A 140,827-nucleotide genomic window follows, 5' to 3' on the forward strand; every position below is an offset into this window, starting at 1 on the left:
TCAGTGGGCTGAGGTGGTCAGGGAGGGCTTCTCTGAAGAGGTAAAGATCTCAAATTCTCATCACACCAGTTGGGGTTCAAAGGAGTTGCTTTCCTTGCCTGGCATAGTCTCTCTCTCTCTCTGTCACACACACACACACACACACACACACACACACACACACACACACACAGTGGGTCTTACTGAATTGAAAAGACACAAGAGTTCGATCTGGAAGATGAATAAGATGGAGGTTGATTGGATGAGAAAATATATTTTCATAGGATGGTCCTGGGGTGAGGATTGTCAACGTGAGAAAACAGCTTCAGATGTACAGGATTTAACGGTTTGCAAAGCACTCCTCACGTCAATGAAGTCTTATTTCCTCACAGCCCCATGAGGTCAGCACCCAGGGAAAGTGAGTCTCAGGGGCTCCGTGACTTGGCCACAGAGGTAAGTAGGTGGTAAAACCCAGACTCCCGCATTTACTGCTGCAAGTTCACAGCGCTTTCCAAGATTAAAACATGTTTTCCTCTCTCCACGGAACAGAGGAATGAAACGTATGTTGAGAAGCGGCCTAAAACGATGCGGGCCGGAGGAAGTACGTGAGAGTTGTAAGCTGCCGCCCTGGCCCGGCCTCATGAACCTCCCAGGCCATCCCACATGCCCTGATGTTCCTGCATCTGGACAGCATCGGTAAATGTAAGGACACCAGGGAGCAAGTTTGCTGGCAGCAAGGTTATTGCTAGGATGTGTCCTCTGTCTTCATGTCTGAGTGTGTCTCTGATGCTGTCCTGTGCTAGAAGCCCCAGTGGAGACTGAGAGATCATTGGGGCGGGAGGGGGGGTAAGGAGTGGACTAAATGCGTTTATGGCTCATTTCTACCCGGACTAAAGAGCAGGGCCACCTGGGCTTGGTTGGACCCATCTCTAAATAAATGTACCAGAGCTGGAAAATTCCAAAGACGCTAGAACTCAACATCCAGTTCCTGGAGGTAGGTGTGGGTACTGGACAGGTCATCCTCTGGGTGGGAAGATTCCTTAGGTGGCCTGGTCCACTCAAGAGTGACACTGCCCATGGGGATTTTTATTTCTTCTCTCCTTCCCTCCGTCTCTCCTTCCCTCTGTCCTTTCCTCCTGCCTTGCCTCCCCTCCATCCTTCTAGAGTTCAGTGGTCCAGGAAATCTGCTCACTGAAGGCAGCTCTCTTCCAGGAGAAAGAGGGGCAGGCTGGCCTCTGGATGCCATGTTTTCTACTCTGAATTTACCCGTCAGGAGTGCTTAGGAAAAACCCCTCCTCATCCCACATGGAGCGGGGCAGATGTGTTTTACTCGGTAGAATTAAACTGTCAGATGGCACAGATCATCAAATTCCAGAAAACCAGAGGGATGAGATCTCAGAGATAAGCTATTCTGACCAGCCCCCTCATTTTACAGATGGGGAAACTGAGGCACAGTGAGATGGTCAGGCTCACTTAATCCTCACCTGAGTGGTCTGTAACTTTAACCTGTAATTTATGTGACACTACTATTATTAATACTATTAAAAACAAGACATCCGGACCAAAATGGAGTCACTTATGCTAAGCCTCAAGTCACCAAACTGGGATTTAACTTAAATATAGTTTTGGCTGTCCCAGAGATGGAATTTTAAACCAGTCAAGCAGGAATCACCTGATCAGCTCGAGTTAGGTAATCTGCTTGCTTGACCCCTGCCATCCTCTATAGGCAAAGTAACCTTGCAATAACCAGTCTGCTCTTGGCCTAGCATAACTTCCTTGCTTCCACTCCCTTCTGCCTATAAAAGTCTGTCATTTTGTACAGCTCCTCAGAGCTCCTTTATATGCGCTAGATTGGATGCTGCCTAACTCACGAATCATTGAATAAAGCCAGTAAAATCTTTAACATTTATTCAGTTGAGTTTTGTCTTTAAACAATATTATGACACAACTCTCTAGGGCAAGAAAAAGACAACTTTTGTCTCTCACCGCTTCATGATCGTGCCGAAATTCCCAGGCCTATCCTGGAATGCTCTCTCACCTAGAACCCTGGGCCCAGGATGGCAGCAGTGGTCTCTTCCCAGGATGTCTTGGCAGAGAGCTGTAATTGTGGAAACCCTGTCCTTGGCTAACTGTATTCTAGCCACAAGATTAAAAGAGGGGTAAGAGGAATGTCAGGAGGAGATGTGCATTTAATAATTTTTAAAGAGCCTTGTCCACTTCTGAATCCTCACTTTGTTTTCCTGCCTTAATTCTTGGTCACTGTAAATTACTTCAAAAAATGATTTTAGAATAGAAAAAGAGCTAGGAGTCAGAGAAGACGTCTTTAACATTTCATATTCCTTTGACACTTTTTAGGATTTTAATTTTGAAGCATGGCAAAGAGGCAGAAATGGCTTTGGGCCATAGACGAGCAGAATCACTTTAAAATGAAGATAGTTTTTTTTTGGCTTGAGATCTTCCCCTAAAACTACCTGAAGAATGAACACCTCTCCCAGTGCTGATTGGAACAGAAAGTATTTCTAATTCCCTATGAATGAAAATAGGAACAAAAGTATTCCAAAGCAAGGACATAACTTGAATTCAGAGCTGAATCCATTACATCAAGCTCCGGGGAAGGGGTCGGTGGGGAAGCCCTGAAGCTGACCTGATGATTGGGAAATACCAGTTAAATGCTTTTGTAATTTCATCACTGTCAACAGGAAGACACTGCTATCCAAGCCTCCCATTTGCCTGAGAGTCAGGAGCTTCTAAACCAAGAAAGGAAGAAACCAAGCGGATTATTTACGAGCTCCTTCCCTCTTGCTGCTTGAAGCCGCTGTGCAATTAGCCTGTTTGTTACCGCGCCGGGGCAAGGCTGGGCGAGTTTACACCGCTCGGCGGGGGTCGGCAAGGCCGGCCTCCCGCGCCTCCTAGCGGATCTGTGGGGTGGTGCAGCCCGTGCCACCCGCTGCAGGAAAGCGGGCCACCGGCCGGCAGCGCCGCGCCCTGACTCCGTCTGCGCGCACAGCCTCGGCAGCGCTCTTCGCTCGCCTCCAGTCCCTATCCAGCGACCAGTCAGGCTGCGGGCGAGGGGATTCCAGCCCAGGATCCAGAGTCCGAGCCCTCAGCATCCTATCACACTGGGTACCGGCAGCAGCCACCTCAACCTGGGCCGGGAGCGCAAGCGGCTTTGGAGCTGTCAGCGGCGGTGCAACTTCCCCAGGGAGCCAACTTTAGGTTCGCCTAACGACTCGGTGCAGGTAGCTGGGTCCTGCGCACGGGTGGACGGAATGGCTGGGGCTGGTGGGGCCCCTGGGACGCGGGTGGAGGTGGTGGGGTGCTTTGCGATTCTGGTTCCTGGAGGCGCCGCCTCGCCCGGCTGTCGGGAGGCAAGACACGTGTCGAGTTCCCGAACTTTCCAGGATGCTGGGCTGGGGAGGAAAACCGCGAGAGGTGTCTAGGCCAGAGCGGTACTGGGAACAGCGTTTGGGCGTCCTGGGTAGTATTGAGCCAGGAGTGCCTCCAGAATGGACCACTGGACTGGGTTCCAAAGAAGCAACTGTTGTGGAAGTTCAGGGGTGGCTGGCTAGGCATTTTAGAAATGGGGGGTTGAAGGGGGCTGGTCCTGAGCTGGGTTTCCCAGGCAGGTGGCTATTTGGGGGGGTCTCCGGAGGGAGCAACTGGAGTAGGGTTTACTAGGAGATGTGGCTGTGCTGTGGGTTCTGGGGTGTGGGTAGCTAGTTGGGGGGATCCCTAGGGGAGGTGGCTGGCTTAGAAGTCCCAGTCCCGGAGGAAACTGATTTTAACCCTCCGTCTCCGTCTCCTTCATTGGAAGCGACTTTCTCAAGGAACTGCGGTTCCGGCATTCCCGCTCATTTCGTGTCTCAGAGGGAGGTACCTGAAACGGGGATTTCTAGGGCAGCGGCTGAGCAACCCCAGGGCCGGCGGTTGTGACCCTAGTCCTAGATGATTTGGGGTTCCTGGGAAGGGGACAGCTGAGCCGCACAGGCGTCGGCAAAGAAGCGTGCGTTTTCTCACGGCGCTCGGGGTTTGTTTCAGAGGCCGATCCGTCAGATCGCTCCGCGGAGTCTCAGGGAGTGGAACCCAGGAGCCCCCAGGCACGCCCGGGCTGCGCGTCGGCCCCCGCCCCGCGCGCCACGCCTTAAAGGGCTCGAAGGCCTGGGGCGCACGGCGGCGGCCACCGTCATGGAGGGTGCGCTTGCCGCCAACTGGAGCGCCGAGGCGGTCAACGGGAGCGCGGCGCCCCCGGGGGCCGAGGGCAACCTCACCGCTGGGCCGCCACAGCGCAACGAGGCCCTGGCGCGGGTGGAGGTGGCCGTGCTGTGCCTCATTCTCTTCCTGGCGCTGAGCGGCAACGCGTGCGTGCTGCTGGCGCTGCGCACCACGCGCCGCAAGCACTCGCGCCTCTTCTTCTTCATGAAGCACCTGAGTATAGCCGACCTGGTGGTGGCGGTGTTCCAGGTGCTGCCGCAGCTGCTGTGGGACATCACCTTCCGCTTCTACGGACCCGACCTGCTATGCCGCCTCGTCAAGTACCTGCAGGTGGTGGGCATGTTCGCCTCCACCTACCTCCTGCTGCTCATGTCGCTCGACCGCTGCCTGGCCATCTGCCAGCCGCTGCGCGTGCTGCGCCGCCGCACCGACCGTCTGGCCGTGCTCGCCACATGGCTGGGCTGCCTGGTGGCCAGCGCGCCGCAGGTGCACATCTTCTCGCTGCGCGAGGTGGCCGATGGCGTCTTCGACTGCTGGGCCGTCTTCATCCAGCCCTGGGGGCCCAAGGCCTACATCACGTGGATCACGCTTGCCGTCTACATCGTGCCCGTCATCGTGCTTGCCGCCTGCTACGGCCTCATCACCTTCAAGATCTGGCAGAATTTGCGGCTCAAGACGGCGGCGGCGGCGGCCGAGGCGGCCGCGGGACCCGAGGGCGCGGCGGAGGACTGCGCGGGGCGCGGGGCTTTGGCCCGCGTCAGCAGCGTCAAGCTCATCTCCAAGGCCAAGATCCGCACGGTCAAAATGACCTTCATCATCGTGCTGGCCTTCATCGTGTGCTGGACGCCATTCTTTTTCGTGCAGATGTGGAGCGTCTGGGACGCCGAGGCGCCCAAGGAAGGTAGCGCTGGCGGGAAAGCGGGAGGAGGGCGCGCGGCGGGGCGGGGCCGTGGTCCTGCTGCATCTGAACGTCCAGGGGCCGTTCTGTTCTGGGGGCCTCATGGGGGGATTTGAGTCATGGCCCCGTCGTCCGCTGGCCTAGTGATTTGGGGCGTAACTTCCCTGAGCCTTGACTTCCCTTTCTGTAAAATAGCAAAAATGAAAAAAGTACTAGCTCTCCCCAGCAGCAGGGGAATGAAATGAGGAAATGCACGGAAAATCCCTAGCACAGTCTTTGGGCTACATATTTGGTTCACTGTTATGGACCAGGAAACTGAGGTTCCAGTGACTGGCCTTTTCCACCTGCTTAGCGAAGCGGGGGAGCCGAGTTTCCAACCCAGGCCCAAGCTCAAGCTCCTGCCACGTAAAGTTCACTTTACGTTGAGCTTCCACTTTAAGTTCAAGTCAACCTGAGCCCGAGGTCTGGTTTGGATCAGAGCAGCGGGAGGTGGGCGATTGGATTCCTCCCCAGCAAGTGCTGAGAAGCTGCGGGGCGGGGCGCTGCCAGGGTGCGGAGACTAGTCCTGAGCCCGTCGCCCAGTGGAGACGGCGAGCTGTGCCGCGCGGAGGTGAGTACCGCGGGGACGGCGGGCAGGCGCGGGGCTGGCGGTGCTCAGGAACAGAGATGGCGCTTCTCCTGGGGTGGGGGGCGGGGGCGGGGACGGGCAGGGAAGGGAAAGGGGACGCAGACTTTCCCATTTGACTGGGGAGGCTGGGGGATTTCGGGAGGCGGTGAACGCCCTCTCCAGATTGAAGGACTGGGAGGTCAGGGCTGAGGGTGGCCGGGAGACCGGGAGGAGAAGGTAGAATGGAAGGCTTTGTGGGGAGGGATCTTGGGGGAGCAGAGCGCCTCGGGTCCGACTTGTAGCCGTCGCTTGGCGGCTGGGACCCCCAGGCAGCTCCCGCCTTCAGCCTTCACCACGGACAATTCAGGTAGCTCATTAGCAAAGAATAGGAGGGATGATCAGTGGTGGTGAATGACTTAACCTTTTGGTTTGAGGGTAAGCACGTAACACTGCGCTGGGATGCCCGCGGCTCAAATGCTTGTAAGGAAAGACCCGAGGGGTTTGCTTTCACCCCTTCTGCCCTTGAGATAGCGCAAATGTCCCGTTTCTGGATAGAATCACTATTGCTAGCAGTAGTCTCCAACACAGCCATTCCGTGGAAGCTGAAATCTTCCTTCATGCAGTTGGATAACTTTGCTTTGCTCTCTTCCTCAAACCACAGACTCCTTGCTTGCCCCAGCCGTCCCAGTTAGCCCAGTGTTGGCCGTAGTGGCCAGAGCAGTTATCACTCAGCATTTATTGAGCGCCTGGGGTGTGCCCGGCTGGGTGGTTTGCAGGTGAGGATTGCTGTGAAGAGTCAGCACAGCCAGCCTGGCTTCGTGGTGCTGCCCCTGGGAGCACCTTGCAGAAGGGGTTCGGCGGTCCAAAGAGGGGAAGGCACTGGCTCCAGATCACACAGCAAACGGGAGGGGACTAGAACTGGGGTTCCCTGCCCCCACCTCATCCCTGCAGCACCAGGCTTCTTCTGAAGGGCACGTGACTGGGGAGTTGGGTTGGGCAGAAGCCAGTAGTGGGTGTTTCCAGACAAGGCATCAGGCCACGCCTGTTTCTTGGGTGGGATCTGAAGAGCTGCTTGACCCAGGTCTTGAGGAGCTCAGACAGCAGCCCTTAAGGAAGTGAGACCCTTAGAGCAGCTGTTGGGGAGACTTGGCATCTAGGCCTCCCTCCAACCTTGACTCACTGAAGGGTCTTCTTCTCTCTCCTTGCGTTCATCCATTCTGCAGATAGTCTGCTTCTCTCTCTTTGCCATCCCCTCGCCTCTCCTGTTCATTTTCTCCCTGGTGACTTTTCTCCTCCCTCCCCGCTCCCTTCCGCCATGACTACACCTGTGCTTCTCCTCACTTTCCTCCCTAGAGAATGAGTACATGGTCAACGCAGGTCATGGTCACTCAGGAAAGTTTAGATCTTTTCTACACTTGAAAAGCTTATCGAACAATTCACTTTCCTGTCTTAAAAACGAGGTACAGGAAGAGAGCGAGAGGGAGTTCCCAGCTAAAGTGGGGCCAGAGGCATTTTGGGTACATGTGGCCACCTGAGGATTTCAGGGGGGGTGGTTGGGGTGGGAGGGGAGACGTGCAGCGGAGACGGGCTTCTCCTCGGGCTCCAGGAGCCTCAGGTCCTGTTTCTCTTCGTTCCTTTCCTGGTTCAGGGGAAAGGGTGGTGGCACGTGAAACACCCAGGTCTTCCGGGTCCCCCTTGGCATTCTGCCTTGGCTGCTCTGAGGAGAGCACAAACGCAGACAACAGGAGAGTCCTGATGCCGCTGCTGCCAGCACTCCCTCCCTGAGTGCTGTCAGGAGCGGGCTCCCGGCTCACCGACCACAGAGGACTTGGGCACCTGCCGCTGGCCTGGTCAAGTCGCGCCTCGGCCTCAGGGCTGCAGGGTCCGGGGATGTGGGCTGAGCCAGAAGCACGCCTTGTGCCCACTTGGCCTTAACCTGGATAATTACGAGTAGCAGGCTGGGATCAGAACAATTGCGTTTACAGTCACTTCGGAGACGTGACTCAGTCTCGAGGCTCTGGGCAAGTAGTAAGGAAGGAACAAGACAGGGACATTCGAGCTACTTGAGCTTTTGATCAGCAAAGTGGAATTGATGCACAGCCCTCACTTCCCTGTCCAGGAGGAAGGGAATTTACCAGAACACAAACTCTCTAGATCAGGGCCCCTGGCTCTGCTCATCTCCTGGCGAGTGGAAATCCAGGGAGCCCTTGTGAACAGCGAGACATTCTTCCCAGCAGCCCGGGGGCAGGCAGCCTCAGGGACGCAGGAGTGGGGCCTCGTTCCTGCTGTCAGCTTCATCACGAAAGCCTCTGGGCCAGCGAGCAGCTCCTTAACCCCTGACCATGGGTCGGGGCCAACAGGGCGGCTGGAGAAGTCACACGTGTCTTGGCAGCTGGCCTCGTGGCCATCACAGGACTCCAGGTCCCTCCTTCCTTAGGGTTCCCTCCCCTGCAATTCCCTCGAAATCCAGCGCGCTTTTCCCATCTCTCCCCTTGAGCACCTTCAGTCACGCCAAGTTCTGACTTTGTGGGTTTAGAGCTCACCTTGTTCCAAAAATAATTTGAGGGGGGCCTAAAGATTCGGGTGCCACAGCAAGATAAAATGGACGTGAGGAAGCTGGGAAGAACGGGGGAAAAGGTTAGAGAAATGGTAATACAATAATAGCAATTATGAAGTCTCCGTCCGGGGCAGGGGGTGAGCTGCACGTGGGGCTTCCTTTCGTAAGAGCCAACGCAAAGAGGAGAACTCTCAATTTCAGTATTTGCATTGTTCAGAGAGAAAAGCAGGGAGAGGAGAAAAAAGCAAGGGGAGGGTTGTGGTAATGTAATGAGCCCCCCTCGCCACACCCCGTTTCAGAGAAGCCACATGCTGGTAGGGCCCTGCTTTGGTGTGACTGGTAACGCTGCAGAAGGAGGGCTGGGACCAGACACCCCTGGCAGGTTTGGACAAGCCCCAGGTGGAACTTTCAGGATCGAATTGCACAGCCAAAGATTTGGCACTGGCCTTTTCCCTTGAACTCGGTGGAACTTGCTTTGCTGCTGGTCCCAAGGAGTCTGACCCCGGAGTGGTTCTCAGGGAGGAGATGAAGATGGATGATGGATCCATTTGGTGGAGACCGCGGGTGGGCGCTGTAGGTTCCCAGGTCCCCGTGCAGGGAAAGAGCAGGTGTTGGAGCCACGTGACTGGCCTGTGTTTGGAGCCCGCCCTCCCACTTTCTCCTGTGTGTCCTCGAGCAGGTGGTCTTCCTTCTCTGAGCTTCAGCTTCTTCCTCCTCTCTTACAATGAGGATAGCAAGTCTATTCGTGGGGCTGATACGAGGGTGACATGGTGTGACCCGTGGCACCTGGGGGGGCCACGTGGTCAATGTCACTCTTCTCTCCTCCTCCCATTCTAGTTGTTAAATGTTTTGTTTGCCTTCGTGGGATTGACTTTGAGAATCTCGGCAGGGATTTGAGCTGGAGGAACTAGACGTTTTTCTCTTGAGAGCCTGGGTGGAGGGGCCTGGGGTGGTAGCAGAGTCTGCTGGACGGTAGGCGGTGTGTCCGGGGAGGTTTAGTATGTGGAGAAGCTCGTGAAAGCCAGAGAGCTGGACTGTGAGCCTTGTCACAGCGGGGGCACCACCTGTCCTGTTCACTGGTGTGTGCCCAGTGCCCAGCACAAGGCGGGCCACCTGTCCGAGCTCAAGCGGTGCTTGTTGAACAGATGTGTAGGGTATGGGAAGAGGAAGGTGCGCGTTACGGGGCTGGGGTGGGTGTACAGAGCTGGACTCAAGAGAAAAGAAAGCTCTCTAGGCAGCGCTCTGGCCGTAGGGTTGGCTACTTGGTGAAGAAGTGAGCGCCCCAGCACTGGGAGCAATCAAGCTTCTGCCCGGGAAGGTACCAGGAGGAAGGTTGAAATGCACAGGAGGCCTAGTTTTAAGTGTTTCCCCCGTCTGTGAAACGAGCTTGCCAGCACCTCCCGGTTTTTGTGGAACTGTGGCCCCTCCGGTGTGGCTGCCCGCCCACCCTGCCTTTCCAAGGACACTGTGCCCGAGGTGTGGGTGGACCACATACCTTGGAGCGGCCTGCTGGTCAGGCGACCCGACGATAGGGCGGAGAGCAGAGCCCAAGTCCACTGTGTGGGCTGCTTTGTGCATAACTCCAGGGGGTTCCATTTAAGGAACCTGAGAATGAGAGTAGTCTGTGAGAATGGTATTCCTAGGAGCTGTGCAGTGCGCAACCTGAACAACTGGGCAAGGCAGCTTCGTCCAGTTCTGACTCTCGTGAAACTTTCCCTGTTGCCCCCACCTGAGGGTCTCCTTCCTCCTCCAGTGCGTACATTCTATAAGCAGTGATTCAGCGCCTCCCAAGGGTCCTGTCCACACAACCTCTGCCTCAATTTGTCCTCCTATGAGGAGGGTTGGCAAGGACCCCTCCCCAGTCCCTCCCCTGCCCTCCTGTGGCCAGCAGCTGGCACACGCATAGACGTGGGACAGTGAGGCCAAGGTTGGTCTCTGGGAGGGACGCCCCCAGCTTCTGCCGGGATGGTTCTGTCCCCGGGTGTGGCCAGGTGGAGCAGCAGCCGTCCCCCTGGGTGGCTGACTGGAACTGTCTGGGGCTGTTTGCTGGGGTTAAGAATAGGGTTTAGGTTGTGGGCCGGGTGGAGTGTGCTGGTGGCACAGGGCCTGGCATGTAGTAAGTGCTCAATCAATGCTTTAAAAACAGAGAGATTTCAAGATGTTTCAGCGTCCTGGGGTCAGTGCGTGCAGCTGAGGGGATGCAGGTTGTCGTGAGCTCAGGAGCACAGTTTCACTGAGGGGCTGCAGTCTTTGTTGAGTGATGGCAAGCCCGGGGATGCTGGGAACAAGGGCATTGTTAAGAGGTCAAGAGAAGTTAAGGCCTTGCCTGGAGGAGACAGTAGGAGGCAAGGTGGGGAGGTTCTAGCTCTGGGTTTGGAAACCCAAGGGGACCCTCGCATGAGGGACGGGCGGGAAGGAGGTGTGACCAGGCGGTCTTTCGTGTCCCAGCCCGATTCCTGGTTCCGGTGATCCTGATTCCTGGCCACTGAGGGGCACCCTCTGCCAGCACCTTCCTCCTTACTCTACTGGGAGCTGGCACCTCCCACCCTTTGCCAGATGCTGCAGTACCACGGGCCTCTGCCCTCCACGGCCCATGCCTCACACTCTAATGGTCACTCCTACTCATTTCTCTTTCTTTCTCTTTCTCTCTGCCTGACCTTGGTATCTGACTGTGAACTTAATTTCCCAGAGGGAATTGCATTTGAGTCCAGTCATCTTGTTAGGGGCCCATCTCCCATTGTCAGGCAGGGAAATTGTCTTTTTGCTTTTCCAACACACTAGTGTCGGTGGCTGATTTATCAGGACTTCCTGTCTGCTAATTTCATGCTCACTCACTTCAACTTAGTTCCTTATTGAACATTTCCCATTTTCCAGTTTCTGCTAGCAGCCAAGGACAGAGCCACAAATGAGACACAGTCCCCAACCACAGATTATTAACATGAATAATGACAGTATGAAGGGATGATGCTGTGAGAGAGGTATTCGTTTATCAAGTACTGTGAGAGCCCCCAGGAGGCATTTATTGATTCAGTCTCCCTAGGAAAAAATCAGGAAGATTTCAGAGAGGAAGCAACATTTGCAAAAGGTTTTGAAGGGTGAGTAGGAGCTGGCTGTGCAGAGAAGCAGATGCACATTCCCTGATGAGATCATTGAACAGTTACTTTATTTTCTTTCCCTGTATTGGAGGAATACTTGTCATGCTTCAGTGTGCACACAGATCACGTGGGGGAGCTTGTTAAAGCGCAGATTCTGATTCAGTAGGTCTGGGTGAGGCCCATGAGTCTGTATTTTTAACAATTTCCCAGGTGATGCCTGTGCAGGGCCCCTGCAGCTGGCCTGTTGACTGCACATTGAGTAATGAGGCTTTAATGTATCATCTCTGTGACCAAAACATGTGGCTTGCCTTTACACGTGTGGCCCAAGGTGGCGGCAGGGCCCTGTCATTCTCTGAAGGGTAGAGAAGGGCTGGTTGTTCACAGGAAGCCCCAGCTCTTCTGCTTCTAGGATGTGGTTATTCCTCAGGTCTTGCCCGGTGGGCCCCACATCTCCCCAGAGCAGTGACATCACAGAAGACCATTTAAAGCTCTGTAGCCCACGAATTTAGCTCTGCTTCCTGACCTTACACATGGTGAGATCACACATCTGTGACTTTTACAATTCCAGTGTGGTAGAATGGTGGTCTCTTCAAAGAAGGTGCCATGGAATACATGTTAGTATTCAATCCTTATGTAAGTGCACATTTAAAAAACATTTTTAAAAAAGCCCTCTGTACACCACAACTCCCAAATTCTCATGTAGCTCCTAAAGGAATAAGGGATTTAGATTCCTTGTGAGGGAGACCTGCTTCAGGATCTGGGCGGCGGGGAGGAGACCTTGAACCAAGTGATTGGTTTGTGGCGTGAGAGCCTCTTAGGAAGGTGGATGAGCTTGACCGGATTCAGATGAGAGGTGTCAGCTGAGCCACCGGTCTTTGAATTGTATGTGACACGTGTTCGTTGCCTCAGGAACGGCGCAGCCGGAGAGGCCGTGTGGCCAGGTGCCCCATCAGCTGTTCTGGGCTAATTCGAGCCCAGGGTGACGCGATGGTGACGGGCGGGGGCAGTGCCGGGAAATCCGAACAGGGGACTTCTTAGGGCTTGAGTAAAGCCGGGCTGGTGGGTGGGTGACTGCTGGGGGGCACCCTGTCCTCGCATGGCCCTCGGCTGTCCACCTCCCCCGTGAGTGAGGGCGCCAGGTGGAAGTTCAGTATGGTGTCTTTGTCCCAGGGGTAAAATGCCCAGCAGGGGACGTTTGCCGTTGGCGTGTGGCCATTCCCGCTCAGTCCTCTGCTTGGCACGTAGGAGCCCCCACTTGAAGATCACCCCTAGTCCCCAGCCGTGGGCCCCCCGCCCCTCCCCGAGTTCTGCAGCTCCCTGTTGACTGGAGGGCCTGTCTGTGCTTCTCTCTTTCCCACCTGAGTTTGTAAATCCCCTGAGGTCATGTCCCCAGGGCCAACTCGGTGGCTGGCACTGAGTGGAACGCCGATCTCCTCATTTCCACCCCCCCCACCCCCTGCCCCATGCCCTAAGCTCAGGCCAGGCAGGTGTGAGGGCCGATCCCTGGCCCGGCGCCTCCCACTCGACCTTCCTTCTCTGCCAGGACCAGAGAGAGCTTTTAGCAGGCCCTCAGGGCTCAGTCCTGGGGGACAAGTGTTCCTTTTACCGAATGGAGTGGAAGAGACGGGTGAGAACCAGCTCTCCCGGTGGAGACCCTGAAATCCCGCTCTTGCACATGGTTGCAGCCCCCGTCCCTTTTGGGTTTTTCCAAAACGGACTATCTAGAGTTCCTTTGGGGTCATGTAATCCAATCTCAGGGCTCCGGGTTTTCATTTTGTTTTGTTTCATTTTTTTTAATTTTGAAGTCGGGGAGAAGAGGGTAAAGGACAGTTTCTTGAATCAACGTTAGATTAGGAGTCCCCAACCTTGGGCGATAAAAAGTTATACACAGTTGATCATATTTCGTATCTGTAAGTAATAATACGATAACTTGAACAAACACTTTGCCGTTTACAAAGCCCTTTCACACTTTTTTTTTTTTCAATTTTCTCCACATCCTTGAGGGCGTCACCTCCATTTCACAGATGAGGATATTAAAACTCAGACAGTAGAGGTGGCTCAGAGAAATGAGTGGGTGGGAGGGGGGTTCACACCCCACGGGTTTGCATCTGGATCCTCTGTGAGGGGCTCCCCAGTGGCCAGACCCCCCCAGGAGGTGCTGGCTGCTGACCACACCTCTCTTGGATGAGTCTGTCGATTCTGGTTTCCAGGGCCGCCTTTTATCCACACTGACGTCACCGTCGCTCTGCTTTATGGAAAATGTGGCTGGGGCCATTGTCGCCAGGAGCTTGGTAGCTCTTCAGAGCAGCTGGCACACAGGCACGGGGCGGACCTTGGTGCCCTGGTGTGCAGCAGGCACTGGACGTGGGCTGCCCGGGACAGGGTGTTACCTTCTGGCCCCAGGTGCAAGGTGGCCGAGCCAGGGTTTGTGGGAGGTCTGGGTACTTAAAAGTAAAGGCATCACCCACTTCTGCTTCTGGTGGTGTGAGGAGAAGTGAGCTCAGCTTACCCTGTGCGTCTGCCCCTCCCCTTTTTGAACCCTTTCCTTCTGCTTTTTAACATCTTCTCCTACAGGCATTTAGATCAAGGATTGGCTAACTTTTTCTGTAAAAGGCCAAACAGTAAATATTTGAGGCTAGCAGGATATAAGGTTTCTGTAACAACTACTCAGCTTTGCCCTTGTAGTGCGAAAGCTGGCACTGACAATACATGAATGAATGGATGTGGCTGTGTTTCAGTAAAGCTTCATTTACAAAAACAAGCAGCAGGTGGGGTTTGGCCCGTGGGCTGTTTGCTGGCCCCTCGTCCAGACCAGGAGACATTTCTGCCAGGAAGGGTGGTGATCTGATAGGAGGCAATGGGTTTCCCCTCCCGGATTTTAAAAGACCATTACGGGACTTCCCTGGTGGCACAGCGGTTAAGAATCCGCCTGCCAATGCAGGGGACACAGGCTCAATCCCTGGTCTGGGAAGATCCCACATGCCACGAAACAACTAAGCCCATGCGCCACAAGTACTGAGCCTACGCTCGAGAGCCCGCAACCCACAGCTACTGAAGCCCGCGCGCCTACAGCCCGTACTCCGCAATGAGAAGCCACCGCAATGAGAAGCCCCATGCACTGCAACGAAGAGTAGCCCCCGCTCGCCATGACTAGAGAAAGCCCGCACGCAGCAACAAAGGCCCAACGCAGCCAAAAATAAATGAATAAAATAAAGTTATTTAAAAAAATAATAATAATATAAAAGACCATTACTGGGGAGTGGGCAGTGCTTAGCCTCCGAGGGCGCCTACATCTGTTTTAGGAAAAGAAAGTTGCTCTCTGACTCTGTCCTTGAAATCATATGATGAGGGCAATTGCCCAGTCAGCCCATGTCTCTGCTTTGGGAGTGAGGGGATTTGCTCACTGGAACCAAGCTGACTAGTATGAATGCTGACCTAGCTTTAAAAGACATCCAACTTCATTACTTTCAGGTGGGAACACAGGGTGACTTGTGTGTCCCTGGGGAAGGCAGTCTCCTTCTCCGAGCTTCACTTTCCTCATGTATAAAATGGAGCTGAGACCACTTTGAAAACTGTTCCGTTCTGTGCAAGCTTGAGCCGTGATTCCCATGGTTGACATTGCTGCATTGTCATATGCCCCCTTGGAAGCAGCATCATGAAATGCCAAGGACGACGCTTTCCATCCTTTGTTCTGTTCCTCTCCTTCTTCAATTCCAGGAAGCCTTTCTAGCCACTGCAAAGGGCGATGTTATAGCCTAAAGAAGATAAAGTAAGTGCAGAAAGTAGATGAGGTGCAGTTAGTCCTTGTGCTCAGAAACCGTCAATGGCTCCCCAGTGCCTGTAGATTTAAGTTCATGCTCAGCCTGGATTCAAGGTCCTCCTCCTCAGCCTTGCTCTTTCCAGTTTCCTCTCCTGTGAACCCACCCCCGCTCCCAACTCTGGCAGCCCCTGAATGCTGTTGGGCAGTCTCACCTTTGTACCTTTATTTCTGCAGCATCCTTCCTTTGAAATGTCCACCATAGCCTGTGTTTTATTCCCAAATAGCTTGAAATTCCACTGCTGGGAACCCACGTCTTTGGTTGGTTAGGATATTGCCACATTTTAAAAAAGTCCAAATGTGCCCTTAGCATTTGGCAACTTGATACGAGCAGGTTCAGCTTAGAGGGTCATCCTTCCCCGAGAGCCAGGCCAGGCCGGTCATTCGTGTCTGTGGCCACCAGGTGGGGATAGAGGTGCTGGCCGTGGTCCTAACTCCTCCCATCCAGGCTGGCCGCTTGGAGGTGGAAAAACTCGGGTGGGGCTGCTCAGGAATTCATTAACTGTTTACATTTTTGTGGTTACTATTTCTGTAGGTTGTTTATAAAAAATAGGATAAATAAGTTAAAAGATCCAAATGTCAAGAGTGAGACGAGTAACTTTCATGAATAGCTAAGATAATGCCTTGTAACTCTGTTCAGCGAGGTAAGACATGCTGCCTTTCTGTTCAAGTGAGAACTGCATCCCCGACACGTCCTTCTACCCATTTCACAGCTCTGTACGCCTGTGTTCTTCCCTTGTGTCTGGCACTTTACTTCTCAATGCCTTTAAAAAAAATTTTTTTTTAATCTTTTTACCGCGCCGTGAGGCATGTGGGATCTTATCCCCCGACCGGGGCTCGAATCCGCGCCCCCTGCGCTGGAAGCACGGAGTCTTAACCACTGGACCACAAGGGAAGTCCCTCGATGCCTTTTTAAAATTTGACTTTTATGTGTTTATTTTGTCTCTTTCATTTTATATGTTTAATTATAATTTTGAGATATTTTTAGACTTTGTGATATTTCACCAGGTTTCTAAACTTAAATTTATCCTTTTTTACACATGGAAATCAAATATTTTTTTCCATTCTCTTTCATAGAATTCAACAGTACTGGCTTCCCCCCACCCCACCCTTCACTTATCTTTACTATTTTAGTCTAAGGATTAGATTTACTTTCTAACCCTTTGCTTTCTAAACATTTTCGTTTGCAGGACTTGTGGACTTTGCATGTTGTAGCTTTCTTTTGTTCCAGCAGGTGCACCAGGTAATTAGAGCAGATGATGTTCTCAAACTTGGGTGTGTGTCAGAATCCCCTGGAGGACTGTTTATAGCAGATCATTGAGCCTCACCCCCAGGAGTCTGATCCACTAGATCTAGGGTGGGGCCTGAGAATTTACACTTCTGTCAAGTTCCCAGGTGAGCTGGGGACCCCACTTTGAGAACCACTGAATTCCTCTTAAACAATCACCCTCCCCCTTTGGTGCTTGGAGACGTGGCTGACAGACATCTCTGTGCTCTGTCTGCATCCACAGTGGCGTCTAGATCTTGCAACTCCAGCTGGCCTGTGAGAAATTCTTTCCTGGATTGAGCTCTTGAATTCTGGAGTTCTTCCTTGGAAACTTGTTGCAGAAAATATCGGACTAGTGGATTTCCAAGCCTTCTTGCAGTTACCGTTACTCGTAAGGGTGTGGCCGTGAACAGCATTCTTGGGAACACCATTTTCCGTGTGGGTTTCTGGGGGGGGTGCCTGTGTCCTCCTCTGCCGCTGGGAGTGTGTACATTTGTCAGATTAAGACCGTTGAAGGAAACCCAGGCTCCCCACCCCACCCCCTACTTGGAGGTACTTAGGATTAGGAATTTTTCTTCCTCCCTGAAGCTTAAATTTGTGACAAGCAATGTCTTGAAGTTGATTTCTGATCATTAATTTTACCTGAAATTCAGTAAATCCTCAGTGCAATAGCTTCTGCACAGTGCCTCCCATAACTTTAGTGTCCCCTTCTCCTGCACAAGTCTTATTTGTCGGCTGAAGCAGTGCTCTTAGGCGTATCTTCACAGAAACGCTTTCAGTGTTCTCAGCTGTGAGGGCAGCACACGCCTTCTTGTCACTGCGCCTTTGCCCGTGCCGTTCCTTCTGCCCGAAGTGCCCTTCCTCCCTTCTCTGCTTGGGAACCTCCTAAGCATCCTTCAGGTAGCAGGTGCTCTTTCACCCTCGCAGTGTTCCCGGGAGATCTGGGGACTCTTGTTATCCCCATTTAAAGGTTAGGCAACAGCAGTTTCTTGGGGAGTTAAAGTATTTGTTGCTGGCGGGGCTAGAATACAAACTAGGTCCAGCAGCCTCTGCCTCTGAGCTCTTGGATACTCTGAGTGGGAGGCAGTCGATACTCGCGGGGTGAGTGATGAATGGACGGGCAGGCGGCCGTGCCGATGGAAGCCCGTGGTGGGTAACCTTTGCTTGGGAGAAAGGACAGGGAATGTTCCAGGGCTGGGCTAAGCTGGGGGAGGCGTGGGGGGTAGGCTGAGTGCACGCCCAGAGCGTGGATGTGGAAGGCAGGCAGACTTGGTCTCTTTAGTTCTCCGTCTTGTGACTGGCCTGTGGCCTCTGTTCTCAGGAGGTGATGCTTCCTGCCCCAGCAGTGATGCCCTGTTCTCCTTTCTCCCCACCCTCCCCACCCTGCAGCCTCGGCTTTCATCGTTGCCATGCTGCTGGCCAGCCTCAACAGCTGCTGCAACCCCTGGATCTACATGCTCTTCACGGGCCACCTCTTCCACGAACTCGTGCAGCGCTTCCTCTGCTGCTCGTCCAGCTGCCTGAAGGGCCGCCGGCCCAGGGCGACAAGCGTCAGCAAAAAGAGCAACTCGTCAACCTTTGTCCTGAGCCCGGACAGCTCCAGCCAGAGGGGCTGCTCGCAGCCATCCACGGTGTGACCGGCAGGGCCAGGACCACCCCTCTTGGCTTGCGTTGTACAACAGGGACAGTCTGGCCATTGGTGGTCGTGTACGTGTGGGTATAAGGTACCTTTCAGTTTGTGCCCCTCCGCACCTTGTGGGGGCTCGAGCGGGGTGGGGAAGTGGTCTCCATGGGGGAAGGTGATAGGGTGACTCAGCCATCAGCCGAGCCCCGGATCTACCCTGGGCTCCCACGGGTACTCCTGCTGCCCTGACCCCACTGTTGCATCTGGCTGCTGGATGAGTTGTGGTTTTGTTTTGTTTTGTTTCCCCTGGACCTGTAATTTCACTCCAGTATCTTTTTACTCCTTTATCCTGGGGTCTTGTGAAAGGTAGTAAGTATAGGATTGTTGACCAGATGTGTGCGGAAGCCTAGTGTTCTGAGCTTGGGATGAGAAATGGGACCTCGATGGTAATGGTGCTGATACCCTCCTGGCCTCAGAGTGCTTCTGCCTTTGAGTGGACTGGTGCTAGCGTCCTTGAGCACCAGCTTGTCAGATGGTGGCCCTAGAGCAGGAGATTCTCCTAGGAGACTGTCTGGCACAGGCAGCCAATTAAAACTTGGGTTAAAAATGTTTAAGAAGCTAATACTTTAGAAGCAGTTGGGAAAGAAAAGGAAATAAAAGACATCCAGATTGGAAAAGAAGTAAAACTCCTTACAGATGATGTGATTTTGTATATAGAAAATTCTAAGGAATTCATGCAGACACATGCACACACAAACGCATTGGAACTAATACATGAATTCAAGGTTGTGGAATACAAGGTCAATACAAAAATCAAGTGTATTTCTTTACACTGGCGATGAACAGTATGAAAATGAAATTAAGAAATAATTTCATTTATAATAGTATCAGAAAGAAAAGGAATAAATTTAATGAGAGAAGTGCAGGACTTACGTCCTGAAAACTACAAAATATTGTTGAAAGAAACAGAAGACTTAAATAAGTGGAAAGACATCCTGTGTTCATGGCTCAGAGACTTAAATATTGTTAAGATAACAGTACTCTCCAAGTTGATCTTACAGATTCAGTGTAATCCCTATCAAAATCCTCGCTGGCTTCTTTGCACAAATTGCTAAGATGATCCTAAAATTCACATGGAAATTGCACAAATAATAGAATAGCCAAATAAACCTTGAAAAACAGGGACAGAGTTGATGGATTCACCCTTCCTGGTTCAAAACTTATTACAAAGCTACAGTAATCAAAAGAATGTGATATAGACAAAAAGACAGATATATAGACCAATGTAATGGAATAGAGAGTTCAGATATAAACCCTTATGTTTATGGCCAATAGATTTTTGACAAGTGTGACAAGAGAATTAAATTGGGGAGATTGTCTTTTCGATAAATGGCGCCTGGACAGCTGGATATCCACATGTAAAAGAATGCGGTTGAACCTCTACCTCATACTATATACAAAAATTAACTCAAAATGCATCAACCTAAATGTAAGAGCTAAAACTATAAAAGTCTTAGAAGACAACATAGGGCTAAATATTTGTGACCTTGGGTTAGGCCATGGTTTCTTAGATAATGACACCCAAAACAGAAGTCAGAGGAAGAATAGATAAATTGGACCTCATCAAAATGGGGCACAAAACTTTTGTGTTTCATAGGGCGCTATCGAGAAAGTGATGACAGCTCATAGAATGGAAGAAAATATTTGGAAGCCATATACTTGTATCTAGAATACATCAAGAACTCTTACGATTTAAGAACGAAAAGCCAAATAACCCAGTTTAAAAAATGGGCAACATATTTGAATAAACAAGTGAATAGACACATTTTCGTATCTCTCCAAAGAAGAGATATAAGTGGCCCATAAGCACGTGAGAAGGTGCTCAGTATTATTACTCACGAGGGAAATGCAAATCAAAATCACAGTGAAATGGCACTGCACACCCACTAAGATGGCTCTAATCATGGGCAATGACAGGTGCTGGCGAGGATGGAGAGAAACTGGAGCTCTCCTCCATCGCTCGTGGGAAGGTACAATGGTGCGGCCAATTTGGAAAATAGTTTGGCAGTTCCTGAAAAAGTTAAACATAGAATTACCGTAGGAGCCAGAAATACTACTCCTAGGTATTTACTCAAGAGAAACGGAAGCATATATGCACACAAAAACTTGTCCACAAATGTTTATAGCAGTATAATTCATAATAGCCAAAAATGGAAATAACCCAAATACCTACCAGCCGATGAATGGATAAATAGACGTAGTATATCTATGCAATGGCACATTATTGAACTATGGAAAGAAAGGAAGTACTGACACAGGCTCCAACATGGATGAACCTTGAAAACATCATGCTAAGTGAAAGAAGCCTTGCGAAAAGCCACACACTCCATGATGCTGTTTATATGAAATGCCCGGAATAGGCAAAATTACCAAGACAAATTATACAACCGTGGTTGCCAGGGGCTGGAGGCTGGGGTGGGTGGGGCGTGACTGCGGAGCGCCATATGGGCTTTCTTTGTGGTGATGAAAATTTTCTTTGGTTAGTGATGTGCACGATTTTGAGAATATGCTAAAAGCCCCTGAATTAAATACTTCAAACAATGTTGACGAGCTGAATTCAGAGGCAACCAGCTTGAAGGATGCATTTCTTGGAATCTCTTACCTCCCAGAACTTTTGTTTCTCACTGACTCACCGTTTCAGAAGAATCCATGGTTTTCTTACTCAGTTTTCCTGCGAGACATGGTGTTTCTGGTTTCAGCAAAAGTACCAGCAGTGATAATACCCGGTAAACGTGTCGTCAGATGTCCTCTCAGCCTTGAGGTAACAACACGACCGTGTCCAAGAAACACCTTTAGTCGTTAAATACAGGCCGTTATAGATCAGAGGTTTTCCGACTGGGACTGGCCAGCTCAGTGGCACTCTGGGGCACTTTTTTTATTTGCACATATATATTTTTGGACTCACTGTGACACAGCAAGAGCACTTCCCAAAGCCCCAGATCTCCACACACACTTTCCTCTTCTCCCTACACACTGCATTGTATACACATGTGCACATACGCGCACAGTAGAACGAGCTAGCAGGGTCTGGATGTTCAGGGAGAAGAGAGGCGTGCCCTGAAATGCCAGTGTTCGAAACCCCAGCATTTAGGACAAGATCTTCAGTATAACTGGAGACTGAGGACGATGTCATCTTTGAACCCGGAGGCAGTGCAGTGTTGCTGTGACGGGCGCTTAGTGTCAACACCAGCCAGTCCTGGCTCTTTGGGAAGCTAACAGGGTGCTGGTTTGGGGTTCCGTGCCCACCTCCAGGACACTGGGCACCCTGGGTGCAAGTGCAGCAGTGGTGGGGTCTGTTGGCATTTGAGCCTCTCTACTCACCAGCCAGAGACGCCCCATTCTCTGCTGTTCCCAGGGAAGTTGCCATCCTAGCAGCCGCCAGAGGCCACTGGGGATCAAGGAGACAGCCACTCAATAGATTTTTCTGACCACGGGCACGACCTTGCTGAGAACCCAGGAGTTGCAAGGTTCTTGGGCACCAGAACCAACTGGGACACCTTCCTCATTCTTCTCCCGTGAAAGCTCTGGTTGGGACCTTGGCTCTCATTATGGCAAAGGAGTCTTTTGTAGCCAGTCAGTGACATTTGATTCTAGCAGTGCCGCTGGCTACACGCCCATCCACTCCCTGTCTCGTGCTGGAGAGTATTTTCACAATCGCTTGCTCCTTCCCCAACCGAAGTCTGGAAGAAGGAGAGTAGGGGTCCAGGACGCTGCTTGGGGCTTGGTCGTTTCTGTCCTCCTCTGGACCCCACTCCTAAGGTCCTCCAGCCACCTTTGCCCACCGTTTCAGGCCTGTTTACAAACCTAACACATGCCTGGAGGTGCCAATAAATTGGAGCGTGCAGATTTTCTTCCGGAATGTTTCATTGTTCTGATGTTGAAAAGTGAAATGCGAACAGTTGAGGACTCATAGCCTTATTTCTTTAGGCCCTGAAAAAAAGTCTGTCACACCATTTGGTCTCCCTTGGGGGATGGGTCTATGGGTTATGACTGCAGGAAGCTGCCTTTTAAGAAGATCCTGGTTTCAAAGTGCTCGACCTTTTGTGTTTAATTGCGACGAAATGCCCCTAAATGCAAAATGTGAATTCCTCGATTTTGTTCTAGTTGGTGACTTTCTGTGGCACCTGCTGTCTGTGCTCATTGGTGATTGATGTGCCCGATTATGAGATGCCTGCTTCATTAGCTCCTTTATAGAAGGTGCACTTAATAAACATATTTTTTTCCATAGATTGCTTTTGCCTTCTTTCTTTAACCTGAGAACAGTGACCACATCTGGTGGCTTACAGACTTGAATTTCTTTGCCGGCTTCCCTTGAATCACCATAAATCTGTCTGATATGACACAGGTACATCTGAGCTGTGGCAGGTAGGGGGTGGGGGCAGGAGGGGACCTGGTCCCAATCTCTTGGGTCACAGGTACTCTGATTTATCAGAGTTCTGTCGGAAGATGCGCTAAGAGCCAGGAACAAACCTCTTGTACGGTGTAGCCACACCCACCGTGTGCCACTGTCTAACTCCGGACGTAATGGGCTAGATTGTCACCTTGAAGGGACCCTAAGGCATATTTCTTCCAGTGGGATATGGGGGCCACCTGCAGAATCACAAGTGGTTTTGTGTTTGTTCCTGGGCTCCACTACTGAATCACAACCTGCGTCTTAAACAAGAGTCCCTGATGAGCCGGACGTCGCGTATGAGAGAGCAGAATGCCACCCCCTCATCTGGCCCTTTTTCATCACGCCCCCAGCATGCTGTCCTGCCAGCTACTTCTCGGGGCCGGAGGTCCCCAGAAGGAACAACGCCTCAGACATACATGCATCTGGATGTGTGTCCTTTCTCCAGCCCCATGAGCCTCACGGGGGATGAAGCACCTGCCGTAGCCTGGCCCTCAGAGAAGGAGAGCCAGCTTGAAAAATAGGCGTCAGGGTCAAGTCAGGTCACAGCAAATGCGGCGATGGTCAAAAGTCCGCGTAGGGCTTCCCTGGTGGTGCAGTGGTTGAGAGTCCGCCTGCCGATGTGGGGGACACCGTGCCCCGGTCCGGGAGGATCCCACCTGCCGCGGAGCGGCTGCGCCCGTGAGCCATGGCCGCTGAGCCTGCACGTCCGGAGCCTGTGCTCCGCAACAGGAGAGGCCACAGCAGTGAGAGGCCCGCGTACCGCAAACAAAACAAAACAAAACAAAAGTCTAAGTAACCCAAGATTCCAAGTCTGAAACGGATGGCCTAACAATGTGAGAGACGTTTGATGGGGAGGCCCTTTGCAAGGGAGTAAGCGATGTTGGCTTTAAACCTGTTAGCGGGAGGAGCCTGGGCTCTGAGTCCACTTGAGAACATGAAGAGCCCCAGGTAGAGCAGAGAGCAGTGGGCTGGAACCACAGCACGAATGTGGCTAGCTGTGTACCTTTTGGCAAGTCTGCTGACCTCTCTGGGCGGTGACTTCCTTGTTTGCAAAAAGTGAGGGATGATGATGAAGTGTTCAGGAGGAAAATATACCAATTTCTGCAGCTTATTTAAAAATGCCTAAAGAAAGGTGAGATTGGTGGTTGATAGATGGATGGTGATGCAACAAAGGAGGAGCAGGGAACTGAATCGTAGAGCCTAGATGGCAGGTAGATAGGTGTTCACGGCAAACCTTTTCAACATTCCTCGGTGTTTGAAAATGTCATACGAAGATACTCGAAAAAACGAAAATGGGTAAAAAGAGCTAAAATGGACATTAGAGATCATCTCATGCATGATTAAACTAAGGCCAGAGAAGGCAACTAGGAGGAGAGGCAGAACCAAGGCTGCCTGTGCCCTGTCTCTGGTTCATGTACCGTTCCCTCTACCTCATTGCCCCAGGACCCTTGGGCGCATGGCCGGCTTCCAGTGAGGTGATGCCTCTGAAAACAGGCCAAGTGTTTTGGAACCTGAATTTTATGAGACTTAAATGGGTGTTGCATGAAAAAAAAAGGGTCATATAGGGTTGGGGGCTATTGGCCTAAACAGCTTTCTTTTCTGCGGGACTTGTCAGAGCCTTTAATGTACTAATGTCTATTGGAAAATCTCTAAGAGAAATATGGAGCATTTTCCAAACAAATTTAAGCGCAAAAGCCACCCCCCTCCTTTTCTGAGGACTTAGTTCTGGAAACACCCTTGGGAAGAGCGTCCCTAAAGAATGTAAGATTTCTGGGGGTTTTGTTGTTGTTTTGTTGCTGCTGAGTGTAGGTGGGCAGGAGGTGGGACATAACCTTTCCATTGCCGTTTATTTCCATGGTGAGTCCACATGTGCTCGAATGGGGCCTTATGCCATCACCACATCTGCGGGGCTGAGGGTGTACATGCCAAGAGGCAGTGCCAGGGGCTCAGTGTCTGAGCCAAAGGGGAGCTTTGAACCCAGGCCCTGCCCTCAGTGGTGTCCAGGGAGTATCACCTTCCCCTTCTAACCCCGCGGCCATTTTCTTCTGTGGGTGACCACTGGCTGGCCCAGGGGCAACAGAAATCAACGGGAAATAATCTCCCAAGGAATAGATACCCAGCAAACAAGAATTCCCAGAGAAGCCAAAATCTGGTTCTTGCGTTTGGCCGAGAGAAGGGCCGACCAGCTTGCCCCTCCTGCTTCTCAGGGCAGAGAAATATATTTTTGGAGCTGGTCAGGACGCGCACCCACCTTATGGACACATGCAAAACACAGCATTTCCCAGATGCAGCCGGAAACCCTTTATTGGAGCCACCCTGCTAACGCCAGCAGTCACTGGTGGTTTCCTGGGGGCGGAGGGGATGTGTCCAGGTGGGAGCTGAAGGCTGGATTATGCCGTTACAGTACAAGTGAATGCAAAGATTTGCGGTAGCTGCCTCTTAGCCAATGATCTTCCTGGCACCCGGTCATGGGGGGTGTTGTGGTGGGGCAGGGGGCGGAGGGAAGGCCACTGCGCTTCCGTGGCGGGCTGTCTTTTCTCTCCGGCTTCCCTACTCTGTGTGCTCCCGTCTTGGGGGGAAGCAGCGGTCCCCAAGGAGAAAGAGCTTGCCAGCAGCCCCGCAGAGCCTGATGGTGGGGCCAGCCCAGCGGGGCTCCCCTGCCCCGCCACCCCTGCTGCCCACCCAGCCTCATACTTCTTTCCGCAGCATCACCTTGATATTGCTGCAGACCTGGCCCAGGGCAGCGAAGAGCGGGTTGCAGAAGGTACGGATGCAGAGCGAGTAGATGTGGCTGATGCACTGGATCTCGATCAGGTAGCTCTTGATGCAGGGCACCACCGCCCAGATGTGGCAGAAGGAGATGCAGGCGAACAGGAAGCCCCAGAGCAGGGCCAGCGGGACCCCCAGCAGTGTGGACAGCAGGCGGTAGCACCAGTACTTGGAGACGGTGAAGGTGGTGTAGCTCACCTTCCACACGCCATCAAAACTGTAGGTGCCCACGGGCTCCGCGATCACGTCTTCGAAATCCACCTGCAGGGGTGGGAGGGGGAACCCTCAAGTCACAGCAGCCACCCACTTCTCAAGCGGCAGAACCCCCTGGGGGGCTTGTTAAACCAGGTGGCTGGGCCCCACCCCCTGGGATTCTGACCCCGGTGAGTCCAGGGTGGGGCCTGATATTCTGCATTTCTGACAAGTCCCAGGTGATGCCGGTTGCTGTCCCAGAGCAGAGAGGAACAAGAGCCGGTCCACTTCTCTCTCTCATGGATGGATCAGAGGCCCCTAGGAGTTGAGTAACTTACTAAGAGAAACTAAGTTAGAGGCAGGCCACGAGCCGTGGCTCTGAAATTCTATTATTTTGTGACCCTAGGGAATTGGACAGCCATCCTGAAAAAATGTACCGGGTGCCTGCCGATAGGATGACGAACAGGCGAAGGTTCCTGCCCTCCTGGAGCTTACGGCAGGCAGTTACACCACAGTGACCAGTGCTCCGGTAAGGGAAGGACAGGCCGTGTGCACCCACAGGGGGACATTTAACTTAGCCTGGGTGTCAGGCTTCCTGGAGGAGGTGACATCTAGCTAAGCTGATACCTAGAGGTAGCCAGGGGGAGGGAGGAGTTGTGGGCTGGAAAAGAGCGTTTGGGGCACCAGCTGCTGCGACCCAGTGGGATAGACAGTGTGTGCTCTTGGGGAGATGTAGGTGCTTCTGGAAGGCCAAGCACAGGCCCAGGCCGGAGGGAGGCTGGAGAGGCCAGGCGGGGCAAGCATGGGGGCTTGAGGGCTTTTGCACAGGGTGTGGCTCGGCTGGATCTGAGCCTTTTTTCAGTTGAGGTATAATTGACATCTAACATTATGTTCATTTCAGGTGTTCAACATAATTTGATTTTGTGTATGTTGGGAAATGATCACTGCACTGACTGTAGTTAACGTGTGTCGCCACACATAGTTACGTATTTGTGTGTGTGATGAGACCTTTTATGACTACTCTCTTGGCACCTTTTAAATAGACGCTACATACAGTACTGTTAACTGTAGTCACCATGCTCTACTTTACATCCCCAGGACTGACTTATCTTATAACTGGAAGTTTGCACCCGTCGAGCCCCTTCACCCATTTCGCCACCCCTCTCCCCGCCTCTGGAAAGCACCAGCCTGTCCTCTGCATCTCTGATCTGAGTTTTGAGTGGCTCATTCTGGCTGCCGCAGCTGTGAGGATGCCCGTGGGGGGCGAGTTGGGAGCCGTCGCCGAATCCCGCCCGGTTTGGGGTCATGGAGGTGTTTAGAGGGAGGTGCAGCGGCCTGAGAGCTGTGTTAGGATCCGGCACGTGGTGAGGTGAGGGCCGCGGCGTCCTGGCTGGTGGAGGCATCTGGTGTCTGAGCGCAGCACCCGTGGAGGACACAGGCTTTGCTCTCCCCACGCTGGTCCTGCAGCGACCTCAGACCTTCCTCTGCCGCTGCCCACCCCATCCCTCCTTTGCAGCTGCGAGGAACGTGGGCATTCAGGGAATCCTGCTCACGCATCCCACTGAAACGGTGACTGAGGCCCCATTTGGGAAGACGGAAGAAATACAAAAGATTGCTTTCAGCCAAGTCCCTTAACTTTTCGCTAATCCCTGCTGTGCGTTAAGCACCGTCATAGCTACTTTCTCATATGTGATTTCATTTAGCGGCACTGAGCCTTAGCTGTCTTGTCTGTAACATGGGGGCAGTGTGTTCCTGGGCTGTTTGCATAGTAGTTGGTTGAATGAATGCATGAATGGATCAGACTAATTGGCGGGGGGAGTGGGGACTAGTGATGCCAGATCTCAAACTTCAACTCCCAAGTGAACCGTTTTCCTACTTTTTGAGGGGAAGGGGATCCCCTCTATGCCTAAAGTTATTATTAAAATTACTTTTTCTTATAACATAGCCACATTGAAGAAAATTAAGGGAATAGCAAAAACAAAACCCAAGCATCTCCCATTTGTATTTCTCTAGTACTAAAATTATTATTGCTTTGGTGTTTTTCTTTCCAGTGTAACTCTTTTGGTGGGGGGGAGTGGACATGACCATGTTGTATGTCCAGTGTTGAGGCCTGTTTTTCTCGTGTGGCTGGATTCTGAGCTCCTGTGCCAGGCCTCAGATCCCTGGATCCCCCCGGAGACAGATGAGGATGCAGCCCCACCCTGGGGATGGTACGTTGTTGTGGAGCAGAGTTCACGGGGTGAGATTTCAGGCTGCAGGCGACGTTCAAAAGCTGACTTGGGTGGGCAGAGGTCCTTCCGGGACCTGCTTGTACATCTCAACCTCCAGCTTTCTCTCTGCAGGGGTTTAGCAGAGGTCACATAACCTCTCATATGGCCCCCTGGATGGAAGGGAAGGGCTGGAAGGAAGAATGTGAATATGGTCCTCATCTCCTTGGAAAGGGTGGCACTTCTTCCTGGAGGGCTTCTTGGAGGTGGAGGTGGTGTCTGGCTGGGAATTTGGGGGGCTGGGGGTTTGGAGGCAGAGATGCAGAAGTAGTGTGCTGGATGTTTGTAAAAGAAGGCCCAAGTTGCTTGGGGAACGTCCCATGGCTTTGGAGAGTGGATGGAAAGGGCTGGCATCTTTCTACATCTGGTCTATAGGGGCAGAAATCCAGAGTTGCTGTTGCTTGCAGATCCAAGAAGCTGGGGACTATAGGCCCTGGGGGAACCATTCCAACGTTGGCCTGGTACATGCACCATGATTGTGGAGATTCAGTCAAACCCCCAGGGCCTGGATCCTGCCTACTGAGGTGTTCTGACCTTTGAAGCCTGCCCCTCCCCTATCATGGCTGTGCCCGGCCTGTGCCTGATGCCTCCTAGCCCCCCGGGCTGGGCTCTGGATCCTGGTGTGGCCCCAGGAACTTGGGTAGCTGAGGGAGGCCTTTGGGTGGAGGCGTGCTCCCTGCCTTTATCCAGCAGGCTCTCCCTCCTTCCTCCTCTCTCCCATTCAGCGCCTGGGGCCTCTACTGCCCCTCCTGTGACTGTTCCTTAGGACCGTGTCTCCCCACTCACAGATGACCCAGCCCTGCCTCCTCACGTCCAGCTGGGCAGACAGGTGCATCTGGGCGTCCTGATTCTAATCTAAGCTCTTCACACGGCCCCAGCCAGGGTCAGACCCCGAGGCAGATGCTGGCTCTCAGGGAGGGTGACTGTCCCCTCTGAGGTCTGGTCCTTGTTGGCCAGAGAGACCTGCCCCAGGGCAGGGCCCCCAGCCCCTTCTTCACAGCCGGCCACTCTGCTCCAAGCAGGCAGCAATTCCCCTGCCCCTCGGCAGCCCAGCCTGCTTTGTTCACGTATTCCTCCATTCAACACGTTTGATGATTTGTGTCTGGCCTCTAAGAGGCGACAAAGTGGAAAAGAGCCCTTGACTGAAGTCGCAGTGCTGAGGTTTGAGTCCAGCTCTGCCTCTTATTGGCTCTGTGACCTTCAGCAAGTGTCTTAGCTTTCATATGCCTCGTTTTCCTAGATTGATTTCATTAGGTTTATCGGAGGATTGAATAAGATACGACATGTAATACTCAGAACATGGCCTGGCACAGAATCCCTGATCACTAATTGTTAGCTGCTGGTGGCTGTTACAGAGCGCTTTCTTCAACAGGAAGCTAGGGTCCCAAAGGTGGCTTTGCACACCAGCGCAGTTGCTGATCTGATGAGTGACCTTGGCAGATAACCTCTTTGAGCTTCATTTCCTCAACTGTAAAATGTGTTTGCTACTTCTTACAACTCTGTTATGAAGAACAGAAGTAATTTCTTTTCCATCCATCCATTTCCCACCATCTGTTCATTTACCCATCCATCTATTTATCCATTCTCCCATCCATCCACCCACCTATCCATCCATCCATACATCCATCCATATCCATCCACCAATTCATATCCATCCATCCATTCATCCAAACAAATATTTATTAAGCACCCACTTTGTGCTAGGCACACCTCCTCTTGGGCAATGCTTAGTACAATACATGGTAGCTGCCCAGTGACGGTAATCGTTTGTTCAATTGCTCTGAAGTTCCTATGAAAATATATCTCAGAAAAGCTGTTGACACCCAGATCGTAAATACGACAGTTCTCCAACCTACCTGGTCATAAATGTGTGTGTGCATGCATACTCAGCCTGCGCAGGTAAGATGGATGGGGTCCTCTTTTCCCTCCTTTTCTGCTATGGTAATAATCCTGCCCCCAAGGATCTCTCTGCCCGTTAATGATTTTTTTTTTTTTGCACAAAGTAGAAGCTGTTGTTGCTGGCATTTGAATTAGTTCAAGTAATTGCCTTAGGCACTGTGCACAGGGCAACAGCTCCGTTGTCTGTGAATGCGAAAATATGCTCTCAGAGGGACAGGTAGTCCTGGGAGGAGGAGGCCGTTCCTAATCAGGACTGAGCACTGAGACCAATCTCTGGTCACCGCACTAGTTTGGGGAGATATTTATAAGGCCGGCTCAGGCAGCCCTAGGCAGACGCGCCAGTGTATCAGAGGCCCACGGTGACTTCATTTCTTAATTCGTTTCTGGAAGTGGAGGGGAGATGGCTGCTGGCAGGGGGCTCGGGCCGTGGGCGGAGCCTCAGGGCTCCGTGGGCAGCTGGAGGCGGGGCTGGCTGTGGGAAGGGGAGAAAGGGGCTGCTCGTAAGGTTGGTGTCCCCTTCTCTGGCATATTTATTTTTGGAACAGCAAGAGAGCCAGTTGATTCATCGGAACCGGCCAGCGCCGCTCCCGCCGTCCCCAAGAGGGAGGGGAAGGTGCAGGACAGCAGAGCTGGGCGCTGCCGGTGGCGGTTGAGGGGGAGGCCAGACGCCACACCCACTTCAAAAATTCCTCCCCCGCATTCCTGCGTGACTCAGTCCTTGGGCATCCAGGGCCCTGCGCAGTTCAGACAGGCGCTCTGTGGGTGGGGGGAACGGCTCTCGGCAGGGGGACAGATATCTGGGTCCAGTTTCCACCTGTTCAGCGAATCACTGTGTGATTTGAGACCTGGTACTTGCCCTCTCTGGGCCTGTGTTTTTTGTTTGTTTTCAGTTTTTTGTTTGTTTGTTTGAACTCTACCGAGAGGATTGGACCAACATCCCTAGTGACACGGAGTTAGTTTCGGAGTCAAGACCCAAAGGAGTGGCTTAGCTTTGTTGGGTCTTGGTTTTCTCACCTATTACCTTGCTATTTAAAGTGTGGTCCACAGTCACTGCCCCCTTCCCAACAAGGCAAGTACAGAAGTTGAGAGTAGGCATTTGGAAATAGTCACAGTGATGTGAGCCAATAATTTTATGTCTGTTGATTCTACTAATAATAAAAATTGGAGCTTACATTGTCAATGCCTATTTTTCCCTTCATCTCTCTAGTAGTTAATTTTTATTGACTTTTACAAACTATTGGTGTACAACAGATTGGAATAATAATAATAAAACTGACCTTTCACCCAGATAGCCTGAGAAGCACTGGCCTGTAAAGTTAAAGCTTTAGCTGCAGAATAGCTGAGAAACGGCACAGCTCTGCTTCATGTGTTATAATTGGCAATAACGTGAAAAGATGCTCAACATCACTAATTATCAGAGAAATGCAAATCAAAAGCACAATGAAGTATCACCTCACACCAGTCAAAATGGCCATCATCAAAAAGTCTACCAACAATAAATGCTGGCGGGGGTGTGGAGAAAAGGGAACCCTCCTCCCCTGCTGGTGGGAATGTGAATTGGTAACAGCCACTATGGAGAACAGTATGCTAGTCCCTTAAAAACTAAAAATAGTGCTACCATATGATCCAGCAGTCCCACTCCTGGGCATATATCTGGAGAAGACCATAATTTGAAAAGATACATGTACCCCAGTGTTCACTGAAGCACTGTTTACAATAGCCAGGACATGGAAGCAACGTAAATGCAGATCAACAGAGGAATGGATAAAGAAGATACGGTACCTGTATATTGATACAATGGTATATTACTCAGCCATAGAAAAGAACATAACGATGCCATCTGCAGCAACATGGATGGACCTAGAGATTGTCACACTGAGGGAAGTCAGTCAGACCCAGAAAGACAAATACCATATGATATCGCTTATATGTGGAATGTAAAAAAATGGCACAAATGAACCTATTTACAAAACAGAACTAGAGTCACAGATGTAGAAAACAATCTTATGGTTACCAAGGGGGAAAGGGGGCAAGGGATAAATTGGGAGGTTGGGATTGACATATACGTACTACTGTATATAAAATAGATGACTAATAAGGACCTACTGTATAGCACAGGGAACTCTACTCAATACTCTGTAATGACCTATATGGGAAAAGAATCTAAAAAAGAGTGGATGTGTGTATATGTATAACTGATTCACTTTGCTGTACACCGGAAACGAACACAACATTGTAAATCAACTGTACTCCAAAAAAATTAATTAAAAAATAGAATTCTATACAATCTGGGATAACCATAGTAACGCCCACAATTTGGCCTTTGTAGGTGTCTGTTTCTGGCCATGTGTCTTACATCCAGCATTTCGCCCAGCCTGTAAGGGACAAGCAGGGGTGGAGCCCACGCTGGCCTGACATCAAAGCCTGAGCCTGAATTTCCCCTGCTGTCTCCCTGATCAGGGTCATCGCAGGACCGGGTACCTCAGCAGGAGGTGAGGCAAGAATGCAACACAGGCTGGTTCTGAGAGCAGGAAGAGGGGGGCCAGGGATTAGTGGGATCTTGGGGTCCAGGGCATCCTACAGGGGGTGCCTGGGGCACCTGGCCTGGAGGTAAGGACACTTGGGTTCATTTAAAGGAACTGTGAAGAGACCAAGATAACAGAGGGTGACCGGGGTGGGGTGTGTGTGAAGAGAAGGGATCCACCAGAGGAGCCCCCATCAGATCTCAGAGCCCTGTCCTTGCCTGTCTCTTCCCTTCCCTCCCTGCCCCCTTAGTCTCTGCCTTCGGGGAGGCTGGTGCAGTGGACCAGTGGAGAGTAGTAGGAATGGCCCTGGGTTGAGCTGTAGGTTAGCTGTGCACCAACTTCTGGGGGGAAGTTAGCTAGTCTCCAGAGATGACCCCAGATTGGTCATGCCTCTCAGACCATAGCGAGTCTGGGCTTGCCCTGTGACTCGCTTTAACCACCAGAATGCTGTAGAGGAGATGCTGCTGCAGCTGCATGAGAGGCCGCCAGTGAGACCAGCAGAGCTGCCCAACTGAGGCTGCTCAGCCCACAGAACTGAGAGAGCCTCAAAGGCTTGGTGCTTTAAGCATGGAGTTTGAGGGTGGTTTGTCACACAGCAGTGGATAACTGATACTCTGTGTCTTTAGGGGAAACTGGTGACAACTCTGGACTACAGGTTTATCTTCTATAGGACAAGGGGAACTTGTTTGTACTTTAAAGTACAAAGCATTCACTGGCCCTGCCTCATAAAATTTCTGGTGGCAGGGCCCAGAATTCTGCATTTTCACAAGCTCCCCAAGAAAGTGGATGTTTTTAAAAACTCTAGTTGATACACAGGAGTCCCTACAACACTGTGTTGTAAATACCTCAGTGTGAGTTAATCCAGGGTATAGCCCTTCTTAGAGGTACTTGCCAGGGGTACTTTCCAAAATGAAGGAATTGCCAATGTGGAATGCCTGGCAGATCATGACCTTTCCTAATTCAGCCTCAACCTGCCCTTTCTCCCACAAATTCCCTTTCAGATGCTCCTAGTCCCATTTTTCGCCTGCAGACAGCATAGCAAAGAGGTTTCGCCTGTGGGCCAACTCAGCCTAGCTGATGGTCCATGGCTTCCTGGAAATGTGCTGTGATCCATTAGTAATGTCTGCCACGGACATAGGCAGGGGAGTGGCAATACCCGTTCCTCACGTTTTCTGACTCTGCCCATCATTCTCCTCTACGTTGTGGCCTTTGCTTATTTTGTTCTCTCTTCTTGGAAAGCCTGATGCCCCCTTTCCACATTATACATTTTTCTTATTACTTATGCACCTTGGATACCACCTCTCCATGAAGCTGGTGCCTGATTTTCCCAGATGAAAGTGATGTCTTCCTCCTTCCCGTGACCCTTCATCTGGCACTGATTTAAGGCATTTATCACCTCCACCTGTGCATTCTCATTGTTTTTAGTCTCATCTTCTCTGTCTGTTGGAATTCTTGGATTCTTGGAATCTGTTGGATTCTTCTCAAGAGGAAGCACCAGGTCAGTTTCATCTTTGTGAAACAGGGTGTCCAGATGGGCCCACAGTGGGAGCAGAGTTTGGAGACCTTGGGGGAAGGAGGGTTACTGGGTCCTCTGGGTGTTTGTTAGCCTAAGCTGAGAGGCAGAAGGTGCTGTCTGTGTGCTTTTCTGAAGGGGGAGGGTCTTGTGGCAGATGTGGGTTGGAGGTAGGTGGGAACTAGTGTGTTGGGCTTGGGTCAGGTCTCTCCCTTGGCCCTGGTTGAAGGGCCGGCCCTGAGTGCCTGAGGGGAGTGGTTGAAACCAGAAGCTGAAGGACCTGCCTGCCGAGGGGTTCATATGTCCCTGCTCTAGGGCCTGGCTGCCTAAGTGTGAGTTGGGGAGGGGGAGGGGTGTCGATGAGAAAGCCCTGAGACCTCTCACAAATAACTGGTGGACTTTGGGGTGGGACTGGGAGCCTGCAGGAATGCACGAGGAAGGGGCTGGAGGCTTTGCAATCTGGGTCTGAAGGGAATGGTGTCCTCACTGACCAGCTGGAGTGCCAGGGACCACTGGCCTCCTTTCCCGCCCCCCGAGAGCCTAGCATGGGCCCTACACGCAGTGGGTCTCATTGCTCATTGCCACGTCCTCTGCGACAGCACAGTGCCTGGAACGGAGCAGGCGCTCAGGAATGACTCGTGGAATCGATGTTCCATGAATGGTGGTGATGGTGGGGGTGAAGGGAATGAGGCGAGCCTCCCCTCTGCCCAGGCCCAGCCCGGAGCTGGGAGATTACAGTCAAGACTGCTGGGCTGTGTGGAGCTCTCCCTCAGCTGTTGGCACTCACTTTCCAGCCTGGGTTCAAGGGTAGCACCAGGCCTTGCTCAGGGAAGTTTGGGAAAGTTTTGACTCTAGAAATCCAGAGGGAGCACCTCCTTCTGCTGAGGGTCAAATCCAAGGGCCCCATGGGTGCGTCTCCTGCTCTTCACCCTTGTCTTTTCTGTGTGAAACCTCAGCAGCTGGCGGTGGAGGGGACGGGTCTCCCTTTTCTCGACCCGGCCTCTGTCTACACTAGGGACTCAGGCCCAGAGAGGGAAAGGGATTTGCCCAGGGTCACACAGCAAGCTAGAGTCAGGGCTGGGACTAGACTTGGGTCTCTGTAGCCTGTCTTATTTTACCGTCTTACGGCGTCATCCTCACACACGTGGAGCCTGTTACCACATGTGACACCACCCCAACGGGAGCCTTTCCAGCCTTCCTCTTGGCCTGACCTTGTTTCTCTTTCTCTCCATCTCTGTCCCCCTCACCCCCTCGGTCCCTTGTCCTCCCCCCCCCACCCCCCAGTCCTTTCCCTGGTCGATGAAAGACATCCAGGTGACCCGAAGGCCAGACCTCTCTCTTTCAGCCACGCTCTCTCCCATTTCTTCCTTTTCTTCATTCTTTCCCATCCCATTACACCAACCTGAAGTCTTCTTGAACCTGTCTGTGGTATTTATCTGGTTCAGTTTTAGAATCCCTGTTCTAAATCTCAAAACGTTTTCATCTCTCACTCATTAAAAATGAAAGAAAGGGTCAAATAAGTTCCCAAACCAGGGAATGTCCAGTAAATACACCAAATAATCATCTCCTCTCGACAAGAACGTTTGTGGGCCTCCTGCTTCACCTTTGAGGCATGGTTTTCTGGGGCTCAGGGCCTCCGGGAGAGGGTAGCTCCCAGCCCCCTGGGAGCCTGCATAAGCAGCCACATCCGTGTGGCCGCCCCCATCCCTGCCTTGGATTATAATCTGGGCCTCGAGCCTGGAGCCAGCTCCCTCCTGGCTTACTGGGACCCGAGAGCCCCTCTCCACTTGTCACCTGCTGCGGGATCCTTCAGAAAACACATGCTCCCTAAGGGTCCTCTTTTGCATTCCCGCAGCCGCCAGGGCCCACCACAGGGGAGCCTGAGTGTCAACGCTGGCCCTGGCTTAGCTCTCTTGTCCTGCAGGCTCCTCCAGGCTCCTAATCAGATCACATTTGCACACCCTTGCTGTGTGCCAGGGACTCTCGTAGGCACTTAAAACCTCTTATCTCATGCAATCCTCTCGGTCTATTTCTATCGCACAGCGCTGCTCTGAGATCCATTTCCCCTGGGGGAGTAAATTATGCTCATTTTACAGGGGGTCCAGTGTCATTGTTTTTAAGTAGAGGAGTCTGGATTTGAAACTACGTCTGTTAGTGTCAAGTCTGGGACCGTTCCGTCTAGATCACACTGCGCAAACCACGACAAATACTGTTTGACGTGTGTATGGTGTTTTTCAGTTCGGAACGTTCATTCCCTAATTTGGCCGCACTTCCCAAACTGTGCTGTGATGACCCTCTCTGCACCACAGATGATATGTATAAATACAATAATAGCATAATATGAGCTGTTACAGGGAAATGCCCTGAGTGAGGTGAGGGCACAGAGGAAGGAGCTCCTGGTTGCTTGGAGGAGTTGGGGAAGGCTTCCTGAGCAGGTGACATTTGAATCAGGTCTCGAAGGCTGAATGGGCGTCCACCACGTGGAGGAGAGGAGGCTGGCTGCTGGCAAAGACACAGGAGGCATGGGAGCTGGAGGTGGAAGGGGAAGGTAGGGGCCAGATGTGCTGGGGTTCGAATGCCATGGGGGGAAGTTAGACTCATGCAGCATGGGAGGTGTCCCACTGAAGGTGACCACGCAGGGCTGTCCTTTAGAACAAGCCCTTAACCCCGCTGTCTAATCCAGTGGCCTTGAGCTATGTACGAGCACTTGACCTGTGGCTAGTGCAACTGAAGGATTCTAAATCGTGTTTAATTTTAATTAAAATGTAAAAACTGATAGTTAATTCTGTGATTGGGAAACTTGTAAGAATGTTTGGCACAGTTTGGGTTTGTGAATCAGTTTTCAACTGTTCATTATATGAAATCTAAAGATAGAAGGGTTTCTCATAAAAACTTTGGAGTCTGAACTGAGATGCATCCCACGTCTCAGATACACACTAGATTTTGAAGATGAAGAAAGATTATACAATTGTTCACCAATAATTGTTTTGTAGTGATTACACGTTGAAATGATACTATTTTGGACATATTGGCTTAAATGAGAAATATCTTGAAAATTAATTTTACCTGTTTGTTTTTCCTTTTTAAAGTCATGGCTGCTGGAAAACTTAAAATGACATAGGGTGATTGTATAATGGGTCGCATTATATTTCTACTGGACACCACTGGTCTGTGGTTCTGATGTATGCAGAGCACCCGGGAGGCCCCCGCACCTGCCCTTTTAAAGGCCCTTCCAGTGACTTTGATGCTGGTTGGTGGGTACCCTTCTCCCAGGAATTCTGCTGTAGTAAGATCCCTGTGGCTACCGGGTAGAGGCTGGACTGAGGGGTGGCCCTGGAGGCAGCCGGGCTGCTGATGGCATCGGGTGAGGAAAGAGGCCTGACTCAGGCCTGGCCGTGAAGGAGACTCCCTGAAGGCAGGGTAACCCTCATACAAGATTCCCTTTCAGGGGTCCCGGTGCCCTCTGAGCGGCCTCTGGCCTGGCCTGGATGCTGCACGTGCCAGGAGCAGGCATGAGTGCTGGGTACAGCCCCCCAGCCTGGGGCAGCGGGGGCCCCTGCAAGGGGCCAGCAGCCCTGCTGGAAACCGCCCTCTGGGGATTAACCCCGCACCCACTGTGGAGACCGCAAAATGCCCCTGGCATGGAAAGGTCCCAACTTGGCCGCCTCGTCTGTCGCCAGCCGAGGGCCAAGAGCACACGGGAAGAGCTACAGGGTTGTAAAGAGTTTCCTTTGCAACTCGCCTGTCCCGCCCCGGTCGATGGTCCTGTATCTGCAGCTGATTCTTTGCTCTTGTTGACACCAAAGGCTCTTTGGGGGTACAAGCTGGTTTGCGGGACGGGGGGGTGGGTGGGATTTGGAGAAGACAGAGGGACAGGTCTCTTTTCAGGGAAGCCGATCGCGCGGGAGCAGAGCCTGCCCCTTCCAGCACCCAAACTGACACCCTCCAGGCGGGGGGCGCCGGGGCAGGCCCTCGAGCCTACCTTCACTATGTCCTCGTTAATGTTCTTGGGGTCCCGGTTCACCAGGTCGATCTCCTTGAAGTGAATGTCCTTGACGATCTGGGCCTCCAGGTCTGTGTGCTCCTCGGCCATCATCGTGGAGCTGGGTGACCTGCGAGAGGAGATCGGAGCCGTGTGGCCAGCAGGGCTGAAAAGACCTGGGGCAGGGACAACAGTGTCCCCAGACTTGTGCCGCTGGTGGCTAAATAGGCCCCACCCAGCGTGCCGGCTGACAGCTGTCCCGCATAACTTCAGCCTGCTGCTGGCTGAAGGCTCCGGTGGCAGGCCTCCAAGCTAAAATTAAGACTGGAGCCCTGCAGGAAGGCCCAGCGCTCCTTAAAGGGGGCTGCACGGGCGCTGGGCCTCATGCATGAGCCGAGGGCCTGGTGTCTCCTGGTGCCCCCGTGGTTGGCTGCTGCTGTGGGACCCTGGTATTTGCGTTTGGGCTCCTGTGGGAAGGAGGTGGGCTCAGCCCCCAGCTCAACCTCTTGCTGGGTGTGTGAGCTTGGGCACACTTCGCCTCTCCGGACCATCATGTCCCCACCTGTAAAATGGGGCCATAATAATAATGATCGGGGCTCTGCCTACCCTCGTGGAAGGGAGGAGGTGAGCTCGTGGGAGAAAATGCTTCAGAACAGAGATGCTCTCTGGTGGGGATTCTCGTTGGAGCAGTTGGTACCTGCCCTGCTGTTTGATGGCCTGAAGCAGGGCTGAGATTTTCCCACTTCTAGGGTTTTCCCCGGAGGGGTTGATGGACTGTGGTGTGGGGTAGGTCTGGGGCTGAGACTGGACGCAGACCACCCTCCTCTGCCTCTTGATACCACGTGGAGGGGACCTGGAGTCCCCGTTACTGCCACCCTTCACCCTGTCCCCAGGGACAGCTTAGTGACAGCTTCCCAGATATCCATGGGCCCCAGACACAGCACGGGCATCGGTGGGGTTGCCCTCTCTAGGGTATCTGCTTAGTTTCCCTGCGTCCTCTTCCAGGTCAACCATCACCCAAGGCCCCCGTCGCGTGAAGGGTGACGACTCTGAGTCTCCAGGGTCTGTGCATCCATTCATCACTGACTCATCTCTTTAGGATTTGCCAACAGCTAGGGATAAACAGACCCATCAGGTTAGGTCCCTCCCTGCCTTGGGGAGCCCACAGCCTAGGGGGACAGAATGATCAGAAAATAAGTAACTGTAATACTGTGTGGCAAGTGCTGCATCCGAGTTATGTTACAAAGAACTTGCCTGAGAAGTCCGTAGGCGGCAATGACTTACTCTGAGGACATCAGGGAAGGCTTCCTGGAGGAGGTAGCTTTAGAGTAAGGTGTTGAAAGACAAGCAGGAGTTCACCACATGGAACATTTCAGGTGTCAGAAGACTGGTAGGAGCCAGAATGCTAAGAATTGTGTAGTGGCTCAAGCACATGTTGTCTGGGGGTGAGGCAGGGGATAAGTCTTGACTCTGGCCTGGGTGTGAAGGATCTCAAATGTCATACTAAAGAGTATGGATTTTATCTAGAAGTGCTGGGAAGCCATTGAAGACTTCAAAACAGCAGAGGGTCTTCAGTAGGTTTGCATGTGAGGAAGCTGCTTGGAGCTGATTTGATTGGAGCTGTGTGAGGTTTGAGGCAGGAAGACTAATCAAAAAGTTGGAGGTGATAAAGCCTCTTTCAGTAACTGCACTTGGCTACTCATAATAAAGATGTGAAATAGTAGTGGCTTGTCCAAGGTAGGGGCTTTTTTTTTTTTTTTCTCTCTCACATAACACAAATAGGTAGTTCAGAACTGTGGTGGCTGCATGACGTCATCAGGCACCAGCCCTTCATCTTTCTGTTCTGCTATTCTCCTACCAGAGATCTGGGGGATTTTTTAGAATCATTTCCAGAAAGGGCAGTGTGATTTCAGGATGCATTAATAGAGATATATCATCTAGAATAATGGAGGTGACCAAGCTACCAAACTCTGCACTGGTCAGACTACACTTGGAGCCTTGTTTGGGGCCTTGGGAAACTAGATGGTATCTAGAGAGGGTGAGTAAGATGGTACAAGAGCTTGAAACATGTCTTAATGAGAAACAGAACAATTTTGGATTGGAGAAGAGAAGGCTCAGCAGGGAGAAACAGATGAACTTTACTTAAGTCCTTGAAGACTTAAGGAATGAGATTTGTTCTGGGTGGTCCCAAGGACGGGTACATAAGTGGCACACTGTCGCACTCTGGCTTCATTCAACCCAGTGCCTGGCTCATGGTAGGCTCTCTTGTTAGTGATAGCTGGGAGGGTTACTCTTAAGGAAGAACTGACTCTCAGCTGATAGGCTGCTCCAGAAAGGGCTGAGCTTCGCGAGGTCAGACTTGTTAAGTCAGAGAGTGAAAGGGAATCAAGGATTGGAAAAGTAGAGAGCTGGGCAGACTTTGGGGCCGGATAGTAAACACTTAGGCAGGACTGGCTACAGGATTTACAGGATCCGGTGAAAAACAAAAATGCGGCGCCCTTTGTTAAAAAGAGATTCCAAATTTCAAGGTGGACGCAGTGGAACATTAAACCGAGCTCGTGGCATCTTCGAAGTGTGTCCAGGAAGTTGACCCGGGTTTCAGGCTCTGTGGGTCATACAGTCTCTGTCACACTGATTCAACTCTGCAATGCGAAGCCTGAAAGCAGCCACAGACAGTACGTAAATCAAGGAGCATGTTTGTGTGAAACTTTATTTATAAAAATAAGCCGCCCTGTTCCTTTGCAAGTGTAATTACCAAAATAGGGGAGACTGGCCCCTGCCGTTGCTCAGGTGATGCCCACCTGGCTTCCAGGTGAGAGAAAAGAGATGAACCTTTGCCGGCCTCAAGGACCAGCAGTGACAGCGCTGTTCAGAAACCACTCTGGAGCGGCTCTGGGGGAGGGTTTGCGTGCACGTAGTGGGAACAGCAGTCACCGTTTTCTTTCGGACCCAGGGCAGGCCCTGATACCCTAGAGCAGCCGGAGCTTCGGCCTTGGGCCTTGTGGCTTCATTAATAGAGAGGCCTGATGTCCAGAGGGGATTCTGCAGGCAGGGATTTCTGCATCTGCCTTGGAGCTGTGTGGTGGCTGGTCCAGAGCCCCTCTGATGTTCCAGAGACTGGATGCCCTGAAGATGTTTCCATCTGGAACATCACGAGGGGCTAAGATGAGAGAGAGAGACGCCTCTGCTCGCCCCATCTCTGCTTTGTCTCCTGTAGGATCGGGTCTCTGCTTCGGAAAGAATCCACTCCACTGTAATTTCCACCTGAGCCTGGGAAGCGAGCTGCATGGCAAGCCCTGGTGATTCAGAGAATGCCCCCACCTCACGGATGGCGTTTAGAACCGGGCCAGCTCAGCTCCTCTGTATCTAGGGAAGTCTTCCTGGGGCCATTTCTTCGTTCAACACGGAGCGACTTGGTGCTGGTGTGTTCGCTGTGCCCAGTGGATGGTGACCGCAGATGAGTGACCCGCTATCTCAGCAAACGCTTACTGGGTCTGTTGGCTCATGGCCGGTGCTGAGGACGCAGCAGAGAAGAGCCCGGCAGCCGGAGCCGACTGCACAGTTCCCGTGAGAGGTAGACACGAAAAGCCAGTGACCAATGCAGGGTCCGGCCTAAAGCGGCACGTGGCAGGCAGGCGGCAGGTCCTGGAGGCTGTGGGGGGTGGGGATCCACGTGGTCCCCGCCTGGAGGAGTTTGCTGCCTTGTAGGGGATGCGGGAGGCCCCGCAGTACTGCAGGCCCCGTGCAGTGTGATGAACTTGCAGGGAGCTGTGGGTGGACACTCTTCCTGGGCCACTGCAGTGTGCCCGGCAGGGCAGCTGGAGGAGGTGAGGACGGCTTGTTTTCGCCGGGAAGGAATCATTGCCCTCCTGCCCCGGGTTTTTTTTAAAGCAGGGCAGCTTTTAGGAGTAATATTGTGTATGGGTTGAGCTGTGCCCCCCCTGAAAGATGTGGAAGGCGTCACCCCCAGTACCTGTGAATGTGACCTTATTTAGAAATAGTCTTTGCAGAGGATCAGGTTAAGATAAGCCCATTAGGGTGGACCCCCATCCTGAAGGACTGTGTCCTCATACAAAGGAAATATGGGCACAAGAACAGATGTGCACACAGGGAGGATGTGATGTGAAGCTACGAGTTGTGTTGCTACAAGCCAAGGACCTACCAGAAGCTGGGAGAGTGGCCTGGAACAGATCCTCCCCTGTGCCCTCAGCGGGAATGTGGCCTTGCAGGCACATTGATCTCAGACTTGTAGAGTCCAGAACTGTGAGACAATAAACTTCCGTTGTGTAAGCCATTCTGTTTGTGGTATTTTGTGGTACTTTGCTACGGCAGCCCTAGGCAACTAGTGGGGTAGAAGGACCCGAACCTTTAACTGTATCACTTTCTTTTTGCTGCTGTAACAAATGACCACAACTTATTTTAAAATAACACAGAAATTTCTCTCTTACTGTTCTGGGGGTCAGAATTCCTAAAATCAAGGGGTCAGCTGGCCAATGTCCCTTTTGGAGGCCATAGGGGAGAATGTCCTTTTTTTTGTCTTTTCTAGCTTCTAGAAGCCCCACGTGTTCCTTGATTTTGAGCCCCTGCATCCCTTCAACCTTGGCTCCAAATCAGAGCCTGTGTGCCAGGCCCTCTCCTCCCCTCTGTGCTGCCTCCACCCAGTGCCCCCCTCCAACCCCACACTTCTGGTCTCCTGGAACGCTTTGCTTCTCGCCTGTTAGCGTATGAGCACCTGGATTCCTTTGGAGCCCTCAGCATCTGGCTCTGTGGGCATTCTGGGCCCCCCAGCCCAGGGCAGTCTTTCCAGACAGCAGAGGCTCGGCTGGTCCCGAGCTGAGCAGAACCTACCCGTCAGCCAAAATGCATCTAGCTCCCAGACTCTGCTTCCCTGCCTCTTTTTTATATGAGACTCTCCTGCCGTCCCTCTTTTTTTATATGCATGTTAATATTTGCAGATGAAAAGCAGATTTGGGACTCTACATAAGGAGGGACTTTCCAACAGCCAGAGCTCTCTGGGGATAGAGTAGGGTGGTGTACCGAGACAGCTCATCCAGAGATGGCAGAATCCTGTAGATCTTAAGATCTTGGGCTTCTGAGTCAAGTTGATCTGAGAGGATCTACCAGTTGTCTGAGTCTGAGCCTTAGTTTTCTCCCCTACAACATAGGAATGGTAATAATAGGATGAAATGAGGACAACACCAGGGTCCCAGACTTAAATGCCCTCAAGAGAAGTGAGCAAAGCAGGCCAGGTGGAAAAAACGCAGGGCTTTGGTGGACATCTCTCTTTTGATAAGACCTGGGGACAAGAAACACACCCTTTTCTTTTTTAGCTGTAGGGAAACTAATGGGGCAAACATTAATGATTACCCAAGGGAAGCTCAGCTTCAGTGTGGGCTTTGATAGGGGGTGGTGGGGACTGTGAAAACTGGAGCTCACGGGCCCCACTGCCTCACAGAGGAGGCGGGTGTTCAAGCTTGAGGATGGAGCTGAATGGCTCAGTGTAAGTGAGGAGGAGCTGAGTGGACGCGGTCTGGGGCTATAGTCCTCCTGGGCTGTGAAGAATCAATGCCCAGACAACACCCAGACCAGTTATGTCAGTATCTCTAGGTTAGAACCTGGCACCAGTCATTTTTTAGAGCTCTTCTCTCAGTGATTCCCAGTTTTATTTTATTTTTTAACGTACGTTTAATCTTTATTTTTATTTTATTATTTTAAATTTTTATACAATTTTTAAAGGTTACTTTCCATTTACAGTTATTACAAAATATTGGCTCTATTCCCCATGTACAATATATCCTCAAGCCTCCCTTATACCGAGTAGTTTGTACCTCTCAGTCTCCCACTTCATATTGCCCCTCCCCCCTCCCCACTCATAACCACTAGTTTGTTCTCTATATCTGTGAGTCTGCTTCTTTTTTGTTATATTCACTAGTTTGTTGTATGTTTTAGGTTCCACAAACAAGTGATATCATACAGTATTTGTCTTTCTCTGTCTGACTTATTTCACTTAGCATAGTGCCCTCCAAGTCTATCCATGTTGCCGCAAATGGTAAAATTTTGTTCTTTTTTATGGCTGAGTAGTATTCCATTGTATGTGTGTGTGTGTGTGTGTGTGTGTGTGTGTATATATATGTATCACATCTTCTTCATCCATTCATCTGTTGATGGACACTTAGGTGGCTTCCATACCTTGGCTGTTGTAAATAGTGCTGCTATGAACACTGAGGTCAGTGGTTCCCAGTTTCAGAACCAGCAGTCTGGCAGTGGGGAGGGAGACGACACGGCCATGGGGCCCCCTGGTGACTGGGGCCAGGGAGAGAGACTGGGGGAGAGAAGGGGTCTGTGGTGGGGATTTGGGGGTGAGTGCTGTAGGCTGTGTGATTTCCCCTGTGACCCCTCACTGTCTTCATAAAGCTTCACATGTCCCAACGTGCCTGTTTTCATGGGCTTTGGAGGAAGTGGCCGAGTTCAGTATTAAAATGATGTGGGCTAAAACGGCTCTTGCAGATAAGAAGGGCAGCTGCCTGAGGACGAAAGGCCAGTATTCTTGTGAAATTGCTTAGCTGTGGCTGGTCTTTTACGGGAAACAGTATAAACTTTTTCAAAACTCAGACAGAGGAGTGACACAGTGTATGTTTACAGTGAGAAAGGATCTTGATAGATTGGAAATTAGGAAGACAGGCTTCCGGAGTTACGGAGCAAGTGGCCGGTGTCAGCATTAGGAGCGCAGGGTTAGTTGCTGAGGATCCAATGTGAAATAAAATGTCCCATCCGCTAGGAGCTTGGTAAACTCTGGCTTAAAATTTAACCTTGACTGGCTCAAAGGAGACAGAGATAATAGGCTGTTTGGGAAATGACTGTCAGAAGTTTAATGGAGTGTTAAAAAAAAATGTCCTTGATCACCCCTTGGAAAAAACATTTGGGGACATTTAATAGGATCATGAAACTGAGGCAGCCGAGGAGACGGATTCATTAGATTGCATTTATCTGATGAACTTGGCACTTCTGCCAGGTAAATAAAAGCCATCTTACTGGAGTAGATCTTTTGAGGTTAGAGACTGGCCTTACTGTGTTCAGGTAGACAAGGGCTTTGTTTCGCTCAGTCATGTGAGGATGGCCCTATAATATTTCATTTTCATGTGCTATGGCGCTGGCATGGGCTTGTAAGGAGAACTTTTAGGCAACATGCATATTTCCATTCACAGTTTGTGTACCGTAGCATAGGCAGAGCTAGTCTAATTTGGGAAAATGGGACATCCTTTCGATAGACTTCAGTGTTATCCCATTTAGTGGACCAGGCAAAGAGTGGTTCATTTGGTTGGTTCCCTGGAGCCAACGAAGCTGGGGGAGAAGGCGGTGGCTGGGATGTGGGAAAGGGGCACACAGCACAGTGGGACGCTGTGATTTATAATAACAAATACGTACGTGGCCTTTGTCCCCCTTCTTGGCATAATCCCACAGCCCGGCCTCCCTGGAGGGGAGGGAGCCAGACATTGAGCAGTGGTCAGTGGCCAGTGATGATCAGTCATGCCTATGTAATGACGCCTCCATAAAAACCCGAAGAGTGGAGCTGGGAGAGCTTCCGGGTTGTTGAACACGTGGAGGTCCCAGGAGAGAGGTGCCCCCAGAGAAGGCATGGAAGCACCCAAGTGCCCCCTTTCCCCCGTGCCTTGCCCTATGCGTCTCTTCCATCTGGCTGTTCCGGAGTTCTCTCTCTTTATAACAAACCAAAAACCTGGTAATCTAGTAAGTAAAATGTTTCTTTGAGTTCTGTGAGCCGCTCTAGCCAATTAACCAAACGCGAGGATGGGGTCGTGGGGACCTCCGGTCTATAGCCAGTTGATCAGAAGCCCAGTTGAATTGTTGGACACCCAGCTGGGGTTGCAGAACTGCTTGGTGTTGGGGGCAAAACACACACTGGAGGGAGGGACTGGGCATCTTGCCCTGGAGCGGTGCTGAGGAGAAAGCGTCTCTGGAGGTGGGGCAGGAGACCCAGGGAGATGGGGGGAGAGAGCTTGCAAACTCAGAGAGAAGGATGGAGCCAGAGAGGGAGAGAAGTGTGGAGGGGAAGCAGTGGCCTGGTACGCATGCACTTCCGCTGCCCGGGACGGGTGTGTTGGGGATGGTCGGGGGGGTTGGGGGGTGGATTTATCTAAAGGGGTTGGAACAGGACAATCTTCCTTTTAATCAAGTCAGGTTACCTGGAGTTGTGGAGCCTACAGGACTTTCAAGGTTTCTGAACGTAGATTCTAAGGAATTAACTGAGAAATTGATTCATGGGAAATGAATAGGAACTGGGAATAAGTTGTTGTTTTGAATTTAACTGTTTGGAGCATAGCGCCTGGCACCCAGCAGGAGCTGTACAGATATTTGTTGAGCAAATAAATGGAAGTAGTACCACGCAGATTCATGTCTGGGAAGAGAAGAAGAGCAGAAATGCTCAGCCAGAAAATTCTGCGAATGAATTTTCACAGATGATAGAAGAAAAATACTTTGTTAAAAATGTTCATGTGGCGTACACAGGTCTAGGACCCTGGCATCCCTGGGCTGGCTTTCCATGGACAGAAGGGGAGGATTGTGAATGAGGGTCCAGCTCCAGTCAAGCTGAGTGTCTGCTCCACCAGGAGGGAAGCCGCTGACAGCAAATCAAGGCTTTACATAGTTCTGGAAGCTGTTAGGAGTGGCTATTGTTATGTGCACAGAATGACTCATGTCACAGCTGAGTCCAGAAATCGGAGCAGCTTTCAGCTGGGTTCCGAGCAGTTTTGAATTGACATTTAATATCAAGCACAGGAAATCTTGAGATGTGTGTTTTTGAGAAGAGGAGATATAAATCGGGCTGTATAAATTCAGGTTCATCCTGGCTCTGCTACATACCCAGAGTGACTTCTGGCAAGTTACTTAATCTCACCGTGTCTCAGTTGGCTCCTCTGTAAAATGGGGTAATTGTGTTTTCTAGCTCCTAGGAGTAAGCGAGTGAACATATGAGTTAAGGCATGGAAAAGCACCGTAGTGCCTGGTACATGGAGAGAGCTTGATATATTAGTTATTGTTAACTGCTAATCAATAGTAGTAATGCTTTTCCAAACGGAGGGAGGGGTAACATTTGTTAGTTCTCATTGGATCTCCATCATAACTCAGAAGGTGGGAGCTACTGAGGTTCAGAGAGGTGCAGTAATGTGCCCGAGGTCACACAGCTGCTGAGTGGTGGTGCTGATTTGAACTTGGTGATGTCAAAGCTTTCCCTCTAGTTACAGGGTGCTTTGAAAGAGAATAGGATAACCTATGGTTTGCAATTGAAGATGGGCTTTTGGTGGAGAGGGGGGAGCCGCCTCTGCAGAGATGCTACACATGGACTCTGGGACTATTGCTGCAAGTGGGTTGGAGGGTCCTGGCTTGGAGTGTGACATAGGAGATCCTGGGTCTGATTGTGTGAGCTCCTTCTAGACCTTCACCTTAATGAGTCAATCCCTCTTGTGGGTGGGGAGATCATGGGGCTTGCCTTGGGGCTGCAGCCAGGAGGGGAGGTGCTGGGGAGAGGTCCTGGTGGGTGGAGCTGACACCAACATGGTCAGCAGCACGGGAGGCTGCACACTGTGTCTGAGCTGTTTGTGTATCAAACTCTGGGGAGGGAGACTCTGGTGGGTGAGCCTGGGGCTGGGGAGAGACTTGGGATAGAGCAGCAGCAGTGGCCAGTGGGTGTCTGGAGTTAAACTTTAAAGAACCATAACAACAACCAGCCCTGCAGAGCCCGGGTGTTGGTTGATGGTAACATTTTTGGGGACATAGGTCAGATTTCCTCAGGTGAGTCCCAGAAATTTGGGGATGGAGGTAGGTGGGCTGGCATCCAGCAATACCAGGCAGTATCAGAGACACCTGGGAGATGTTAGTGGCTCCTTTCACTGAGGAAGTGCCCAGGTGATGCCCATGCCCCTTCTAGTGCTGTATATAGCTGTCCCTCTGGGTGGACAAATGGCAGATCCCTAACCTACGCTTTCTCTGCAGAATGCTTGGTAGGGGCCTCTGCCCTGGTCTCACCAGCTGCACTCCTTGCCTGGTCTTTGGTCCTGCCCCGGTGCACACCCCTGGGGGTGTGCACTTTGCACTTTGGAGGCAGCCCTCCAGAGTCCCCTGGGTACCTGGGGACATGCAGGCATCCTGGGTGCCTTCGCTTGGGCTGCCGTAACACAATGTCATAGACTGGTGGTTTAACAACAGACATTTATTTCTCATAGTTATGGAGACTGGAAGTCCAAGATCAAGGTGCTGGCTGTTTTGGTTTCAGGTGAGGGTTCTCTTCCTGGCTTGCAGACAGCCGCCTTCTTCCTGTGTCCTTACATGGAGAAGTGAGAGAGTGAGCTCTCTGGTGTCTCCTTGTAAAAGGACACTGGTCCTCTTAGAGCAGGGCCCCACCCTTAAGACCTCATTTAACCTTTATTGCATCCTTACTTGAAATAGTCACATTGGGGGTTAGGATTTCAACATATGAATTTGAGGGTGGGGGACACAACTCAGTCCAGAGCCTTGGGCCCACCATGCATGCAGGCTGTTCTTGCTTTGCTATTGTAGGGTGTTTCTGCCAGCTGACACCTTAGGCTTCTCTGAGGGGCCAGCACCATGCCTGTCCTTGCATACCCGCCAAAGTCCTGGGACCTCCCCTCAGGTGCCACGAAGAACTCCATTAATGCTCAGGGTGGCCTTTGATATTCTGCAGCTCAGCAGAGATCAGCCAGGGAGGGGTTGCCTATGCTTATCCTGCTAGCCTTCCTGAGCATACCCAAATGGTTCTCCCAGGCTCCCCCCACTGGGCTTGGAAAGGATCCCATGGTACCTGCACCTGCAGCAAATTCCCTTCAAAAATCGCCACCCTTCCCTTCCATAGGTAGTGGCAGGTTATGGGTTTGACAATTAAATATCCTATTTGACCACTTTTGAAACAAGCACTTACATAGCCCTCAGTAAACACCAGAAGTTGTTCTAGGTGCTTTACACATATTATCTTGTTTAATTCTTACAAGGAATCTTGTTAGAAATGATAATTAGCCGCATTTTACAGAGGAGGCAGTGGAGGCACAGAGAAGTTAGGTAACCTGCAAGAAGTCACACAGCTTGTACGTGTCAGAGCTAGTGTTTGAATCCCAGCAGCCGGGCTCTAGAGTCACGGCCTCTAACCACTGTTCTCCGTGGCCTCTCAGAGGCTAGGATGTAGGTGTTAGCGCTTCTCTCATGAGTGAGGAAAATGAGGCTCAAAAGGGGAAATGACTTAGCTGAGTTTTCACAACCCATAGGTGGCAGAGCCCAGATTCTAACCTGAGGCTCATGACTCCAAGCCTAGAGCTCTTCCCTCGGGGTTATAGGTTGGCTTCTGAATTTCTTTAAGCACAGTAAGACATACAGGACTACTCTCAAACTGACTGCAAACGCGCTTTCTTTCACAGTGCAGGCCTCTGGGACGTCTTGGGTGGGCTTCCAGAAGAACCCACCCCAATCTGCCACCACCCCCTTGGAGTTCATCCTACATGCACTTCTCTGGAGCACTTGTCAGAGTGAGCATTTTGTTTTTTAATTTTTATTTTATATTGGAGTATAGTTGATTAACGATGTTGTGTTCGTTTCAGGTGTAGAGAAAAGTGATTGAGTTATATACATCTACATGTATCCATTAGTTTTCAGATTCTTTTCCCATATAGGTTATCAGAGTATTGAGTAGAGTTCCCTGTGCTATACAGTAGGTCCTGGTTGGTTATCTGTTTTAAATATAGTAGTGTGTATATGTTAATCCCAAACTCCCAATTTGTCTCTCACCCACCCTTTCCCCTTTGGTAACCATAAATTTGCATTTTCTTGTCAGAGTGGGGTCGGGAGCAGTGGGGCCACCTGAATCTCCATGTTTCCTGTGCCTCCTGCTGCCTGCCCTCCCCCAGCCCCACCGTATTCACACCACTGATACACTCCTCCATCCTCCGGCTTGACACTTGGCATGAGTCAGGAGCCCATGGACTGCCCTGGAGCACGCTGGCTGCTCTGATAGGTGCCCCGGTCATAATAACAGTGTCGGCCTGCTGACACCTGGAAGGTAAAGCCCAAGTCACCAGGTTGCTTCTCACCGCCCCCCCCGCCCCAGTCTGCTGACCATTTTACCTGAAAACGAGGTGGGCTGGTTGCCAATTTACACCCACTAAAGCATTAGCTCATGACTGTCTAAAGGTTTTATATCGCCCGGCATCTGCCTGAAACTCTGTAAATATTGGTTGAGCTAACGGGTGAGTCAACTTTCCAAGGACATTTTAGCAGAGTATTCTGGAAGATGCCAGAGCCTTCCGTGAAGACATTAATCTCTGGTGGTAGGATCTTGGGTTTCACGCCAGCCGCTGTGATTCAGGGTGATGGCCCGGTTTCTGCATCCTCACGTCCCCGTGCCCAGGCTCCTCCCCCACCTTGGAGGGGTGCAGCCACTGAATGAGACCATTGCATTCATATCACATTCATAAATGCTGACAGGAATCTCATGCCGGCGCATGACAGAGGCCACAATAGGCCAGCCCCATCCTGAGTGCAGCAGATTTATGTGTCAGCTGGCTCTGTCCACAGGAGCTTTGTCCTCTGATACCACAGCCTCGGATGTTGAAAGCCCTTCCCCTAATTTCCAGGTGGCTGGAATCCAGACAGCCAGCCTGTCCATCTGGCTGTCTTTGGCCGTGTGTCTCACCCCTATTCCCACACAACACTCAGTCATTCATCCCCTCAATTTCCATACCCTCCAACGCACTAAACCACTAACACTGAGCACGCGTGCTTCCGGTGGCTTTATCGGAAGTTGGTGGTGGAGTTGCAAGCGAGGTTACGTCTCAGACCCGCAGCCTCCCTCCCATCTTCTTTTCTCATTTCACTTCCCTCGTGGGAGCAGGAGGATGTGTTTTTCTCCTTGGTTTTTATGGAGACCGTTTCTCCCCTGCTGTCCCAAGTACACCTCTAATCTCAAGCCCTTATTGAGACTTCCAGACCGATGGTTCTCCAAGTGTGGTCTGTGGACCAGCAGCATCAGCATCCCTTGGAAGCTTGTCAGACATGCGAATTCTTGGGCTTCACCCCAGACCAGCGTGGGCCCAGTGATCCGTATTCAGATGCCTTCCACGTGATCCTGACACAAGCTCAAGTTCAGGAACCTCTGGACAACCAGTGTTCTTTCTCTTGGGAGGTTTCTGGTGAATCAAAATTTCTTCTTGTAATGAAGGTTTCAAGGGCAGCTGAGCTTCTGCCAGTAACCTCCCTGTTTAGCCAACAGAACGTGGGCTTTGGAGTCATCAGGCCTGGGTTCTGCCATCTGTGCCACTGACAAGCTGTGAAACCCTGGAAAGGGTGGTTCACCTCTCTGAGCCTCAGATTCTAACTCAAATGATATCCTCCGATTGTACCTCCTCCCAGGGGATTCTTGTGAGTCTTGGGGGAGATCAGAACTTCAGAGCTGCTTTATAAACTGGGAACTCAGGGAATGTGGGTCACCTCGTGACTTCCAGGCTTCCTCCCTGCTGGGGGCTCTGGTGGTTTCTCTTTCTTTTGAACAGACCTCTGGGTGCTGAAAGCCTGAGTCCCTTATTGACCAGAACAGTGTGGGGAGAGGGAAGCAGGGCGTGTTGGGAAACTGGGCTTGAAGACAGAAGCACGTGGGGTGTGAGCGGTGCTGGCCAGAGGCCTCCCTCCTTATTTGGGGGAGGGGGAGGGGGAGGGGGAGGGGGGAGGGGAAGGCAGAGAGAGGCTGCTGAAATTCCTAGATGAGGAAACTGGCACTGAAAATCAGCCACTCCCCACGACCCTACTGAGTTAACAGCACTTTTCATTATTCTGAACCTATTTTATTTTTGTATCCCTAGAAATAGAAATTTTCCATAATTGTAACCCTACCTCTATACAGTTGACCCTTGAATAACACGGGGGTCAGGGGAGCCAACCCTCTGCACAGTTGAAAATCTGAGTATAATTTATAATTGACCCTCAGTCTATGCAATTCCTCTGTATAGGATTCAACCAACCTCAGATCATATTTGCTATTGAAAAAAAATCTGTGTAAAAGTGGACCCACACCATTCAAACCATGTTGCTTAAGGGTCAAATGTATATCTTTCTTTTTGCACACTAGGTATATTAAAAGTATTTTCTAAGTTGTTACACAATCCTCGCAATTGTCATCTTAAATGTCTCCAAAATATTCCCTTAGGTGAACGCGTTATTATTTGTTGTCCTGTTTCCATACTGTGGACGTTTCGATTGCTTTTAAACTTTTCGTTGTTGTACTAGCATCTTTGGACCTTACACTTTTGGATTCTGTTAGCAAAAACTCCATGGAGTGTGATCATTCGGTCACAAGGTGTCAATAATTTTCTGTCTCAAGATATGTTTCCAAATCACTTTCCAAAACACACTGCCACTAGCAATATTTGAACTTAGCAGCTTTCCTGCAACCTTGCCATCCTTGGGCATTACTGTTATTCTTTATGTTTGCTAATTTAATAGATGTCATGTGACACATCATAGTTTGTACTTACATTTCTTTGGGAACTGGTGATGCAGTTACCAAACTACTTTTTCTATGGTATTTTATTATTTCTGTTCTTCCCTTGGGAAAGTTCCTCCTCATGCCCTTTTCCCATTCATCTTCACATTTTAATGATTTGTGTCGGCTGTTTATGTAGATGTTAACTCTCTGATAGGTCTGTCTGTTTACTGATGGTTCACACTTACCCCCCGGCCCGCCCTATAATCACGTACCTCTGTGGACCTCTAACTGAGGATGCTCGGTACTAAATTCATGGTGTTGCCAGAGACTTGGAACATGGCAAGTTTAATTTGCAGTGAAATGAATTGGCTTAAGGTTCAGTCTAGGCAAGAATGGGTTTCTGGGTGCCTGATGTCTCAGGGTGGGTGCCACCTGTGCAGCTGGGCTTTCTGTCTCCCTTGCCCTGTTTTCCCCTTTGCCTCTCAGCTCTTCTAACTCTTTAGCTGAAGAGGAGCCAAACAAGCACAGCCTCAAGTTGACAGTGAGCTTCGCTGCCGCCATCGGTCACTGCCAAAGAAATGACCCTGGGGACCCGATCCCCTTCACCACCTGTTGGGACACTTCCACACCTCCCCAAGGCGTCCTTCCTGGTTCCCAGGGCCCCAGGCAAGGCCGGCTCTGTTTACTCACCATTATCTGTTTGGTCAAGGAACGTGGGGAGTCAGGCAAACAACAACCCTTAGCGGGTAGCTTTCAGAATGATCACTCTCTGGCTTGTGCCTCTTGGCAATTTGTCAATTCCTTCTTCCACGGCAGGCTCCGGATGCGCAGGCTCAGCGGCCATGGCTCACGGGCCCAGCCACTCTGCGGCGTGTGGGATCTTCCCGGACCGGGGCACGAACCCACGTCCCCTGCATCGGCAGGCGGACTCTGAACCACTGCGCCACCAGGGAAGCCCCCTCCTTCCTTCTTTGAGCTTGTGCTGGAGAAGAAGGAACACTGCACTTGAAGTCTGTAGCCTGGCTGCGACTCCTACCCGTGTTTACTAGCTGTGCATCCTGAGAGGGCCGCTGATGACTTCTCTGGTCCCCTGCCCCTCATCTCAGGAGTGTGGATGATAGCAAAGTCCTGAGGTGCTCCCGCTGAAAGGATGTCCCATGTTCTATCCCACTGAAGTCACACAATCGCCCTAGGAAGCTGCTTTCTATGTCTGATCCCCAGTTTACAGTGGAGGTGACTCGGCCTCAGAGAGGTTAAGAAAAGCAATCTGAACGGGAGTGTAGTGCAAACTGGCTGAATGTCGGCTCCGCCTTACATCTTGCATAATGACCTTTACATCAGTATTTTCAGAGCGATTCATAGAGCATAGACATTCTAGTTGTTGATTGAATTGAAAAGGAGTCATGTTGACTGGTGAGGCTGGTGTGGGTCCGCGATGCTTAGGGAGACCATTTCACTTGATGGTTTACGTGTTTGCTTCCTCTACGGCATGTTGAAATCATCCAGGGAGTTGACGAGCACATCCTTTGTAGAACGCCTTGTGCCCCGGTGTGGGGACCCCGTCTCTTGTCGTGGAGGTGATATTAACTTGGAGCCCCACCTCCATCATTCCCTGTGGAAGCCTAAACTCCTCAGTCTTCGTGAGTTCCCAGGAGGGATTCCTTCTTACGGTGACTTTCAGTTCTGAGCTCCTACTTTAATGTATAGGTCATCCTGCTTTCTCTGTTTTGCACTTCATGTGCCTGGAAGTAAGACTTCTTACATTTCTCTCCCAATCAAAATCCCATGCATGCGTGGCAGTTTGGGAATGAGGTAGGCGTTCCCCTGTGAGGATGCGGAAGGAGTGAGGAGAGGGGAGGGCTTGGATCCCTGTATCCTGGCTTTGAAGTGGGTGGTGGGCATCTCTGCGCGAGCCCCTGGGCGGCCCCTGCGGCACTGTACAGAGCGTGTCCTCCATTTCTAGAGCCCCACTTTCAGCCATCTCATCTCCATTTCTCTTTGCCCTTCTTCCTCGTCTGCACGTTCGTGGGTAATTCCAAGGAATGGCGTTTGGTTCTCCCTTTCTTCTACTCTCGTGGCCTCATGTGACTCCTCTTCTCCCCAAGTGTCTCATCGGGGTATTTTCCCAAATAAAGTTAGGTCTTCATTAAGAAGGTACAATTTTCACCTCCCTTTAGCTGGACAGTGTCAGTTAAACTGCCCAAGTCTTCAGGCCCCTGGCCTCCATCATGCTTACAAAGTCTTTGAAGTAAAGAGAGTTTGGGTCTGAATCTCATCTTTGTCACCCAGTCACCTGGTGGGCAAGTCCCTTCACCTCTTTGGACCTCAGTTTTCATATCCAGTCCTCAGTTGACCCGTCGTAACAGAGAGGGGATGGTATTCATGGGCAGCCCTCATTAGTGTTAAAGCAAAAGTAACTCCACTGGGGTCCATTGGGTTGCACATAAACTAAGTTAAAATCACTTTGCAACGTTGATAAAGATTACAACTCTCAGAAGAGATGCGTAAGTGCAAAAGTAATATATTTTATCATAAAAGTGCCTGGCAAAAATGATAACTCCAGGCTTCCTATTTGATCGAGGAAATGGCTAGTGTGTATTTTGTAGTTTTTCTTTTGGTCTGTTCTAGAACAAAGCTTCTTTCATACCCGTTTGTCACTGTGCTAACTTTCCGGCTAATCCACAGGCTGGCTGGGTGACTAAGTGCCGTGTGGAACGTGATCTCGCTTTCCGGAGCCAGCAGGTTCCAGTCCTCTCCCCACCGTTGTGCGGTGGACACACGGCAGTAACAGCTTCTAACGGTCTCTCACATCTTAACAAATTCAACCATTGAGATGGCCCACGAGACAGGTAGGACAGGGATGAAAATCTTCACTTGACAGCTGAATGGGGGTTAGAGGGTTAAGAAATTCCTCCAAATCAGGCTGTGGGTGAAGCCCATGTCTGGGGGCAGAGCCAGGGTTTGTGGCTGGCTCAGCGTGGCCGAGACATGTTCAGACTCTGCGGAAGTTCTGACCCCCAGACCACAGGGTCATCTGGTTGGGGTGTTACCTCTCTCTTCCACATGCTTCTCCCTCTCGGGCTGCCCCAGGCCATTTGTGTCTCCCACAGGACCCTGAGTGTGGGCAGAGGGTCAGGGTGCCGTAGCCAGTGGTTGGGGACCTAGGGGTCGGCCCCTGGTCTTCTGTCTGTCCTGCTGATGGTGTCTCCTCAGGCCGTGGGCAGTGAGATCCTGCTCAGACTTGTGCTAAGTGAACTTGTGCTCTGCACTGAGCTTGCCGGTGGCCCTCACCCTTTTCCACGTTCCTTTCTGCCCTGTCTCCCTCCAGATGATGCTTCTAATATCCCTGGACCGCAGATTGCTGTGGTGCTTGAAGCTCTTGGCTGCTTTTAATAGCTTTTCCATTTCTTTCCTCACTTTCAACTGCCACTTCTTGTTACTGTCGGCTGCCTCTAGTTTCTGCCCCCTCTGAAGTCATTGTTTCTAATCCTCTGGATCTGGGCTGTCAGATGACTAACCTTGTTAAAATTCTGTCTCTAGTATGAGTCGTGGCAGTGAGTGCGGCTTTGGTGCACATGCTTGGTTATGGCAATGGCGTTGACTTTGCCAAGGCCCTTTTGGCTCTTTTCTATATTCTGAGTCATATTCTGAAAGGTAAAATTCCCAGATTAAGTGACACTTCACCATAGGGGGTAAGTGTAAAAGTGTGGCTCCAAGGGGGGGAAGGAACGGCAGCTGAGATGGGCCCTTGCAGGGCTGCCCGTGTTCCTGGCGGCCTGGTGCGCGGGGACTGGGTGGCCCTGGAGGCCCACGCTGGCTCCCTGCCTTCCCCACAGCACTGGGCCCGGGTGATTCCCTCTTTCACACCCACCGGCAAGTAAATACTTTCACTCCATGGAGAACCTCTTCAGGCCATGAACTGAGTCCTGACACTTGGTGGTGGGTTATTCAGAAGCAGTAACCGCTGTCTCCAAGGTCATAGGTCATGGATGGCGTTGAAAGGGGACCAAAATGATGAATCCCAGAATTGGAGACTTGAAACGGGAGATAGTCCAATCATCCGATGCTCACACACATTTAAAAATAAATCCAAATTTATATCTTCTGAAAAATCATCACCTTTATAAGGGCAAAAAGTCAGACATAAATTAAGGGACACATATATTTATAATGGAAAACTGTACAACGTGGTAATATTTAGAGAATTTCTAATGCTGTGGGAAACTGCTGATGGTCAACTGAAAAAGCAAGTGAAAAATTGTTAATATAGGGTGATCTCAAATGTAAAATATTATTTGCATAGATGAAGGACAGGAAAGGTGTGCTCAGTAGTTATAACTTTGATGACTACAGGAGCCTGTGGTTAATAGAAACTAGTGGCTTGGGACTTCCCTGGTGGTCCAGGGGTTAAGACTCCACGCTGCCACTGCAGGGGCCATGGGTTTGCTCCCTGGTGGGGGAACTAAGATCCTGCATGCTGTGTGGCACAGCCAAAAAAAACCCCGAAACTAGTGGCTCAGAGCAGGTGTAAAACAATAGGGAGTGGTGGGGACCGAGGCAAATTGTGTAGAACATGTCCTCTGGAAAAGAGGCTCCTAGCCGACGATTGCTAGCTCTTCAGATTTTTAAAAAGAAGCTGGAAATGGTGGTATTTATGTGAAATCCTTTAATTTTTCAATATTAGCAACTAATTTACGCTTTTTAAAGTACTGTTTTGGCCAAATGAAAATGTTGGTCGTTTGGCTTTGGCCTTTGATCCACCAGCCTACCACTTTTTTTTTTCTTTTTTTTTTTTTTAAATTAATTCATTTATTTATTTATTTTTTTTGGCTGTGTAGGGTCTTCGTTTCTGTGCGAGGGCTTTCTCTAGTTGCGGCGAGCGGGGGCCACTCTTCATCGCCGTGCACGGGCCTCTCACTGTCGTGGCCTCTCTTGTTGCGGAGCACAGGCTCCAGACACACAGGCTCAGTAGTTGTGGCTCACGGGCCCAGTCGCTCCGTGGCATGTGGGATCTTCCCAGACCAGGGCTCGAACCCGTGTCCCCTGCATTGGCAGGCAGATTCTCAACCACTGCGCCACCAGGGAAGCCCAGCCTACCACTTTTGAAGTCACCAAAATGCCAACACCTGCTCTCTCTGAGGAGCACGTTTATTGGAAATATAATTTTTCTTTATCAGAGTTTTGGTGATTTTCCAATTTTGTAAGTCAATACATAGTATTTCTAAAATTAAAGAAAAAAATCACTGACCCTTGGTTCAGGGGGTTGGGATGTGTGTGTGTGGGCGCACGTGAGTACCTAAGAATTCTGGGCACCTCCCAGAACCTTCCCAAGCTGCAGTTTCCTCACATGTATAATGAGGAGAGCAGTTTCTGCTCTGCTAACCTTCCAAGATTGAGACTCAAAGGAGGTGTCAAATTGAGAAAGCCCTGCAAATAATCAGGCGTGTAGGCGATGCGATGCAGTAGGTGCTCAGAAAAGATTTGTCACGTGAATGTAGGGGCAAGGGAAGGAGGGGCTCTGGTAAACTCTGCGAAGTCTTGGGAAGCACGTGGCCTGAGGAGTCAAACGTGTGTGTTCGACATAGCTTGGCTCTGCCACAAACTAGCGGTGACACCTTGTTAAATAGTCGTCATTATATCTATTAACTACGTGCTAACACTCTTTGTTGGGCAATTTCTATGCATTGTACCTTTCTGAGCCTCATTTCTCATTTAAAAAGGGGGATAATTATAGTCCTTACTTCAACGTGTCCTTGTGAGGATTAATTCAGATAATCCAAGTAGCAGGTGGAAGACAGAACTCAATACACAGCAATTCCCTTCTAGTCCTGGGCTGGGTTTCACCATTGGTAGGATCTATGTAATTTCACCTGTTCCCACTAATTCAAGGAGACTGAATGGATGAGTACGAGTGCGATAGATTACTTATTCAAAATACATAATTTCCCCTAATATTTATTCAAAATATGTATTTTTTTCCTGTCTCGGTTTCTTAAAGAAAATAAGCTCATTCCTCTCACTGGGGTGGTTTAGAAATGGGAAGTGACATCCAGTCCATATTCTGTCTTTGGAGAATTGCTCCAGGTTTCCCCTGAGAAAAGCCCAGCGCCACCCGCCCCTTTCTACAGCCGCTGCTTAGCCCCTGCGGAAGCTTTGCGGTGCGGTAGTATCTGCTTGTTTTTCTAGCAGAACTGGGTGGGTGAGCACTTTCACATATATGACCTTGTCAGATCACCAAAATATCTCTGAATGCCAAATCCATACGTATCCATCTACCTATTTCTGTCTGTCTATCTATCCATTTAATTTCAGTAAATAGTTTGTGTAATTTATCCTTTTAAGATGGAGGCTTTTTAAAATGCCACTCTCTAGTGTAGGTACTTTACCTACATTAGCTCTTTAACCCTCATAGCAACCACGTTAGGTGGATAATATTATTAGCCCCCTTTTTACATATGAGGACAATAGGCTCAGCAAGTAAGTGGGAAGATTGAGATTCAGTGCCAGGACTGATTGGTGCTAGATAAAGTTAATTTTGTGTGTGTGTGTGTGTGTGTGTGTGTGTGTGGTTGCTACAATAGAGTATCAAAAACAGTTATTTTGATGACATCCTCTCAGGAGTTAGAATCCCCCCTACTTCTGCCTCAAAAGAAATCAGAATAAGAGCGCACAGATCTGCCTTTAGGTTCCATTAAACAGCGGGACGGGATCACAGGCTGTGGCTCTCTGTGTACAGGGAGACTGAGAGGAATTGGTCCCAAGGATAGCTGGATTCCTGGGACCGCTCTGCCCCCCACAGGTCATCACCGACACCACTCTTCACCCCCAAAGTGCAGCCAGCCCTCTCCTCATTGTTACCTCCCTCCCTTCTTCTCTTGGGGATGCTGCCTGCGGACTATGGCAGGAAATGCCCCTTTCCCCTAAATTTCTAAGGCTTGTATCAATTACGGATCCATGTTTATTGCAAAGAATGGGATATAATTTCTTCGGGTTGGATTATGTCTAAGAATACTGAGCAATGTCACCGTATAGCCCTCTTGACTTGAAAAACATTTGAGTCAAATATAGTGTGGCAGGACCAAGATGTTGATAAAGTCGCAGCTTCCCCGCCGCCTCGAAGGATCCTTTGCTGCTTGCTTTGGACTCTGGTGATGGAGCTCATGCCACGGAGTGGACTGGGGCATTTGCAGGAGCCAGGATTTGGCTCCTTTGGGAAGAGAGGGGAATAGCCATGGAAGACTGGCATAAATTAAGTGGTTTATTGGGCTGGGGAGGGGGAAATGGTGGTGAGATGAGTAAACAGGGAAGGAAATTACCACAGGTTAGAAACTTGGAGGAGAGCATACGGTGGAGAGATAGAGGGAAGGTTTTTGAACAGGGACTGGAAGAGCTCCAGAAATAAATCAGGGTGAAGAGGGGTTCCCTTGTGCTTTGATGGACATCCTACAACAGAAAGTCCATTTGGAGCTTTTTAAAGAGATTTCTGTAAAGGTTAAATTAGTAAGTATTAACCTTTTCATAACAACCCCCCCCCTTTTTTTTTTTGGCTGCACCATGCTTGCAGGATCATAGTTCCCTGACCAGGGATTGAACCCAAGGCCGCTGGCAGTGAAAGCACCAGGTCCTAAATACTGCACCGCCAGGGAGTTCCCCAGCAACCCACTTTTTAAAACAAATAAAAAGCAAAGAGAAAACCTCAATAAATATATATATGGATATACATTATATATATGTGTGTGTGTGTGTGTGTGTGTGTGTGTGTGTGTGTATGTGTATATTTTTATGAGCAAAAGTAACCATAAAATTAATAGCAAACTGGTTACTTCAAGGGGTGGGCTAGGTGGGGAGTGGAGGGCGAAGTTTTCCTTTCTACCTCTTACTTGGTTCGACTTGCTACAATACCATGTTCTACTTTTTTCTTCTTTTTAAAATTTTTAATGGTGAAATAATTGTAGACTTACGGGAGAGTTGCAACGAGAGTTCTGGTACACACACCACCCAGTCTCCCCCGATGTTAACATGGCACATTTATGAAAACTAAGAATACTAGTGCAAGGCTCCTGAGGAGAATACAGACGTGACTCAGATTCCCCCCGTTTTCCCACTAACGTCCTTGTTCTGACCCAGAACCCCATCCAGGTTTCCACACCACATCTGCTTCTCACCTCTCCTTGGTCTCCAGTGGGTGACCGTTCCTCAGTCTTTACTGGTCTTTTACGACCTTAACAGTGTTGAAGGGTACTGGTCAGGTATTTTGTAGAATATCCCTCAATTTGGGTTTGATGTTTTCTCATGATTAGATAGATGGCGGTGATGGATTTGGGGGGAGAATGCCACATTGCTGAGCTGCCTTTCTCAGCGCCTAGTATTGGGGTATGTGATATGGGTGTGTTTATTCCTGCTGAAAGTCACCTTGTTACATGGTGTCTGCCACTCCTCCACTGCAAAGTAGCTATGTCTCCCTTAATAAACAATAAATAGTTGGGGGGGATTCTTTGAGGTGATCAAATATCCTGTTCCTTCTTCACCTTTCACCCTCTAATCTCAGTATTCATTGGTGTACCTTGCAGCCCTTACAGCTGTAGTTCTCTGATGGTGGTCTTGAATTTCCCCCATTCCTTCTCCATTTGTTGATTGGAATTCTCCTGTGAGGAAGAGTCATAACTCCTCTCCCATTTATTTATTTTATTCAGTCTTTTTTAATGAGTTTGGTCTCGTGGACATTTTTAATTAATTAATTAATTGGGTTATAATAAAACATTACTTCATTTATTGCTCCAGTTGTTCCAGCTTTGGCTAGTGGGAGCTCTTTCAGGTTGGCTCTTCCGTCCTCTTGACGTGATGTATTATTTTTATAATTTAGACACTACTACAAAGTACAAATAATTAAAATTGCTTTTCATCCACTTTCTGTTAGGCTGAACTGCTGTTTCATTCGAATGGGAGAGCATGCCGACACCAGCCATGAGGCAGCTCAGCTTTATCTGAGTTACCCAGACAAGCCTTTAACGGGTGAAGGATGTCTTTCTTTCTTTTTTTTTATACGGCACAATGCTCTTCAGGGTATGGGGCTGCAGTGTACTAGAATATAGACTCAGGAGTCTCCCTAGCTTATGAACGTCTGAAATAGGTGTTTTTTTAAAAAATGTAAACAGAGAATGACAAGAACTTAAGGTTGTTGAAGAGGATCATGAAAACCATGAATCCTGAGTGTTGCCAAGACTTCATCTGGAGAGAAAATTATGAATAAATTCCAGAGTATTGTTGTGTCTGACTTTACAGTCAGAGGCTGAAAAGAGGACTTTGCTGAGAAAATCAGATTTCAGGTTCATTCATCATCAATGAAGGGAAACTGTGCGCGTTGCTCGCTTACACATGCAGTTCTGTGGTCCTTAGCCCTGGAGACAACCCCTTAAACTGGTGATCTCTCTGAAGCATTGTCAGAATTCTTTGAGGGAATGAGCTTAGCTAAAAAGAAAGAAAGAAAACTGGGCGTCTGCTGATGCCCTTTCAGCAGTGCTAGGTTCAAGATCAGCATTTGGGACAAAAATCCAAGGGAAGAGTCGTATTTTAGGATGTCTAAACCCAGCCAAGCATGGGAGTGGAAAACTCTGGGAGGGCAGCTCCTTCTGGCTGTCCAGGTAGCCAGCTGGTAAAAGAGAATGTGTTAGAACATCAGGTCATCACTTACCTTTTTGTGTGAAGATTTGAGTTCTGATCCCAGAACACTGAGGTTCGTTTATTGCCAAAGGGAAATTAACCTGGTTGGAATGAATGGTCACAGTCGCTCTGTTTTTGGAATACCCAGGGAAACGTCTTCAAACTTCCCAAAGTGTTCACTTGCCACATAGCTTGGTAGAGCGGACACTCTCAGTGCTTTGCCTGGGGCCCCGGGTCTCTTTTAGGGGTTCGCAACATTCACGTGTTCACAGCTTCTGCATGCTTCCTTCTTTCGCTCATACCTGCTGTTTTCCTCCAGAACCACCCTCGGGCTGCTGGGGCCCTCTGCCCGCAGGCACAGAGCAGAAGGGATTTATAGCCCCTGGGGTGGCCGTAGAGGCTGGGTGACTGCAGGGCTGGGTATAAAAGTCCAGCTCTCTCATTGTGGGAGGTGGCTGGGGGGACAAATTCTGAAGTGTAATATCTTCTAGAGGTCCCTAAGGGACCAGGCCAAGGTCAGGTCCTGCTTGAATAGCCCCTTTTCCTGTCCTGATTTCCTCACCCCATTACAGCTTCTCCTTAATAAACCCCTTGGCCCTGCCTCCCCACTGAGGGTCTGCTTCTTGGGAGCCCCACCTTAGACACTTGGCGTACTTGAAGCTCTGAATACTTTGATCTGTGAAACTTTAAGAAATAAACATCCACCTCATTTCTTAGTATTTCATATGTCAAGAAATTATAGCCAAAATTTGTCTGCAGGTATATTATATTGGTGGTAAAATTTTCTTCTTAGTGTTTAGATTTGGTGATGTTCTTGCTTTTAAGGAAAAAAAACCCCATTTCATTGAATGTGTCTGCAGAGTGAATTCAGTTTATACAGTTGTCCCTCCATATCTACAAGGCATTTGTTCCAGGATCCCTGGCCGGTACCAAAATCTACCGATGCTCAAGTCCCTTATATAAAATGGCATAGTATTTGCATATAACCTATGCACATCCTCCCATAAATCATCTTTTAAATCGTCTCTAGATTAGTTATAATACCGAATGGAACTTAAATGCTACAATTTAGTTGCCAGTGTGTGACATATTCAAGTTTTGCTTTTTGGAACTTTCTGGAAATAAAAAAAATTTTTTTTGATCCGTGGTTGTTTTGCAGATGTGAAGGACCAACTGTGCACTTTTTTTCTGATACTGTGGCTGAAGAGCACATTCGAAACTCTATAGGGAGCCCCATTCTCAAAAGCATTCAGTCTTTACCAGGTCTCCCAGAGGTGTTATTGGAACTCAGGCCTGATACTTAGTGGCCAAGACAACGTACATCAAATTGACTTTAAAGATTTTGTGTGGTGGGGGAAATTTTCTCTCTCATTTTCTGGAAACAAGTCAGCAATTGGTGTATGTTGTTTCCCTTTTTTGTCAACATAAAAAATGGCATGCAACAGCCTGGATGTTGAAAAGGATCTTGGTGAAGTTTTAGTTGCCACTTTTGACCCAAGAGAGAAAAGCTGGAGCAGGCAAGCAGATTGATAGCATGTGAATAAAATAAAGATTCTACTTCCCTTGCAGGGAAAAATCGTTTTGATCTAAAATTGCCATAGCCTTGTTTTGTTTTTAGTAATGATATTTAATCTGTTTAGAGATTTCAAGTGCCATTAAAGGAACCAGGTGGTTTTTGGTTTGTTTTTTGGGGTGTGTGTAATGGAAAGGGCATATTGGAAGCTGAGAGGGCTCCCGCAGGGATCTCTGTGATCTTGCCCTCCTCTGACATGCTTTGATAGTAACACTCTTTTACTGTTTTCTTAGCTAAGATTTGTCTCTAAGTCAGAGTGGCTTTTCCCTTAACTGGGGAATGTTGTGAAAGTCGCATTGAACTTTGATTTCAGGCCAAGGCTTGAAGGATGGAAACTGCAGGGTGAAAACCCTCCTGTTTGAACAGGCAGTGCTGATGGACACAGCGTCTCTGGCTGTTCTGGATCCTTAGGATGGGAAATTGGTAGACGACCATGGTCCTTGTTAGCAGGACACCCTCCCCCCCGCTTCCTCCCCCTCCCTTGCTTCTCCTTTCTTCTCCCCCCCTTCACCACCTTTCCTTCATCTTCATCATCTTCCCTCCCCTCCAATACCTTTTTCTTGTTCATCTTTCTTTCTTTCTTCTTTTTTTCCTCTTCCTGTTGTGGCAACTGAAATGCATCCAAACTGAAGTGCTTGCAGTCAGCATCTCAGCTTTTTGACAATAAATGGTCCAGAGCGTTGACACAGAAGAATTCCCGCAGTTGAACATGGAGCAGAAAATCCGAGGAGTGGGGAGAGGACTGGTGGAGGTGTCTTTCTTGAGAAATGTTTCGGAGTTGGATGGATGTTGATCTTGATAACCTGTCTAGGTTGTCTTCTGGATGACTTAATTTGCTCTTCTGTGAAATGGGAGCGATGATCTTGGCTCCTTCCTGCAGGTTAGAGACATTGTGAGAGTCAGTGGCCAACTGGGGGGCAACCTGGGATGGAGGCCACAGCATGGGGAGGAGCTGGGACAAATGGGCTATAGTCCAGCTCTGCTGTTTTCTAGGTGTGTCATCCTTAGTGTGCAAATTGCTTCTGAAGATCTCAGTTTCCTCATCCATGAAATGGGAATGTTTGGTTTCTCAAAATGGGATGCATTAACTCCATTCAGAACTGTTTCCCCCCTTCCCCATGCTCCTGCCCCGGCACTTGGCGCTTTTGGCTCTATGTTGTTTTAAAAGCAGGGCTGACCATAGCATTTGGCAAAAAGTAGGTGTTCAGAAATATTGTTTAATGAATGAGTGGTTGGATGAATGAATACTTATAATCAGGGCCCCCAAGTATGGCTGTGCTATCCACAATTGCAGGGGAAGGGGGACCCTTAGTTCATGAAGACCGTGATGAGAATCGTGCCCCTGGAATTGTGCAACATGGCGGCCTGCTCCCGATGGACAAGCATTCCATGACCCAAAATTGCCGAGAAAAATGTGAGGCTCTTAGAAGATATAACATGCCTCATGCCCCTCTGCCTAGTTTCATTTTTCAGGAGCTGCAAAACAACCCACATGGGCTCTCCATCTCTCTCACCTTATAGAAACGCAGACCTGTGAATGCTTTCTGGGGTAGCAGTTTTTTTTGTTTGTTTGTTTGTTTGTTTTGCGGTACGCGGACCTCTCACTGTTGTGGCGTCTCCCGTGGCGGAGCACAGGCTCTGGACACGCAGGCTCAGCGGCCATGGCTCACAGGCCCAGCCGCTCCGCGGTATGTGGGATCTTCCCGGACCGGGGCATGAACCCGTGTCCGCTGCATCGGCAGGCGGACTCTCAACCACTGCGCCACCAGGGAAGCCCCGCTCGCTTTCTAATCAACGAAAATATTGATACGCAGGCATAAAGCAAATCCCTCCTTTGCCAAGTGCGTTTAGAAGAAAACGAAATGTTCTTAGAAGATGCATAATTATTAAGAATTTTTACGAGTTCATCTGTGTGCCTTTTACAGTTACGTCGTGTTATCTCCAGCGGTACTCCTTGGGAAACCCTTGTTAAGGCGAGGGCATCCCTGTGACTTTGGATTGAGCCTCTAATCAGTTCAGAGTCATAGCGCCCCCTGGTGGACATCACTGCTCTAATTGACCGCGGAATTCTTGGACTTGGCCGAATTGGAAATGGCCCTTGCGGCCACACTGCTGTGGTTTTCCTGCTCCATCCCCACCTTCGTAATTTTCTCTGCATTTTATGTTGTTTTGTGTTTGTTTCTCATAAATTACCGATGAAGCTATCAGAGAGCAAAGAATGGGAGCGGGGGGACAGAAGTTTGGACCCAGAGTTAGGCGTTTTGGTTGCAGGCACTTTCTCCGACTCAGCACGTGGCATTGCTATTCTGCAGACCGCCGCTCCTCTGTACGTCAGCAGTGCGGGGAGCGGTGCTTCCCATGGCTCCTTGTAGCAGTGTAACAGTGTGGCCCTGCCGGGAGGCCTGGGTTTACATCTGAGCTTAGAACTTGAGTTCAAGTTATTTCACCTCCATGAGCTTTAGCTTTCTCATCTGTCAAATGATGATCATGGCTGTCCCTGGGGTCCTTGGGAAATGTCAGATAGGAGATGCACTGCAAAGCCCCGGCTCAGGGCCTGGCATGTTCGTTAGCATACTGTGTTTGTGGTAGTGGCTGTTTTCTTTCACGCCATTATGATCTTCCAATAATTTGGTCCATAGCTTGACTGCTGAAGAGAGCAAATCAATTTCTAAATGAGAATAGGAATGGCAGCACAGTACTTATTTTGTGTTTGAAGATTCCAACATGATTTATTCATTTCTGTTTTCTAGTGGGTAGTAATTTGTCCCAAGCAATGGAGCCTGGAGCCATCCGTCTTCATGGACGCCACATGGATGTTGTCACATCACGTCCCACCTGCGAGTGAAGATGCGGATGGAGACCAGATTCAGTGATGTTGGAAATTGCATCCACCTGAGTGCCGGTCAGAGCCTGGGGAAGCGGGTCGGTGGGTAATCACGTTCTTTACCTTTCACAGCTGTGATTCTGCTTCCCGTTCCAGAGCAGAGCCAGGCAGTCTGGTCCCTGTGCCCAGCCTTCTCCTCCTTCTGCTTTTCTGGGCTTCTTTCCTTCTTTCTGTTTTGCTGAGATATATAGTACTTACTATGTGCTGGCCTAAGTACTTCACAGGAATGAAGTCATTTCATCCTTCTAACCACCCAGTGAACTAGTTCCTATTATTGTACCCCTCTTACAGATGGGAAAGATGAGGCCCAGAAGGGAATTCTGGGACTTGCATAGGCACCAGCTGGTAAGAGGCAGGACTGGACCCAGCCTGCTCTCGTGCTCCTCCTTGATCCTGCCTCTCTTCCCCACCCCCATGCATGCCTGAGGGTCCCATGGGTTTGGGGGAACCAGTAAGCTTCCTTATTACCCACCAACTCCTTCCCAGTTTCTCTTGGTAATATCATTGCGAGTCCTGGCATCCACTGGAAGGGATCCCTAGAAAGGACCAGGTCAGGGCTCTGATGAATACTCAGTCCTGATATTTGCTCTCAGGAAGGCAGAGTGAGACCAAGGGCAGGCCTGTCACAGTCAGTGGGTACGTCTCAGGTTCTGTCGGGGGATGATTCTCCAATGGACTCTGGTGTTTCCCCATGTCTGGTGCTTCCCTGTCTGTTCTTTATTCTGGACTACCTTTACCAGGATGTTTGTATAGCAGACATCTTTGCGAGAAGAGAGAGAGTCTTCCTCTGGAACAGAGAACTTACTGCCCACTATGAAATATTTGGGTTCCCTTAGCTCAGCGTTGTTGTCCTGTAATGTAACCCACCCGGTGTACAGGAGTTACATGGTTCTCTTTATGTGGTCCTGTGGGAATTTGGGCTCAGGAAACTGGGGCAAAAAGGCTTATTGTCCAGCTCCCGCTACTGCTGTGAGCGATACAGTTCTTTGTCTCTGGTCCCGGAGTCTCCTGTCTTTTGCCAGCATCCGTGAAGCTGGCAGGTGAACTTGTGAGCTGGCAAGTAGGGCAAATCTCAGGTCTTTCACAGTTCTTGAGAGATTCTAGGCTCATGACTTAAAGGAGGCAAAGATTCAGGGTTTTAAAGACAAATCAGTTGCAGCCCCTGCCCTTACAGGGGGTGGAGGGAAAAAGACCCCTGAGAGAATAATACAAGCACCGAAAGATGGATGCTTTCTGAGTAGGAAAGGAAAAGACTTTCAGAGGATACAGCCTGTGAGTGTGGCTTGAAGAAGGCAGAGGATTTGATGGGCTTGGAAGCTGGGCAAGGGCGTTCCAGGCAGAGGGGACAGAGTGAGCAAAGGGCTGGAGGTGTGAAGGCCAAGGTGGGTTCAGGGGACAGCCATCAGGGATGCTCGGCCGGCTGGGCTGGACAGCTTCCTCTGCCCTTCTGGAGTCAGCCTCTGCCCTTCTCCACCCTGCTGTGTGCCTTGGGAGACAGGCCAGTTCCCTTGCTCTAGCCGGGTTGGCCGATGTGAGCTTCCAGTGGGAGATCAGGAGGTGAAAGGAGAGTGAGGCTGGTATGGATCTTCTTGGCATAAGTCACTGTTCTTCTCCTGGGTCCTCTATCCACTTGTCTGCTCCTGGATTTCTCTAGACTCTCCTCGTCTTCACCCTTTCAGGCCTAGCAGGTGGTAACTGCTCCATGACAACTAGCCAGGTGACCACACCAACCACGTGGTTCCCCCATCTGCCCCTGTGTGGTCAACTGTCCCCATGAGAACACACACTTCTCCTATGATCTTACTCGAGTGAGCCTGTCTTCCCTGCTGGGACGTGACTGATACAGTGGCTGACAGGGGAGGACTTCTGGTCATACCCTGGAGGGACTGTCGTGAGGCCTGCCCGAGAATGGTCTCCTAGTCTCACCTAGTCAATCTCCATTCTTCCTGTAAAGTCCACTCAGGTAACCCATCCCTGGAAAGTCTCCCAGGACCCCTGTGCTTCCCCTTCCGTGGCCTTGATAGGCTGCATTTCCCTTACCTCCTCACCCCCACTCTCCCCTCTGACTGTAGGTGTCTAGTTGATTTCCGTTTCTCTCACACTGCACACAATAGATATTTGTTGAGTGAATGGATAAATGTATGGCTGGGTGATGCATGGACAGAGGGGTGAATATAAAGCCCTATGCCATTGAAGTTTTGGGGACAGGGGAGTGATGGGAACAGAAGCACAGATGCAACCTCTGCCTTCCAACAGCTCCCAGTCCACCTGGGAATACAGGACTTGGACATGTGACATCTCTAACCCCCAAAGACCACCTCTGTAGAGGTGCCCAGTACACACACAGCAGCTATGATAGGCGGTCAGACAGGAAGAGGCTCACCCTGCTCTGAGCTGGGAGAAATCAGAGAAGGCTGCCTGGAGGAGGTGGGGCTGGAGCTGGGCAGCGAAGGATGGCGTCTTAGCTCAGCCTGCTATGACAGAATACCACAGACTGGGTGGCTTATACAACTAACATTTATTTCTCACAGTTCTGGAAGCTGGGAAGTCCAAGATCAAGGCACCGGCCGATCTGGTGTCTGGTGAGGCCCTCTTCCTAGCTGTGTCCTGACTAGGAATAGGATACTGTCTGGTGTCTCCTAATGGGATGCTGATCCCATCACAGGGGCTCCACCTTCGTGACCTAATCATTTTCCGAAGCCTCCACCTCCTATCGCTATCACATTGGGGCTTCAGATTTCAACATATGAATTGGTGGGGAACACAAATGCTGCTAAGTAGGAGGGGCCAGACTTCATGGGGCCTTGAAGGCCACACTAAGGAGTTTGGAATTTATCTCGAAGGCACCAGAAAGCCTTTGAAAATGTCTCAGTGGAGTTTCTTACTTAAAACAAAGAAAACCAATGAAAGTCAGGCTGAAGGAAGGAGCATAGATTTCCGAGTCAGGCAGACCTGAATCCAGCCTCGCTGATTATTCACTGTGTGACCTTCCACAAGTTGCTTCACCTCTCTGAGCCTCCTTTTCCTTTTCTAGAAAATGGGGCTTGTAATAGGTACCCCCTAGAGCTGCCGTGAAAGGATGATGGAATGAAAGCAACATTCCTATTGTAGTGCTTTGTGTGTAGAAATTGCTGGAAGATGATGATTCCTGCTGCTACCTTTTTGTGTTTCATTTTGTTTGGAGAACATGGCTTTGAAGGTCATGTGCATTTTCTGTAGTGGTTTTGGCTGCTGTGATTGTGGGTAACAGAAGGAGGAATCATGCAGCCATAGAGCTTTCTTTTCCTTTTTTTTTTTCTGGCCTGAAAGAACGAGCTAGTGGGCTGTTATTACCGTTCTCTGGGGGCTTGTTTATACAGCCTGAAATAGTCTGGCATTTGCCTTTCCAGCGGGCAGGCTGCCAGGCCGTCAGGCCAAAGAGTGTGTAACCACCCAGTCTAACAAAGCAAAACTATTTTTACCTTGGGGGGCCCAAGAATGCATCACACAGTCCTCGAGCCAGCCCCACCCGGCCTGGCAGCCCGAGCCAGTCGCCAGCGCAGGCTGGCTGGTCTCCTGTAGGCGTCAGTGGGAAGCAAACAGCTGGGCCCCTTGGGGACCAGTTTCCCTGGCAGGGAGGCCAGGTGTCCCAGAAGGTCCCAGAGTGGCCCACCCCAACCTTCTCTCAGCCGGAAGTAGGAGACCAGGATTCTCACTCAGAGGGTTTCTGAAGGCATCAGGCAAGAAGCAATAGGATTTAGTTTCATCCCCTAATCTAATATGAATAAAAGCAATACTACTGCAAATAGCAACGTCTTCCACTTAGATTCTTCTGGGTCTCAGGCACTGTGCCGACTGCTTTACACGCGGCATGTCTGTCATACTTCTGTCATACTTCTATGAGGAATAGCCCCATTTTTCAGATGTGGAAACCAAGGCTCAGAGAGATTAAGTCACTTGCCCAGGGTTAATCAGCTAGGAAGCTGTTTGGCCCCAGGCAGCCGGCTGCATGCCGGGTGCCCCTCTTGCCTCCCTCACTGCGGGGCCACACTTCAGGGGACGAGGATGGGAAGGAGCCGGGGAGCTGGCCTTTGTCCTGGTCTTCCCTTGACCCAGACCTCGCGTTAGTGGCTCCTTCGTGCCTGGGAGTTTTTACAGAGAAACTAATGCTTGTGCTCCTGGCCACGGAGGGCCGTGAAAGCAGAGTGGATGGACAGAGACTTAGCTAGTGCCGGCAGCATGTTGATGTCGGCCCAGAACCCCTGCACACGCGAGGGTGAGCAAGTCACCATGCCTGAATCTCCAGTGAGCTCGGGTTGCGGGAGGGGTGGCCTGGGGTCAGAAACCTGCAGAGAGCTGAATCCTCTGGGTTACCCTAGAGAAGTCTTGCCTTTCTTTCTCCCTCCCTCTTCTCTTTTTCCCTTCCTCATAACCTTTTCTCTCTCCCTCTCTCTCTTTCCCTCTCTTTTTCTTTTCTTCCCTCCCTCTTTCCCTTCCCCTCGCTTCCTCCCTTCTTGACCCACCTCCTGGTAGGATGTAGCTGGATGGTCTGCCAGCATACAGACATCTATAGCAGCCTGGTCTTTGGAGTCTTCCCTTGTTCCCTCGTCCTCCCCATCCATCTAGTTCTTCTCATCCTTCAGTGCCCAGCTTCAGCCCCTCCTCCTCCAGGCAGCCTCCTCTGATTTCATCCCTACCCAGAGCAGTATGGGGTCCCTCCCATCTGATCTCCTGTCACATCCACTGTCTGTAAGTGTAGAGCACCTCAGTGAAAGTGGCCTCTCAGTGTTAAGAGACATTTCAAGTGTCCATGCCATGTCTTCCCAACTCGATTAAAGGCTGCTTGAGGGTAGAAGCTGAATCTTGTGTTTCTTTATGTCACATGTCACTTTACATCACTCCCCTGCCCTCAAACTTTCAATGATTTCTTACTGCACCAGAGTCAAGTATTCATCTTGACTCATCCATCCACCCACCCATCCATCCATCATCGATCCACCCATCCAATCATCATCCATCCACCCACCCACCCATCCACCCACTCACCCATCCATGCATTTATCCATCCACCCATCCACCCATCATCCACCCATCTACCCACCCATCCATGCATCTACCCGCCTATCCATCCATCCAACCATCCATCCATCCATCCATCCATCCATCCATCCATCCATCCATCCATCCACCTAGCTGTCCACCCATCTATCTATCCATCCATCCATCTACCCACCCATCCACCCATCCATCCATCTGTCCACCCATGTACCCCATGCACCCACCCACTCATCCACCCATCTATCCATGCACCCATTCAATAAATACTTATTGAGTGCAGTGTTAGAGATGTGGGGATACATTAGCCTGTACCAAAGAATCTTGGTAATGAGGGAAGCAATTGTAAAACAGGATGGTGGCACTTCCCTGGTGGTGCAGTGGTTAAGAATCTGCCTGCCAATGCAGGGGACATGGGTTTGAGCCCTGGTCCGGAAAGATCCCACATGCCGCGGAGCAGCTAAGCCCGTGAGCCACAACTACTGAGCCTGCGTGCCTAGAGCCCGTGCTCTGCAACAAGAGAAGGCACTGCAACGAGAAGCCTGCGCACCACAATGAAGAGTAGCCCCCGCTCCCCACAACTAGAGAAAGCCTGTGCAGCAATGAAGACCCAACGCAGCCAAAAATAATAAATAAATTTATAGAAAGATAAAACAGGATGGTAAATCCTATGAATGAGAAGGTTGTGAGAGTCAGAGAAACCCATATTCGAGTCATACTCTGCCACTTCCCACCTGCAGGACTTGATCAAGTCAGTTCTCTCCCTGTGCCTCAGTTTCCTTATCTCTAAAATGGGGATAATGGTAGTTCCCACCTCACTAGGGTGTAGTGAGGACTCAGTGAGCTGATGCATGTGAGGCACCTGGCCCCCACTCCTTTCTATCACATTAGTTCCTCACAGGCAGGGACTTGGGGGGGGCGTGATCACTGTTTGTGGAGAAGCTGTTTCTCCATCCCTGAGTCCTGGGCAGTGGCTGCCTGTGGCTGGTCCAGGGGAGCTGAGAGCCTGGGAGTTGAAATGATCCATCCACAAACAGGCTTTTTGCCAGAATGGTCCCAAAGACCCTCTGCATCAAACTTCAGCTTGATCAGTCTTTTTTATTTCTCTCCTACCTCTGGTGTGTATAATACATTTTTAGGGAGAGAGGGGGCAGTTTCTGGAGGTCCCCTTTGCCTGGACTAGCTAAGCCTTACCTCACAAGCAGAGACACCGAAGCCCAGAGCAGGAGGACAGAACCTGCTGGGGTCACGTTTAAAGTTCAGATCCAAGCTTTGGCTCATCTGCTTGCTTTTGCTCTTGCGAGGAGGCGGAGGATGGCAAGGTCACCATGGGGCCGGCTCTTTGCATCCCCCGATCCCCCGTGTTTTCCACAGGAGACTCCTTACCGCCTTGGTCTGCATGCACCATTCCACAGCTCCCGGCACCAGTTCGTTTTCCTTGGAAGCTTTGGAATGGTGTCTTCCCAGTGAATGGAGGGAAGGTGCCTTCTCTCTTGAGCAGCAGAGCCCTGCTGCCTGCACAGGGACTCAGGACAGAGATGGTGGCAGTGAGTTCCAAGAGGTTTCCCAGGTGTTGTTGGAATAAATACTAACATCGGTCCTGGGCCGGACCTTTTGTTTCCTTTCCCATTAGACTTGTTGATGGGAAATGAGCTGTAGAAGATGAGAAGGGGTGAGGGTGTGTGTTGCCAGAGATGTGAGCTTCTCAGTTCTGAGTCTGAATACGAAGCCTTTTGAGTTGTGTGCTTGGTTTGAGATTTGCACTAATCCAGTCTTTCTCTTCCTCTCTCTTAAAGTTTTATTGCCTTGACCATTGCTGAAATGGGACATAAATTATTATTAAAATAAGAAACAAAACCCAACAGCCCTGTGTTTATAGTGGCACAGGCTTATGTTTAGTTAGAAAAATATCCCTTGGAAATTCGATTCTCTTACTCCACAGTGGTGCGAGACGAAGGAAAAGAAAGTGGAGAAATCTGAAAAATCCCCCAATGTCCTGACCTTGAAAAGGAACACCGTGAACTTTCAGAATCTCCATCTATGTCTGTTCGTCTCCTCAACCCCTACCATTAACCAGAGGTCCAAGTCTTTTGCTTTAGATCCTGTCAGGCGTGAAGTGGGACAAACGCAAAATGGTTAAGAGGTTGTACGGTTTGGCTGCCTGATTTGCTTTTAATAAAGGAACAGCAGTGTTTTCTCTCTGCGCTGTCAGCTCTAGTGTCAGTCAGGAAACTGGCCTGAGGCATGTTTGGGATTCCAAGAAGTTGTGTGAATAAATAATTCCAAGTGAATATTTTCAATGAAATGAAGTCCATGGAGACTGTGTGGACTCCACGGGGCAGGCATGGGAGGTTAGGGAAGTGTGCTGCGAGCCCTGCCTCTGCCGTTCCCTCACTGTGACCTTGGGGACACCACTCACTGTGACCTTGGACAGACTACTCAGTGTGACCTTGGAGAGGTCACCCACAGTGAACCTGGGGGGGTCACCCACGGAAACATTGAGGTGTTCACGTTTTCCCCCTGAGTCCCGGCATCTGTGTGTGAAGTGAGGTAGTTACAACAGTTCTACTTCTAATCATTTAACATGTGGAAACAGCCAATGCAGGCATATGTATAAGGATTTTTTAAAAATCACAATGCTTTTCGTAATTGCAAAAAATAGGAAACAGGGCTTCCCTGGTGGTGCAGTGGTTGAGAGTCCGCCTGCCGATGCAGGGGACACGGGTTCGTGCCCCGGTCCGGGAAGCCGCAGAGCGGCTGGGCCCGTGAGCCATGGCCGCTGAGCCTGTGTGTCTGGAACCTGTGCTCCGCAATGGGAGAGGCCACAACAGTGAGAGGCCCGCGTACCGCAAAAAAAAAAAAAAAAAAGTAGGAAACAGTTTGGGAGTCCATCAAGAGGAGAATGGTTGAATACATCACAGTACATCCCTACAGCGGGATGCAATGAAATGTTAGAAATGAATGGGGCTGAGATACCAGGGATAATTCTTACAAGTGTAATGTTGTGTAAAAGAGGCCAGACACGGACTTCCCTGGTGGTCCAGTGGTTGAGAATCCGCTTTCCAATGCAGGGGACACGGGTTCTATCCCTGGTCGGGGAACTAAGATCCCACATGCCGCGGGATAACTAAGCTCGGGTGTTCTAGTGCAACACAGCTAGAGAGAAGCCCCTGCACTGCAACGAATACCGAGCGCCACAACTAAGACCGGATGCAGCCAAATAAATAAATATATAAATAATTTTTAAAAAGCCAGACGCAAAAGAGGCCCAGATCCGTTCATGGAAGCACCAGCCATGCTCATGTGATGGTATTTGGAGGTGGGGCCTTGAGGAGGTGATTAGTATTCAATGAGGTCATGAGGTTAGAGCTCCCATGATGGGATTAGTGCCCTTGAAAGATGAGACCAGAGAGCTTGCCCCCCTTCTCTCTCCACCATGTGAATATACAACGGAGATGTCTGCACACCAGGGAGAGAGTCCTCACCAGAGCCCACCATGCCGACACCCGCATCTCGGACTGCCAGCCTCCAGAACTGTGGGAGATAAATGTCTGTTGTGTAAGCCACCAGGCTAGTGTGACGGCAGCCTGAGATGACTAATGCTAAGTCCCTGTCGTATAAATTCAAGTGTGTAAAGTTCAATAACAGGCCAACTGAGCTTTGGTGTTACAAGTCAGGGGAGTGGTTACCAAAAAGAGGCGCAAGAGGGCTTTGGGATCCGGTCGCATTCTGTCCTTGAATGGACGGTTGGTCACGTGGGTGCCTTTACTTTGTGAAAATTCACTGAGCTGTGTGTTTTAAATTTGTGCATTATTATGGCGCATGTTCTATTTCAATAAAACAGCAAGAAAAAAACCTGCCCAACTAAAAATGATTAACAATAAAAGCAAAAGACTCATGAACAATATTTCAGTCATTTCTCTGTTATTGGTATCAAGCCCGGTGCCTGGACTTAACCCTGGTAAGTGTACATAAATGTAAAATTTGCTACAACAGTAAAAAAATGAACAGGGTAAAACTATGTGTGCTGACCCAGAAGGAGATCCATGATGTATTTTGTTTTTAATAAAAGGTGCTGAGCAATATTTATAGTATCTCATTTAGTAAAAATATAATAAAAGCTCTAAGGTCACGTACATTTATATGCAGATCTATATATAAATTATATATGGACATTGGAGGTGGGGACCATTAATTTTTTCTTTGTTTTTCTTCCAGGTTTGTTGAGATATAATTGACATACAGCACTGTTTAAGGTGTACAGAATAATGATTTGACTTACCTACACCGTGAAATGATTATTATAATAAGCATAGTGAACATACATCATCTCATACAAATACAGAATTAAAGAAAAAAAACTTTTTTGATGAGAACTCATGGGATTCTTAACACTCTCTTAACAGCTTTCATATTTAACATACAGCAGTGGTAGTTGTATTTATCATGTTGTACATTACATCCCTAGTACTTATCACTGGGAGTTCGTATCTTTTGATCACCTTCATCCAGTTCCCCCTCCGCCCTTCCCCTGCCTGTGGTCACCACAAATCTGATCTCTTTCTCTATGAGTTTGCTTGTTTGTTTTTCAGGTATAGTTGACTTACAACACTATGTTAGTTCCTGTTACACAACATAGTGATTTTTTTCTTATACATTTCAAAATGATCGCCACCATAAGTCTAGTTAGGATATTACAAAGACATTACTTAGTAATTGACTATGTTCCCCTCACTGTACATTTCATACCGTGACTCGTGTGACTCATTTATTTTGCAGCCGGAAGTTTGTACCTCTTAATCTTCCTCACCTATTTCAACTACCTCTCCTCTGGCAACCACCTGTTTGTTCTCTGTATCTATAACTGTTTCTGTTTTGTTATGTTTGCTCATTTCTTTTGTTTTTTAGATTCTACATATAAGTGAAAGAATACGGTATTTGTCTTTCTCTGTCTGACTTATTTCACTTAGTGTAATACCCTCTAGGTCCATCCATGTTGCTGCAAATGGCAAGATTTTATTCTCTTTTATGGCTGAGTAATATTCCATTGTATATGTTTACCACGTCTTCTTTATCCATTCATCTATCAGTGGACACTTAGGTTGCTTCCATATCTTAGCTATTGTATATAATGCTGACATGAACGTAGAGTGCATATATCTTTTCTAATTAATATTTTCATTTTCTTTGGATAAATGCCCAGGAATGGAATTGCTGGATCATATGGTGGTTCTATTTTTAATATTTTGAGCAATCTCCATACCATTTTCCACAGTGGCTGCACCTATTTCCATTCCTACCAGCAGTGCACAAGGGTTTCTTTTTCCCCACATCCTCGCCAATGCTTGTTATTTATTGTCTTTTTAATAATGGCCATTCTGACAGGTGTGAAGTGATATCTCTTTGTGGTTTTGGTTTGCTTTTCCTTGATGATTAGTGGAGTTGAGCATTTTTTCATGGGTGGGGCGGGTCTATTAATTTTTAACTTTTAATCTTTTGTAGGTTTGATTTTTTTCCACAGCATCAAGGTATTTCCTTTATAGATAGATAGATAGATAGATAGATAGATAGATAGGGAAGGTAAATAAAAGGGGCAAATAAGTGAGAAGTTTGGAGCACATGATATCTGAAGTCCCCCCTTCCTGCTCTGGGGTCTGTGATTAAGGCTGAACCCCTCCAGGGGTCCAGGTTTTGAATTGTATGGCCCTAAATCTCCATTTGTGGTTCTCAGTTTAGACCCACAAATGTGTTCAGCCTTGTCCATTCCTGCGGCTGTTGTCCTGAATTTTCTTTGTGGATTCTTTCTCTAAGTCAGGTTTGATGTTTGGAAGCAAGGTGCCATGGACGAGCCTCAGGATGGCCATTCTGGAAGTGATACCCAGTTTGGCACCCCCCACACACACCTCAGGGAGATGTCATGTCCCAGGGTGTCAGGGAGGCAGTCACATGCTCATATCCATAAATAATGGCCCTGTGGAGACACAGAGGATAGAACAGTTGGTTCTGCCCATGGAAATCAGGGTGACTTCCTGGAGGAGGGGGCATCTGAGATGGTCCTTGGAGGCTGAGCAGGCATTTGACAGGCAGAGAGTGGAGGAGGAAAACGTTAGGAATGGAAGGGTCTGCATGCACAAAGTCTTGGCGTTGTGACTGAGCTTGGCTGTTGGGGGCATGTAGGAGTGTAGCGCGCCCGAGAACTCAGGGCGTGAGTGGGTCAGGGCAAGGTGTGAGGGATAACGCTGGGAAAGCTCTTGGGAGCCAGACTGAAAATTTGGACTCTATTCTGTGGGTGATATGGAGCCATAGAAGATTTGAAGCAGGAAACTTATTCAGACTGAAGTGTGGCAGAAAGGAACTTCCAATCCTTCCCCCTCTTTCCCCCCTTTCTCCCATCCTTCCTTTCGGGGAGAGGGACTCCCATCAGTAGGAGAAAAAGACAGAGTCTTGGTAGATGCTACAAGCGTGGAGCTTATGCTATGGAACGCGGCCGCTACTAGTGATACAAAGGTTTGCTGGCCTTGTGGTGGTTTTATTTGGAGGAATCTAGAGCCGGTGAAGCCATTTACATTCCACATCCAAAAGGTTGCTGAGCCCTTCCCAGAGCACCTGAGACCGCCGGGTGTCAGGGAGGTAGTGGTGCAGGGCTGGGGAGGAGACCAGGGAGAAGAGGCTGAGGTGGGCTGGATGGGTGACTCAGCAGGAAAAGGGAAGAGTCTTGTGTCGCATTCTCCAGACCCTAAACTACTCAGGGTCGTCTGATCACTCGGTTTCCCTTCCAGGATCTGGCGGTGGACCGGTTATCTCCACCCTTGGGGTCACTGCGGAGCGCACGTGCATGGTTTAGACGGGCTCCCGGGCTGGCGCTGCAGAGCAGGTGAGTGGGGGCCCAGGCCCCAGGGAGGAGGGGTGGTGGCGGCCAGGATTTGGAAGGCGTGGCCGAGATGGGGCAGGAGAGATGGGCAGGAGGCGTCGGGGGCGAAGAGAGGCAGGAGATGAGGAAAGCTAGAGGTTTCCAGTGTGTGTGGCCGGGGGGGTGGGCATGGGGTGGGGGGGATGGTGGAGCCATGGGGCCAGAAGAGGCCGAGGAGGGAGGGGCTGGCCTGGGGAGGAAGGCAATTAGATTAGAGCCGTGGCCGCACGTCTGTCCTTCCTCAGGACTGTGTCTCCAGCTGACATAAGATGGGAGCCCAACATCAGGGGGTGGAGGAGAAATCATTTCTGCCACTTTCGGCTTTGCGGGAGGCAGCTGGATGTGTCTGCTGTTACTTAATGGCTCCAGCACCTGCCAAGGTCTCTGCAGGGGTCGGAGCTTGTTACTGATGATGAGTGAAAGGTACCTACCTGATTCCAGCGCCTCACCCTGCTCCTAGCTCCCCGCGTGGCCCGCAGAAGCCACTTCATGTCTGGGGGACCGCAGGGCGAAGCGCGAGGCATATCTGTCATGGAAGAAATCCTGGTCGCTGGCTTGCTCCCTGCCACGTGACCCTGGGCAAGTCCCTTCCCTTCTTTTGGTCTCAGTTTTCCCACGTGTAGAATGGGGAGGTAGGACCAGAGGATTTCTGAGATGCCAGCACGTGTTCACCCCCAACAATGACGACCACCACCCCCTAGCTGTTACCCAGCCCTGGCTGGGGCCGTGCAGGGAGGTGCAGGCGGGACCTGGAGCCTTGACGGTGGAAGCCCCTTCTGTGGTCACACGGGCTGGGGGAGGAGCTGTCCTGAGGCCTGGAAAGCTGGTGGCGCCTCACAGGGCAAATTGAATTTGTGTTTGAAAATGTAAGTGACCAAATAGATTGGCCTTTAAAAATTCCAAATTGGTCGTGGAGACAGGTGGATTGGATAGGTGGGAAGGAAGGAGGAAGGGAGGGAACTGCTGGCAGCAGCAGCCTTGTGCTATGAGGTTAGATTCTGGGACTTCTGCTGGGAACACACCACTCTGTCCTCCTTGCCTGCCAGGAGGCAGGGGTGAAAACCTCCCCCAGGTTCTAGCCCAGAGAGCATATGGCAACCAGGCTGCAGAAGCTGGTTCTGGCTGGTAGAATATGAAGCACCCAGGTGGCGTATCTGCTTGGACCTGCTAAAGAGCTCCGTGAGAAATGTCCTTTGGAGCTGTAGCCATGGGATGGATCTCGAGCTGTCACCCGTCTGTGTTCCGACCCCGTGGGGACAGAGCTTTCCTCCTTCCCAGCTTCTGGGGAAACATCCTTAGTTGAGCAGTGAAGCCTCAGGGTCACAGTGAATTTCCTCCTGCTGTCCTTGTAACGAGGCGCTGTGAGACCAGGGTCCTCTGTTTTTCAAAGCGTCATAGTCCAGAAAGTCAAACAAACTGATCTTTAAAAATCACTAGTCGTCTCTCCTTTCCTTGTCTTGCTATCGCTCCATAGATGAAACGGACTCATCTGAGAAATCTTCTCAGAGCCCAGAACGATGGGATGATGAAGTTACTGCATGATAATATTGACTGTGCGTCCATTCATTCATTCATTCATTCGTGGAGCACCTGGTGTTCGCCAGGCTCTGTTCAGGGTGCTAAGCATGCAGCAGGGAGCAAAACAGACAAAAACCTGTCCTCATGGATCCTATATCCTGATTATAGGGTGGTGAGACAGATGTTCAAACAGTAAGATAGTTAAAGTGTGGGACAGTAGTAGGTGCTGTGAAGAGAGAGAAAAGCAGGAAGTAGGACTGGGGAGCTGCAGAGTTGGTGAGGGTGGCGTCAGGGTGTCCAGTTGTTTTTTTTTATAAATTTATTTATTTATGGCTGCGATGGGCCTTCATTGCTGCGCGTGGGCTTTCTCAAGTGGGGGTGAGCGGGGGCTACGCTTCATTGCAGTGCGTGAGCTTCTCGTTGCGGTGGCTTCTCTTGTTGTGGAGCACGGGCTCTAGGCTTGCAGGCTTCAGTAGTTGTGGCTCGCAGGCTCAGTAGTTGTGGCGCTCGGGCTTAGTTGCTCCGCGGCATGTGGGATCTCCCCAGACCAGGGCTCGAACCCATGTCCCCTGCCTTGGCAGGCGGATTCTTAACTGCTGTGCCGCCAGGGAAGCCCCAAGGGGTGTCCAATTTTAAGTAGCAGGCCAGGGATGGCCTCATTGGGAAAGTGGCATTTGAGCCAAGGCCTAAAAGGGGTGAGGGAGCGAGTTGTGGGATCTGGAATTCCAGCCAGAGGGCACAGCCAGTGCAAAGGCCCTGAGGTGGGACTGTGCTTGGTGTGGCTTTGGAGCAAGGAGGAGACTGAATAGTGGGGACCAGGGCAGGGACGATGCAGGGGTGCAGGGTGCCCCTCTCAGGCTACGGCAAGGGCCCAGCTTTCAGGACCTGTGAGATGGCGGCCAGGGGCGTGTTGAACAGAGGAGGGCCGTCACGTGACTTGCAGGTATAGAAGGATGCGTCTGAGGGCTGTGTCTAGCAGAGGCTTGGAGAGGTGCAGGGAGGCAAGCAGCGGCAGCAGGACCCCGGGAGGAGGGGGAGGGGCGCAGTGTACACAGTGGGAGCAAGCAGCCACACTGTGACGTGACCCAGACAGTAGATGTGACCTTCTGCGTGGGGAGCGGAGGGGAGTTGCAGGCGGGGAGTTGGAGGGACAGAGGCCAGGGGTTCAGCTGGAGAGTCTGTTACATTGAGTGGACGTGTCCCAGCTGGAGAGGGGCCTGGAGCTCAGAGGAGGGTGCAAAGTTGGAAGTCGTCGGTGGCCAGGGAGCGACATGAGGTCACCCAGGAGTGAGGGCTGACGGACACAAGGTGAGTCCAGGCCCCCAGAGTTAGAGACGGGTTGGGGAGGGGGTCAGGGGGTGGTGGTGTGCGGATGGAGGGCGGCCCTCTGGGGATCCCGTTTGTCCTAGGAGGGAGCAGAGGCGGCAGGCCCGTGGTGGGGGGGGGGGGATTGGAGCTGCAGGGCAGTCACAGCAAAGGCCTCAGCTGATTCCCTCAGGGGCCGCAGTCGGGGGCCTCTTCAGAGTTGCCCCGAATTCAGGCAAGCCGGCCTTGCATGGACCGGTCCTTGGACCTGGGCCCCTCCGGAGGGTGGGGCATGCCCTGGGGCCGGGCAGCTCCCTTCTGCCCAGGGCCATTCCAGAAGGGTCCCCTCTGGCCCTTGAGCGGCAATGCCCCCAGGCTGGGGAGTAAGTCCTGAGGGACCTGGGGTTGCGGCGCAGCGACCCCCACCCCCCATCCACTGGCGGACGTGGCCAGGGCCTTGTAAGACAGTGGCACGCCAGGGTCTGTTACAAGAGTTGGCAAGTTTGGGGTTCCCTGGAGAGTCAAGGTTGATGGAACCCAGCAGCTGTGATGCGTCCGACTTCCAGGTTAAGTTTTCCTTTGTGTTCCATAGTTTCTGCAGCTGAATTTTGTAAAGTGAGACAGCCCGGTTCTAGAGACTTGAAGGAGGGGCCTCAGTTAAGTCAAGATGGTAAGGGATGGTGAGCAGAGACCCGGAGGAGGTGGAAGGGAGAACCCAGGGGCATCCGGCTCAGGGAGACAGAGGTTCAGATTATCATCACTCCGTGAGAAAAGGGAAAGTGGAAGAGTGACCTTCTGAAGGCCAGGGAATTGACAGCCTCAGAGTTTCACTTTCTTCCGTGAAAACTTTCCTCTGTGGTTTACTTGTTTGGTTGATTGGGTAGCCAGGCTTACAAGGGTGGAGCAATTTTCTAGCCAGGTCAGTGAAAACCTCATCATTCTCTCTTCCCCCAGATTCTAACAATGACAGGTAGTAATGTGTGGAATTGTTGGTAGTCTACATTAGGGCCTTGGTGCCAACAGATCTTGTTCAAATCCTGCCTCTGCCATACATGAGCTGTGTGACCTTGGGTAAGTCACTCACCCTCTCTGAGCCCTTGCTTCTTCACCTATAAAGAGAATAACTACCTTACATGTTTCTGTAAGGGTTTAGGTGGGAAGACACCTATGAAAGCATCTCCCTTCATCCTTGGCATTTGGGAGGCTTCAAAAGATCTCAATCCCTTTTCTGTCACTGCAGTTAGGAGCTCATGATTTGACCCTGAAGGGCTGTGCCAATTTCCCTGGCTCCCAGGGAGAGGAGGGTGCTTGGGTGCAGTGTTCCAGGAACCTCCCACGTGGGCAAGTTTCTTATTTGTGTCAAGACCATTCTCTTCCCCTCCATCCTCGATTCCTGCCATGGGCACCACTGGTCTCCATCCACCCCGCCTGCCGATAAGCCAGGAACAATGTTATCGCAGCTGCCAGGCCCTGTGGGGTAGAATTCCTTTGTTGGGCAGTCTTGGCTCCCTTGGGGTTTCTGGGTGGATTCAGGTTTATTTACATGGGCTGTTGAGAGGGTCTGGGGCAGGGCCTGGCTCCTAGTAGGTGCTCAGGGAGTATTCACTGGATGGACAAGTGAGTGAGTGGTGAGAGCTCTGTAGATGGTGGAGCAAGACCCACATCTGGAAAGAGTGAGACTGGATTTGGAGCCAGTGCTCACATGGTGCTGTGTGGCAGGGGGACAATGTAGCACCAGGAGTTAGGAGGCTCCAGCCTGGCTCCTTACTGTGTGATCCTGGGCAGGTCACGTCACATCTCTGAGCCTTTTAAAAATATCTGTCAAGTGGAGGTAATAATAATTTGTAAACTGTAAAGTACTGTATAAGCAGAAAGCAAGTGTTGGTGAGGATGTGGAGAAATTGGAACCCTTGTGCGCTGTTGGTGGGAATGTTACAGTTGCTGTGGAAAATCACATGGCAGTTCTTTAAAGCATTAAGCATAGTATTACGGTACAATCCAGCAATTCCACTGCTTGGTATATACCCAAAAGAATTGAAAGTGGGGTCTTGAAGAGAGATTTGTCCACCCATGGTCCTAACAGCATGATTTGCTGTAGCCAAAAGGTGGAAGCAGCCCAATTGTCCATGGAAGGGTGATATAAACATACAAAGGAATACTGTTCAGCCTTAAAAGGAAGGAAATTCTAATACATGCTACAATATAGGTGAACCTTAAGGACTCTATATGAGGGGCTTCCCTGGTGGTGCAGTGGTTAAGAATCCATCTGCCAGTACAGGGGACATGGGTTTGAGCCCTGGTCCGGGAAGATCCCCCGTGCCGTGGAGCAACTAAGCCCATGCGCCACAACTAATGAGCCCGCATGCTGCAACTACTGAAGCCCCCGCGCCTGAGCCCGTGCTCCGCAACGAGAGAAGCCACCACAGTGAGAAGCCCGCGTGCCACCATGGAGAGTAGCCCCCGCTCGCCGCAACTAGAGAAAGCCCGTGCACAGCAACGAAGACCCAACGCAGCCAAATATAAATAAATTAATTAATGTTAATAAAAAAGACCCTACGTGATAAGTGAAATAAGCCAGCCCCAAAACGACAAATACAGTACGATTCCACTTATATGAGATACCTATAGTAGTCAGATTCATAGAGATGGAAAGCTGAATGGTGATTACCAGGCCCTGTGGGGAACAGGGATTGGGGAGTTACTGCTTAATGGGTACAAAGTTCCAGCTGGGTATGAAGAAAAAATTCTGTGGCTGGATGGTGGTGACGGTTGTACAGTGTGAATGTACTTCATACCACTGAACTGTACACTTAAAAATGGTTCAGATGGGGCTTCCCTGGCGGCGCAGTGGTTGGGAGTCCGCCTGCCGATGCAAGGGACACGGGTTCGTGCCCCGGTCCGGGAGGATCCCATGTGCCGCGGGGCGGCTGGTCCCGTGAGCCATGGCTGCTGAGCCTGCGCGTCCGGAGGCTGTGCTCCGCAGCGGGAGAGGCCACAGCGGTGAGAGGCCCGCGTACTGCATAAAAAAAAAAAAAAAAGGTTCAGATGGTAAATTTTATGTTACGTGCACAATAAAAAAATGTAAAGTGCTGTATAACCACCACCACCTTCATGAAAACAATTTGCTTTGACTGGAATTGAGCCTTTCTATTTATCTACGTGTAGAATGGCTGAATACTGAATAATTTGAATTTCTGGGTGAATTCTTGATGCCACCAACTCACCATGTGGTTGTGGCGGCTCTCTGGGCTCAGAAGAGGAGAGGAGACATGAAATAGATAGGGCTTCTGTATTTGAATGTCCTAGGATGGCTCAGGTTGAGGCTGCCACCAAATGAGAGAACATCTGAAAACGCTCGGTGATTCTAAAAAGCTTCACCTGTTCTCACTGTGGTGCTTGCTGTTACCCCTGTAAGATCTGTGCCCTTTTTAAAAAAAGTAATTCATTAATTTTTTTGGCTGTGTTGGGTCTTTGTTGCAGTGTGCGGGCTTCTCATTGCCGTGGCTTCTTTTGTTGTGGAGCACGGGCTCTAGGAGCGCGGGCTTCAGTAGTTGCGGCGCATGGGTTTAGTTGCTCCGCGGCATGTGGGATCCTCCCGGACCAGGGCTCAAATCCGTGTCCCCTGCATTAGCAGGCGGATTCTTAACCACAGCGCCACCAGGGAAGTCCCAAGATTTGTGCCCTTGAGGGAGGAAAATGAAAACCTGTGGGTTGAAAGGAGAATGATCTCACTAAAGAGCTTAACCCAATATTATGTCTTCATCTTGAGGCCAAGAAACTGCCTCCCATAAAAAGGAAAAATATCTTAGACAGGTAGATGGCGGGTAGCCTCATTAATCTGCTACTGATTGTATCTTGAAATGACACTTGTAAGAAAGAAGTTAAGATGCTGAATTCTGCTCTTGCTTACGTCAGTGGTTTTTAAAGTGTAGACCACCTGAGTTGGAATCATCAAGAGATCTTATAAAAGGAGACACAGTCCAGGCTTCCACCTCAGACCTACTTAATCAGGATTTCTGGGGACAGAGCCTGGGAATGTGTAATATTGACAAGCCCCTTGGTGATTCCTGTTGATTGACTGAGAAACAAGAGCCTGGGACCAGCCCCAGCAGATTAATTGGGAAGCCAGGGACAAACACCATGTTGGGTGGCTGCCCTTTGGGGTAGCTGCCCTTTTGATGGGAGGAAAACCAGCCACGGCCTCCGGGGGTCTGAGGTGTAGTCACAGGGGGAGGCAAGCAGGGGCCAGTGCTTGTCAGAAGCGGCCTCCTCTGATACAAAGTGATCGACAGCCCAGACTGGCTGAGGGGCAGGGGTCCCCCACACGGAGGTCTGATGTTTAAGTAACCAGGAAGTTCACCCAGTACTCACCCGACAGTTGAGGTGTTACGAGTGCCTAGTGGGCGGTGCATTTTCTGCCACTGCCATGCCAATGTGTGTATCCAACGTAATACCTGATCCTCGATGTTCCAGAACATCTTGTCTGCTCCTCTGCTGCCGCCTTTGGGCCTCTGAATTTTAAGTACCTGGTTATGAATTTGTCTCCCACTTAATACCAGGAGTTCCTCAAGGGCAGGAATTACCTGGTTTACCTCTCAGGGCTGGGCACACAATAAGCACTTCCTGAACTGTTGAAGGAGCATCTGGTGAACTTCCTGGTGGCTTATACATGAGACCTACTTGCCAGAAACCTCTGTCTCTCATCCAGACTGGTCTGATGATTTCTTTCATCTTAGGGGATGCAGCCTCTGCTCTTTTTGCTAGAGTCTTGGAGATGAGAGAAGTATGGTGTGTAGGGAAGGCACATTTATATTCGGAGTGTCCGTTTCAGAAGAACAGAGCACTACCTCTTCCATGATGGAAGCTGTTCAGTGTAATCAACCTGCCACCAGCTAACTGGTTGGTCACCATATTGGGACTCCGTGTTGGTCTCTGCTCCTGGCTGACTGGGCACTCAGCAGTAGCCAGCCCAGCCTTGGTGATTGAAAGCCCATGTTGCTGAGCCCATGCATGACCTGCATCCCTTCCACCGTGACCCACTAGGCAATGGCAGAAGTGGCTGCAGAGGGAGCCTGACTGGTCCCCACGGGATGGGTCACACCTCAGCTTTAAAGGATGATTGAAATCCTCCTCTGCTGAATCACCCTTTGATGAGAATTAACACGGGATACAAATGTTTTCATATTCTTTGCCCATTCAGAGAAACCTGTCAATATACCTGTTTCCCAGACCTCCTTGTCATCAGTGTTCCAGTGATATTCCTTCCAAAGTTCCTGACCATCCAGCAAAACCATTTTCAATAGCCTATAAATTGGTATAGACTCTTTTTTTTTTTTTAATTGGGGTATAGTTGTTTTACAGTGTTGTGTTAGTTTCTACTGTAGAGCGAAGTGGAGTTCCCTGTGCTATACAACAGGGGTATAGACTCTTACCTGTGGCCATTTCTTCCTTCAGGCAGAATGCACAGCCAGGTGCACTGTTCAGCATTTTCCCCGCCAGGAGGATTCCCTTCCACTGTCCTCTGGGGATGCTCCAAAAAGGGACTGCAGTGCTGAAGCATCCACCTTTGAATTTTGAACCCAGTTTTCATTGATTCTGAAGTCATAAACTGTTGGGTTCTACTACTGCCCACTTTGTTTTATCGGCAAGCTTCTGCTTTAATATTCCTTGGAGAGGCCCAACCCGGTGGAAGGATCTGTCGCTAGACAGATCTTCTCACTGATAAGTTGAAATTGTCCCCCGTCCGGGATCAGCTCCCAGCATGCCTGCTCGTAGGATGAGTGTCCTGAGACTCACCTCCTCGTGACAACCCTGTAAATGCTGGCAGGTGCTGGCTGAGCCCTACCTCTAGGAATTTCTCTCAGCCAGGCACTGTGATTTCTGGTTTCTCTTCTAGAGCCCTGTACTGCCCTGACACGATTCCCACAGCCATGAGGTACCCTCAGGACTCAGAGACCAAACTATGAGATCAAATAGCCTTTATTTCCAAGAACAAACGAGATTCTCAGACAGCAATAAATGGATAGAGTTAGCTCTTAGACAGTTACGTTCATTCAACAAATGTCTCATGAGTATTTAACCATGTGTAAGACCTGAAAAGTGTGATGATGGATCATATCCATGGACTACTGTGGACCGGTTCAGGAAGAAGAGCTCGAAGCGCCCCCTTCTTGATATCGATAGCACTGATACAGAATGACTGTAAAATGTCCGGAACGCATTTGATGCTTCTCTTTCCCTCCCCGAAGCCCCTCTGATACCAGCAGGAAGTGGGAACCAGTATTAGCTTCATGCTGGCCTGGAGCCTAGAATTAATGATGCTCGTTTCTCCTGACATCTGAATACTAGGTGGTGATGGTTACATTGTCTGGCCCGAGCCACTCACGCATGCCATTGTAGTTGCAGACAGCACTCCTGTCTTGATGCCTAAGCAAGATTAGAAAGGTCTAGCAGTTGGTTTGTTCATTTTCCATGTATTTTAAGAGATGTTTATGATCCCATTACTGTGTGATCTAACTAGTGTGCAGCAAGGGACTTCCACTGCCTTTGATCAACACTCCCTGGTTCCTAAGATACAACTCACGGTTGTCTGCCTTTTTGCAGCCTCAAGGCTTCCGGACCCCTTAGTACTCAGCTCTGTTTACCATTCTGTGCTTCTATTTGCCATTTAATAATTTCCTACGACTCTTTCTTTCAAATGCTGAGGAGGGTTTTGGGCATGCATATATTGTTTCTTAAAAAGTACTCAGCATGTAATAGTGGTATATTGTTTTAGTTAAGCCACAGGTAGTTTGTCTGTCTATCCATGTATGTATCTATGTATTTATCTATCATCTACCGTGTTTAGGCTCAACTATACATACACACAGACACAGACGTAGACATAGACACACACACATATTATGTTTAGAGTAAAATACACACCCAGGCATACATACCCATGGTAATGCTGTTACCCTGGGGATAGTTCTACAAGGGCTTCAAATCATTGCTTAATGTCTAAGGGTAGTAAAGGCTGTATTAGGATCTCGGTCTTTGTCCTGAACATGCAGTAATGAAACTTATATAACTCTCAAGTTTAAGAAATTTAGTGCTCCAGTCAACCATAAAAACCTATTTGTGGGCGTTGAAGCATCTGACTGTATTTAAGAAGCGTTTGTCAAATTATTACTACTGCTTTCACGGTTGTCACCGCATTCTGCTGAGGGCGGGCGGTGAATGAGGAGGGTGAGTGCAGCAGAGGGAGACTGAGGGCACGTCGTGGTCGCCTCGGAGCCCTCTCTCTGCCCAGCGCGACCATTGAAGCCAGGCCATGGACACATCAGTCACAGCACTCCCCAGGTGAAGGCGACAGCCAGTCTTTGCTGTGGGCATCGTGACACATCCCATGGGCATCGCTGGGCTGGGCAGGCAGGGCATAGGGTACATGCTTTGCCCTACCAAGCGAGGCTGTCCTGGCTAGAGAACTCCAGGCCCGGCTGTGAACATCATTGCCAAGGATGCAGTGCAGGTGGTGCCAGCTCAGGGCACCCTGCCTCCACCAGCAGGTGACCCAGGTCCAGACCCAGGTCCAGGTGTTCATGGTTTAGACTCCTCTAGAGGAGAGGGGTGATCTTGCGTCATCTTGCAAGGGTCGGGGTTGCAGGTGTTTCGAGCCCCGATGCAGGAGGCTCAGGAAGAGGCCTTTAGAAACCCACAGATGTCTCCCAGAGAGCTGGGCTGGTGTGCTGACATCAGCGGTCCACGCAGCCTGGGTTGGGAGCCGGCTCTGCCCATGCTGTGCTGAGCAGCTTGGGGGCATCACCTCTTCATCCCGGCCTCGACTCTACCCCAGCGAGCCCAGGAGGTTGACACTCAAGACTTGAGAGCTCCCACCTGCATCTCCCCTTGCTGTTGGGGAGGTAACCTCCCTGCGGTTATTGCATTTTACATCGTTCTCTGCCCCCCTCCCCCACCCCGCCTGCCCAGCGCTCCGGAACCTGCCTCCCTGTAGACAAGCCATGTGGCACGGGGGTCGAGAGCTCTGATCTGAGAGTCAAGCAGACGAGAGTCTGAATCCCAGCTCAGGAAGATGGGTTCCATGAAAGTGCCCATCTCTCAGGGCTGCGTGAGGATGCAGGTGATCAGGAGCACCAGCCAAGCCCGGCAAGTAGAGGGTCTTGTGAGGAGGAGCCCCAAGAACCCTTAGACGGGGGCCAGAGCAGCCGCTCTGATGGCCTTGGGGCTTCCCCACAGATGTTTCCCTCTGTTGTATTCAGATCAGGTAACAATGGGCCCGCTGTTCTGGGAGGGGCCTGGGGTGGTCCCTCAGATCCCAGCAGCTTGAGCCCACTGGGAGGGCAGACGCTTCCCTGGCTGGACGTCTCGACGATGGACAGGGATCTCAGTGACGGTGACAGTAAGTACAGCCTGTCTGGGCGAGGGGCGCCCGCCTCCATGGGTGGCTGAGCTGAAATCTCCCCGCTGCCCTCAGCGCTGTCTTGGTTCTGCGTCTGTGCTGCTAGAGCATCCCTTCCTTCCTTCCTTCCTTTCACATGTAAAGCCCGTATGCAGCCTGCAGGCTGTTCTTCCGTTAGGTGCCTCGGGGCAGTGGAAAAGGAAGGTAGAAAACCAAGGTGAGGACTTTCCTCCCTAACCACGTAACACTGTCCAAATCTTAGATTCTCTATCCTTCCTTTCTCCGATTGATAGTCACCCCTCCCCCGCCCAAGCCAAATGTGAACCTGGACATCAGGATTCTTATTCCAGTCAGAGTTGCATGAGTTCTTAGGTGAGGTTAATTTTTCTTTTTTCTTTTTTTTGCGGTACGTGGGTCTCTCACTGTTGTGGCCTCTCCCGTTGCGGAGCACAGGCTCCGGACGCGCAGGCTCAGCGGCCATGTCTCACGGGCCCAGCCGCTCTGCGGCGTGGGGGATCTTCCCGGACCGGGGCACGAACCCGTGTCCCCTGCATCGGCAGGCGGACTCTCAACCACTGCGCCACCAGGGAAGCCCAGATGAGGTTAATTTTAAAGCAATGTCAGTGAAAGGTCTTTACGCACGATCTCCCTCTAGCAAAAAGCTCACTTGTTCATTACTGCTCAGGAAACATAGTCCAGGTGACCCCATCTTGTCATTAGTGGGACAGAAATACAATGGAATCTAAGAACTAATTAAAGAGATGAAGAAGGAAGTGGTATTTTAAGAAGAAATGTGCTGTGTTTTAAAACAAGAAAGTTGGAGAGTGAGTTTGGAATGGACAACGTGGGGAGTATCAGGTTGGGAATTGGCAGGCTAGGGTTCAAGTCCTAGCCCTGCTGTGAGTTGGCTCTGTGATCTTGGTCAAGTCACTTAACCTCTCTGAGCTTCAGTTTCCCCATCTGTAAAAGGAGATTGGTCAGGAGTTCTTAATTTGAGGACCATGAAGGTGAAGGCAAAATACTGGAGTCCTTAATTTGAGGACCATGAAGGTGAAGGCAAAATACTGTATGTGGGCTTTGTGGGGGGGGGGGGGGGGGGGGGGGGAAGGCGTCCACAACTTTCACTTGAATCCCAGAGAGGCCCGTGACACTAGTACATTTTCAGAGTTACCAAACTTGGTGATTTTGAAGGTCCTTTGCAGGCCCAACACTTTTTCCTGCCCTTAATGCTGGTGTCTCTGAGTTTTAAGCCTCAGAGCTGCAGTGGGATATGAAATGAACCCATGCTAATCTGAGAGAGCTCAGCTTAAATTTTGTTGGAGTCCTTTTTCATATTGAAGTGAGAGACTGTACCTAGATATTTTAGCATGTATTTGAGGAGGACCGACTCTGATCTCTGATATATTGGAAATTGTGTATCCATAGTCTTATTCTGATAAGCTTCTACTAACAGTCGAATGCAGTCTTTCCTCTTAAAAAATACTGCTCATAGCATTCTTTCAGTTTATTCTTGGAGTTTGTTGTAGTAGACATGGGTTATGTCAGATCTGCATTCAAATCCAAGCTCTGCCTCCTAGTTGCTGGGTGACTTCGCCTAAGTCACTTGACCTCTCTGAGCTTTATTTCCCCCAATAAAAATAGAGATGGTGTCATCTTGCAGAACTGGTAAAAGATTAATTGGATGTAAAGTGCCTAATATATCACTTAGCCCAGAGTAGGCATGGAGTAAATGTTGACTCTATAGAATTATCAGATTGTGTCCCCGAGAGCTTTAAAATTAAACTGCTATTAATGGAAAATATTACCACCGTGGTGTTTCTGTTTTGGCATCAAGCTTTTTGGTAAGCAAGGTAAGAGGAAGGTGAACTCTTTTTAGTTCCCTTAAAATTCTAAAACCTCTGATTCTGCCGTATGGTCACCCTATGTGCTGGTTTCCAACATAATCAAACCTCAGGCCGGCATTTAGGGCCTACTGCAAGGTGTGAGATTGTCCAGAAAGTTTTTAGAAACAAGATTGACGAAATCTGAAACTAAGTAAAGTTTTCTTCTGGTTTCAGAAAGGGAGGCTGCTATGGGACTTCTGTAATTTATTTATTCATTTTTAAAGCTTTTTCTTTCTTTTTTTTTTTTTTTTTTTTTTTTTTTTTTTTTTTTTTTTTTTGCGGTACGCGGGCCTCTCACTGTTGCAGAGCACAGGCTCCAGACGCGCAGGCTCAGCCGCTCCGTGGCATGTGGGATCTTCCCAGACGGGGGCACGAACCCGTGTCCCCTGCATCGGCAGGCAGACTCTCAACCACTGCGCCACCAGGGAAGCCCTCTTTCTTTTTTTAAAAAAATAAATTTATTTTATTTATTGTTTATTTTTGACTGCATTGGGTCGTCGTTGCTGTGTGCAGGCTTTCTCTAGTTGCAGTGAGCAGGGGCTACTCTTCGTTGTGGTGCGCGGGCTTCTCATTGCGGTGGCTTCTGTTGCAGAGCTCGGGCTCTAGGCTCACAGGCTTCCGTAGTTGTGGCGTATGGGCTTCAGTAGTTGCGGTGTGTGGGCTTCAGTAGTTGTGGCACAAAAGGTCGATAGTTGTGGCTCACGGGCTCTAGAGCACAGGCTCAGTAGTTGTGGCACACGGGCTTAGTTGCTCCACGGCATGTGGGATCTTCCTGGACCAGGGCTTGAACGCGTGTCCCCTGCATTGGCAGGTGGATTCTTAACCACTGCGCCACCAGGGAAGCCTGACTTCTGTAATTTAAATGTCCCTTCTTAAGTGAGAGATGGTTGTCCACTTTAGCCAGTTGAGTTACCCTTCCCAGTCACTAAAGTGTTGTCCCCTTAGTTTTTGAGTCTACAGTGTGGGGAAACTTCAGAGAGAGAATATCTTCCTCCAGTGACATAGTTTGGTACCAAAGTAGGCATGGATGGGGACATTCTGGGTGTTGCATCCACTTGGAAGTCACTTTCAGCACCACCTCTGTCGGATTTCAGTGCTTTAACAATGATTAATCAGGGGCAAGAGACATGCACTCCTTTGATCACCTGAAATCAAGGAAATGGCATTTTAAAAAGAGAAAGATAGGGCTTCCCTGGTGGCGCAGTGGTTGAGAATCCGCCTGCCGATGCAGGGGATGTGGGTTCGTGCCCCCGTCCGGGAGGATCCCACATGCCACGGAGCGGCTGGGCCCATGAGCCATGGCCGCTGAGCCTGTGCGTCCGGAGCCTGTGCTCCGCAACTGGAGAGGCCACAACAGTGAGAGGCCCGCGTACCAACAAAAAAAAAAAAAAAGAGAAAGATAAGGGGGTTATCCACGAATTGTGCCTTTCTCCACCAGAAAAGTTCCTTCCTATACAAAAGAAAAATAGCTGGCGTCTGGTGAGCAGAAACACGACCTGGGTGGCACTTTGCAGAGCTCTCTCGGCAACCACTTGACGTGTGTGCCTGGAGCACTGGGGTATTCACCCGAGACCTTGGGGCTTGGAGTCAGGCTTTGAGTTCTAAGTACTGTTTCTGTCTCTGCTATGCGCCTGTGAGCTTTTGCTGTCTCAAATCACATCCCTGAGCCTCATCTCGTCCTTCTACTAAATGGGGAAAATAGTGGTTGTCATGAGGTGCAAGAGAGATCATGGAGCGTCCCTCACCGAGGCAGTGGGCGAATTAGGGGGCAGTGGTCCAGCTGGACGGCCACCCTGGAACTCAGCCCAACACTGTGGAAACGGTGACGCGGCTGGTGGCCCCCTTCGGAGCACCCCACGCTGGGCGCCACACAATGTCCCGTGACGTCTGCATTCCTGTTGTGCCCACTGAGATCTGCCCAGGAAATGACGTGTCTGCCCGTGCTTCAGCCTGGAGGCCTTTATTTTTGTCCACACCATAATGGGGAGTTTAATTTAGCTCTGATGAGTTGCCAGAGGTCATTGTGGCTCCCAGTTGATGGATGGAGCTCTGAGTGCCCCACCTCTCATTCTTCCCGTCTTCCTGCACTGTTGTTGGGTTTCCAGCAGGACAGAGCAGCCACGTGGCGTCTTCTTGTCTGGGGGAGTACTGATGCCCCAGCGGAGACAAGACTTCCGGGCAGGCGGGGGCCCTCCCAGGGGAGGGGGCTGTGATGGCCTTGCCTTTCTTTCCACGCTTGACATTTTCACTCTTGTGCACTGGCTTAAAGGGGCACCAGGAAAGAGGAAGACCCGCCCTCCTTGGTCCAAGGCACTGACTGAACATTTATTACATGCCAGGCTTGGGGCTGAGAGCTGTATACACATTGTCTCGTTAGGTGGGCCCTAATACCACCCGCTCTCTTTCCCAGCTGGAGGAGTTGAGTGCTGGGAGGATGAGTGTCTGGCACAGTGCCATGTGTTACCTGGCTCAGAAGGCAGCATATCAGAGCCCAGGTTCCTAAACACAATGCCCAGGGATTCTGAGTGCAGTCACCCCCATCCCCACCCTGGCTACAGTCCAACCCTGCCCCTCACGTTTAATTCTTTTAACTGCACTAACAGACACTGCATGGACCCTGCCCCAGACAGGTTCAAATTCCAGCCGCCACCTTCCGGATCCCCCTCAGAGCCACCCCGCACAGGTGGGTGTCAGGTCAGGGTGGGCAAAATACGCCTCATGGACCAAAGCTGACCCACCGCCTGTTTTGTACTTTAATTGGAACCAGCCACACTTGTCTATAGCTACTTTCAGGGTGCTATGGCCGAGGTAACTAAGACAGACTGTACAGCCCGTAGTCTGAACTGTTTACCACCTGGCTATTTGTAGAAAATGTTTGCTGATCCCTGGGTCCCTGGTGGGCAGAGTAGCAGAGCATGCTAATAAACTTATTAGAAGCGAAACAATATTGAGAACCAAGGTTCGAGGAATAATTCCGGGGGAAATCTCATCCCGGGGATTTCAGGACACATTGGCAGGCGTTGCAGCTTTACATCGCACTCGCGTGCGTCCCAGGGCTCTCACCTGCTTCTTGGCAGAATCATTTGCTTACAAAGATAAGCAAGGTACTCTATATTCACAAACGTTCTTCTATTCCAGCTTCCTTTGGAAGTTTCCTGCAAGGAGACAGAACCTTAGAGACGCATATGTAGTGCTTATTATCAGAGGACAAGTGCACCCCTCATGGGAGAGGGGTGGTAGAGCAGGGTTGTTTATTTGTTTCAATGACACCGCCTCCTCCCTCACCGTCCTCGGCCATGAATGCCAGAATCTCAGGCTTCTTCACCGTCCAACGTCTTGTCTCTACTTCCAGATAGCCTAAGCTGTTCCGGTTTTGAACAAGATCTACTTATTCTTCTGGCCTCTGCTTTTATTAAACTCTAAAGAACAGGACATAATATCTTTATTTTTTTGTAGTGATAAAGAGCTATAGGTTTTAGAGAGCTGCAGAAAGCAGGAGGATCTCGGAGATGAGGTCGATCAGCTGGAAGTTTGACCCAAGTGGCCTTCAGTGACTTAATGTAGAGAGAATCCCCTTCCACTGACCGTTTATCAGCTCACTTTTTAAAGTCAACTTCCTATGGTCAACTGGCCACTAGAAAGACACAGTTGAGGGATCCTTGTCCCCCAGCCTGGGGACTTCACGGAACAGGTTTGACAGGTGGCCCACTGGGCTGGAACTGGAGCAAGGAGCCTCTGGCCTGCTCTAACTCCAGCGCTGTGCACCCTAGGAGTACTGGAGTAACCTCTCTGAGGCTCAGACTCCTCGTGTCAAGTGGAGCTAGACGCCCTGCCTTCCACAGGTGGGATGGTGGGGTGAGGCATCAGGTGTGGGAGGTGCTTCGTGAGTAGTCCTGAGTTTCCAGGAGCCAGTTCTAATATTATGCTTTCCTACTTGGAGTCTCAGTCCCTATGTATAGATGTCACAACCTGACAGATCGAGATGAGGTTTTAAAAACAGTTATATAATCAGTGCTTCTTCCATAGGGTTTGCCTTGTAAAAAGTACTTGGAAAAGGACACCAGCTTTGGAGAGAGAAGAACCTTGGTTTGAATCCAACTCTATCACTCACTGGCTGGGCGATCTTGCGCGAGTCACATTGGTAGAATACGGTTGTGCTGGTGTGTGAGTCTGGGTCATCCAAGAAGCGGACACCAAGATGGCCTGAGACATGCCAGACGTCCCTTGGAGACCTGTGAAGGGAAAGGGGGGAGAGGGGGCCGGCGTAGGCAGAGACTGTCTTTGGACCACAGTGTAGGTCAGACACCTGTGAGAGGAGAGGGGGCAGCAGGGGAGCCTGAGACCCTGGTGTGCCTCCAAGAAAGTCTTGCGTGGGTCTGTGGAGAGTCTCAGAGTAAAGACTGCCTGATGGAGGAAGCTGCGTGACCTACTGTCCCACATCCCAGTGCCTTAAAACAACAACCACTTTAATATATTTCATGATTTTGTGGGTCAGAAATTTCAACAGGGCTCAGGTGGGTGCTCCATGTGTAACTGATTAGGGTCTGTGTTGGTTCAAGCTTCTGTAACAAAGATACTGTAGACTGGGTTGGCTTAAACAACAAGCATTTATTTCTAACAGTGCTGGAGGCTGGGAAGTCCAAGGTCAGGGCATCAGCAGACCCGGCATCTGGTGAGGGCCCACTTCTGGCTTGTAGACAGCTGCCTTCTCACTGGGTGCTCACATAGTAGAGAGAGCGAGAGGGCCCTAGCCTCTTTCTCTTCTTATAAGGACCTCGATCCCATCATGGGCTCCATCCGTAAGACCTCATTTAAACCGAATCCCCTCCCAAGGGCTTCCCTGGTGGTGCAGGGGTTAAGAATCCGCCTGCCATTGCAGGGGACACGGGTTCGAGCCCTGATCTGGGAAGATCCCATATGCCGCAGAGCAACTAAGCCCGTGCACCACAACTACTGAGCCTGCACTCTGGAGCCCGCGAGCCACAACCACTGAGCCTGCATGCCACAACTACTGGAGCCCACACACCTAGAGCCTGTGCTCCGCAACCAGAGGAGCTGCCGCAATGAGAAGCCCTCGCACCGCAACAGAGAGTAGCCCCTGCTCGCCACAACTAGGGAAAGCCCAAGTGCAGCAATGAAGACCCAGCACAGCCAGAAACAAACAAATAAATAAATAAATATATTTTTTTAATATGTTAAAAAAAAAACCCCAAACCCAGCTCTCCTGGGGCTGTGGGTTTCAACATAGGAATTTGGGGGGATGCAGACATGCAGTCCATGAAGGGGTCCCTCAGTCTATTCAGCAGGCAGCTGCTCTGGACTGGAGGGTCCAAGATGGCTTTGTTCATATTCCTGGTGGCTCGGCAGGGTGGCTGGAAGGCCAGGCTCCACTGGGCCCCTCCCCACGTAGTCTCAGGGCATTTGCTCGTGGCCTCTCCAGTGGGAGAGTCTAATGTCTTACCTGACAGCTCAGGCATCAAGAGGGACGGCTTCAGGAGGCCAGAAGGAGGAGCTGCAGTCTCTTCTTTGCTTGCCGTGTTCCCCTGGTGAAGCGGTCACAAGCCTGCCCGGGTTCAAGGGGAGAAAACGGAGACCTGTCTGTTGATGAGAGGAGCAGCAGTGTGCCCATCTGTTATTCGGTGTCTGTCTCCTAGGGCTGGGGAATGTGATACTGTTTATACCGCACCTGTCCCGCTGACTAGCACAGGGTAGGTGCCCAGCAGATAGGAGCTGCCCTTCCGAATGTTTGTCTCATTATTACCGCTGCTACTGTCATACCCCCAACCCCATTGCTGGCCGCCCTACAAATATGTTGTGTCGTGAGGGGGCCGGAGTGAGACGGACTGAAACCGTGAGCCTTTTTACGATGCACCTGCCCTCACCCGTCCGGTAGCTGACAGGAGTCGCCTTCGACCCCCTCCTCCCCGAGGCTTGGCACTGCCCGTTCTTCCCCAGGTGTGATGGACCTCAGCTTCAAGGCCGAGAGTCCTCTGGCGCCCCCGGCTGAACTCCTGGAGAGGCTGCCCAGCTGTGACTGCCTTCTTCAAGGGGACAGTGAGTCTGTGTCCCTGGGGGCTTGGGTCCCGCAGCTTCTTCCTGGGGCTTATGCTGTTGTGCGGGCATCTCTGGAACAGGCTGGGCTGGGAGAGCTCCCCTGTCCCCTGGGGGCCCTGGGAAGCCCCTTGTCGCCATTGGGAGGGAATGGGAGGATGGGGCATAGGCCCTGTGTCCATGGACATTCTGTGACCACGTCCATCTCCACTTACGACCAGGATGCTGCCAGTCTTGGAACCCAGGATGCCAGATATTCTTCCCACCTTCGGAGGCCCCGGGGAGGCCCCAGGAACAAAGGTGCTGGTCTTCGTTTCTGGAACACAGGTGAGCCCTGGCAGCCCCCACGGAGCCATTGCGTGGGATCACGCGAGATGATCCTCAGGTCACCTTTGTCCCCCGATAGCCCTCCTCGGGGATCTCAGGGGCCACAGATTTCAACCCAGACAGTGCATCAGGACTCCAGACCCAGTGGATCAGAGTCTCCAGGGATGGAGCCTGGGAGTGTGTATTTTTCCAAGCTCTTCAGGTTGTTTGGCTACCAAGCCAGGGTTGAAAACTCTAGTCTAGATCAGGGGTTGCAAACTACGGCCCCCGGGCCAGATCCAGCTCACTGCCTCTTTTTGTCTATCAGGTTTTATTGGCACACGACCATGTGTTTTTGTTTCCTTACTGTCTGTGGCTGCTTTTACACCGTGACAGAGGAGCTGAGTGGTGACACAGAGGCCACGTGGCCCACAAAGCCTAAAGTATTTCCTATCTCGCCCTTTACCGAAAGTCCGCCTGCTTGGAGGACTCGGGGCAGATCTCCGGCTGTCCGGCCAGCTTTGTGCAGACAGGAGGAGCCGTGCCCATGCTGGGTCCAGGGTGGCCGTGTCCTGCCCTCGAGGGTGCCTTCCTGGTGCTTCTGGCCCCGCTGCTGCCTGGACCACCTCCCTTCTCCTCCCTGGCCGCCCTCCCTGCGTGCCTGCAGACGCCCCTTCTTCTGTGGAGTCGTCCCGGCCACTGCTGCGCCCACGCCCTCCATCTGCTGTGCACTGTCTGTGGGCACACGGGCCCCTCTGTGCGCTGGGCCGGGGGTGTCGGCGACACAGCGTGTGTTGGTGAGGGCTTACATTTGGAGGCAGGCTGCCGTGGAGAAGAATGTGAAGATGGGGGGCAGGGCGGAGGAAGGGGCCTCAGCTCATGGCGGTGGCGGGAAGGCTTTGCCGAGGAGGGACAGGGCAGTTGGGCCTCAGGGGAGTCTTCCAGGAGGAGGAGAGGTGTCCTGAGAGGGGGCTGAGAAAGGGTCCTTCCTAGTCTGCCCTCCCAGCCTGCACCACTGCCGTCCAGCGGGCTCACGGCGGGTCTCTGTGGGCGCCACTGTCAGAAGGTTCTCGGCTGGGGTCTTCCCCTGAGCGTTAACTCACAACTCCTCTGGCTGAAGTCAGGGTCCCAGAGGGCAGGAACCTCGTCTAGTCCTAACTCTGGTTCCTCCTAGCTGTGTGACATCTTCTCTGGACCTCAGTTTTCCTTATCTGTAAAGTGGCATAATTCATCTTTCAGTTTTTTGTTTCTGTTTTTTCATTTGAGTTCTAAGACCCCATCAGCCCTTCTCCGCAGCTCCAGACCTCAGCTAAAGTGGTTTTGCTGTCCTCTAGAAGGACCTGCCACTTTCCCACTGGGCATCTGTTCACACAGTTCCTGATGCCGGAGATGCGCTCACCAGCTGGATGCCCGAGGGCTCTACCACTGCTGTGGACACGGCCGGGGGACCCCTGTCTCCGGGCCTTAGTTTCCATCGGCACAGTGAGGGGGCTGGCTGGCCTGGGTGAGCCCGCAGGCTCTCCCCAGACCCACCGCCCCTCTGCTCGGTCCCCACCAGAGTCCCCGTGGTGACAGAGGAGGTGGCCCGGGAAGCCCTCCTCAGCTTTGTGGACTCCAAGTGCTGCTACGGCAGTGCGGCCGCCGGTGACCTCGTCATCCTGGAGCTGAAGCAGCAGGTCCTGCGCAGGGTGAGGGCTGGCCGGAGGGCGCCTGGCGAGGCCGGGGAGAAAGGAGTCTTGGGGAACAGTGCGTGTGAATAGCGGTGACATTGTAGTGAGTTATAATGCAAGGAATCTTGGTTGTCAATCACCAGAGAACAGCTCGAATGCCCTAGGCGTCATGGATAGCGCATTACCTATATGTCTTACCGAATCCTCATAGCTACCCTTCATGGTAGGTATCATCGTCACCAGTTAGGAGGAATTGGACATTTAGAGAGGTGGAGTTACTTGCCCCCAAACATGCAGCTGGAAGTGACCGAACTGGGATTCAAACACCGGTTTGCTGGCACCAAAGCCCTGTTTTTAAAGACACAACTTACCTGCTTCTTGGAGGGGTGGGCTAGAAAGGGCCGTCTCCTCCCCTGATCCCAGCTCCCTCTGCCTCCCCCAAGTTTCATCTGTGCCCGGGGTATTTATTCATCACCCCCAAGCCTGAGGCTTCAGGGAGGTCCTGTGCTTGGTACCAAGACCACACAAGGTGACCCCACCTTTGTCACCTTCTGCCTTGACAGGGACAAGTTTAAGTTCACATTTCCTAGTGTCACTGGCATAGCCGTCCCCTGGAGGGCACACAGTCACAGAAATCAGCCTCACAAGGAGTGGTCAGAGCAGGGATTTGAGGTACGAGTTCTCTGTGTAGCTGTGTGACCTTGGGAAAGTCACCTGACCTCTCTGAGCATCCCTTTCCTCACGTGGAAAAGGAGGAGCCAGGCGTTGTCCGAGACCCTGTGGATGAGGATCAAGAAGGAGGATCTCGACCTCAGGCAGATACATTCCCCCAGGGGTGCTCGGAGTGACTGATTCCAGCAGCCTCCATCTGTCAGAGGGCAATTTTTGCTTCAAAACTTGCCTCATAGGGCTTCCCTGGTGGCGCAGTGGTTGAGAGTCCGCCTGCCGATGCAGGGGACACGGGTTCGTGCCCCAGTCCGGGAAGGTCCCACATGCCGCGGAGCGGCTGGGCCCGTGAGCCATGGCCGCTGAGCCTGCGCGTCCGGAGCCTGTGCTCCGCAACGGGAGAGGCCACAACAGTGAGAGGCCTGTGTACCGCAAAAAAAAAAAAAAAAGAAAGAAAGAAAAAGTTGCCTCATAGACCATTTCTGTGTATAAAGAAATTATACACGTTATACTGAAGGTGCCCTGTGGTGTGTCTGTCAGGGGAGATTTCCCGGGGCTAAATGACCCCCTGCAGATATGTCCCAGGGCATCTGCGACACGAGTCCTCGCTGCTGCCAGCCTGTTCTGAGCAGCCCTCGGGCGCTGGCCATGCTTGGGAACTTCTGTTCTCCCTGCTGAGCCCAGGGGTGGGGAGCTTCATCCTTTCTCATGAGGCTCTGTCTTCCTAAGGACACGAGTGTGAACACACTATTTTTCCTTTGTAGTATCGACTAGAAACCTTCAGTGAATCCAGGATAAGTGAATGGACTTTTCAGCCCTTTACCAGTAAGTGAGTTGTCTGAAATCAGTTTAATTCGGAGTAAATATGGCAGGGATTGGTGGAGAATGTCAGGACTTGGCTTAGCCACCAACCCCGAGGAAGATGTTCTGCTGCTCGGAGCCTCAGTTTCCCATCCCCCATAAAAAGGGAGGGTGGCCTTTCCTCCTGGAGACCTTCCAGGGCTGACGTTAGCAGACGCTTCCTGTCCAGGAAGTGGCTTGCAGGAGGTCCTGCAAAAGTCTAGTGTCTGCGTTTGGCCACAGGCTGGTGCTGCCACACGGGGCCAGACTGCAAAGGCAGCCACAGAGCTCGGGCGTCTACCTGCCTCCTGGGCCACCCCCAGCACCTCCCCGAGTCTCTAGATCCCCACCCCGTTCAGTGTGCCATGCCACCTCTGCTGAACCCCCTAGAGGCTTAAGGCTCTCTTTGTGGGAAGCTCTGTGCCCTACCTGTTTTCTGGTTCATCCTTCGAGACTTAGCTCAAGGGTCCCCTCTTTTATGAAGCCTTTGAGGATTTCTTCCCTGCTGTCCCCTCCCCAGCAGAACGAGTCAGTCTTCTGAGTTTTTCAGAACGCCTTATGCAGCTCTTGTCCAAAGCACTTACCATGCCATATTCTGTCGTATCGTGATGTAGTCTCTCTCCTTGAATGGAGGAGGAGAAAGGAGATGGTGGGGATGGTGACAGTAGTGGTGACAGTCCTGGTTTATTGATCCCTTGGCATGTACCAGCCCTGGGCTAAGCTTTGGTATGCCTTCTGCTGTTCAGTTTTACTACCGTTCTCCATGGTAGGTGCCACCGTTATCCCTGGTTAGAGAGGAGAGGATTGCAGGGCAGAGAGGTGTATATAGGTGGAGGAGCTGGTGTCCAGTTCCACAGCCATGAAGTACGAGAAGCAGGAGTCAGCCGGGTCTGTTCAGCTCCGACGCTTCGCTGCTTACCCACAGGCTCTAAGGGGACCCTTACCTACCAGTCCCTCGGCCCCAGGTTCCAGCTTAACGCCTGGCACCAGGTGGAGGCTCTGTACTATTTGGTGAATAAATGAAGGCTGGTCCTTGCAGCTGTTTGCTGCTCTTTGAACAGCCCCTTTCTCTGTCAGACCACTCCGTGGATGGGCCACAAAGAGGGCCCTCCCCCAAGCTTTGGGACATCAAGGTCCAGGTTCCCCCGATGTTTCAGGAAGATACCAGGAAGTTCCAAGTCCCTCACTCATCGTTGGTCAAGGTAATGTGTTCATGGGAGTCTCTGCCCTTCTCTCGGAGCTGGTTTTCCGGGCACCGTAGTTTCTTCAAACTTTATCCTTTTAAAAAGGAAACCCAAAATCCAGGCTGGTGGTTTATTCCTTGCCCATCAAATAAGCAGAATTCTAAGAAAACCCAGCGTATGGGATGTAGTACCATACGAAATTCCGTGCAAATTAGGGAGCGTTCACATAGCAACAGGATGGTACGAAATTGTCACCAGATTTAAATAGCGAGCATTCACATTCCTAGACCATCTGAGGGTTTTTGTCTTTTTTATTTTTTTGACCTGTTGGGAAACAGCTGAATGAAACATATAAAATAAAATTAAAGCATCACTGGGATTTTTTTTTATGGAAGTCATTAGGGGAGTAGAATTTGACATCCACGCTGTTTTACAGAAATATAATCAGGACAGGTAGTGAGGGTAACCTAATGTGTTACAAAACCACAGCTGAGATGTTTTATGTTATGTGCTCATCTAATTGCCTTGTTTTCACTTTAGAGCTTGATTCAAGTGTGTCATTTTACCCTCTGAGTTTTCATAGCATCATAAGACGAAGAGGACTTTGAGAGATCAAGAAAGTGTTTCATTCTGTTCTCCAGGGTGGAAAAGCTGTTTTGATTCTAGCCATTGAATTTCAGTAGCTCGCTTGCTGCCTTTTGCAAAAACACCCTCTGTTTTTTTATGGCTTCTATTCCCAAAGACCACTTTAGCCACCTAATGGGCAAAGGATGCTGGCTTTTGTGGTTTAGCCTGGGAGTGTGAGTTAGGACATGGCAGTCGGAGACCTGGTCTCCCCGTCTTAGCATCCAGGACCGACTGGGTCAAGGCTCCGAGGAGATGGTAATGTGATCTCCTTGGCTTGGTGTTCAAGGCCCTTTGGAAGCCTAGTCACAAATGGTCATCTTCCCACCACGGCCTGAACTGTTATACCTCGACGTGGGATGCTGACATTATGGGGGTGGGGTTGGTGAAATCAGGAGCTGCTGGTACTTGGAAAACCAGATCAAGGAGAGCGTTCACTCTCAGGAATGCCACAAATGCCACGGGCATGGGCGCTACAAGTGCAGCAGCTGCCACGGGGCCGGCACGGTGAGTCACGTGGCCGTTGGTGAGTACGTGATGTGGAGCAGGGCCATGTGGGGATGGAGGGCTGGGCTGGCAGCCTGGGGCTCCCTGCGCCAACAGTGGGCCCTCCGACAAGTCGTCCTCCCTCTCCGGGCCTCCATCTTCCTACCTGTAAAATGGGAATGTTGGAGTGGGTGGTCTCTATTGGCCTTATTTCACTTTGATGGTTTATGATTTTCATTCTTCTCTCCTTTTCTCCTCCACCTACAAACATTTACTGAGTACCTGCTGGGTGCAGGAGGACTGAGACTGGGGGTCCTTCTCACAGGGACCCTCTGTCCGAGGGGCAGACTGGCAAGTGACCAGCACTTGTAGTGCAGGGGCCAGTGCCGGCCGAGAAGTGAAGTTCAGGGCCTTTGAGGGACACAATAGACTCGGGCCTTGGATTAGCTTCCTGGGGCTGCCGTAATAAATGACCACAAACTGGGTGGCTTAAGGCAACAAATTTATTCCCCTAAGAGTTCTGGAGGCTGGATGTCCAATACCAAGGTGTCAGCAGGGTTAAGAGCCATCTCTTGCCTTCCTCCTGGCTTCTGGCAGCGGCTGGCAGTCCTTGGCTTATGGCTGCCTCACCCCCATCTCTGCCTCCCTGTTGCTTCCTGGTTTCTCTGTGTGTGTCTCTGTCTCCTCACGGGCTTCCCATAGGGATACGAGTCATTGGATGTAGGGCCCACCCTTCTGCAGTATGACCTCACCTTTACTAATTACATCTGCAAAAATGAGTTCCAAATAAGGTCACGTTCTGAGGTTCTGGAAGATGTAAATCCGGGCGGGGACGACCACGTATACTATTCAGCCCCGCGCGGGCCCCTCAGCACCAGCCAGGCCCTCGTGGCCTCAGCGTTCTTTGCAGGATCCTCTAGGCTACTAGCCTGACCGGCAGTAAGTCCACGCCCCTCACGTGTTCTCAGCTCTCCCCACCTCCTCGCTTGTGCCTAACCCCTTGGACACACACTGACCACTTGCTGCAGTAAACCAGCCTCCGCTGTCCTCTCTCTGCCCACGCGCCCTTGCCCCCACCTTCCGCCTGCTGCGTGCTCGTCCCTCTACCCGCTCCGCACCCACCGTGGGGCTCCGCGGCGGCTGCACCTGCTCTGTGTCCTCCGATGGCCTTTGCTGGCGGCCTTTGCTGCTCCCTCCCGCCCCTCCTCCTCCTACCCCCTTGTCCCTCAGGCTTTCCCTGGAATGTCTCCGGAGCGCACCCCAAGCCCGCTGTGAGGGCATAGCCTGGTCCATCTCTGGGGGCTTCTCCAGCACCAGAGAGGGCCAGCTTGCCCCTCTCCCCCAGCCCCGGCCGTGGCTGTTTGGTCAGGGGACGGTCCCAAGGGTCATGGGGTTGAGAGAAGAGCAGGAGAGGCTGAGGTCTCAGGAGAAACAGGGATGTGAGGATGCAGAGTCTCTGAAGCTACAACTGGAGGGGTCCAAAGATTACACTGCAGTTTACAGACAAGGGGCGAGGCCCAGGGAGAGCAAGTAGGGAAGTGACAGCTTGGGGAAGGTCACAGGCTGGCTTGGAGCCAGGTCTCAGGTTGCCCTTTGCCTGCTCCCCGGGAGGCGGGTGAGGGCTGAGGCCACGTGTGTCCGCAGGTGCGGTGCCCCTCATGCAGCCGGGCCAAGCGCAGAGCCAGGCCCGCCCGGCGGTGTCAGATGTGCTCGGGGTCCGGCAGGCAGAGGTGAGACGGGGCTCCCCGGCCCCGAGCTGAGTGCTCTCACGGGCGTTCTTGCTTTTTACTGCCTGCCCTCAGGAAGGCAAGCGGGTGCACTGTCTTGTCACCCCTGCGTCCCCAGAGCTCTGGGCATTGTAGGTGCCCTGTCACCTCAGTGAGTGTTTCTCGAGACCAAGTGGAGCCCATCAAGCAATCTGTGGGTCGGGGGCGGGGGGAGGTACGAGGGTCTGCAGGGAGGAAGGGAGGCTGTGGGTTAAGAGAGGAGACGGCTTCGTGCTCACGTGGAGGGGAAGTGAATACAGAAGAGCACCCAAGGTGAGATTCTTCTCTCTCTGAGGATCCGGGCCCGGGCAAACCCTTATGTATAACCCATTGCAGGGACTAAATGGAGGAAGAGTGAAGGAAGGTTGGTTGATTGACTAAACAAAGTGCCTGTTCACAGGGCTTTGCAAACAGTGGGTTGCTACCTTTTGGGCTTGACGTCCTTTCATGTATTTATAAATCTTTAAAGGGAAACAAGAAACCGTGAGGAGTGAAACTCTTCAAAGTTGTGTTGGGTTAATGATACCTGTGGCTCATCCAGGCCCAGGCCATCCTTCTAACAAGCCAGATGGCAAAGCTTTGGTGGACCTGCCACCTGTGGTTGGTAAAGGAGCTCTTTGATTTGGAAAGAAACTTAGATTTCTTTCACTTACAAGTAAAAGAGCTCCAGTTCAAACTGGCTTTAGCAAAAGAGTAAATTTATAGGCCCATGTAATGGAAAAGTCAAGGAATAGATTTCTGGGATGACTTCAGGTACAGCTGGATCCAGGTGCTTAAACAATGTCACCAGGAATCTGCCTCTGTCCCATGTTGGCTTCATCCTCAGGCAGGCTGTCTCCTGTGGTGGCAGAGGAGGCCACCAGCAGCTCCAAGCTTGGTGACCTCAGTGGAAAAGGATGGCCCTTTCCTGATAGTTCCAGCAAAAGTTGTGGGGTGGATCTCAGTGCACTCACCTGGGTCATGTGTCAATCTCTGTATCAGCCACTATTGCCAGAGAGATGGAATGCTCTGTTTGGCCAGGCTGAGGTCCCAAGCTGGTCATAGAAGGGATGGGGGCAAGCCCACAAACCATGTCTCCAAAGGGAGATCGGGGCACTGCTACGAGGAGCGGGAGGTCTAGGTGGTGGGCACGTGGAAGCAATCCGTGCCCACCACAGTGCACCTCTATGAGGAAGGACGTGAGGCAGGGGCCTCCGGAGCCGCTGGGACACCACGACCATCTGAGTGGTACTGATGGGGCCCCTCTCAGATGCAGCACATGCTCAGGGAGGGGGAACAAGACCTGCGCCACCTGCAAGGGCGAGAAGAAACTGCTGCACTTCCTCCAGCTGGTCATCGTGTGGTACGTGGCACCTCTCAATGCCATGGCCTGGCGGGGTGGCCGGGGGGGACGTGGCCTGGATTGGTTTCTGCAGAGAAGCTCCACTTGGTTGGGGCTTTCACAGTGCAGGGACCTGCTGGGAGAGACGGAATCCCAGGGTCCTAAGGCCCCACATCAGGGAAGCTCCCACGCATTAAGGGTTTCTCCTATCGGGTACCTTGCTAGAACAGAACTGTCTGTACTTTACTAGTTTTCCATCTTACGCGTGAGAATGCTGAGGCCCAGAGAGGCTAAAGCCCTTTCCCAAGGTCCCACCGGTAGCACGGCAAGCCGTCCAGCCCCTATCTGCCTGATTCCAAACCCAGGTTCTTAACCCGACCCCCGGGCTGTGTCTCTCATCCTCTTCACTTCCAGGAAGAACAGCCTGTTTGAGTTTGTGTCTGAGCACCAGCTGGACTGCCCTGGGGACCTGCTTGCTAAAGCCAGAGGAGAGACGCTCTTTAAGGATGAAAACACGATGGTAAGGAGGGCTTTGCTACCGCCCTAAACGGAGCTGGGTCCCTCCTCCACCTGTGAGGCCGGGTCTTCTGGTTCTGCAGGCGATGCATTCGTTCAGAAAGGCTGGGTGGGGACAGAGGCTGCTGGGACCCCATGGGGCAGTTTCTGTCTTGAACTTTACATATTCAACCCTCCTTTCTTCCCCTGTTCATTTTCTCTCCCTCTTTTCCTCCCTCCTTCCCTTGGACAAATCTTGAGACCCTCCTCCTATACCAGGCACCATCCTAGGCCATGGAGATACCACAAAACAGAATCTCTGCCCTCCGATCTCACAGTCGGTGAGGGACAGGGTAATAAGAGCATTTTCACCACACTGTCAGCCATTGAGAAATACACAAGGGAGGCAGAGAGACAGGAAGGGGCAGGGTGTCGGTCGTGGAGAGCAGTGCAGTGGGGGAGTGGATGGTGTGACAGGGTGTCCAGCAGAGGAAGCAGCACGACAGAGGCCTCGAGGAGCGGCAGAGGGCAGGGGGCTGGAGGGCAGCGAGCTGGGCGGAGCAAGGAGCTAAGACATGACAGGTGCCAGCAGCCAGATCAGGGAGGGTCTTGTACACTAGCAGTTGGCAAATTCCGGCCCTTGGCCTGCTTTTATAAATAAAGTTTTATTGGAGCACAGCCCACTTGTTTATGTATTGTCTGTGGCTGCTATCGTGCTTCGAGGGCAGAGTTGAGTAGTCGAGACAGAGACCCTATGGCCTTCAAACGTGAGTATTTACTCTGGCCCTTTACAGAAAAGATCTGTGGCTCCCTGCTGTTGGCCTGGGAAGGGAATTTGGCCTTTATGGGACATCCTCAGACAGTTTTCTTTGGTTTTGCTTTCTTCCCTTTCTTCTTCCCACCCTTCCTTCCTTCTTTTTTTTTTTTTTAACAGTATGTAGCTGTTTCAGATTGGCTTATTAGTTTCAGGTGTATATCATGATTTGCTATTTGTATATTACTGTGAAATCATCACCACAATAAATCCAGTTCACGTCCATCACCACACAGTTAAAATGGTTTTTCTTGTGATGAGACATTTTTATGAGCTACTCTCAGCAACTTTCAAATATCCAATCCAGTATTATCAACTGTAGTTACCATTCTGTAGCTCACACTCCCAAGACTTATTTATCTCATAATTGGAAGTTTGTACCAATTGACCCCCTTTCACCCCTTTTGCCCACCCCTCCAATCCCCATCTCTGGAAACCATCAATCTGTTCTCTGTATCTAGGAGTTTGTGTTTAATTCCACATGTAAGTGAGATCATAGGGTGTGTATCTTTCTCTGACTTATCTCACTTAACATAATGCCCTCTTCCTTCCATGTTGTTGAAAATGGCAGGAATTCCTTCTTTATGGCTTCATAATAGTCCTCAGCTTCCTTTCTTTGCCCCAATCACTAGGCTCTCTAAAGGCTCACTTCAGGCATCACCCCTCTAGGAAGCCCTGCGCCCAATCCTCGCCTGAGTTAGGCAGCAGGGAAGGCGCGCCGGGTGGGCGGGTAGTCTGTCTACGGCCCTCGTTTATTGGCTGGAGTTCCCGACGCTATAAGGTGGATGATCAATGGTCCTCTTGGGTTTAACAAGCCCCACCCATCCCGCTCGCCCCTGGCCCGGGCCCGTCCCTTTCTGGCCTCGTGCTCCCATCAGCCCGCCAAGGCTCCAGGTGCTGAGGCTCCGGGTCAGGTGGTCTGCGTCTCCCCCCAGGTGTACCCCATCGTGGACTTCCCCCTGCGGGAAATGTCTCTGGCCTCCCAGCGGGGTATCGCCGAGCACAGCGCTGCGCTGGCCTCCCGAGCCCGCGTCCTGCAGCAGGTGAGCTGAGGGGGGGTGGGGTGGGGACCGGGGCTGGTGGAAGGTGAGGTGCCGGGTCTGCTGGGGCTCCAGGACACTGTCCCCGTGGACGTAAAGGAGGGAACGGGCCCGTCCCTTTGTGGGGAGGTTCCTTCTTGAGAGTGGCAGGGCAGAAGGAAGGGGGGGAGGGGTGGAGCCCCACTCGGAGGAGCACAGAGGTACTAGGCACTGACGTGGGGCCAGAGCGACCGGAGGTCAGAGAGCAGGGCTGGTCAGACATAAGGCCACGGGGAGAAGTTTGGACTGTTATATCCTGCGAGCGACAGGGAGCTTACAGGGTTTCACGCAGGAATGTGGCTCAGTGTCGTTTCGATTCTCACCCCCCACCCCCCCCACCCCCGGTTTTCAGGGAAGGGGAGGGAAAGCTCGAGATATAGGGTGCAAGGCAAGTTTGGAACCCAGCGTCCGGCCCCTCGGGGCACTTCCCAAATCCCAGGCCCCCAAGGGCAGGGCTGACGGCCCGCGCTGCTGTGCGGCTCTTATCCTGCTGGCCACTAGGTGGCGATGGTGCCCGTCGCGTCCACGGGAGCCGCGGTGGGCGGGGCGTGTGCGGCAGGCGACGGGGGTAAAGGAAACGGAGATGGAAGATGGGGCGGGGGGTTGGCAAGGGAAAGCCCAGCGCCTGAGCTCCGTGAGGGCTCTGTCGGGGGTCCGAGTCTTACAAACTGGGCGCAGATCCTGGCTCTTCCACGTCCCAGAGTGGTCCCGGGCCAGCTACAAACGCCTTCCTGAAGTTCAGTTTCTCACCCGTGAAAAAGAGGTATTACTACCGCCTCAGAGGGCTTGGTAGGGATGAGATCATTTGCTTTAAGTGCGTGGGACCTGGTGCTCAAAATGTCCCTGTGCCTTCCGTTCCCTTTGCAATGAGTATTCCGCTTCTCGTCCTGCACGATTACCCTGTTTGCAGGAGAGAAAAGGATGCATTTAATTTAAAATTAATAATGACCGTCTTGGAGCTGGAATGCACCTCAGAGAGGATGAAACGGGGGCACTGCAAACTGAAAGGCCTGGGTTGGGGGTGCTGTGGGTAGGAGGCCCCCTTATCCAAAGGGCCCCACCTCCCCTCAGCTCTGTGCAGTGCAGGGGCAGAGATTTCAGACCTTCTGAAATACACATTTTTACATGAAATCTTCCAGTTTTTCAATATTGAAAGCAAAATTTAAAAAATGCTAAGAGCACTGTATGGGCTGCTGGGCCAGCTTTGGCCTGTGGGCATCCTCGGCTACCCCTGGTCTAGTCCAAACCCATGACTTTGCCGATAAATCAGAGGAAGCCCAGACAGTGGAAGTAATTTAGGCGAGGTCACACAGCTTTTCAGTGGAAGAGCCCGGGAGTAGAACTCAGATTTCCCAACTCCAAGGGAAATGTTATTATCTGCTGCACTCAAGGCACACAAGCGACTCTGAAAGCCAGCGTAGGTTTGCAGGGCTATCAGCCGGACGAGGCAGCGCCCTTTTCGCCTGGCAGACACTGCAGGGCAAGTCACTTCCCAGGTTATGTCCTGCTTCCCAGCTCTGGCACATAGTCATGGCTCCTGGCCCTTCCATTCACGGGCCTCGATGTCCTCATCTGTAAAATGGGCGCGGTTGGACCTTACCTTGGGTTGGGCTCTGCAGAAGCAGCTCTGAGATGAGGATCCGTGTGCAAGTCATTTTTTGTTTGTTTTATTTTTTATCAATTTATTTTATTTTTGGCTGCTTTGGGTCTTTGCGGTGCGCGGGCTTCTCATTGCGGTGGCTTCTCGTTGTGGAGCATGGGCTCTAGGTATGTGGGCTTCAGTAGTTGTGGCATATGGGCTCAGTAGTTGTGGCTCATGAGCTCTAGAGCACAGGCTCAGAGCTTAGTTGCTCCACGGTGAGTGGGATCTTCCTGGACCAGCGCTCGAACCTGTGTCCCCTGCATTGGCAGGTGGCTTCCTAACCACTGTGCCACCAGGGAAGCCCAAGACATATGTTAAGGAAGGGCTCCCAGGGGAAACAGGTAAAGGGGTGGGGGAGCCGGAACAGGAAGAGGGTCAGACAAGGGGGCGGTGAGGGTAGTGGCGCTCTGAGTGTCAGCCATACCTCAGCGGCTGTTTGCCTGGAGCTGGCGTTTATTCTTCAGCCCCATCCACGGAGGACCCCAGCCCGGTCTCTAAGGGGCCTTGCTCCTGCAGCCCTGGTACAGTCTGGTGGGCATTACAGTGAAGACCGCCCAGTAGTGAGCTGTGTACTGTAGGACTACTGTAGGACTGGCCGGAGGACAAGGCATGATTGCAGCAGCTTCCGGACACAGGTGCTTCTCCTGGAACGTTTCTGCTGCCGAGGCTGACAATTTTGAGTCCTTTGTGGACCCTTCATTTGGCAGAGGGGCAGTGACTGACCAAGATCACACTGCGTGTTGGCGGCAGGCCTGCGTCTAGACCCTGGGGCTCCTGGGCTTTCCCTGATGGCACAGCCCCGTCTCAGGTGACACAAGCCATCTGTGGACCAGACCTGGAGCAGGGAGGGGTGCACCAGGGGCAGACGTGCATGTTTCTTTAAAAGGGAACGTAAAGGGAGGAGAGGCCACTTCTGTGACTCTTTGTCCTAAATTGTCCTCGGGCCCAGGATCTACAGACAAAGGTTCATGCCGATATTTTGTTCAGGGTTGGGAAGTTAGCGAGTAGAATCCAGTGAGGGGCCAGCTGTCACACGCGGGGCCCCGGCCCCTCCTCTCAGACCTGGAATCTGCTCATCCCAGGGGCACAGTCAAGGGGTACCAGCAGATATACGTCCGATTACGAGATGACCGCTGGATGGCCGTTGATGTCCTGGCCAACCTGTGGTCTCCAACCTGGAGACCTTTAGAATCCAAATGGAGGCACGTGGGGTGGGGCTGCTGTGGTTTTGCTCTGTGTCGGGTGGTAGAAGAGTTTGGAAACAAGAGTGGTCTGACTCGCGGCCCAGGCTTTCTGAGCAGAGGTTGGCTCCCCTCCCTTCTTGCCCCGTGGTTCTCCTGTACCAACATGGCAAGAGGGATCGTCTACCTTTTCTTCCCGTAGTTATCCCCCTTGGAGGCCGCTCTCCGGCACACGGAGAAAACTCAGTCTCATTTGGTTTTCTCAACAACTCCATGATACAGAAGTTTTTGTACCCATTTCACAGATGAGGAAACGGAGGCCCAGAGAGAGGAAGTGGGAGGTCACGCAGACGGCTTCATGGGAGGTGCACGCCCTGACCCTGAGTCCCCCGCCTCCTGCTACAGTGTCACTCCCTCTGCCACCCCTCCAACCCGTACCTCCCAGCGTAGGGAGCCCTCTGCTCAGCATCCTCTCCCGGCCTGTTCCCCACTTTCCCCAGGGGCCTCAGGACCATCATCTCCCACGAGAGGACTTGGGCTCTTTTCCCAAGGAGGGGATCTTCCTGTAAGTAGGAGGCTCTGACCCTGGGCCAAGCACACCACCTCCCTCTGGGGTTGGGGTCCCCACATCCGAGTCTGGGACAGGGGAGCAGCTTGTGCACAAGAACTTAGGGTTTGGGCACCGAGCCTGGCCCACGGTACGTCCCGAGAAAGCTTTGCTGGGGCTGAGGAGTCACTTTGCTCTGTGGGTTACACCCGTAGTTTTCCGTAACAAATCAGTGCCAAAGCCAATGACCTGGGTGTGTCAGCAGGAGTCAGTGTCAGCTCCCAGGCGGCAGGGCATTCTGTTCACTGTCCCGTGATTTTGGAAGATTGTTGAGTAAGTGCTCAGAGAAGGGGCCAGAGAACGAGGGATTTAGGACCCCTCTGCAGGGGGGAGTGAGTGCCCCGGGCTCTCAAGTAGACAGGGATGCCAGGGAGGAGATTTGAGCCTGAAATAGGTCCAGCCAGGAGGTGGGGTTTGACCTGGATGATCTTGCAAGCTTGAAATTCCATGGGCCTCAGTTTCCCCATGTGTGATAGGAGGGGAAAACTTGAGAAAGACTTTTCTCAAAGGAGGGTTGGGGCTTCCCTGGTGGCGCAGTGGTTGAGAGTCCGCCTGCCGATGCAGGGGACAGGGTTCGTGCCCCGGTCCGGGAGGATCCCACATGCCGCGGAGCGGCTGGGCGCGTGAGCCATGGCCGCTGAGCCTGCGCGTCCGGAGCCTGTGCTCCACAACGGGAGAGGCCACAACAGTGAGAGGCCCGTGTACCGCCAAAAAAAAAAAAAAAGGAGGGTTGATGCAAAACTCTGGTGCAGGGAGGGAAGCGTCTGAGAAAATAGCCTGAAGCAGCCCACCAAACTTTGGAATTTCTTTGGTGTCAACATTTTGTCTTAAAATTTAATTCAAATTGCATAATACATTCCCTAATATCTCCATGGTTGTTTTAATAGAAACATTTTTAAAATGACTTTGTCCTCCACTTTTCTCCACTCTACTCTGCCCACCCTCCCATCTAAAAATTACCACTTCTGGAAGATGTCCTGTTCGGCTGGTGGATTGCCATACATCCTGCAACTCCCCTGGGGATTGCCTGTGGGGGGGCCCCCCCCCGCTTCATGAAACTTAGAATGAGGTGGTGGTTAAAGATGAGAAGTCGGTTTGGGCCAGAGCTTAGGGTATGTGAAGGAGCGTAGTAAGAGATACCTCTAGGAGGCAGGTTGGAGCCAAAACACCAAGTCCAGAGCCTGAACTTCATTCCACAGGTAGTAGGGAGCTACTGAAGGTTCTTGAGCAGGTGAGTGACTTGAACAGAACCCTGAGGTTTTTCTTGGCCAATTGTTTCCTCAGCGCCAGACCATTGAACTGGTCCCCCTCACGGAAGTTCGTTACTGGTACCAAGGAAAGACTTACGTCTACTACATCTACGGCACCGACCACAAAGTGTACGTGGTGGATTACCCCGAGAGGTACTGCTGTGGCTGCACCATCATCTGACATCGCACATCTGCCCCCAGAGCCCGCCACTCACGTTTGCCCAGGAGATTGGCCGAGGTCTCTGAGTTGACTCACGGTTGGCTCCTCTGGACAATTGCATGCAAACCCTGGTGTGTCCTTCCAGAGAATTCAGCTCCTCTGTCAAGCTACAAGTCCTTCTGGAGCCCATCTGGCGGACTCTATCACGTGTCTAACCTACAAGAATTCATCTACACACATTGCTTTAGGAGAAATAACTTAAGCAGTGGGGGCTTTGCCTCTGGCCTGTGAACTAAAGCCCTGATTGAGCGTGGGGTTGATTTTACTTTTCCCTCGGTCAGTCTCAGTTCTGGTGTGTCTCTGCTAGTCTGGGCCTTTTGTGGAGCTGAGTGATTCTGAAATGTTGAAAGATAGACAGAAATTCGCTGCCTCTTATGCACACCAAATAGTGCACTTAGGCAAAAATGTACACCATTTTACTCCTCATTCTGTGGGCCAGGAATTCAGACATAGCCGTGGTGGGATGGCTTATCTCTGTTCCATGACGTCTGGTGCCTCACCTGGAAGTATCAGAGGCTGGGGTGGCTCAAGGGCAGGGGCGCTGAAATCATCTGAAGGCCGGTTCACCCAGATACCTGGTGGTCGATGGCGGCTTTCGGCTGGAACACCTACATGTGGCCTCCCCATGCGGCGTGGGCTTCCTCACAGCATGGCGGCTCTCAGGGTAAGCACCCCACATGTGTGCCCCAATTAAAGAGACAGAGATCTGTTCCCAGACTGGAGAACAAACCCGCTGTGTTGGATAGACCAAGGGTCTGTATGCTAATCTCTAACATGGTGCCTGTGCATGGGTAGATTTTAGAGAGTGGTTTTGGATATATGCCGGTTCTTACATCACGTGCTGACCTTGGAACCTGAGCACCGAGTAGAAGGTGACCTGGATGTCCTGTGTACCCAGTCCCAGGCAGGAACTCCCACCTGGTGCAGTGAGGCTGGGTGGGTGGAGGGGACACCCTGCACACTGAAGGCCCGGTTAGCTTTGGAGGGGTGGTTCGGGGGCTGCGTGAGCCACCGTGTACCTGATTGTGAGTAACCGGATGTCCCTGTCATCTTACAATGCCTGCCCCCACCCGGAAGGGGAGTGCTACACCCCAGGAGGGCCAGTCCGTACCCTCTTGATCCCCAAGCTCCTGCTGGCCTGCAGCCCTCGTCCCCCATAGGGTAGAAGCACGTGGACATAAGAGGCCTGGTTGGGGGAGGCTCAGGTGGGGGAGGGGTGGTCTGAGGCCATTCCCCTGGGGCCTCGTACAAATGGAGGGGACGGTTTTTGGCTGTTGCCATCATTGGTGGACGGAGCCCAGGAAAGCAGAGCATCCCACAGTGCTCGGGGACATCAGCGCAGTGCAGTGGCATTCCACGTGCTGCATGGCTGGCAGATGCCCCGCTGACACTCATGGAGAAATTACTTCTACAAGCTCTCATCGGTTATTACTTAATGCAGTGCGGGTTTTTATTTGGTGTTCGCCTCTGTTCTTTGATTTTCTGGTGTGTCTTGTTTGAAACGGCTTCTGATCCTCTCCCTTCTCTCAAGTACAAACTTGGAACTCTGACGCCTTCATTGGGGTTCCACGGGCCGCTGTGCTTGAGCCTCACAGATTGAAATACATGTATTAAAACACTGCTTTCTTCTTATTTCTCCTTTATGTTTCCGTTTGGGCATTAAATTGCTTTTTTAAAATGGTCTGTAAGTGGGTTACGTCTAAATGTCATTTTAGGGTAAAAAGGGAGCCTCACGTATGTTCGGGTGGAGGCCACGTGGCCTGTACACGCTGTTGGCATGTGAACTGGACCCAGCAAGAAAATCTGGCTGGAATAAAGTGGGTCATGGGGACACTGTTCTAATTGAGCCTCAGTGAGCCACCAGCCATAGGGCCCCTGGTGGTTCTGGTGGTTCTGGCAAAATCCCAGATGGTTACTGGGTCCTCCGGCTATTTGATAACTGTTGCGTGGTTTCCCCTGCAGTGTTGTCTGTTTTTATGACCTTTGCTGCAGCCAGGATCTGACTTAATTTGCTCTTTCTGCCTGTTATCCTGGGGCTGAGTTGGCTGTTGCTGGTAGGCCCAGACCCAGCTGAAGTCCCTGGAGGGCAGAGAACAGAATGCAAGGGCAGCTGTAACCCCCAAACAGGCCACTGCAGAAGGTGGCTCTGGTCCCGATTCAGTTTTGCTGTAGAAGGATGTGAGCCTCAAGCGGCTGGCTGTTTCTTTATGGCCCTGCCAAAGGAGAACACCAGCTCTGTTCTTTACCAGTCACTGGCAGACGCTGGGCCTCTGCCTGGCGGCCAGCGCCACTCAGGCCTTGGTGAGGGTTTCCCACGGATCTGATGTCTCTGCCCTGAGACTACAGGATGGGAGGAGAGGCTGTCTGTAAGCAGAGGATAAGGAAAGAACCCATGTGAGTCAGGTGGCTTTACAAGATGAGGCTGCCTAAGAGGCAGGATGGCGGTAGTGGTTACAAGCATGTGTATGAATGTGCCTGTGTGTATATATGTGTGCGTGCATTTGTACGTGAGCATGTGCATATGTGTATATGTGTATGCGCATGGTGTGCATGTTGTGTGTGCGTGCATGATGTGTGTGTACTTGTGTGTACTGCATGTCGCGTGTGCGTGGTGTGTGTGTGTGTGTGTGTTTGCCAGGCGGAGAGGATCACTGCTTAGAAGGCAGGAGGGACTTCCTCCCCCACCTGGTTTTCCTCCCTTCTCTCCTGGTCCCTGTCGTTCGCTCTAGTTCCCTATACCCTGGCCTTCAACACCTATCAGCTTGTTGTACCACAGCCAACTTCAATTTCTAGGTCATGTGCAACCCTTGATATGGAGCGTGATGAGAGAATTGTGTTTTCTCAGGACTGTGGCGTTACGTTTCTCAGCAGGAAAGACCCTTCTAGATTCAGTGGCTGGGACCTTCAGCTTGAATTCCAGTCTCCTTTTGCTGACATTTCATAGTCAGGGATTGTGGAAAGAGCATACACACTCTGGTTCAGATTCTGGCCCTGCCTGTTAATCAGCTGTGTGACACTGGGCAGTTCTCTTAACCTTGCTGAGCCTCAGTTACCTCATCTGTGAGATGGGATGGTACCACTTGCTTTGCAGGGCGGGTTGAAGAGAGATCAGGCCGGCAGAGCTCAGCCTCAGTAGGTGCTCAGTACCTGGAAAGGCCATCTCTTCCCAGAAGCAAACTCATTTTCGGCTATGGGCAGGGCCTGAATGCTTGTCACAGCGCCTCTCCAGGTGACCCTTGAGCAGGGCCTGGTGCACCAGAGTGAGTGCGAGTGACGTCTATTCTGCCAGCTCCCCTTCTTCATCCTTCAGCACAGCTCACACACACTACTTCCCCGCGTTGTTTTCAACCATGCCCTCGGGTCAGGCGGCATCCAGCGGCCCCTCCTCTGCGCTCACGTCTCGGGGCACGTGCGCGGCGCTGGTCCCTGATTTGCCTTGTCTCGGCCTCTGCTGGACCACCGGCCGGCCGGCGGCCAGGTTTTTGCTCGTCAATGCCTTACGTGAGAGTGGTGCGTGTCAGTGATGACCGCCAAGCATGACCCAAGGACTAGGAGGAGGTGCCACACGTTGATTTAACACAAAAATACCGGATTTTAATTCCAGTCTGGCCTCTTATCAGCTGTGTGGCCCTGGACAAGTCTGTTCAGGCTCCTCTGGGGCTTCAGTTTTCTTTCCGTACTTTGGAGAGTTGCATTTGATCCCAGTTTTCCTTTTAAAATTTCACCTTTTCTCCCGCGAATCTGTGGGACCCAGATTCATAAACCCGGCTCACAGATCAAGTGGGGCTGCTATGGTTGGTGAGGGGGGCCCAGCGGCCTCCCGGGCACCTGCCCCCTCCTTGTCTCCAACCTCCGGCATCCGGGAGCCCACGGAACGCGGCCAGGCGAGCCTCTCACTCCTGTTCTGGGAGGTGGGTTGCATCTCTAACAGACCACAGGCCAATCCTGAGAAATTTCTCTGTCTTTTTTTTTTTTTTTCCTTCCAAGAATTAAACCTTTGACCTGTGCTTATTTTCTGATTGTATATCCCTCAGAGTGAAACACGCATAGAGGAAAGCACCATAGACTGTTCTGCCTAGCGGTACTCTAAGCAGTTGATAATTTTCCTGTACTTTGGAGCAGAATGGCCCTGGGGCGTTCAGATTTGGGGTCCCGTCCCTCTAGCCTGGTCCCCAAGCTGTAGGAGCGTGTTGCTACTTGTCTTTATGTCTTCAAGTCTGGGGCATGTCTTTGCTTTTTCCCCATCAGCTGATGGAATTGGGATTTCCTGCTAAAAGAAAGATGGGACCTGGACATGGGGAGCTCATCTTTTAGGCCAGAATGAGTCACTGTCATTTTAGTGGCAATCTGTTTTTGTCCCATGATCAGAAAATCTGGCAGAACTTTAAGGGGGCTGGGACACAGGATGGGACATTACAGTGTGGCACAAAGCCACGCAGCGTGGTCTCCGTGGTCACGGCCTGGGGTTCACAGCTTGCAGCTCACTCGTGCTTGCCCGGAGGCCTCCATCTGTAAGATGGGAGTACTGACCATTAGGGCTGTGGGGAGACTAAATGAAGAGTGTGGGCGGTATGCATGGCGCATGAGTTCTCAAGGGATTTGGGCTGTTAGTAGTATGAGGGGATCCAGGGAGAGGCGCGTGTTGGGAGGAAGAGATTAGACCCTTAGCACTGGGGGTAGAGCAGAAGGAGGGTGCTGTAAACTGAATGTTCCCCCCAAATTCATATGTTGAAATCCTAACCCCCTAAGGTGATGGTGTTTGGAGGTGGGGCCTTGGGGAGATGCTTAGGTCATGAGGGCAGAGCTGCCATTTATGGGATCAGTGCCCTTATCAAAGAGACCCCAGGGAGCTCCCTTGTCACGTGAGGTTAAAGCTAGAAGATGGCTGTTTCTGAACTAAGAAGCAGACCCTCAGCACAAACCGACTTGCTGGCCCGTTGGTCTTGGACTTCCAGTCTTTAGAGCTGTGAGATACGCATTTCTTTTGTTTATAAGCCACCCTGTCTGTGATACTCTGTTCTAGCAACCCGCACAAACTTAGAAGGTGTCTAAGCACAGAGTCTGAGGCTGTGTGATATCAGGCAGTGTTTTCCGAAAGCCAGGCCGAGTATCTGGACCTGACTGCACTTAGTGTCCCCTAAAAGTTGGTCGAAAATGCATATTCCCAGTCCCAGCCCTAGATATTTGGGGTTTTAGTGGCTGAGATTCTGTAGTTTTACCCAGTGTCCCAAGATGATTCTTACAAATGGCTAGAACAGGAAATTGACATTTGGAGTCAAAAAACAGCTTTGGAATCAGAACTTGGAGCCTGAAATTTCAGTTCTTAGCTCACCGTGGGTTGACCTTCTCTAAACCTGTTTCTTCATCTGTGAAGTGGGGAGAATCCCTGTCCTACCTCCCTCGCAGGGTTGTTTGAAGGCTCATATAAGACAGGGAATGGGAAAGAGCTTTGCAGACTACAGCACTGCACACGTGTTTTTCATGTTAGGAGTGGGAAAGACAACCTCCACAGTTTCCAAGGCTTCCTGCTGCCTTCGACTCTCTCCACCAGGGTGCCACAGGTGCACACACGTGAAACCTCAGAGCGTTTCTCCTGCACGCGGGAGGAGTGCCTTATCCGGTAAAATCAGAACCCTGTGAGGGCCTCTCACTCTCAGCGGTCCTTGGGCTGTCGGGTCATCTCAGGGAACTCAGGGTGGCTCCAGGAAGTTTCTTCAGAGGTGTATTTAATATATCTTCCATTATTCATTGGTTGCAGTTAAAACTGCTTTATCCTTCCAAAAAGACACCATGGAAATCAATAGTGACGTTTAGGAAGGCAGACTTGAGATGAGATCCGGACTGGAAGGGCTTTAGGTCAACACATTAGCTCTCAAATCTAAGGGACAGGGGAAGCAGAGGTGGATCAGGTCCTGATCTCACCTTGAGGACCCTCGGTGTTCAAAATGGTGGTGAGCATTTCGGGAGTACCGCCCACGTGTCAGATGCTCTTCTGGGCTCCTGACGTGTCGTCTGATGTCAGTACTGCAAGGGAAGTATGAACCGGACCTCCACGTGAGAGAGGAACGACTAAGGCCCAGAGGAATTAAGTCAGAGTCCCACATCGAGGGGAGAAGCAGGGATTTGGACATTTGGACAGGGGCAGTCTGGCTCCAGAGCCCATGCTCTGTTTGGTTTGGTGGGGGAGGGAGACGTGACCGTGACTTAGCAATAAGCATGATGGGAGACTCATGCCTTTGTCACTCCTTGTCCCCAGGCCTGCTGCTGACGGCTTCCTGAGCTAGACAGTGGGGCTCTCATCTTGTGAAGGAAGGTAGCTCGGTGACTAGCTGCCCACCTTCACCCCCCTCCCTGGGTGCCGGGTAGCCCTTCAGTTTGATCCTTGCCCTCACTGTGGCGCTGCGGGTTCCTGCAAGAGATCAGAAGGAGAGAGACGCTACTTCTTGCTTGTTGTTGTTTTTTTGTTGTTGTTGTTGTGGACCATTTTTTAAACTCTTTATGGAATTTGTCGCAATATTGCTTCTGTTTTATGTTTTGGTGTTTTGGCCACGAGGCACGTGGGATCTTAGCTCCCTGATCAGGGATCGAACCCGCACCCCCTGCATCGGAAGGTGAAGTCTTAACCACTGGACCGCCAGGAAGTCCCATTCTTCTTGCTCGTTTTTTTTTTTTTCCTTCGGCTGCCCCCAGGTACCTGGTAGAAATCCAAGCCTCTCACCTTAGGGGCTTGTGGCCAGTCATCGCAGTTCCATGTAGGAGACCCAGCCCAGTGTCCGAACCTTGTTATACTGACAGAACTGTTGTCTCTTCCCACCTCAGTCATATTACAAAGCTCTGTGAGATTCGTCTAATCCAGCCTTGGGAGGTGCTGTGACCCCTCCCAGTTCCTGTTTCGCTTTTTTACTGATTGCAACCGGGAGTAATTATGGCAAATATAAGACTTTACTAAGCTTATGATGTGCTGCTGTAACCATTTTATAAGTGTTAGACCCTAAATCTTCTCAACAGTTTTAGGAAGGAGGGACTTTTTTTTTTTCTTTATCATTATTAATGTAATCCTCCAACACTTTCTAGTGATTATTTAAGGTATTCCTAAACTGTTCTGTTTGTTTAGGAAAACCAGTCCCCTTGTTCAAAGCCTTAACTCTAACTTTATTATTAATTATTATTGTTGAAGTATAGTTGACTGACTTCAGGAATAAGTTGATTACTTATTGTTGAAGTATGGTTGTGTTAGTTTCAGGTGTATAGCAAAGTGATTCAGTTATACATATATACATATATCTGTTCTTTTTCAGATTCTACTCTATTGTAGGATATTACAAGATGTTGAGTAGAGTTCCCTGTGCTATACAACAGGTCCTTGTTGTTTATTTTATATACAGTAGTGCGTATCTGTTAACCCCGAACTCCTAGTTTATCCGTACCCCCCCTTTCCCCTTTGGTAACCATAAGTTTGTTTTCCATGTCTGAGTCTATTTCTGTTTTGTAAATAAGTTCATTTGTATCATTTTTTAAGATTCCACATATAAGTGATGTTATATGATATGTGTCTCTCTCCGTCTCATTTAATTCACGTAGTATGATCATCTCTAGGTCCATGCATGTTGCTGCAAATGGCATTATTTCATCCTTTCTTATGGCTGAGTACTATTCCATTGCATGTATGTACCATGTCTTCTTTATCCGTTCATCTGTTCGTGGACATCGAGGCTGCTTCCATGTGTTGTTTAATTGTAAACAGTGCTGCTGTGAACATTAGGGTGCGTGTATATTTTCGAATTAGAATTTTTGTCTTTTCTGGATATACGCCCAGGAGTGGGATTGCTGGGTCATATGGTAGGTCTATTTTTAGTTTTTTAAGGAACTTCCATACTATTCTCCATAGTGGCTGCACCAATTTACATTCCTACCAACAGTGCAGGACGGTTCCCTTTTCTCTGCAAGGAGGGACTTTTTTTTATCCCCATCTTACAGGTGAGCAGATTGAGGCATAGAGAGTTTAAATCACTCTCCCAAAGTCACAGAGCAAGGGCGTAGAGCCAGGCTATCTTTTGATCCTGGGTACACATGCAGTGTGCCGGTGTAGATGGTATGCTTCTGTGTGGGTGTGAGAAGGGCCGAGCCCCTGGCACTCCTGGGGATGAATGTGCAAAGCAGCCAATGCGACAGCAGGCTCCCCGTCTAGGGCCCGCCCTAGGCTGGGTGGGCAGAGCAGCCCGGGGGGTGACTGGGGGCAGCTGCTGAGTGGAAGCGAGTTGTTCTTCTTGGGTAGAGGTTTGGGCCCCAAGTTTCTCCAGGTGGGTTGGTTCCAGGTCACCTCTTCAGCTACACAGGAACAGCTTCATTTTGGAACGCACGTAAGGGTCCTGTCTGTGGCTTCCTGTTGGTGTCATTGTCCCTGGCGAGGTGACCGACAGAGCCCCGTGTCATCCTTCTCTTGCCCATCATTCTCGGGACTAGAATCGCTTAGGTATCGGACGGTATATGATGGCTGTAGCACACACGTTCACAATGTACATATGATGCGTTGGAGAACCAGCCCTGCGTTTGAGTGAATCCCAGCTGTGCCGTGCTTGGCCCCGAGACCTTGGCTTGTCAATCCCTGTGAACTCAGCCTGTCCAGCTACAGGATGGGGAGTTAATTAGTACCTACTCCTCCTAGAGCCACTGGGGGAGCTAGAGGTAGGAATTACCTGGAAAGCCCTTAGAACAGGCCTAGTGCATGGCGAGTGCTCAGTAACGAGTCCTGTCATCAGTCCAGCGTCAGCGGTTGTCGTTATTACTGCCGTTCCATCTGGGAGCGTTGCTGTGGGCCGTAGGTGAGACAGTGCTTGGCCCAGAGCAAGTGCTTATTAAAGGGTAGGTACTGCTCTTTTTCTGTTACTGTATTTTACTGAATTCTTTTGTCTTCATTTGGTCCTCACTCTAGATCTGAGGGAAAGCTGGAATTCTTTTTCTCACTTGAAAAATGTTGAAACAGATGCAGAGAAACCCAAAATGTCGTGTTCCAGGTTTCCTAAAGAGTAAGGGTCACAGTCACGTCTAAAATTCCCAGTACTCAGGCTCAGAATCCTTCGTCCCTCTTCCCAACCGCCATGCATTCCTACTTTGGGGTAAAGCATTGAAGGATCCTTCAAGGGGCCCTCCTGTTAGGCGGGAAAGAACGTTTTAAACCATATCAGCTACCAACTGCCTATTTACAAAACGTTTTTCTGTCTGCCGTCTCAGTCTGATTCACTTTTTAGTCCTCTGAAGCCCATTTACTTTAAGACCCGTTTCAAAGATGAGAAAACAGGTTCACAGAGGTTGAGCTTCCTGCCTGCAGTCACGTGGCAGGTCAGACTGGGGCCAGGTCTTCTGGTTTCTAGTTCCCTTGTGTGGAATTGAAGGGAGCTCCTTTAAGACCAGAGGAGGCTTGGGACTTCCTTGGTGGTCCGGAGGTTAAGACTCCACGCTTCCACTGCAGGGGGCGCGGGTTCGATCCCTGGTCGGGGAACTGAGATCCCACATGCCGTGCAGCATGGCCACAAGAACTAAAGGCTTGCGTGTTCCAAGAAGCTCCTCCCTCCATGGAGTATGGCGCTTCCTTCCCCGTCTTTGCCTCCCTGGCCACCCTGGCTGCTCTGATTGCCCATGAGGTCACTGCCTCTGATTCTAGCTCTGTCCCCTCTTGTAACTGATGATTCCTGGTGAGCCAGCCATGACCTAGAGCCCAGACCCGCCTCACTTCTCAGGGCACAGACCCCTTTAGACATCCCCAGCCTCGTTTCCTGGTGTCTGACCCCCGATCATCCCTGGGTCCAGCTTCCATGCTCTCGTCCCGGAGCCCCCAGCTTGCTGTCACCTGTCCACCGTGTGGCTGAGCTTGAACTCATGCCCATCACGTCCCACTGCCTGTAGATCAAGGCAGGATACCCAGAGATGAAAGAGGAGGGTGCGCAGAGGACAGATGTCACTTAGAGACAGAATGAGGTCAAGCTGGGCTGCAGAGCCAGTGTGGCGTGGCGCTGGGCAGGTGGCTCTGGGGCTGTGTCTCTTGGTGGGTGCCAGGGAGTCTAGATTCTTGCAGGGGACAGACCAGATCTGATGATACCAACATGAAACTCCTTCCAGCTCCAAGCACCTGCTTATTTTTCTCGTTCCTCCAGCTTGTCTCGGAGAGGACTTTCTCAAAGACAGATCCACTGAGCCTGCTTGGCGTTGCCCTGGGGTGTATAGCTGGAGACGCAGCAAGTGATCCGTGAAGGGATGGGATCTGTATCAACAGACACATGTTTACCCAGATCAATTAGGGAAAATTATGTTTTGCAACACTCCCCAGATAAGGCTTTGCAGCGAATAAGAAGTTTGAGCTGTGCAGCGCAAATGACAGAAACGTGAAATGAGACAAGAAAACAATTTGCCAGAGAAGACAGGTTGCCTCCTGGGGAGAGCGCTGTATGGTCGGGAAGACAGGCGTGGTGACGCCTTGGACCAGAGGGCAGGATGCTCTCTAAACTGCTCTGCATGATGAAGGAGGGAGAGGTTTGCAGCTGGGGAGGAGGGAGTGACTGGTTTACAAGGCTGTCCACCAGGTGGAGGAAGGGCAGGAGAGAGGGAGAGAAATAGCGTTGCTGAGGTGAGAGGGGCCTAAGGAACGTAGACTGCCAGGTGGGGAACTTTCCAAGGGAAGCTCAGGGTGTGCTGGCTGACATGGGCCTTTCCTGTGAACACACACGCTGCCGTTAGAAATTATTAAGAAATCTCCTAATGCTTGGTGGGCAGCATCTCTTCTCTTTGCTCCCCTCGCCCCGGGAGGCCAGCCTGCATGGGCTCCTTGCCCTCTGGCTTCCTTTGGGTTTGGCCAATAGGGAGGTTTGGGTTCGGCCAGTGGGGCGCCCCCATTTACATCTGGCCAGGGCATCAGGGGGAAGGAGGAGAGCGATGAGGAGGGATATTTGTTTTCCTACATCCTCATCACCTTGGGTGGGCTGTTGCTAATGACAGAGAAGCGCATGGTCCCTGGGGGTGTCTTTGCACCCTGCCCACACCTTTGTAAAATTTCCCTCAATTAAACATTCCCTAAATGATCCTAATTTGAGCATGCTGGCTGTTTCCTGCCAGGACTCTGGCCACCCCACATGGGGTGAGTGCACTTCTCTTGGAGGTTTGTAAAGGGATGGCTTCTGCATCCCAGGCAAGAGGCTGAAGCAGGAGTTCACTCAGATGAAAGAAGAGCTGACTTGGGTTACAGCAAACACATTCAGAAGCTCTCCGGGGATCTGCTGGCATCCTGGCTGCCCCTTGTGGCCATGGTCACTCGGAAATGTGAGTCACAGAACATCAGAGTGGCTCCAGGAGGTCACCCAGGCTGGGACTCCTTGGGCCATTATGGAGTGGTCCTCCTTTGACGAAGGCTGGGAACAGCCAGGATCTTAAGACACAGAGGGTGGGGAATTGAGATTAGCTGGGTGTGGTCATTTCACTGATGTGAAAACTGAGGCTCTAAGTGGTTCAAGGTTACATGTCAAGTAGAAGACAGCATTGAAGGAGCTGGAGTGCAAACGGGGCCTGGCCCAAGATCAGAGGAGATGTCAGACGTAAATTCAGAATGGGGCCGCTGGGAGTTCCCTGGAGGTCCAGCGGTGAAAGCCCGGGTTTGATCCCTGGTCAGGAAACGAAGATCCCACAAGGTATGGCCAAAAGAACAAAACAAAAAAAACCAAAATAAAAACCGCACCCAGAATGGAGCCCCCAGGTAAGGGAGGGGCAGAGCCAGGGCATTTACAGGGCTTGCAGGGCAGGTCAGCTCAGAGGGCTCTGCGGTGCTGAGAGTGAAAAGATGTGCCTCCCTTTTTCTGATTATAAAAGCAATTCAGATTCATTACAGGCCATTTGAAAACCACAACATAAAATAGAAATCATCCAGGATCTTACCACCTAGGCATACCATAGTTACTATTTTGGTTTATTTCCTTAGAGGCTTTTTTCTTCCACAAAGTAGTTGTTCTCTTCTTATAACTTTGCATTCTTCTTCTTTCTCCTGGCGTTATGAGCAAACATTATAGATAAACATGATTTTTTAAGCTTTCAGAAATTTTAAATATCATATAAATTGACAAAATTTGTCTGTGTAACTCTTCCTGTGACAGGAGGCATCTAATTTTTTTCTTTTCTAATTTTTATTTTTCTGTTATTGTAGATACATATATATATATGATATCTATATATGCACATATATATATTGTTCAATATATAATATATGTTGAATATAAATATATATTGAATATATAATATATTGAATATGTAGTATATATTGTTCAGTACACATATATATGCGCGTGGCCTTTGATGCCGTAATTCCACTTTTAAATTCTGAATGAAGGAAATAATCAGATAAACACAAAGTTTGTGTGCAGCATTGTATGTCGTTTCTGAAGTCTCCTGTTGTATGCTGATGTCGTGCCTTGCAGACGAGCTGTACCAGCCCCATTTCAACTGCCTGTCAGCCAGGAGGGTGCAGGTCTCAAGGTAGCTTTGCCTATGGGGAATTTGGTACGACCTCTCCTCAGGGCCTGGCCCCGCCCCCAGGCCCCAGCCCCGCCTCCCCCAGATCCCACCTCCATAGATCTTGAAGGGGAGCCAAATGCCTGTCGTGAGGTGCGGTGGGTGAGAGCTGCTCTGCTTCCAAGAGTAATACGTATCCATTTTCTACTTCCCAGATGTTTCTTCTCTCTGGGGCCAATTCCATGGCTCCCTGGAAAGTGATGTGATGACCTTGGACTTGAGCCCAAAGAACACAGGAGAGTTTTGGCAGGTTGAGAGTGGGTTGGTGCCAATCCACTTAGAACAAAAAACACTGTATGTTGTGCTCACGTGGCAGAACGTGTCTGCACCTGCCTCCCATGGGCTCGGGCATACCAGGAGACTGAGGGGGCAGCCAATCCCCATGGAGGAGAAGCAGCGGGATGTGTTGTAGAAAGAATTCATGGGTGGGAGTTTTATGAGAGAGCAGGCACGCACTGGCTGCGGAATCAAGACACCTGGGCTGTAGAGACCATTGGTGCAAAATCAGTGGTCACGTCAAAAGCAGGTATTTGAGACTTTCTGAGTCTCAGTTTCCTCACCTGTGTGGGTTAGTGCTGGAAGGGTTTCTAGGGCCTTTTCCATTGAGTGCACATACACTCATGCACGCCTGTGTGCGAGCACACACGCGTCCAAAATATATGTTCTTAAAAAAAAAAAAAGAAAACAAAATATATGTTCTATTGTATAATCCACTTGCTGGATAGTAGCTAGATCCCAGCTCATTCACCTGTAATTTTCAACTTCCTCCTGCTGCCCTGGTGCTGTAAATGCACTTGGTGGATTCTTAGTAGCAGCTATGGAAACCCAGGGCTACCTTTCTCCTGAACAAAGCCCTCTTCCTGTGAGTGCCCGCCGTGGCCCCATCATTTCTCTTGGCTGGGTAGAGTTCATTTTAATGAACTCTAGAGTTTATTTAATTTTAATAAAATGAGTTTATTTTACTATTTTAACAGTAACTCAAAATACAAGTGAGGAAGTTGATTCTCAGAGCTTGTGTTTGGATTTATCCAGAGTTTATGCAATTACCCTCCATTACTTTTCCCTCTGAGCACCGGCAACTTGGAGTTGCTGGATGTGGCCATCTTACAGACGTGGAAACTGAGGCTGAGAGAGGGGACGTGTCTAGCCCAAGAATGCCCACCCAGTGAGTGGTGGAGCCAGGACTAACGTGTAAATCTCCAGGTTCCAGGCTGCTGCTTTACTTATTTTACCTGTGAATGTTTTCTGGGAGTCCTTGCAACTCAGAAACAGATGGGAGTAGTGGGGAGGGGGCTATGTGTGGTTCAGAGCCTCATCCACTAGGGGCTTTTGAAGCAATTCCAAATCGGACTAAAAACGAATGATGTTCACCAAGCAGCCTGCCCTATTCATTCTCTTATTCTCTCATTCATTTATCCATCCAGCAAACGTGAGATGAGTGCTTATTTTCTCTTCGGCCCCATGCTTAACTTAAGTGAGCTACCTCGTGTCTTTCTAACACATTCCCTGCCCTTGCCTTTCTTTCTTTCTTAAATTACCCAGAATCTTTGTATCACTTTCTATCAAGGAGCCCCAGTAGGTGCAGGGGATTTATACCATCTAGTGGTGAAACAGCTTTGGAAGATTTTAGGCAGGGGAGTCTCTGGGGCAGATTTGAGTGTTATATAGGTCAGGCTGGTGCCGAACAGTGGATGGCTTGGTTCCTATGGGGATAGGGGTGGGAGATAGGAGGCAGGTAGATTGGTTAGATAGTTTTGATGACCAGAAAAGAAATGCTAAAGGCCTAAGCTAGGTCAGTGATTGATTGCATTAAAGGCAGGAATTTGTCATGGTTAAGAGCTTGGTGTCTGATGGCAAACCTGGGTTCAAACCCTGACTCCACCACTTACTTGGTGTGTAAACATGGGCGAGTCACTTAACCTCTCCAAGTCTGTTTCATTATCTCTAAGATAGGCTGGATGCGATTATCTCTGCTTGTGGAGTTGGGAGGATTTACTGAGATAAGTGCCTGGCTCTTAGGAGGCATTCAGTAGATGCCCTCCTTTGCTGACGGTGATGCTCCAGAAGATGACGATAATGGTGAGAATGATGGTGATAACAGGAATGGGGATGGCAAGTGGGGTTTGAAGGAAAAGTCAGGGATGACTCCTGGAGTTCTAGGCCTGGCGACCGAGAAAATAAAACCCAAATAGAATATATTCAGATGGTTCTGTGCTTTTGTAGAATTTGAAAAGTTGGCTGTGGGATATCTTAACCCCAGTCAGCGAAGATGCCTTCCCTGTCCTCTCTGATCTCTGCGCACTGTCCCTTGTGTTGGATGGAGGTGGGGCAGCTGCTGGAGGGGCCCGTGCAAACTTCATTAGCTCCATGTTAATTGTGTCTGTTTCTTCACACTTTATAGAACACCTGAATTATATTTGCTGAACATTTCTTTGCCTTGTCTTAACGGTTGTGCATGGGACGCCAGCATCATTTCCATACATGGAAAGCGGCTGCAGAATTAGACATGATGAAAATCAAAGTTGTTCTATCTTAGCTAGATCTTGTTGTCTGCAAGGACCCCAAACCTGAGGTTTGTTCTCTGTTTGTTAAAAGGGAAATTAGCTATTGTTAGAATTAAAGACTTACTGGCAGCAAAGTGAGACTTTTCCCTGCAGTAACCAGCATGATTTGGAGAGAACTGACGATGAAAATGGTAAATCTCCTGCTGTGTGAGCCAGTGTCATTTCATGCTGGGTCTGTGGACCACCCAGAGCCACCTCTGAGCTGCCAGTGGAATTCACCCTACACCAGGGACAGTCCTGTCCTGAAGTCAGGCTCTCCTATCACCACACCACATGGCTGCATGATTCAGGACCTCTGGAAATTGACATTGACAGGTGGATGCAGGTAAAAATAAGCTCAGGATTAATCAGCGTGGCCTGCCGGCCTGGCTTCCTCAAGCAGGCAAAGGGAGGCATCATCACACAAGCCTTCTATTTAGAGAAGGCATCTGAGCAACTGGGTTTGGATGGGCCAGGCTCTGTGGAGGGGTTGCTGGAATCTCCAAATCAGGCTTGCTGGTGACGTCACTGGAGCCAGGGTACAATAGCCCTGCTCTGAGACCACCACGGAGCGATTAAAGGGACAGGAGACCCGCCACATCTTCTAGGAGCTTCCCCAGAGGTACTCCCTTCCTATGAAGGAGGCTGAAACCAGCACCTTGGTCTCCTGGAAAAGAGAAGTGAGGATGAACCACGCTTTGGCCGTGTCTTTAATGAGCGCTTTTCTCAATTCCCGTTCTGCTCAATCGGAATGTGCTCACATGCCTTCCAGAAAGACTAAGAAGCGCTAACATAATCACGGACCCCAAAATTGACCTTGGCACAATATTTGCATCCTTTACAGATTCTCTTTCTAGGCTGTGACATTAGCAGTGATGCTCAAAATATTGGCGACATCTCCTTTCTAAATCTTCAATTAGAATAAATTCCAAACATATCCAAGAGTAGAGAGAATGGTAAGTATAATGAGCCCCTTGCACCCGGCACCTGGTCTCAGCAACTATTAACGCAGGGCCAGTCTCGTTTCATCTCTTACCACCTCCCTCCTTCTATTAATCCCACTGGGTTATTTGGAAGGAAATCCTAGGATTGTGTTATTTCATCCACAGATACTTCTGAATGTATAGTATTAGACGGAACCATATGCAATTGCTAATCGACAAACATATTTCTGTATAGTTGGTTTGCTTGAGTGAGGATTTGAACGTGGTCCTTCATGTTGCTTCTTCTCCTCCCACCACGTGTCATGTCTCCATCCTTTTTCTCATGTCCCCCAGGTTTAATAGTCATTCCAAGATGGGAATTTGGGAAGGAGGTATATTTGTCTCTGGAACCCCCAAGCTCTTCTGGGGGTTATCTGCCCTGCGGGATTCCCACCCACCTCCTTTACCTGCTTAGGAACTTTGATTCCCAGCAAATTCTGATCCCCTGAAAAAGAAGAGGATCCAGGGATGAGAGAGCCAGTGGATTGCTTGGTAGAAGGGCCTCCTTGGTACTTCTGGGCCTAGTGGGGCTGACAGTTCTGTTTAAGAATTGACTGAGGCCTCGGCACTGCTCTGTGACCCTCGCCAAGTCACTTAACCTCTCTGGGCTTTAGTTGCCTCAAATGCAGCAAGAGAGAATATCTGTTCACTGGTTATTCCTTTCTTTTCCTACTGTTAGACTCGAGTCACTGTAGCAGAATGCCTAGCGTGTAGGGAGTGCTCACTCATCCGCTGGGTGAGTGGGTCAGATGCCCAAGACGTGCCAGTCCTGCCCCGCTTCAGGATGTTTCTCGTCCCACTCCTGGCTGTGGGGCATCTCCCATATCTGACTTTGCTTGGCTGATTGAGGAGAAAACAACTGCATACAACAGTGGAGGGAGAAGAGGTAGGCAGGGATGTTGGAGGCCACGTTCCCAGTGTCCTTGACTGGACGTCCACTTCCTGGGTGACGGCCTGTATCCCAGCACTCAGCTCTATTTCGGTTGCCATTTGGCATGGGTCGCCTTACAGGGCCTGGGCTCTCGGGGACAAAAGGCCAAAATCTGCTACAAGAATGGTAATTTGAGGACCCTTGGCGCCCTGCCCTTGGGGCTTCGGTGTTCTTGGGACAAGTCAGTGCTGATATCATGGACTTAATTACTTTCTAGAGCACGTAGGGCCCTTGTCTCTGGTCTCCAGCCGGTGTGAGGCCCCAGGGAGCCTAATTTAGGAAAAGGAATCAGTGGGATGGCAGCTGTTGAAAGTGCTTGGCTCCTGCCTTTAGCCAGGGAATTTAAGGGAAAGGCCTTCGGAGACATGCCGCTCAAGAGAGAGGTCTTCCCTCCCGAGGTCTCCCAGGAAAGGCTCAACTCGGAGATGAAAGGTCCCACAGAGGTCATCTTGGCTGGCCAGTACCTTTCCCAACACCCCTAAGGAGGTGGTCATTCTTCTTGTACTTGATTACTTCCAATGACAGGGAGCTCATTCTCTCTGGAGACAACTCGAAGTGCTAGACAGCACCAACCTGACTTCTGACAGGCCAGTTTGCCTTGATGCCACTTCCGTTGCCCTGGTTTCACCCTGTGGAGCCACAGGGAACCCACTAAAATCCCTCTTCATGTGGCAGCCCTTCAGATATTGGAAAGCTGCTCTCCTGTCCCCTCTGAGCTGCTTCTCCAGGCTAAACATAGCTCTTGCTGCGATCGCTCGTATGACATGACTTCAGTCCACCCCACCGTCCTCATCATTTTCCTGTGGATGGGTACCAGCTCTTTGCTGTCCTTCTGAAAGCGTGAGGCCCTGGAGGCGCTGCTCGGAGCAGAGAGAAGCCGGGCACTTCCTTTATTCCGACTCTCGCGTAGCTACAGTCACAGCCCTGCTTGGCAGACACCCCGGCTCTGGACACACAGCGCACCCCCCGTGCCTTTCTCACACACGCTGCTGCTGTCAAGTGCTCCGCCCCCTCTGGGATTTGGGCAGCTGCATTTCGGGGCCCAAGTACAGGGCTCCCGAGCATCTGTCCCATTAAAGTTTCGCCTTGTTGGATTCATTCTCTTCAGGCTGTCTGGATATTTTTGGGCCCTAATCCTCTTGAGGTTGGCAGCCCCTCTCAGCTCTGTGCTCGCCCCGTGGCTGAGAAACACGATCTGTGGGGCTGGGCACGTGCGTCCCTGTCAGGCTCTGGTGAAGCCATCATTAAGCGCCCTTTTGCTGGGTGGTCATTCAGCACCTTACAGGCCGGACATCAAGTAGCTCCCGTTTCTTCACGCACCCACGGGTGACTGGGGAAACCGGGCTGTGAACCAGGTAGTCTGTGTGTATGCATAACCCCCACCAAAGTGACTTGTCGTTGTGTTAAAGCAGGGAGGGGGTCGTCCTGTGCACGGTTAGCTGTGCTATTCCTGGTAGCCCTCGCCATCTGTCTGGAGGACCAGGTCTTCAGGTGGCCCTGGAACCCAGAGGGAGGCAAGCCCGACACAGCCGCCGCCTGTGTGGGTCCTGGGGCCTGAGGTCACCAGGAAGGGCTGGGTCGGGGGGTGACAGATGCAGGGAAAAGGGAGCCTCCTGCCTACAGGTCTGTTCACGTGTGGAATCTTTTCCAGGGGTTGGACTCAGTGGTTTTATAACTAGAGTGACTGTAGGTCTCACATTTCTCGGGTTTATTTTTTCTTGCTCCTTCCCTCCTTTTCCGCTTTCCCTGACTTCCTTTCCTTTTTCTCCTTTCTTTCAGTGCCCCCTTCCCCAGCGCCCCCAGCATAGTTTGTCTCTGTACTCGCCATCACCCAAGATGCCTCTGTCCTCCAGGTTGCAGGCCATTGGGTGAGGCACATGTCAGTCACCAGCATCCATGCCCCGGTGAGAGGCGGGCCCAAGGTGTCACAGGATGCTACGGGAACGTGGTGTTTCTGGGTAACCCCAGTGTCTGAAGTTCTGTCCCGTGGTCTTCGTAAACCGTTGAACTCTCCCTGGAAGCCTCACACTTTGGTGTCCAAATGACACCTTCCTAGATTGACTTCACACTTGAAGGAGAACAAAATTCATCTGTTAGACTCTGAGCTTGTTGTTTGGTTTGGAAAATGTGTCCCTGTAATAGGTGACCTTAAAGTCAGCCCAGGTCGTTTTGGGATTCACAATGCTGCTGAACTTGGGAACAAAGCCTGATAAACTACAGGTCACTATGATAAATTGGAACCAGGACCTCCTGGGTCGCTGGGAGCCTGGGAGAGCCAGGAACTCTTAGGACCTTCTGGGAAGAAAACAGATTCTCACATCAGTCTTGAGTTTGTATCATGGCTCTTCCTTTCACTGTCTGTGTGACCTTGAGCCTCTTAACCTCTGTGAGCCTCAGTTTTCCACATCTGTAAAATGGGGGTAGTACTTTGCAGTATTAATTGTGAGGATTAATTGAGTTAGTGCAGTTTCTGGTATATAGCAGACATTGTATTTATAACTTCACTCTTATGCCTCTAATAATACTGTGAGCTCTTTCAGAAAATCCGACTCTTCTAAAAAGAAAAAAAAATGTTGGAGAACATGAATAATATAGATCCCATAGGGTGCTTGAATTACGGTTTCAAAGTGATTTCTGATTTGTGTTTTTTATGTAGGTAACTGTAAATTGGCCTTTCTTTGCTCTTAGGTTTTGTTAGAGTCTTTACAGAGGGGAAAGTACAACTGCCTCTCAAAAGAAAAATGCAGGCCTTGCCTTTGTTTGGGACAGCTGGACACCACGGAGCAGAGGTCTGGGAGTTTGTCCTGATGACAGCGACAGGTGGGCCAGGGCTTGCCCTGACCTGTGCTATGAGATTGGGGGAAATCAGGGCGCCCCCGGGGTGCTGAGCTAGAAGAGCTTTTGCATGGCTAGGACAAGAGGACAGATCAGTGCTGTGGAGTGCCGCACAGGAGGGACTTGGGGTTTCGCCACTGACTTCTCCTGGGCTCCTCCTGTCTAGGGTTTGGAGTGGAGGAGTATCAAAGTGGGGACTTCCTCGTGCTCCTCTGACCTTCACCTCGCCCCCCCCCCCCATTTTCAAGGCCAAGATCTGAGTTCCATGTTCTCCATCCCAGCCACTATCCCCACTTACCTCCTCCCAGGACTCAGCGCAGCCTGGCTGCCAGTTCGCTGGTGGTCAAACGGACCCTTGTCTGAGGGTCATTACTCTCCTGGAGTCACCTCCTTCCTTCCCCTTGCTCCTGGGTCCCGGCCGTGCACCATTTTATTAGCATTTCCCAACTCCGAATTCCATGACACGGTCAGCCCATGCCATTCCTCACTGGGCCAAGGCAGCAGATTTCATCCTATTTATAGGATGAGGCACTTCAGACCTGGCAGCCACAATGGACTTTGTTTTCTTTCCTCTTTTTTCTTTATTCTCTGAGGTTTTAAAAGTAACTGTTCTCACAAGTGATATGCAAATATATTCTCACCAGAAAAGATTTTAAAGATAGAGAGATGTAGAAAGAAAACAGAGTGAAATATTCAGGTTACCCTTCCTTCTATTCTGACTGCACAGTCTGTAAGTTTCCTTCCAGTCTTTCTTCTAGGCATTTATATATGTATCTGTGTAAGTACAAGCAAATATATGTGTGTATATGTAGTAAAGAGTTTCGCCTTGCCCCAGAGGAGGTCTGACCTTTACCCTCGGCTCCTGGGAGGCGATCTTTGCTTGCCTGGGTCAGCCAGACAGTAACAGTGTGATTTAGGGTGGGGCTGGCCATTCCAGAAAGACCAACAAGGTGATTTAGGGTGGGTAGGTCAGTCTACCAGTTGACCTGAAGATTAGACCAACCATGGGGCAATCAATTAATCAATCAGGTGTGCCTGTCTAATGGCACCACAATGAACATCCTTAACTCTGAGGCTTGGGTGAGCTTCCCTTGCTGGTGACACTCTGCATGTCGTCCCATGTCAACGTCGGGCGAATAAACTGTCCGTGACCCTGTGCAAAGGGGGCAGTGGAAGCTCCACGTTTGGCATTTCTCATGGACTCTGCCTTACGCACTTCCTCTCTTGGCTGATTTCAGTCTGTATCTTTTCCTTGTAGTAAACCATACCTGTGAGTCTAAGAGCTTTCATGAGTTCTGTGGGTTCTAGCAAAGTATTGAACCTGAGGGTTTCGGGAACCACTCTGAGTTTGCAGCTGGTGTCAGAAGTGAAGGTGGTCTTGGGGACAGTGCCCTCTAACTTTATATTTGACTTACACTCATCGCAGTGTGTGAATTTACATGTATGTGTGTGTGTTGAAAATTGCATAATTGGGAATTCTCTTCATAGTTCTGGGACTTGAATCCTTTCATCTTTCATATGCTAGGAGACCTTCCTTGAGGCTCCTGTGTCTTACTTAATGTGTAAAATGGGGTTAATAGCAGCACAGGCATCCATAGGGCTGCTCTGATGAGTAGATGAATATTTGTAAAGCTCTTAGGACAGTGACTGCCATGGAGTTAGAGCTACGTAAGTGACGATGATGGTGATGATGATGATTTCCACATCAGATCATTGAAATCTAGCTTATTGCTTTTATCAACTGATGCAAGGATATCACTTCTGTTAGTTCCCTCTGGGCTTCCCACAAAGACAGTAGCAGGTTGGGGGCTGGGCTGCTTTATGGGAAAGTAGTCTTTTTGCACGACAAGGTCGGGTGAATTAGCCAGCTGGTCTCGAACAAGTATTGATCAAACACCGATCATCTATTGAGCAAACATTAATTTGCCCACTCTCTGTGCAGAGGCCCTGCCCTGATAACTGTGGGGTCATAAGAACAGTGTATTAGGGGAAGAACGAGGAGAAGAGAATGACCCTCCATGGGAACTTTTACTAAGCGTCACACACTGTCAATCCCAGATTTCATTTTATCCTCACGACACTCTAGGAGGAAAATGTTATGACCCCCATTATAGTGAGAGTTTCACATTAAGAAATGGGCCCATGTTGACACAGCCAGAATATGGCAGGGATAGAACTGAAGCCCAGGTATGTCTTGTGTCAAAGCCTGTTCACTTTGGGCTGTGTTTCGCTGCTAGATAAGCCATGGACCTGGCCCTGAAAGAGCTCATTGTTTCTTTGGAGGAGGGGTGGGAGAGGGGGGAGACATGAGACAGTTAAAGCATGCCCAAACTTGGGGAAGCAAGGTCCCACTTCTAAAGTTGCCTTGTCACTCAGCGTGACACTGGACTGCTTGGAACAACTCTGACCTAGGCAAGCATTATGATTCCCATTTACAGACGAGAAGACTGAGGCCCAGAGGGCTAAGCACCTTGCAGCTGAAACATTTCACAAGGACTTGCAGTTGAGTCTGCCCGCTGTGTCGTGTGGGGGTAATAATATTGTGAGTGACCGTCTCTGTGACCGGGAAGGTCGTGCTCCTTCAGGCAGGAGGCTCTTGTTCAGCCCCAGGACCTCTCCCGCTGTCCCTGGAAGGCGGTCCGCATCTTCTTTGACTCCCAGCTCCTTCCTCCTCCATCTTCCTTTGACTCCCAGCTGCTCAAGCCCTCAGGACCCTGAAAGTAGATTCCTCTGGGCTCTTGGTAATGGAGCATTCCAAAATTGAACCAAAATTAAAAATAGAAGCCTTAATTAGGTTCCTTTGCACCTTTATCTGCAGACAAATGAATGGCTGCCTCCGGAGGGTTTCCTTCGTTTTTTCCAGGCATGATTCATTGTCAGATATACACATCCTCAAGATACAGTAGAAAACGAATGAGAATTTAACCTCTGCTGAGTAGAGTAGGAAAAACCCAAGTTGAAAGCAAGGATGGCCGCAGGGCAGCCAGTGAGTGAGTTGGAACGCTTCTCTACATGACCTGAGTGTGGGCTTCGAAACAGGGGCTGAGCTCTGAACTGCTAAAATAAGGTCCTGAGTGAAATTGGCATTTAGTTTTCTATGTGAACTTCAGTTCATGAGACACCCCATAGACTCTCCCCTCCCTGTGGAGGGGGCCTCCGTGGGCAGGCGGGGTACAAGCGCCACGGCCTTTGCAAGGATACCAACCGTTCCTCCCTCTGGCACAGCTGCTGCCGGCAGAAAGGTGTCCTGATCTCTCCTGGATTTTTCCTCTTTGGAATCACAGCTAGACCTGGGACAGATATTGTGATCACCCTCTCAGGCTCTTGTCCTGAGAACCACAGGATTGCTGGGATTTGGGGAATTATTCAGGAAACTTCCGCTCGGAGCAAAACAATGAATTTGCCCATTCATCCAGCTTCTTTAAATTGGGTACCTGCTACGTCCCCGTCCAAAGTGCTAGCCACTGGGAGCACAGCCAGGAACACAACAGATGCAGACCTCCCAGGCAGCTTGCGTTCTCTTTCATCATGACAAAGGGTTGCACAGCCACAGTCTCAGCAAGGATGCTGAGGCTGCAGGGATCCGTTACTCCCAGCTTCCAGATGAGGAAACAGGCTGGGGAGAAAGCAGAGTGACTTGCTGACAATCACAAACCAGTGTCGGAACCAGGTCCTCCAAGTCACAGCTTTTTCTAAACCCTGAACTTCTCAGCCAATAAACTGTGCAAGCTTCGGGGAAGTTTATTTAATGTTTCAAAACCTGAGTTTTCCCTCCGATAAGGGGGATGAGAGAATATGTTCTGCAGAGTTGCTGAGACGGGTTTAATGAGGTAGCTGGATATTAATAGATAGACGTCTATCTGTAGAAAGAGAGAAAATAGACAACGATATGCTTAAAGCCCTTGACATACTGCTGAGAACGTAAGAATAACCACCAATGGGCTTCCCTGGTGGCGCAGTGATTCAGAGTCCGCCTGCTGATGCAGGGGACATGGGTTCGTGCCCCGGTCTGGGAAGATCCCACGTGCCGCGGAGCGGCTGGGCCCGTGAGCCATGGGCACTGAGCCTGCGCGTCCGGAGCCTGTGCTCCGCAACGGGAGAGGCCGCAACAGTGAGAGGCCCGTGTACCGCAAAAATAAATAAATAAATAAAAAGAAAAAGAAAAGAAAAGGCAGTTATTTTGGAACCACCAGAGGAAAGGATACAAATTTTCCTCAAATAATTTTTAATACACATAGACTTTCCAGGGCTCGTGTAGGCTCCCGAAGGAAGACTGGGGCCTGTTTTCTTATCTGTTCCATGGGGACTATTGTAATTCTCTCAAGGTGGTTTTGAATATGAAGTGAAAATGCCTTGCCCCGGAAGTACTGTCCACACTTTGTATGTCTTTGCATGTCCAGCTCCCAGGACCACGACGTTTTGTGTTCTAAGTGGGTAACGATGCCATTTGACACAGACAGAAATCATTCTTCTGAGTCTACAGCCCAAAAGATGATACCTTACTGGGGCAAAAGGACACCCAGCTGGCCACCCTGGGAAAGCTCAGGTAAACTATTTAAATTAAATAAAGTAGATCACCCGAGGTTATTGATGCCCCCGCTAGTCAAACGGAAGACCTGGCTTTTTTTTTTTTTTTTTTTTTTTTGCGGTACGCGGGCCTCTCACTGTCGTGGCCCCTCCCGTTGCGGAGCACAGGCTCCGGACGCGCAGGCTCAGCGGCCATGGCTCATGGGCCCAGCCGCCCCGCGGCATGTGGGATCTTCCCGGACCGGGGCACGAACCCGTGTCCCCAGCATTGGCAGGCGGACTCTCAACCACTGCACCACCAGGAAGCCCATTTTAACCATTTTTAAGTGTACAATTCAGTGACATCTGTAAATGTACAACATTTACAGTGTTGTACAACTATCATGACTATCCATTTCCAGAACTTTTTCATCGTCTCAAACAAAATCTCTGTAACCGTTCCATACTAACTCCCCATTCCCCCTCCCCTCAGCCCCCGTTAACCTCTATTCTACTTTCTGTCTCTATGAATTTGACTGTTTTGGGTACCTCATATAAGTGAAGTCACATAATATTTGTCCTTCTGTGTCTGGCTTATTAGTGTAACGTTTTCAAGATTCATCCATGCTGTTGCACGTTAGAGCAGGATTTGGTGTCTCTCCTCCCCCCACCTGCTAAAATTCATAAGCTGAAGTCCTGACCCTCAGTACCTCAGAATATAACGACATTTGGAGAGTGGGTCTTTACAGAGGTACTTAAGTTGAAATGGGGTCATGTGGATGGACCCTGATCCAGTATGACTGGTGTCCTGACCAGAAGAAGGAATTTGGACACAGACATGTACAGACGGAAGACCATATAAAGACACAGGGAGAAGAGGACCACTAAAAAGCCAAGGAGACCCTTTCCTCACAGCCCTCAGCAAGAACGAACTCTACCAGCACCTTGATCTTGGACTTCTAGCCTCCAGCACGGAAGAAAATAAATTTCTGTTGTTTAAGCCACCCAGTCTGTGGTACTTCGTTACGACAGCTCTAACGAACAGCATGTAATAGAAAGTCCTTCCCTTTTATGACTGAAAAATACTCCATTTGTATGTAGACCACGTTTTGTTTATCCATGTATCTGTTGATAGACACTGGGTTATTTCCATCCACTGGCTGTTGTGAATAATGCCACTTTCAATATTGGTGTACAGGTGCCTCCTTGAGTCTCAGCGTTTGATTCTTTTGGGTATATGCCCAGGAGGAGAATAGCTGGATTGCGTGGTAATTCTATGCTTAGCTGTTTGAGAAACTGGCAAACTCTTTTTCTGCGGTGGCTGTGCCATTATACATTCCTGCCAGCAAAGCACAAGTTTTCTAATTTCTCTGCATCCTTGCCAACACTTGTTATTTTCCTTTTTTTTTTTTTAAAGATATGTTTCTTTTAAAATTCTTTGTTCCATCAGAGATGTTAAAATCAACAAGGACTTCCACTCTGGGATGGCAGAGTAGGCTCCTAACAGGCTGATCCTCCCTCAGAGAACAACTATAAACTCTGAATAAAATACTTAACCATGGGCTTACCCGGTGGCGCAGTGGTTAAGAATCTGCCTGCCAATGCAGGGGACACAGGTTCGAACCCTGGTCCGGGAAGATCCCACATGCCACGGAGCAACTAAGCGCGTGTGCCACAACTACTGAACCTGTGCTCTAGAGCCCTCAAGCCACAACTACTGAGGCCCACGTGCCTAGAGCCTGTGCTCTGCAACAAGAGAAGCCACCGCAATGAGAGGCCCGCGCAGTGCAACGAGGAGTGGCCCCCACTCGCCACAGCTAGAGAAGGCCCGTGTGCAGCAACAAAGACCCAACGCAGCCATAAATAAAATAAATTTATTTAAAAAAAAAAAGAAAGGTCAGCCAGAGGAAAGCTGACTGTTTAAAAACAAAACAAAACAAAACATAACCAGGACCTCAAGCCTCTGGAAAGTGCACAAAGTAAGTAGATTTTGGAGAAAACTTGAAAGAAGGGACCCAACGTTGAGTAGTTTCCAGTTTTTATGGCTTTAGCTTGAAGGTAGGGTGCAGTCATGGTGAAATAAACAGTAGCTAAAACTCCAGTAGAAATCCTGCCATATCTCTGGGCTGGGAATCAGAGCTTGGTTCTGTGGGGCTACTGTGGCCACTGGAGAGTGACGGAGTCCCGGGCAGGAGAGAGCTGGAGGGGAGAACCCCTAAATTCTCCATATTCTCCAAAATGTCTCTGGCTGAACACTGAAAATACATGTGCAGGGCAGATGTAGGCGGCTTCCAGCTAAGGCTAAACAAGATCAACTGTGTTTTTATGTATTGGCAGTAAACAATTAGAAAGTGAAATTTTTAGAAATTACAGTATCACCAACAATTTAGGAATAAATTTAACCAAAGATAGCCAAGACTTTTGTAATGGAAGACATCTGCAATAAGAGAATGAAGGAAGACCTGAATAGATGGAGTGGTATACCATATTCATGGATTGGGGTACTCAGTGTTGTTGAGATAATTTTTCCCAAATTGAGCAACACAGTCCCAATCAAAATCGCAGCAGGTACTTTTGTAGGAATTGATGAGCTGATTCTAAAGTTTATATGGAAATGCAAATGACCTAGAATCAACCAAAACAATTTTGGAAAAGAACAAAGTTGGGAAACTTCTTTTTCCTGGTCTGAAGACTTACTATATCAGAACAATCAAGACAGTGGTGTAGTATTGGTAAAGGGTAGACACATAGATCAGTGGAACAGAAGAGAGTCCAAAATAGACCTACATACATATGATAACTGATTTTCAACAAAGGTGCCTAAGCATTTGGATTGGGAAAGAATGGTCTTTGCATTCTGTTGGCCAAAGCAGGTCCCAAGGCTAGTCCAGATTCAAGGAATAGGGAAATAGACTATATCTCTTGGTGGGAGGGCAGCACATTTGCATTGCAAGGAGTGTGGA

General features: G+C 50.7%; 3 protein-coding genes across 6 annotated transcripts; 2 read left to right on the top strand and 1 right to left on the bottom strand.

Moving 5' to 3' along the window:
- The first annotated feature begins 3,033 nt into the window (after window positions 1-3,033).
- Window positions 3,034-25,903, top strand: OXTR (oxytocin receptor). Of its 2 annotated transcripts, XR_004352328.1 has the most exons (5): window positions 3,034-3,218; window positions 4,018-5,092; window positions 17,822-18,156; window positions 25,216-25,323; window positions 25,877-25,903. XR_004352328.1 is itself a non-coding variant. In XM_032650056.1 (3 exons), exons 2-3 carry the CDS (start codon window positions 4,165-4,167, stop codon window positions 18,067-18,069), a joined length of 1,176 nt encoding a protein of 391 aa, XP_032505947.1. In that variant the 5' UTR covers window positions 3,034-3,218; window positions 4,018-4,164; the 3' UTR covers window positions 18,070-22,343. The 2 variants fall into 2 exon arrangements, 1 of the variants encoding a protein (XP_032505947.1); XM_032650056.1 differs by lacking the exons at window positions 25,216-25,323; window positions 25,877-25,903 and having other exon boundaries at window positions 17,822-22,343.
- On the bottom strand, window positions 24,792-37,847 carry CAV3 (caveolin 3). Its single transcript, XM_032650058.1, has 2 exons — window positions 37,657-37,847; window positions 24,792-25,539 (listed from the first exon to the last, which is right to left on the bottom strand). The coding sequence occupies exons 1-2, from the start codon at window positions 37,768-37,770 to the stop codon at window positions 25,198-25,200; spliced, it is 456 nt and encodes a 151-aa protein (XP_032505949.1). The 5' UTR covers window positions 37,771-37,847; the 3' UTR covers window positions 24,792-25,197.
- On the top strand, window positions 32,080-114,912 carry SSUH2 (ssu-2 homolog). 3 transcript variants are annotated; one of them, XM_032650055.1, is made up of 15 exons: window positions 32,080-32,128; window positions 49,095-49,202; window positions 66,134-66,285; window positions 78,081-78,175; window positions 97,271-97,369; window positions 97,588-97,693; window positions 99,231-99,360; window positions 100,773-100,833; window positions 101,926-102,050; window positions 103,101-103,163; window positions 104,787-104,872; window positions 106,158-106,250; window positions 106,644-106,749; window positions 108,474-108,581; window positions 113,332-114,912. In XM_032650055.1, exons 5-15 carry the CDS (start codon window positions 97,276-97,278, stop codon window positions 113,476-113,478), a joined length of 1,119 nt encoding a protein of 372 aa, XP_032505946.1. In that variant the 5' UTR covers window positions 32,080-32,128; window positions 49,095-49,202; window positions 66,134-66,285; window positions 78,081-78,175; window positions 97,271-97,275; the 3' UTR covers window positions 113,479-114,912. The 3 variants fall into 3 exon arrangements, with proteins under 3 accessions (XP_032505946.1, XP_032505944.1, XP_032505945.1); XM_032650053.1 differs by lacking the exons at window positions 32,080-32,128; window positions 49,095-49,202; window positions 66,134-66,285; window positions 78,081-78,175 and adding an exon at window positions 88,058-89,432; XM_032650054.1 differs by lacking the exons at window positions 32,080-32,128; window positions 49,095-49,202; window positions 66,134-66,285; window positions 78,081-78,175; window positions 106,158-106,250 and adding an exon at window positions 88,058-89,432.
- Window positions 114,913-140,827: the final 25,915 nt, after the last annotated feature.

The sequence above is a fragment of the Phocoena sinus genome, chromosome 11 (genome assembly GCF_008692025.1).
Source record: "Phocoena sinus isolate mPhoSin1 chromosome 11, mPhoSin1.pri, whole genome shotgun sequence".
NCBI lineage: Eukaryota > Metazoa > Chordata > Mammalia > Artiodactyla > Phocoenidae > Phocoena > Phocoena sinus.

Coding starts and splice junctions, on each gene's coding strand:
- SSUH2 (XM_032650053.1), top strand. CDS start 89,270: ATGTTTCCCTCTGTTGTATTCAGATCAGGTAACAATGGGCCCGCTGTT. Junction 104,873..106,157: donor TCGGGGTCCGGCAGGCAGAG/GTGAGACGGGGC, acceptor GGCCCCTCTCAG/ATGCAGCACATGCTCAGGGA. Junction 106,251..106,643: donor CTCCAGCTGGTCATCGTGTG/GTACGTGGCACC, acceptor CTTCACTTCCAG/GAAGAACAGCCTGTTTGAGT.
- CAV3 (XM_032650058.1), bottom strand. CDS start 37,770: ATGATGGCCGAGGAGCACACAGACCTGGAGGCCCAGATCGTCAAGGAC. Junction 25,540..37,656: donor TTAACGAGGACATAGTGAAG/GTAGGCTCGAGG, acceptor CCACCCCTGCAG/GTGGATTTCGAAGACGTGAT.
- OXTR (XM_032650056.1), top strand. CDS start 4,165: ATGGAGGGTGCGCTTGCCGCCAACTGGAGCGCCGAGGCGGTCAACGGG. Junction 5,093..17,821: donor CGCCGAGGCGCCCAAGGAAG/GTAGCGCTGGCG, acceptor CCCACCCTGCAG/CCTCGGCTTTCATCGTTGCC.